The following is a 112974-nucleotide window of genomic DNA, read 5'->3' as shown; positions in this document are numbered from 1 at the left end:
TGCTAAGATATACTTGCCATGACCTCTTAACTAGATTTTAGTGGGAAAAAATATAAACAATGAAAAGAAAAATAGAAAAAGTCGCAGAATGTTGTGGCTCTCATACCAAAAATATAACACCTACCCTTTAAGCTGCTCAAAACACCATATAAAACTAGTTTGATTTTAGGGTCTCATAATAATGAAGATAATACTTAAGAACTCAACCTTTTAGCCACAATATCAAATAAACATGAGCAATCAAACCCATAATATAATTCAAGCATAAAAATCCAAGTCAGCAATCTCAAAGTCTAACTTAACATAAATAAAAGAAAACCTGAAATAAAATGCTAAAATCCATCAATTCAAGGAATTAACAAAATAATGATTTAGTGTCCTAGGGTCATAGCAAATAGTAAATAATCAAATTAATTTAGCATGTACTTGAGAAGTATAAGGGCAACTAGCTTACTCCTCTGGTACCTTCCCTTGCCTCCCCATGAGACTTGTCACCTGGAAAAATGTTAAATAATTAGGGTGAGCACTAACATCTCGCTAACTCAGAGTTCAATCACACAGATACAACCATCACACAAACATTTTCATATTAGCTATGTAAACAAGTATTACAACAGCTTAAATGATTATTAGCAAAAGATATAGCTAATTTAATAACATACCAAGTTCATATGTAATAAATGCTTCCTCTTTTATTACTCCATCCAACCTTATTTTGCTGACAGGAACCATAGACTTATACACGGTTTAGCCTACATACTAGACTAACCAAAGTTACTCCAGTACTTAGGATGTATCTGGCTAAAGATATAGAGCTAAAGCCTAGACTATAGCTTCCCTCCTTAAAGAACAAAAAAACCAGGAGGTGTCACTGTCCCACGTTCCACTCCACAAATCTAGCCAGGTAAGTATTAAGGAACAGGGCCCTAAAAAGGCCAACCACTTTGAGCTAAGTGGAGGCAAACCACGTGATCACAGTTTATCACATATATCAATATCATAAACTCCCAAGTCCAACCGCCTATGCATATCATGAATATGTAACAAATCTAGCATATGCAAGCATGCTTGAAAAAAAAAACAAATTACCTTAAATTTTCACAAAACAACCAAAACACATTCATGCTTGCAAGAGAATTCAAATAACATAGAAGATAATGCTATCATATCCGTTCACCTTTTCAGTCTTATTTATTTGTACCAATTAAGCCGATAGAGTCAATACAAATTTAATCATGATAGAAAAAGATTGCACGCACATAAAAAAACCCCAAGTTACCTAACTCTTTTTGCTCTTCAGTAGTGAAATGAAAATTCCAAGCAATAAGACTCTTAGTGAGAGTCTACAATAATTACACAAATACCAAGTCAAATTATAATTTAAGCTATTAAAGTTTATCTTAAAGCTACTCTAAGATTTTTCCTCAAAGTTGTCTAAGTTTTAAATCTACTCCCCCTACCCATAATTAAGACTTCTTAAATTTTCAAGATCACAAATCACATGCATATTATTAAATTCAAATATTACTCTAAAGCTATCAAGAGGCCTTTTAAATTCATACCTATTTATAACTTAACTAGTTCATTCTACCCATAAATTACATACAAATATTTGGTTTACACATTTTCCTATTATTTATTTATTTTAACTTATAATGAGAATATATATATAAAATTTAAGGAAAAACTCAACTAAAAAATGAAGGAGTTCACTTATTCCTAACACTTATGTGTCCTCAATTTTTTTTTTTCAAAAGCATCTCCTATTGCTATTAGTAGGTTATTTTATTTGTTCATGTTTGGACATATACATTGGTAACATATTATAATTGTATGCCTAGCCTTTTGACCAAACCAAACAATAAAGTGTATAATTGTATGATAAGATGTGTACTGTAGGTGTTGCCAAATATCTCTACTCATGAAAAAAAAAACTTTTATAGAACAAAAGAGTAGCTAAAGGGATGTATATGCATGGAAGAGAGAGAACTCATATCTAAATATATAGATATGATATGTACCTGGAGGACACCGGTGATTGTCGATTGAAGAAAAGGACAAAGAAAGACAAGGCTATAGTGAACAAATAAGGGAAAGTAGGAATGATGCTAATAGCCTAACACAAGGTGGGAAAAAGACAAAGAATGAGGGGAGGAATATAAAGGGAAAAAAAGAGGAAAGAAAAGGGAAAGTACCTTATCAGGAGTTGGCTTTGTGTTGCGGCAAAGTAAATGAGGTGTAAAAGAGATGAGGGTATGTAAAAAAGACTGACGTATGGTTTCTCTCTCTCTGTTCTCTTTTTTTATATTTTTATTATTTCCTTTTCTTTTGGGATATATATATTATTTCATTTTCATTATTATTATTATCATCATTATTATTTCTCTATTATTTCTACTTCCATTATTACTACTATTTATATAAATATATATTTTTTAAACCTCCATGCATCTATTTTATGAGGGGGCATATATAATTTTTTTATATTTTATCCTTCCCCTGCAAATTTTTTTTATATACACATATAAAATGACTATTCATAGTTACTTTCTTAATTTGATTCAAATCTTTAAATCAACCTTTTTCTTAATGATAATTTTGAAATAATCAATAATTAATTCTCCTTTTTTTATCACTGAGAAAAAAAATAACTAAATTTGGGATCTTACGGGGTCAGCCCTTTTAATCCTGTTTTCCATTTGAAGGGAAAAGTTTCAAATCTAGCCCTCACAATTATTGGGCCTAAACGGGTGACGTATCCCTATTTTATTAATTTAAGGGTTAATTGCAATAGTTGTCAATAATTTGAGCTAACAAGGAATTATATAAATAAATACCAAAATGGGTCTAATTGTTATGTTTTCTTAGTTAAAATAATCTACACAAAGGTATTTCTACTTTTTTATGTGTTTTAGAATAATTAGGAACTTTTAATCTAAATAAACTCAAGACACCATTGCAAGACGATAATGGATCAAGGAAGGTGGGCTTTAGAGCCCAAACAGATTGGAAAAAAACATAAGTGTTGAAGAGCCAATGGATTTTAGGACCTTAAGAATGCATTTGAGACAGTTTACAATATAGTTAGGCCCATACATATTAACTTACCACTTATACCTTTCAAATGGGCCCTAACACCTCCACTTAAGCCAAAATAGCATCTCTTTCATGGTTTTATTGTTCAAAAACATGGCTCACCATTAATGAAGGGTAGGAAGGTGATTTCACAATATTTTCTTTCTTATCAAGTCAAAGAAAGTGTCACCTCATTAATGAAGGGTAATTTTAGAATTGTAAAATTAATTAAAGGAGGAATTGTTAATATCTAATTAGAGATATCTAGTTAGAGAATATCCTAAAATATTTTCTTTAAATTAGTTTTCATCCCAAATCTATATTTGAATAAGTCAAAACTCCTATTAAATCCCCTTACTTTCTCTGCAAGTCTTCCTTTTTAATTATTTGAATTATCCTAAATCCTTCTTACTTCCACTCACATTATGCCAACTAAGCTTCTCATTATCCTAAACTTTAATTCAAGTCAACTTAAGTCATCTTTTATCTTAATTCAAATATTAATTTGATGGCTTATTTTCCAAACCAAGTCAAGAGATAAAAAATCATCTTCCACCTAATACTTTTGACATTCTTCAATTACTATCATTACTATTATATCTTATCCTATCATCCCTATTGAGCACGCCATTCTCTCCATTTTTTTCTCCATCCATATTTTATATATGACTCCATTTAATAATAATTTCCTAGGTGGTTATCTTTGATTATTTGTATAGGATAATTTATTCAAAATATATAATATTTAAATAGATTATCCTAGGGTTTATTTGAATTGTATAAAGACAATTATAGGGAAATCAAGGAAGGTATGAGGAGGCTAAATCATTCAAAGATCAAGACTATAAGATAAAGTAAAGATCATAAGGATATATTGAATCTTTATCCCATAAGGAGGCATGGATAGGGTCAGCCAAGGCTATAAAAGGAGGTCCAAGGGCAAGGAGCAAGACACGTCCTCTTTACTCACTCTCTATACTTCCACAAGCATCCACCAAGGTGTCAAATGCTTTCTATTTTCATCTTTATATTCTTGTTTTCTTTCTTTATCAATATGATGTGTTCTAGCCACATGAGTGGCTAATCTCTTTGTTTGTGAGGAGAAATGTTGTCACGTGGCTAGGAGTCCCATGCTTTAACCTTAATTAGTTGTAATTAGAATTTTTAATCTTTCATATGGAAGTTTTTTGATTTCCTAGTTTTAGGTTTTGAAACTCTTTTATATGTTTTTTTTATTATTAATGTGGATTTTTTTCAGTTATAATTTGTGAGCTTATTTATAAATCTTTTTTCCTCTCTTAATTACTTCATGTTACTTTAATATGTTATTTTTAGGTTGCATGAGTAATTATAAATTAAGTTTAGTGTTAGCTTACTTTTGAAGAATATATCATTTGAATGTTCTCATTTTGAGGAACAAATGATAATCAAATTGAATTTCACATGCTAAGTGGTTTTGAAAATAATTATTTAGTTAATATTTATATACTAATTCTAGGAATAGACATTAATTAAATAGTTATGACCTACGTGTTCACCTAAGGTTTGTGTTGCAACTTAGTACTATTTTCTTTATCAACTCTTATTAACTTTTGGATCAGGATAGCCACACATCAATCTTGGGGAAACTCATCTTATCAATAAAGGATTTCTTATTCATTATCTTTTATTTTTGTGTTCTTTTTACTTTCTTGTTAACCTTAACTGAAAATCAATATTCTCTTCTATTCTTATCCTCTTTAATCACGTAACTCAACTTAAAAGTTGTTTTAAAGCCAAGCTTTGACTCCATAAGAGACCAACCTAGGGTTAGCTCCTATACCACATAAGGTTAATACTAGTAACTTATTTGAAGCGCTAGCGACAAGTGCAATCAATGGGCTGGCCTGACGAGCTCAGCCTATTTTCCTGACTCTACCAATGATGGCTATTGGGTAAGTTGCCTAATTAAAGAGATTGATGGGAAACAACATTATCATGGCCATGTTAGTAGACAGTTCAAGGACTTTGAAAAGTATTATCATATCACCTGTAAGGAGATTCTTGCTGTCAAAAAAATGTATTGAACAGTTTAGTTTTTACCTCAGTCCTTATCATTTTATAGTAAAAATGGACAATACATTTTTCCCTGAAGATGTTAACAAGAAGAAAACTCTTCTTGATAGCTAGTTGGTTCTAGTCACATTCTGCCAAATTTGACTCTAAGAATTTGAATAATAAATTAAATAGAAGGTGAAATAGTAAAGTAGACTCAAAGGTGAAACAACTTTTGAGTTGAGATTTGACTATCATCTGGATTAATATTTTTGAAATTATCGGTCCAAAAAAAGAAAAATAGAAAAAATTCTAGAAAAATAATTAAAAAAGGTAAATTAGAGGTTTTAGAAACCTATTTAAGGCCCTAAAGGTAGAAATAGTATAAAAATAAATTATTACAAAATTTTCTGTAAATAAAGGTTTTCAAGAAAAACAGTGAAAAATTAGCTCAAAATAATTATTTTAAATATGTAGAGGTCTTAATAATTTCAGAAAAATATGAAAAAACTATTTAACAATTTAATTGAGTTTATAAAATTATTTTTAGGCCCTGTAAGTGAAAGGATTGATTTTAGAATATTTATTACTGAAATCTTATCAGTGTAACACCCAATTTTCTAAGCTACTTAAAACACCATGCAAAAACTAGTTTGATCTTAAGGTCAATAATAAAGTTTACACTGAAAGACTCAGCCTGTTAACCACTATAAATAAACATGAGTAATTAAACCCATAATATAATTCGAGCATAAATATCCAAGCTTGCAGTCTCAAGGTCTAACATAACATAAACTGTGGATAAAACTTGAAATAAAGCGCTAAAATCTATCCATTCAAAGAATTAACAAAATAATGATTTGATGTTCTAAGGTCATGGCAAATAGTAAAGAATCAAATTAATTCAGCATGTACTTGAGAAGTGTAAGAGCTACTCGCTCACTCCTCTGGTACCTTCCCTTGCTCCCTATAAGGATTGTCACTTGAAAAATGTTAAATAATTGGGGTGAGCACAAACGTCTCAGTAACCCAGAGTTCAACTACGTAGATACAACCATTACCCAAACATTTTCATATTATAGGCAAACAGATATTGCAACAGCTTAAATAATCATTAGCAAAATATGTAACTAATTTAATAATGTACCATGTTCATATGCAATGGATGCTTCCTCCTTTATTGCTCCATCCAACCTTATTCCGCTGACTGGAACCATAGGCTTATACACAGTCTGTCCCACACACTGGACTGACCAAAGCTACTCCAGTACTTAGGATGTATCTAGCCAAAGATACAGAGCCCAAGCCTAGACTATGGCTCCCCTCCTTAAAATAACCAGGAGGTGTCACTGTCCCATGTTCCCTCTCTACAAACCTGGCCAGGTAAGTATTAAGGAACGGGGCCCTAAAAAGGCCAACCACTTTGCGCTAAGTAGAGGTAAACCACGTGGTCACAATTTGTCACATATATCAATATCACAAGCTCCCAAGTCCAACTGCCTATGCATGTCATGAATATATAACAAAACCAGTATATGCAAGTATGCTTGAAAGAAAACGAATTACCATAAATTTTCACAAAAATAACCAAGACACATTCATGCTTAAAGGGGAATTCAAATAACATAGAAGATAATACAATTTTATTCTTTCACCTTTTTAGTCTTATCTATTTATTTGTACCAATTAAGTCAATAGAGTCAATACAAATTTAATCATAATGGATAAAGATTGCATACATATAGAAAAACCCCAAGTTACCTGACTCCTTTTGCTCGTCAATAGTGAAACAAAATTCCAAGCAATAAGGCTCTCAGTGAGAGTCTACAACATTACACAAATACCAAGTCAAATTATAATTTGAGCTATTCAAGTTTATCTTAATAAAACTATATGATTTTTTTTTCCTTTTCTAAAAGCTGTTTACGCCACAGGCCCATAACTAAGTCTTTTAAATTTTTCTGATTCCAAATCGCTTACATATTATTGATTTCAATTATTATTTTAAAGCTATCAAGAGACCTTTTAAATTCATAGTTATCCATAACTACCCATCGATTTCATGCATATATTTGGTTTACACAATTTCCCATTATATATTTATTTTAACCTATTATGCGAATATATATAATTCTATATATAAATGATTTAAGGAAACACTCAACTAAGAATTGAAAAACTCCATCGATTCCTACCACTTATGTGTCCTTAATATATATATTCCTTTATTTATCCCCTCTTTTAACGCTAATAGCGGTACATTTTGTTTTATCTATGTTGCTGAAAGTCTTGTGTACACACACACGAGTATACACACCTATGACTAAAGGGGAGGAACACCGAAAACGGAGTGAAGGATGATAATATATATATATATATATATACAGAGGCACATATATTTATTCATATTTCTATCAGGCATATATATGTATATCGTCTTACGAAGAGGCAGAATCTGAAACAAAAACACATGATACAAGAAAGAGAGCAAGGGAAAAAGGCGGCTAAATGAAGGAAAACATTAAGTCTTAACACAATAGTCAATGGTGTCAAATCATTCTCATCCCTTTTCCTATTAATGTATATGTGTGTATTTATGAATAGTAGTGGTCAAATGTGAGAAAGGAGAGATAGACTAAAAAGGAAAAGAAAAGTAGGTACACACCTTAACAAATATATTTATGTCTTGGAGATGATAGTGACAAGAAGGCCTACGGTGGACTAAAGAGAAAGGACAAAAAGAATGAGGTAAAGAAAAATTATGAAAAAGGTAATCTAAAAATTGAAGAGAAACAAGAATGGAAAAGTCTACCTTGAATCTATTTTGATTTATGGAGATGGAATGTTTAGAGTAGAAGAAGGAGTAACGCTTTCTGAAAACCACAAGTCTACGGTAGTGGAAAAGCTAAAGAAGAAACTGAGTGGCGGCTAAGAAATAAAGAATGAGTAGGTAGGAAGTAGGGTTATGTTATTATATTTTTAAAATTAATAAATCTTCATTTAATTAATTAATTAATTGTTTTACCTTATTGATATTATTATTGAAATCTCATTAAACTTAAGCAGATAACTGACTTATATGAAATCTGCCAGAATCAATCAAAAGTTTTTTTAAAATATATATAATTATAAATATATATTTTATTAAAATTCATATAACAGATTCAAATTTGAATTTCAATCTATTTCATATTATTATTATTATTATTATTATTATTATTATTTATTTTTCCTATTTAAATTGCTTTTCAAACTAACATCAAAGATATCAAGATGATTTATATATATTTGTGTGTGTGCGCATGTAAAAACCGTTTATATATGTGTGTGTGTGTAAAACCGTTTTAACTTTTTTTTTATATAATTGTTATGATTATATGTATTTTACCATAACTACATGTAACAACTTATCTTTTCCAATTTAATTCTTCTTCTTCTTCCTTTTTTTTTTTTTGAGATACCTTTTAAATAATAAAAGAAAATCTACACTTTCTAATTATTATACGTATATATGTAATTCATATATATATATATATATATATATATTAGCTAACTAACTCTAAGACCTAAATAATTTCGGGATGTTACAATCGGCAAAACCTAATTTCAAAGAAAATTCAAAGTAAATAGTTAGAGGTTGAGATAAATTCTAAAATTTTTCAAAAGACCTTCCTACATTAAAATATGATTTTTGATGGATAGAAATAAATTTTTGAGATCCAGAAATATTTTTGAAAATTAGGAAGAAATTTTAGACGATATTGTGAAATCAGGTGAAAAAATGTTTGGAAATTAATGATCATACTTTCTCTAGCCCATTGGACTTGATTTTAGGCCAAGAATAAATAATAATTTCATGGGCCAAGTGATGTATATGGTTATGGAATAAAATAATACAAAATATCAAATGATTTTATCATAAACATTATTACACTTGAGACACTTGTACACCTTCAAATTTCTGCAGTATTTTAAGGTGTCCACATGTCCCAAAGCCTCCAGATTTTTAAGGGACACTTGAAAGGAAGAGGAGGCCACTTTGAAGTCTATAAATACCCCCTCACAAGCCCTCTAATTTCGGTTATTTTGACATTTTAAAAGGGGAGATTTTGCTGCAGAAAAACTGATCTTCTAAGCCAAGAAAACATAGAAAATTATCAAGAAATTATCAAGCAAGAATCAAGGATTAATCAAGGTATGTTCAAGCTTTAATTTGACTATGATTCTAGCTTGTTTCAACTAGAGTTTGGTGGAAAAATTTCAATGATATCTTGTTGTCTAGATTTTTGAAATAATAAGAATGGATTAGGAAAGGATAGAAACCATGAATATGAGCTTGGAATAGCATATTTGATTGATGTTTGAATTGATTTTTTGGAAGACATTTCAAGTTCCCTAGCTATTACATGATTCAGCCACTTCAAGTTCATGGGGTTAGAGATTGTTTCATTTTAATTTGATGATTCCAATAAGTTTAAGATATGCTTTTGTGTGGGAATATGTTAAGAAAAAGTGTTTGAAAGCATTGGAATAAAAAATGAAAATTCTAACCCTAAAACACATATAATTCGGACAAGCTGATATGGATAGGAAAAGTTTGATTTTGATAAAACCAAGTTGATATTTGGATTCTACATGAAAAATTATGCATGAATAGCCCAAGAGATTGATTGAAACAAAGATGAAAATTAAACTCAGAAAGTCAAAGAAAATTTTGTGTTATGGTTGATAATTTGGCATGTGTTTGTGCATGAATTGACAGGTATTGTGTAAGAGAACAAGGAGGAACCCAAAGGAATCAAAGAGGTCAAAAATTTTAGATTAAAAGAGGTAGCATGGAACTTACAATTTTTAATATTGACTTACTTGATTATTACATGACATTATCCTTTGAATATATACCACATGGTATTTGAAATTATTTGATAATAATGTGGTTGATTTGTTTGTATGGTATGCCTTGGCATAATGCACTATGATATTGATTTGGGATGATTTGACATGTTTTTATATGGCAAAGAGGTATAGAAATGTTTTATGGAATTGATTATAATATATCTTGCATGTTTGATATTATTATTGTAATTTTTTTACTACTAAGATTTCTATGAAATCTTATTCCTCTCTATGTATAAACAATGAATAGAACTCTCAAGTGGTGTCACCAAAAGAAAGGAGATGATATTTCCATGAAGAAAATATGTTATGGAATTATAGTGAATTTATATTAAACATTATGTACAGGCTTTGTAATATTTATGACTATGTGTTGGATGACTTTCAAGGGTTTGAAAATTATGAAGAATGACTTGTTATATGCTGTATTATGTGACTAGATTATGTTGGAATGGTCATGGCTTTATTTGGTAAAGTTTTGACATGAGAAGGATAAAAGTTGACTTTTTAAGGGTAAAGTTTAGCCATATGAACTTTTGAGCCAGTGATGGAGTTTGGACCTGAAACTTAACAGTCTAATAGATCATATTGTTAGCTTTAAAATGAGTAGTATTTCATAAAATTTAGAGTTTTGTACAAAGAGTTATGCTCTTCTAAAATTGGGCATGAAGTTTGGGATTAATTAGCGAGTTCTGGATATTAATGAGTATTTTTATCTAAAGATCATATTAAGAGTTTTCAGTAGAGAACTTGGAACCACCTCATTTTGATTTTTCTAGAATTACTTATGAATTTTCAAAGTTTGGCCTTTGTAAGGATTACAATGAATAGTAACTTGAATTTAAAAAATTTTAAGGTTCAAATTTTTTCAACTTAAGGTCATAAGGAATGATCCTAAGTAGTTCCAAATGAGGCAAAATGAGGTCTAAAAGTAAGGTGTGATAGTTCTCAAGGTATAAATTCACAGTTAAGCATGTTAAGGGTCATTACAACACCTTAGCAGATTTTCTTTCTAGGTCTCATAAAGGTCCACCTTCTTAAACCTTAATCTCATCTAAACCATCTTCAACATCATACCTCTAGAAATAAAGGATTTCCACTTGGTTTTTGCCCTCAAATAGCCTCTAATGTTGATCACTATGCAAAAAGATACTTGTTCTATTAGCTTCATCTTCTTCTTGTCAAAACCCAAATTACTTCTTGATCAGAGTACTTTGACTGTCGTATCCCATATAGTGTTATGTCTCTCTTTTGTGGCACTATCCTTGAAGAAATGATGTGGTTCTTATGGTCTTTGATTTCCTTCTATGCATGTACTATAGCCATACCACCTCTTCCTATTTATCACTATTTGTGTGATGCCTGCAATGAAGGATCCCTTGAATGGTTTTCATTTTTTTTCAGATGGCATGGACAATTGTACTACATCATAGTGTGACATTGGTAGCCCAATGGTCATATTATATTTTGGCCCAGACCACCAAGAGGCGGTAGGATCAAATCCCACCCCACCATATCTCACAAAAAAAGTCTCATTGAGCAACCACCTTATCAGTGCTTTAACAATTAGCGATTCCCTAATAAGGAGAGGGTTTTTTTTAAAATAAAAGGTGTTTTTTTAATTTCAAACACATTTTCAAAATGATAATTTAGGCTTTTCCTCCTCTTCTGTCAATTTGAAGTGTTAGCTTCTCAAATTGGGATTTTATATATTCAAGGTTCTTTATATGTCATTTTCCTTGGAATCATAATGAGAGGAGCCTTAGAAGCACTTCGCCATGTGGAGAAGGTCGTGACTGAGGTAGATAATGAGTATCTGCTAAGAAGAGTCACAGTAGAAGAGGTAAAAAGTGATTGTTTTCAAATGGGAGGGCTAAAAGCACTTGGACCATATGGTTTCATTGGTTTCTTCTACCAATTCTCTGGGGAAGTAGGACAAAGAATCATCTTTGATATAGTAAGAAGCTATCTAGATGATGGAATTATGCTAGAGTCTTTGAATTGTGCTGGTATGGTTATGATACCAAAGCTAGATAAACCTAAATTGGTCACTCAATACAGACCAATTAGTCTTTGTAATTTTTGTTATAAAATAATTGCAAAAGTTATACCAAATAGAATGAAGGGTCTTATGTAGAGAATAATTGCTAAAAACTAGTATACTTTTGTTAAAGGTCGTATGATTCATGATAATATTTTGCTAGCTTATGAGGGATTCTATTGTTTGAAGAGAAGCAAGGATATTAGAAAGGAAGAATTTGCTCTAAAAATGGACATGAGCAAGGCATATGATAGAGTGGAATGGGACTTATTAGAGGGAAGTATTGAAGAATAGGGGTTTTGATTTGAGATGGGTAGAAAGAAGTATGGGGTGTGTCATGTCACATCTGACCTTTAGACCATATTTTACCTCAATTGAAACCATTTGGAATCATTTCTTAAGGCCTTAATTTAGGAAAATTCAAACTTAATATTTCACTTAATAAGGTTAAATTTTGAAAAATCATAACTAATTCTAAAAAAATTGAAATGAAGTAGTTCTAAGTTCTACTTAAAGATCTTAATGTAATCTTTAAGGAAAAAAAACTCATTGGTATCTAGAATTCACCAGTCAGTCCCAAATTTAACGTAAAGTGGTACTGTTTATATGGTCATTTTTTTTAATGTTTCAAAAGTTATGCCTAAATTTGGAAGGGCATAACTTTGTGTACAAAACTCCAAATTTAATAAAATACCACTTGTTTTAAAACTAAAAATATATCTATAAGCCTGCCAAATTTTAGCCAAATTCTCAATCAATTGCACAGAATTTCGTTAGTCAAACTTTACCCCTGAAAAGTCAACTTTTATTCATTTTTTATTACCATTTTGGTTGTTTTTCTCTTTTCATTCCATATGACCATTCCAATCATATAACTCATGCCAAGACATAATTTCTTGGTCAAATATTAACATACATACCACTCTTTGATCATTAATACAAGTTTTCAACATAATTCACAATTATCCATAATAATTCATAATATTTACATACATTGTTCCAATAGACATAATAGTTAATAATGTCCCAAAATGATCTCCTTTTCTTTGTCCTTACTTGGTCCAACCTCTAGTTGGTGAATATTTAAACATAAAGGAATGAAATTTCATAGAAATCTCAGTAGTAATGCATTATAATTGTCATGTAATTCATACTATGTAAAAATGTGGCATGTGATCATGAAATTAACATCATTATGCAACATTTTGTATGCATATCATTTGCCACAGAAAGAGAGTAATCAATCAAGCTATTACCTCGTAATATATTGCCAAGGCACATTCAACATAGAATTCCATACATAATCATATAACTTGCTTAATCACATCATGGTAATATAAATTAAATAACACAAATACATTTAGACAAGCAAGAAAGCATTCAAATTATGAGTTCAATAATACCTCTTGACTAACTATTCAATTCGGTGTCTCTAGAAAGTTTGTGCTCCTCTTTGATTTCTTACAAAATGCCTATCAATATGAACATAGACACATTCCAAATTACCAATAATCCAAACATAGATACTAATACTCAACATTAAATTCAATTAAACTCCTTTTCCTTTGATTTTGGACATAATTATTTCCTCTTTATTTCAATCAATCTCTTGAGCTATTTCTACACAATTTTTTATGTAGAATCCAAATATCAAATCAGATTTAACAAAATCACACTCCTTCCCCTTCAAACTAATTTGGCCAAATAAGTAGGTTAGGGTTTTGCTAAAAAAAAAAAAGTAGGTTAGGATTTCAAAATTTTTATTTTTGATTCCAATGATTTTAAACAATTTTCCTTAGTGTTTCCCTACACAAAAACACCTTTTAAACTCATTGGAGTCATCAAATCACATTGAAACAATCTCTAATATTAAAATTGCGTAGTGGCCAAGTAGGGTATATATAACCCTAACTTTAGTTTTTTTCCAAAATTCAATCCAAACATTAATCAAACATGCAGTTCCAAGCTCATATTCATGGTTTCTATCCTTCTTTAAACCATTCTTGAACTAACCAAAATTTCACAACATGTGGCCTTAGGTTTTGTCATGAAATCTTAATCAAAACAACCTTTAAATCTAACCAAAATCAAACTTAGACATCCCTTAATGGATTCTTACTTGAAGCTTGATAATTTTTTCCTTGATTTGGAAAGTTTTAAGTGCTATTTGAGGTTGAGTTTTCACTTAGATAGAATTTTGTCTAATTTTCCCAATTTTGGCTGAATTATATGTCTTTTAGGGGGTTATTTATAAAACTCAAAATCTGAGCTTCTCCCCTCCAAGATCGCACCATTTTCTGCCACCTAAGGGGCCATGTGTCCCTCATCATATGCCTTAATTTTTAGATCAAGCCAAGTGTCCCTTCTTTTTGATTTTTTTTTTTGGGATTTTAGGCTTGAATTGGGCTTAAACTCTCTTTAATTATTGGGCTATGGCTGTACAAAATTTTTGGGCTTTATTGGCCCAATATGATTCCATTAAATAGGGTTATTTTTCACTTCCAGAGCCTTAAATAGGGTTCTAAAACCTCTAATTTACCAAATTTCTATTTTTTGGAAATTTTCTAAAAATTTTCTCAAATTTTCCCATTTTGCCCTCTTTAAGCCAATAATTTCAAAAATATCAGTCTGAACCCTATTTGGATTTTATGTCATGCCTGGCTTTGCTAGTAGTCTATTAGGGGTTAAATTTTTGCGGTATGTGACATGTAAAGTCTGTGAAATACTCCATAATGCTATATGAAAGAGAGATAGCACAAATATGTTCAGGGAGAGGGGTGAGACAAGGTGATCCTCTCTCTCCTTACTATTGATTCCCTAAATCTTATAGATTTAAAGTATATTTTGAATATATTTAAGGAGTCATAAAAGCAAAAGTGAGAATATTTTTATGAATTGGCTAAAGAAATTAATCAATGACATCATATGAGTATAAGGATAACAAATGCTTATTTTTGCTAGGTACACATGAACATTATAAGCAAGCAAGAAAGGAGTTGATGAGCAAGGAAGTCAAGTTGAGAAGATTTATTGATGCCAAGGCATATGCCCGAGGTATTATGACATTTTGTTCTAAGAAAAGAAAGTGAAGCCTTTGGTGCAATAGCACCAAAGTAAAGTGCCAAGGCACCTAATGCAAAGAAAGAAACTAGGCTCTCGTGCCACGACATTGCAATAGGAGTGCCATGGCACCCTGACGGAACTCGAAATATAGGGTTTTGTTTTTTCAGATATAAAATGACCTGGAGGACCCAATTTTAAGTATTTTTTATGCCGTTTTCAACTCAGGAAATAGAGACAACAATAAGGAAGATGTTTAAGGAGAAAAAAGAGCTAGGGTTTGCTGTTTTATCTTGGGACTCCAAGCAATGGTTTTCTTTCTTTCTCCTTTCTCTTTTCATTTGTAATATGACATGGACCAAAGTACTTACTATATTTCTAGTTTCTTTAGGATTATGAGCAGCTAAACTCTTTTCTCTAGGGTTATTTAAAACTTTATATGGATTGAGACTAGATCATTCGTCTCTTTTAGCATTTATTAAACTTATGTGTTGAATTTATCTTGGGCTTAATGCTTATTAGTGCTTGGCCATCACTCTGAATGTTTTGCTTATCTTAATTTGACTTGAAAAAGCTAATTGGAATACAGAACTTAGATAAATTTGTACTTGGCTTGAAATTTACTAACATAGAGATATACTTACTAACATAGTATTGTCAAATTAAGGTTGGTACTTCAAATGATCTTTATTAAATGTTACAAGAGCTTGAGCATTTTATGGACAATTAAAATTTTGTTTTGACTTGCAAGAGCTTAATCAAATAATTTAGAAAAGTAGTCATCCTTATCTCCAATAAGTCCCCTCTTTTGAAACATCCTTCCTTTAACCCTCAGAGTACACGTTTGGAAGCGTTACGGTTCAAGCGCTTCACAAACCAAACCCATAGATTGAAGATTTGCAATTGGTTCTTAGGTTACTGTTCACTGGTTAAATTCCAAATTTTTGGTCTAACTTTGAAAATCATAACTAATTCTATAAAAATTATATTGAGGTACTCCAAAATTCTAGTCAAATTTTCTTTCAATTCTCTACAGGAGAAAAATATCAAACTAGACTTATCTCAAGCCAATTCGTGCAGCTTAATCCATGAAAATCATTGTTCATTTGGTAAATTGTGGAACTTTCAGTTTTCTTGGCTCAACTTTGGAAATTCATATCTCCTTGTGTACACATCCAATTGAGGTGTTCTATCTCTCAATGTAAAGCTTGGGATGTGTGCAACATGTCAGCCAAATTTCATGGCTTAACTCATTCATTTGATAGGTCAAACTGGATCTAGAAGTTGATTGCTTTAGGACCTACGTTTTATTCATTGGACAATTCTTGCTTGAATTCTTTTCTTTGTTTTGGCATGCATAACTTGGCTTTATCCTTTCCTATTCATTCTCACACATTTTTATTCATTCCATAAACATTCTAAAGAAATATATGGCATTATTGGCATTCATATATGTAATTTACATAATAGGAGAATTATACATAAATCCTTAACTAATCATTAATATCAATAAGTCTCCGCTTTCTTCTCCTTCCTTTTTATGCTCTCCTTCATGAAATCATTGTGCATCATTGATTGGCCTAAATGGTTGGTTAGGGAGGGGTGAGATTCAAGAGAATCTTAGTAGCAAACAATAACCACCCAAGCATACATGGCAAGCTTGGCATTTACAACATGCTTGCAACTTAACATTTCTATAACATAGTGACACGTTTGGCAATCATCATGCATTAGCCATAAAACACATAGGCTTGTGACACATTTCAAACATATTCACAATCACAAAGCATGAGGTCATAAAACCACATAAACACATAATATGTCATACATGCAAATAAATACCAAGCACATAAGAGTAGGGTAAAGTTTACTTCCTCTTGCTCCTTTTGCTACCAACCATTAAGGTTGCTTGCTTAACCTTTGCCATTCATCTTCCTCAATGTCTCATGACCCTAAATGCATGAACATATCATTTCTATTCATTCATTAGAGCCATGGTAATCAACAACATCAACACTTTGTTTTCTTTGAGCTATATTGACTTCTAACTTTTGAGCTTGATTTCCAATCTTTCTAAAATTAATTCCACATGCTATTCCAACACAATTTTGCATTTAGAATCCATCCAAGCTCAAAATAATCAAAATCAAACTCCTTCCCCATGAACTAGCCTTGATCGAAACATAACTCAAGTTACATAGTCATGAAATTCAACCAATTTTGACATAAAGCCACTTGATTCTTGTTCCTTTTAAGACTTTAAACATTATTCTAACATCAATTTCATCTCCCACTATTTTCAAGAATTTCGTGCAGCATACCCCCCAGAGTTTCAAGCTCCCAAAAATATTAAAATCCATAACCAAGCTCAACAACAACAAGGGTTGTGAAAACTACATCAAAAACCATGAACATATCTTGTTTCAAAGCTTGGTCTTGCATGGGGTCACTTGGCCTTTCTCCCTCCTTCTTCTTTCTCTCTCTAGAATCCATTTTGCAAGAGTTTCCCCATGGTTCTATGAGCTTACACAAGAATGAGGGGTGGGGAGGGGGTATTTATAGAAAATAAAATTGAATCTGGGCCGTTGATCTTAAAAATATGTGGCTTGATCTAGACCGTCTATTTCCTCTTTTTATCTTGTGATGACATGTGTCATATGATATCATGCTTACATCACCTTGATGACATCATGCTTGCATCATCAAGCCATATGCTTTTAATCCAACCGTACACGTATCTTGCATTCGACCATACACATAATACCTTCTTTTCCCATCTAACCATACACTTGTCTCTTCTATATTCCTTCATTATTTTGGCATTAAAATAGGGAGGAAATTAATATAAAATTCATGCAAAATACAACCCTTAGGTATTTTTTTTTTTAGATATTTGGGAAAATGAAAAATACGAATAACAAGAGAAAAGTAAAAACCAACTATCCTATTCCCTCATAAGAGAGCAAGGTGAGCACAGAGTCAGGTCCCAAAACTTGGAAACCTGGTCCGTCATTGAGGGCTCTCTTGGCAAGAGAATCTGCAAAGACATTGTCTTCTCTATCGATGGAGCAGCATAGAACCTTCCAGTTCCTTTCAAGCATCGACTTGATCTCCATAACGATGTTCCATTCTTCGTGCATATCAGAAACATGCCCCAGGATTAACTCTAGCGCTTCTTGCGAGTCTGATCTAAGGATAACATTCCGGTGACCTCCATCCCAAGCTCTTCTTAACCCAAGCAGGCAACCCCAAAGTTCTGCTGACAGAGAGTCACCCTCTTGGAGTCTCGAAGTGAAACCTTCTACAATCCGTCGCGTTCCATCCATCAGGATACCTCCACACGCAGCTTTATGAGATGTGTATGAATAAGCTCCATCCACTTCGATGATGAGGCTTGAAGGTGAGGCTTCTGTCACAGGAGCAAGTCTCATTCTTTGGTGGGTGTTTACACTAGTGGACTGCAACTTGTTAGCTGCATGGTTCATGCTACTAAGGATAGCCGAAGCATGCTCATAGATTCTGTCAGTCTTCGCTGCATTATCGCCGTGAATTGCTTCGTTTCTGTTCCTCCATAAGAGCCAGCACATAATCAAAAACAATCCTTTCCAGTAACAATCCTCTCTCTTAAGGTTTTTTGTTATGTTCAGGCGAATCCAGCTTTGAAGGGAACAGGAGAAAAAACAGTCTTGATAGGTGGGGCAGATAATCGAAGACCACAAATTTTTGACATGCTTGCAGTCTCGAAGGGCATGAAGAATATCCTCGGTGCCTTCATTGCATCTATCACAGGTACCATTAGCATGAAGATGGCGCTTGAGCTTATGTTCGTTTGTTATGAGCCATTCATGTGACATGAGCCAAGCAAAAGTTTTGCATCTTTGAGGAATTTTGAGCTTCCAAATGGTTGCCCAGTCCCCTAATCTGTTATTTTGTACAGGCGATAAGCTCTCATAGGCTGAGCGAACAGTGAAGGAACCACTTTTGTTCCATCTCCAGCGGGCACAATCAGTACCGAATCTGTTCTTAGTGATTTGAATTCCTTCCTTTACCTTCTTCCAGCTCTGTTTTATGCCACTCCAAGTATTAGACCCTATCTTCTTGAAGTTAATATTTGGAAGAAGATCATTGCCGCATCCATATTTGGCTCTAATCACCTTTGCCCATAGAGAATCACGGTCGTTGACTAGACCCCAGCCTAGTTTCATCATAAAAGCCCGATTCTGCTGTTTAATATGCTTCATTCCAAGCCCTCCAAGAGGCTTTTTATTGCACACCGTTTCCCAAGAAATATTGTGCATTTTCTTCTTCTCTTCCGAGGAGCCCCATAGGAACTCACGAGCTTTCTTCTCAATATTATCACAAATGGGGACCGACAAGTTAACGGTTTGCATCGTGTACGACGGCAAAGCTGTAATAACAGACTTAATCAAAGTATCCCGTCCTGCAAAAGAAATACGTGAAGAGAGCCAACTGCTAAGTCTACCGCGAACTTTATCAAGAAGAAACTGGTATTTCTCATTAGTAACACGTTCATGATGCAGCGGAACGCCAAGATACTTCCCAAGGTTATCAGTCTTTGCGAAACCCAAAGCTTCACTCATTTGGCTAGATCTGTTATGATTGATGTTCCTTGAAAAGAAAACTTTTGTTTTCTCTGCATTGACCTTCTGTCCTGAGGTGGCACAAAACGCGTCAAGACAACCTTGAATAACCTCCACCTGCTCCATACTTGCTTCTGCAAAAAGCATTAGATCATCAGCAAAAAATAAGTGAGAAATAGGTGGACCATTCTTACCTAGCTTTATGGGTTTCCAAGCCTTTAAGTGAACTTCTTTTTGTATAAGGTGGGCTAGCTTCTCCATAGCAATCACGAAGAGATAAGGAGACACCGGGTCACCTTGACGAATACCCCTAGAAGGAAGAAAAGTATCAGCTTTGCTCCCTTCCCATAGGATCTGCATTGAAGAGGTAGAAATGCAATGCCAAATCACTTCTCTAAGGTTAGGCAGGATGTTTAACTCCTGTAAACAACTAGAGATGAAATCCCAGCGAAGACGGTCGTAAGCTTTTTCTAAATCAATTTTGATTGCCATGAATCCTTTTTTCCCTTTCATGTTCCTCATCGAATGTATAACTTCTTGAGCTACGATAATGTTATCTGAGCTATTCCGCCCTGGAACAAAGCTACTTTGATTTGGCGCAATCACCTGAGTCAAACAAGGTTTCAGTCTGTTAGTTATAGTTTTTGTAATTATTTTATAAATGACATTGCAAAGGCTAATAGGATGAAAATCCCAAATAGATTCCGGGTACTCCCTTTTAGGAATAAGCACAATAAAGGTATGTTTTAGGCCTCGTATGCGTGAAGGGTTTGCGAAACACTGCTTCACTTCTTTTATAATGGAGGCACCTATCGTATCCCATTGATTCTGAAAGAAGAGTGCATTTAAACCATCAGGACCCAGGGACTTAAGTGCTCCCATAGCAAAAAGTGCAGATCTGATCTCATCATCTTCTACATCTTTTTGTAGAGATCTCAGTAAGTGTAGGTCAAGCTCCGGGGAAGAGAAACCATTGGGATCTAACTTGTTTCCTTGGCCTTCCTCTCTAAAAAGATTGACAAAAAACTCAGTAGCCAAATTTTTTATAGTCTGGGGGTCATCAATCCACTCGCCCGCATTGTTCTGGATGGCCTCGATTCTGTTCCTCTTTCTTCTACCATTTGCTCTCGCGTGGAAGTATTTGGTATTTTTATCTCCTAGCGAATACCAAGTGCTTTTAGCTTTTTGAGCCCATAAAATTTCCTCTTGAATAAGAACCTCCTCTAGCTCTAACCAAAGTTGGCGTTGAAGAGTTTCAAGAGAAGAAGAAGGACTAGAAAATTTCTGACACTTAGAAATACCATCAAGTCGAGCCATAATACGATTCTTTTTCCTACCCAAGTGCCCATAAACCTCATAACTCCATGTGGTAACATCCGCAACAAGCCTATTAACATTTTCCTCCCAACCTTTAGTCTTATCCCATGCTTTATTTACCATTCGATGGAAGTCTTCATGCAGAACCCAGGAGGCTACAAATCTAAACGGCCTCTCCCTCTGACGGTGTGGCCTCATTTCATCATGAGTGAGCAGGAGAGGTCGATGATCAGAATTAAACCAAGGTAGGTGTTTTACAGAAGTATTAATAAACAGTTCCAAGAACCGATTATTAGCTATGATACGATCGATCCGACTCTCACACCCTTCTCGTTTCCAAGTATAAAAGGGTCCATTACAGCCCATGTCATTAAGATTCATATTCTCGAACCACGTAAGGAAGTCTTTGTCCACCGAGGTTGTGTGTTGCGCATTAGAACGTCTCTCATGATGGAAGAGCGTAGCATTGAAATCACCTCCAATGATCCAAGGCCATGCATCGTCAGGTCGAATTTCTTCAAGAGAAGTCCAAAGTTGTCTACGCAACATTTTGCTTGGACTAGCATACACGGCAGTGATGAAGAGTTTCTCACTTCCTTTCTCTATTATAGCGTGGATAAATTGATCAGATTTTTTCAAGATAGTAGTACTTGTGTCAGTGTCATTCCAAGCGACCCACAGACCACCTCTCATTCCATTAGCATCCACTACGTCAAAATTTCTAAAACCCAGCTTCATGCAGCGTTTCTTGGCTTGTTCCCCGCCTGACTTGGTCTCCAGTAATGCAATAAAGTTAACTGAGTATCGTTTGCAGATTTCACATATAAGACCAGGCAAGGCACGTGCTCCTGTGCCCCTATAATTCCAAAAAAGGCAGTTCATTGGCCACCGTTTAAGGGGGTATCTTTGCTTATAGGCCCCTGAATTTCGTTAGCAGAAGCATGAAGTTGTGACTTAAAGACATTATTTTCTGAAGGATAATAAGTATCCAGTTTCTGAACAACAGTTTCGGTGTTTGTACTTTCTGAGTTGATTTCAGTGTTTGAAGGAGCGACGACTTCAACAGCTTTGTTAGATTGCATGTCTGTTGAAAATTCAGGTCTATCCTCCTCCTCCATCGGTTCCTCGACTTCCGTATTAGAGTGTGCCTGAAACGGATTAATGGATTGGAGAAAGTGCCTTGAATTAGAATTATTTTGGGTTGAAGAAGAGCTGGCCCAATAGTTATCTCGAACAGATCCCACTTCCTTCTCTAAGCTCCTGAAATTTTTTCCAGCTTGTCTGTCCTGACTTACAGGGACCCACTTGCGGACAATTCTCGTATTCTGTGCCAGATTCTTAGTATCTTCTGATTCTGTTATCGTGTCTTTCATGTTTCTAGGCATAGAATTAGCCGTTTTCAGTGGGGTCGCAAGAGAATCTCGATCTGATTTGGGCGCTTTAATAGATCGCGATAAACTCTCCTTTCCTTGCGTATCGCTGCCTGATCTTACGGAGTTTCCACTTCTGGGTTTTCGCCGTTGAACCAAGTTCCAGGAACCAAAACCTTCTGCGGCAGCCGGCAAAACTACACCGGTGGTTGTATTACTTTCCGTTAGGCCTCTGTCCCGCTTTTGATTGTTGACCGCAGGTGCTTCATCCTTGTTCATCTCCTTCCCTGTTTCATCAGTTGTTTTTTCGGTGTTTAAACTCTGTGAAGGGTCCTCGCTGGGCACTCTTTGCACTGGTGCAACTTGAGTATTTTCTTCTGCATTTGCTTGACCGACAGGAACCTCAGGGCATACATCCTTGTGGTGACCATATTTCTCGCAACAGAAGCAGACCAAATGCAAGCCTTCGTACTCAACGCACCTTCTTTTCCCAAAAATAGTGATGCCAGACTTCAGCCGCTTCTCAAGATCGATCTCAGTACAGATACGGGCGTAGCGACCTCTCTCACTAGTATATGTGACACGATCAACCTTTAGTGTCTTACCTACTAGCGATCCAATTCTTTTGAGAGCAGCAAGGTTAAAGAACTCAAGAGGGAGCAATGGGATCCTGATCCAGGCAGCGATCTTCCTTTGCGATTCAGCATTCCAAGGATCGAAATTTGGACGCCAACGTTGTACCACGATGTACCTGTGATGCAGATTTTAATTTAACTAATTAATTATTTTTATTATTGTTTATTTTAGATCGTGGGTAGTTACTCCATTCACCCCACTTCCCCACTCCCCTCATTTTATTTCTTTTATTTATTTTATTTCTTTCTTTTATTTATAGTTTAGGGTTTCAGTTTGTGATCAGACTTGGCATTCAGAATTTATCGATCAGTTTTTCTTCCGTTCTCCCTGCTTCTATGTTTCTCCTCTCTTCTTCTTCCTCTTCTCTAACTTTTCATCCCTTCCAATCCTTTCTTGTTTTACATCAATTTTGGCATCAGAGCCAGGTTGTGTTTTCCTGTGTTTAATTTCTATCAATCCAAACCATCCAAACACACCCTTAAGTTCAAAAGCTCCATCAGTGCCGTCACTCTCTAGGTTTTGCCGCACAATCGCCTCTATCCATTCACTCCCAGGCCTCCTATCACCGTGCCACCACTGTTATCATCCTCTTCGGCCAATAACCGTCCAGATCACTCAGTTTCACGGTGAGTTACTGCCTGAAGAAGTCCATTGCGCAAGATCACCGTCACCGTCACTTTTGAAGGCTCATAACTCTCTTGTCTGACCTCCGATTGCCGCGAAACCACCGCCGTTCGAACCGTAGGGAGGAACACGGTCACACACCGGAGTTTCACGGCCAAAGAACTATCAACGCGCCTCCACGCGCCGGAAGAAGTATCTGCATGTGAGATCCACGCGCCTCCACGCGCTGGAAGAAGTATCTGCGTGTGAGATCCACGCGCCTCCGTGCTTCTGCAGTTCCAGATTCAGTTTTAGCAAAAATTACACATTTGGACCCGAATTTTCCAGAAAATTTCGCCTTCGCCCTAGATTTTGAAATTTTGCCGTCTGAGCCAATTCGTTCGAGGAAATTACACTTCTAGACCCGGATTTTGTCAAAATTTTCACTTCGGCCACAGAATCATTTAGACACTTTGGGGTAATTTTTTTGGTCTCTTTAAGTGCGTTGGTAAGGCGCAATTGACCCTCTCTTTAACTTATGTGACTAGTTGACATACTGGAGGTTACTAGTTTGCTTTTGCCATTTTATTGATTATTGTCTACCGTAGATATTGTATTTTATTAGCATTTTCATTTGTTTAAAAAAAAAAAGAAAAAAAAAAGCAAAAAAAAAAAAAGAAAAAAAAGGAGGAAGAATTTATTTTCATTTTATTAGTAGCTCTTTACTTGCTTCATTATTTGTTGTTAGCTTTCGTCTACCTACTGCATGACTATTCGTGATATTGAAAATAGACAAGACACCTTAGACCAAGCACTTCAATCTTTAGAACCTCGTGTTAGCTCCCTTCAATCCCAAATGGACCAGAGACTTCAGACCTTTGAACTAAAACTGAATGAACTTACCAAATGCCTTAAGGAATCTTTGGCCGAGATTAAGCAAGAATATAACTCCCAGTGTCAGGAGCTTAGAGCCACTACTCAGGAGCTTAAGGTATCTAATCAAGAGCTTAGGACCTCCCAGCAAGAAATTAGAGATTCTCTCCTAAGAATTGATAGGCATGTCTTTAGTAAAGGTGCAGAAGGGATTCTTGGAAATGTACCTGAGACCAATCAAGCGCACCTTAAGTTCGACACCATTGGACCATCTCACACTAGAGGCTCCCAACTGTCTATAGGGCTACGTAACCCGCAGGCTAAACCGCTACACGTTGAGACCCTTCCCCCACAGTTCGAGGAAGAGGACAACCCATGGGATGAGCAAGGGACAGAGGCTCGCTACGAATCCCATGTTGTGAACCGACGAGCCTATGGAGGATACGCCGCGCGCCCTAGGTATGGACGAGAACCGTCGCCGCCCAGACGATACCGAGACACCCCTCGGCAAGACTACAATGATGATGCGACGAAGAGGGTTAAAGTTGAGGCACCTGACTTTGATGGTCGTTTAGATGCGAATGCCTTCCTCGATTGGTTAGCCACCATGGACGACTACTTCGAGTGGTACAATATGAGTGACATACAACGCGTTCGTTTTACCAAGATGAAGCTCGTAGGATCTGCAAGGAAGTATTGGCAGTTCGTCCAAACGAACCTTGAACGCCTAGGGCAACCTCCTGTCACTACTTGGGAGGAGATGAAGTTGAAGCTTAAGGAAAAGTACGTGCCGGTCAGTCACTTAAGCATGCTTTTCAACCAATTGAACAACCTCAAGCAGGGAACCTCATCGGCAGCCGACTACGTCTCTCGATACGATGACCTTCTGATCCGCAATGACTTAAATGAGCCGAGTTTTGTGGTTATTGAGAGGTTCATCAGCGGCCTTAGGGATGACATACAGAGGGAGCTCAGAGTAAACCGTCCTTACACTTTAGAGGAAGCATATCATAAGGCTATCGACATTGACTCCCTGCCTAAGTATCCCTCTTTCAGGCGTCCCAGCTTCTCTGGATTAGAGTCTCGTCCAACACGCAGCTCCACTGTTTCGGGCAATCAGCGGATAAGTCAACAACTTTCAGGACCAAGCGCTCTAGGCCAAGAGAGTCATTAGCCTCGAACGCTCGCACAGGTAGCTCATCGATAGAGTGTTTCAAGTGTCACTCTAAGGGACACATCGCTTCAAAGTGCCCGCAACGTGCATTGCTTATCGAATCTCAAGACGATGCACTACTCGAGAGCGATCCAGATGTCGTCATCGACCCTGTCGATATTCCTTCTGATGTGGACGAAGAAATTAATTAGGTCATCTTGGAGTGATGCGATGCCTCTTGACTGTCCCAACGCCAGATGACTCATGGAAACGGAACAGCATCTTCCACACCTTCGTGAAGTGCGGTGATAAGTCATGCAAACTGGTTATTGATAGTGGAAGTGAAAGGAATGTGATCTCTAGTCGAGGTGTTGCTCGTCTTGGACTTAAGACAGAGCAAATTGCTAAGCCTTTCCGAGTTGCGTGGATTGACAACACTTCAATGCTTATCACTCAGCAGTGTCGAGTCCCACTCCAGTTGGGTGACTACAAGGAGGATGTTTTATGTGTTGTGATTCCTATGGATGTGTCTCATATTCTTTTAGGACGCCCGTGGCTATATGACCATGATGTCACTATCCAAGGCCGAGCGAACAACCACATCTTCAAGCATGAGGGCAAGACCATCTTACTCCGTCCTGCAAAGCCTGAGCCTAAAGCAAAAGGTCTAATCCCCACGAAAGGATCCACTTCTAAACCTATCAACCTTCACCTCCTCACGGAAAAGCAATTCATCGAAGAAAGTAGAGAGGGTGATGTCATCCTTGCTGTTGTTTCTAAAGTCATTTCTCCTCCTGCACCAATACCTGACAACTTCCCAAAAGAAGTGACCCAACTCTTGGACGAGTTTAAAGATGTTGCACCTGAGGAGTTACCTCCTGACTTGCCACCCATGAGGAACATCCAGCATGCAATCGATTTGGTTCCAGGATCACAGCTCCCCAACCTTCCACACTACAGGATGAACCCTAAAGATCGGGAAGAGCTCAATCGTCAGGTTAACAGCTTGCTTGAGAAGGGCTATATCCAGCATAGCCTCAGTCCTTGTGCTGTCCCTGCCCTTCTGACTCCGAAGAAAGACGGCTCGTGGAGAATGTGTGTTGATAGTCGAGCCATAAACAAGATAACTGTCAAGTACAGGTTCCCGATCCCTAGGTTAGAGGACATGCTTGATTTCGTGTCTGGGTCTAAGTGGTTCTCCAAGCTTGATCTTCGTAGTGGTTACCATCAGATTCGAATCAGACCAGGAGATGAGTGGAAGACCGCATTCAAGACACAAGATGGACTGTACGAGTGGCTCGTTATGCCATTTGGCTTAACAAACGCCCGAGCACATTTATGCGAGTGATGACGCATATGCTGCAGCCCTATCTGGGAAAGTTCGTGGTTGTCTATTTTGATGACATCCTGGTTTTTAGTAAGTCCAGAGATGACCACTTGCACCACCTTAGACAGGTGCTTCTGACCCTGCGGAAGGAGAAATTTTATCTCAACCTACCAAAGTGCTCCTTCCTACAGAGCCAAGTTATGTTTCTCGGATTCATCGTCTCGGAACAAGGCTTATCTGCCGACCCTGCGAAAGTCCGAGCTATTCAAGATTGGCCAGAACCGCAGACACTGCATGAAGCACGTAGCTTCCATGGGCTTGCATCTTTCTATCGGCGTTTCATCAGAGACTTCAGCACACTTATGTCTCCAATTACTGACTGCCTGAAGAAGGATAAGTTCAACTGGACTCCCATGGCCTCCACAGCTTTCAGCACTATTAAGAAGAAACTCTCGAGTGCTCCCGTCCTGGCTTTACCTGATTTCAACAAGTGCTTTGAAGTTGCGTGCGATGCATCCGGGGTTGGGATTGGAGGCGTTCTCAGCCAAGAAGGCCACCCTGTCGCCTACTTCAGTGAGAAGCTCAATGAGGCCAAGCAAAAGTACTCCACGTATGACAAAGAGTTCTACGCCATTGTTCGCTCTTTGGAGCATTGGAAGTACTACCTCCTTCCCCAACAGTTTGTCATATACTCAGACCACCAGTCTCTCAAGTTCCTTAGCTCCCAACGGCATTTGAATGCCAAACATGCCAAGTGGAGCGAATTCATTCAGGAGTTTACCTTCGTGGTCAAGCACCGCCCAGGGGTAGAGAACAAAGTAGCTGACGCTCTTAGTCGAAGAATCCACGTTCTCAACACTCTAACGGTTAGTGTCATGGGCTTTGACCGGCTCAGGGATGAGTACACCTCGTGTCCTGACTTTGGCATCATTTATAACGAGGTTAAAGATGGCAACCGCCACGATCATGTGGATTTCCTTATCAATGATGGCTACCTGTTCCGTGGGACAAGATTGTGCATTCCCCGCACGTCAGTACGCGATTTTCTTGTTTGGGAATTGCATGCTGGAGGGCTAGCCGGACACTTCGGCGTTCAGAAGACTACGGTCCTAGTTGAAGATAGGTTCTACTGGCCTTCCCTTAAGCGTGATGTTGCTCGAATCCTTTCCCAGTGTCGTACATGCCATACGGCCAAAGCAAAGAAGAGGAATACTGGATTGTACACGCCTCTTCCTGTTCCTGAGGCACCTTGGAAGGACATTAGCATGGATTTCATGCTTGGATTGCCTAAGACAGTGAGAGGGCACGACTCTGTCTTGGTTGTGGTTGATAGATTCTCAAAGATGGCACATTTTATTCCGTGCAGTAGGACTACCGATGCCTCACATCTGGCAAAGCTTTTCTTTCGAGAGGTTGTGCGTCTTCACGGTTTGCCTACCACTATCGTCTCTGATAGGGATGTCAAGTTTGTCAGCTATTTCTGGAAGACCCTTTGGAAGCTATTCGGTATACAACTGAAGTTCTCGTCTGCTTTCCACCCTTAGACTGACAGACAGACTGAAGTGACTAACCGTAGCTTAGGTGACCTGCTCTGTAGTTTAGTTGGCGATAAGCCTGGTAACTGGGATTTAGTCTTGCCTATAGCTGAATTTGCTTACAATAACTCGGTCAATAAATCCACTGGCAAAAGCCCATTCCAAATTGTTCAGGGTTACAACCCAAAACAGCCTGTTGACCTTGTTCCCCTTCCCCTGTCTGCTCGCCCTTCTGAGTCCGCCGAGACCTTTGCACACCGCCTTCACGATATTCATGCTGAGGTTAGGCGTAAGTTAACTTTAAATAATGACAGGTATAAGGTAGCTGCTAATGTCCATCGACGTCACTAGGAGTTCGATGTTGGCGATCTTGTCATGGCTCGTATACGGCCTGAGCGTTTTCCAAAGAGGCCTTACAAGAAGCTGCATGCTCGTGCCTCTGGCCCATTTTGCATTTCCAAGAAGTTAGGGCCCAATGCATACTTATTAGAGTTACCTCCAGATATGGCTATCAGTCCAGTATTTAATATTGAGGATCTTGTTCCTTACCGGGGCACTTTCGAGCCGCCCCCTTTGTGTTCTGATGATTTTGCAGGTACCTCGACCTACCAAGTCCCAACTCCACCGTTGCCCAAGGTTGCGCTGCCTGCCCCAGCCATTGATGCCGTGATGGATGAGCAGACGATATCCACTCCAGCAGGTCCTATTAGTCGTTACCTCGTTCGTTGGAAAGGCTGCACTGATGCAGATGCCACATGGATTACTGAGGACGAATTTCGTCATACGGACCCCGCCTTCCTTGATGATTTCCAGCTGTCCAACTCTCCAGTGGCGAGTTCTTCCAAGCCGGGGAGAAATGATGCAGATTTTAATTTAACTAATTAATTATTTTTATTATTGTTTATTTTAGATCGTGGGTAGTTACTCCATTCACCCCACTTCCCCACTCCCCTCATTTTATTTCTTTTATTTATTTTATTTCTTTCTTTTATTTATAGTTTAGGGTTTCAGTTTGTGATCAGACTTGGCATTCAGAATTTATCAATCAGTTTTTCTTCCGTTCTCCCTGCTTCTCTGTTTCTCCTCTCTTCTTCTTCCTCTTCTCTAACTTTTCATCCCTTCCAATCCTTTCTTGTTTTACATCAACCTGTCTGCCATCATCCATGGTCCTTCCTGATGTATATGATTCATATCCGCTTCATCCTCAAAGGTCACCACAAAATAGCCATTATCTATATCCCGGACCGTGAATGGTTTGGATGTCTTCCACAGTCTCTCCAAAGTAGATCGCATTATCCAGAAGGGCACAGTCTTACCGAGAAGGTGCACTATTAGCGAATTTCTCCAAGGTGCACACCACAACTCGTATTCTTCCTTTGTTACGTGTAGTGTTGGGCAGTCCTCATCATCCGACAACTCAGAACTTGGAGCATTTGTGTGACTCGGTCGAGATGAGGCATCAGTGAAGAAGCCTTACAGACTGGCCATATATTCTGCCCAAGCATCCTCAAAGACTCCACAGCCCCTGCCGTCTTTCGCGACACCACCAGTTGCCGTCCCCGCAAGCTTTTCCTTGAAGGATGTCCCACTCATCGAGTTTGAGTTCAGCTTCTGGTCTGCCAGAACTGAAGCTTTTACATGTCGCCCCTTCTTTCTCGTTCTCTTCCTGATCTCACCATCCTCGGAGCCAACTCCTCCGCCGTCAGCCTCCGCTTGGGTCTCTGTATTCTCAGATCGGGATTCAGAGCGTTTATCCATACCACCAGCTGCTAACCAACCCTTAGGTATTCCTCCACTTATCTTGTAATTCTGCCCCGTATAAGGTACTTTTTGGGATCCTGACTTTCTCAAAACTACTGAGATATGTTATGGCACTATTTTCTCGCCTCAAATAAATCCACGTGGCATTATATAACATGCCCAAAGAGAGAGCGATGCTCTTCCCTTGTTCTTCTATTAAAATAATTAAAATAATTAATAATATTTATTTCGGAGTAATTTTTACTGAATTCTTTTTACCAATCCACAACTCCGAGAATCTATCTCCGGGTACCAATACTATTTATTCATCACGGGAAATTCCTCTAATTTTTCTTAAGGCAAAAGTCAATCTCTAAACATTTGACTTTGACTTTGACTTTTCCCGGATAGTATGTAAATAGGCTTTAAATTCTATTAAAGCCAACCTTTTTGCTTTCTGGGGACGGAATTATTTTTAAAACATGTGATAATTCCTCAAGTATTTTTCCTATTTTCTTCCAATTATCTGAGGCCTTCCTATATTTTAAATAATTCATTTTTGAAAAGATTCCAAATCAGTCAAAACTCTGGGAATTCCACAATTTCCTTTTAGGGGCATTTTTGTCATTTTAGCCTTATACAGCCCTTTGAACCTTATTTCCATTTTTCTAGAATTTTTCTAATGTGTTCAGGCCTTAACCTACCACTTCCCATTTTCAGGGATTTTTTCTGGAATTTTTGGGCATAATTTCCATATTTACACTTACCAGCCTGAAACTTTACAAAATTATAATTTTGCCCCTAGTTTGGCTTAACCTCAAAATTCATCTCATTGAGGCCTCCAACATAACCTTTGGCCTACATTTATCTCTATTTCTCATTTCTGGGCCCCGAGACTTCTTCTGAGTCTCTAACTTCCTCTTTTCTCAGTCCCAAAAAACTTTCCCTTTGTGATTTAGTCCCTGGAAATCCTGCTGTCCTTCCAGGGAATCTTTGAAACCTCTACCAAAAAGAATCTGATAGCCTACCCATTTCAGACTAATTTTGATACTTCTAGGTCCAAAATTCAGGATGTGACATCTCTCCTCTTGCTTCTATAACATACTAGATAGCATATTAATAGTGATAATGAACAAGTGTTTGCCATCAAGCGTAAACTACATGGGTCGTAAGTAGTATTAAAATATCATTCCTATGAGAACTAAGGCAAAAATCAGTTAATTATAACACTTGTGTTCATATTTATGTTGAGTGAAATTGTTTAAAAGATTGTAATTTAAAATTCAGTTGTTTCAAAATGATAAAATAACTAAAATTATAAATTTAATTTCAAGACAACTGAAGCCTAGGACTATTTTTCCCTTTTGTATGTCCAACCCAACTAAATCCCTCTCAGCTAGCACATAAATGAAACCATGTATTTCTCTAAGAAAATGTCCAATATTGATCATTGTTTGTTTGTAGATGATGCTTTATTTTTTTCATGAAAGCATCAAAAGTCAGTTGCTTGAAACTAAAGAAGATCATTGATATTTATGGAAAGGCTTCGGGTCAAATGGCAAATTTGGAGAAATATGGAATTTTCTTTTTGGCTAATATGTTAGAAGAACAGAGAAGAGAAGTTTGTCAATGACTTCAAGTCAGAGAGACTAGAGAACCAGGTAAATATCTTGGTTTACCTATCTTATAGTGAAGGGCAAAGTCAGAGGCTCTAGCTTTTATTAGAAAAAAATGGCAATGAAGATTCAGGGATGGAAATAACGTTTCTTGACTCAAGCAGGGAAAGAAATCTCAATAAAGGCTATTGCAAATGTTGTGCCTGTTTATCCTATGGCTTATTTTAAATTTCCAAAGAAGACTTATATTGAGTTTGACAAACTAATATCAAAATTCCGGCGAGGAAAAAATGATGAAGGTGATGGGATCCATTGGAAGGCTTGGAGAAATCTTACAAAGTTGAAGTCTGAAAGGGTATGGGTTTTAGGGACTTTGAATATTTTAACATCGCTCTTCTTGCAAAAAATACTTGGAGTGTTCTACAAAATCCTAATGCAATATGGGTCAAGACCTTGAAAGGACTATACTTCCCTCATGATGACTTTATGCACGCTAGAAAGGGCAGTAGGGCATCATGGGCATGGTCTAGTATTTTGGATGGCAGAAATTTCGTCAAACAGAATTTGATGTGGAAAATTGGAGATGGAAAGCAAGCTAGAATTTGGTTGGTGGAGTTAATACGAGTGGCATTGCAGAAGAATTGGGAATGGATAGTGATGAGACTGTATCCAAGCTCACAAGAGATGTTAAATGGGATTTATAAAAGCTTGATGGGTTAATTAATGAAGAGGTAAAGCTGAAAATTTTGCAAATTCCTCTTTCTGATTGTGATAGGGAGGATTGGGTTTTTTGGGGATGGTTGTTGGAATGGTAGATATGAAGTTAAGAGGGGATATGCTGTGCTCAAAGGGATGAATAAGAACATAGCCATAACGAGGCCTGGAACTTGTTATAGAATGCTTGGTGATTTGCGAAAGATGGGGTGGGGTCTGAAGGTGGTTTTGAAGGCAAGGCACTTTATGTGGATGGCAATTTTTGGTAGCTTGGTTACAAAAGAAGCTCTATGTGAGGAAACGTGGTGAAGATCTTACCTGTTCTTTTTGTGGCAAAAATCAGGAAGCAATTTAGCATTGTCTCCTTTTATGTGATTGGGATTGGAGGGTCTGGCTTGGGTCACCTCTTAATATTCATATTGAGGAGAAGGAGATCACAACGTTTGACTATTGGTTTTGAAGATGTGTGGAGGCAATTGTAGAGTAGATGATTATCAAATGGTAGTTCTGGCATCTGTCTGTTAGCATGTGCGGAAGGTAGATGTAATGCCATTTTTCAGGATACGGAGTTGAACTCACTAAGAACTCTGCAAAATACAATGTGCCTTGTGAATGAATATTAGGAGGTGAATGGTTTAGGGGTGAAGAGAGGAGTTGAGAAGAAGTTGAAGGTCAAAGGTAGATGGTACAAGCTTGACATGAATGCCTTGAAGACTAATGTGGATGGTCTTAAAAGTATTTTTACGGTATACAAAATAAATATGTGAAAGAATTTGTCTCGATTTGCGAGAAAGTGCTTCTAAGAAGTATTTTAGAGTTACCCAAACACCCTCTTCATATTAGTAAGGCTGGAATAGCTGTTGTGGTCAAAGATCATAATGGAATTGTCATTAATGGTTTTGCTGCCAAGGTCAATTCCACTTTTACTTTTATGTCAGAAGCTCTCGCCTTAAGACGAGCATTCAGAATGGTTGAGCAATACATTGATAAAACTTGCTTTATTGAATTAGATTGTGAAAGTACTAGTAAAATGGATAATAAAATCAAAAAAGCCTTCAATTAAAAATGAGGTAAAATTATAGAGACTTGCATATTAATTTTTCCATTCTGAAATAATACCATAATATTATGTATACATTTGCCTAAAACATGTCATCACAAATTGAAATCTCCACGCATGCACATGCATTTTCTGCATTTTCTTCTTTTTCTATTTTCTTAAGGAACCACTCATGCATTAATTGTGGGTTGGATTGAAGTGTATATCTTTTGTACAACCTAAAAATGGTTTCTTCAATTAATACGCATGACTCTATCATTCCTAACTCTCATGCATTCACCAGATTGCTGATTTGGTCGGCTTGTCACCTTCTGGACCACGCTCGCAAATGTATACATTATGTGTGTTTTCTTAATGCGTTTTTCTTCTTCTTTTCTATCCGGCTTTCCTGAGAAAAAGACAGAAAAACAGAAGGAAAAAGGATGGACGTGGGTTTGAAGTTTGGCAACGCAACACAACACTAGATAGCAAGTTGGGTACGTTAGCTTCTCCTTCCAAGCGATGACTTCACATTCAAATTCATCACAAATATCTTCAATAATTGAAGTAATCCAATCCAATTTTTTTTTGATTCAGTATTATTTTATATATATATATATATTAAATAGAGACAACTATATTCGTCACTGAATATTTGATAAACTGATCAATCAATATGTTGGGAAAAGAATAAAAACATTGATCAATCAATAAATATTAAAAAAATTATATATAATAATGAGATATTTCTTTTTTTCCCGATATTATCAAACATTTTTCAGTTACGGTAATGTTTCCATTATTATAATGTCCTTTTTTTTTTTTTGAAAACAATGTTGATGCCTTTCTATTTTTAAGGGAGTAGAATGAAGGAAACTAATGTTTAATGACTAATATAAAAGAAAAGAAATTAGAAATAGAAACCGTTTCAGTTAAAGTTGAATAATCTAAGTTTTATATCAAAGATGAACACAATATATTCACTTTTAAAAAAAAAATTAGTACAGATTTTGGATTGCAGGGAAGCTTAATCTTCTAATTTTGACCTTCAAATGCATTGCACAACTCGATTTTTTAATAAGGAAAGCTATAACCTTATGATAATGACATTAGATGTTCATGCATCTACATAATATAAGCTCTTTTGATATTAATTAATAATAATGTAGCTAGTACGTAGTATCCACAAGCATCAGAAATATCTAAGTTGGCACACTATATTACCCTGAAAGATATAGCTTTTCTAATTGACACCTAATGCCAATTTCATCACTAGTTAGGTTTTAAACTTGTTATAATTTATATGCTTATCCATTTACAAATACGTAACATATACGTAGCATAATATCTTTTGGTTCATTAATTCAGAGAGACCAAAACAAAAACCCATAGTTAATATATTCACGAACACATGAACAAATTAAGAAAAAGTATTAAATATTGGTCAAATGATGATGACAATAATTAATGGTGGGTCTCTTGAGCTATATCCATGCATTTTGAGGTTTGGAAGCTACATATATATATATATATATATATATAGACACACACAGAGAGAGAGAGAGAGGGGTAACGCCTGTGTATGCAAACAATAGGACAATAACAATCAATTTCTTTGTGAGGTTTATTAGCCAGCAAAGCTGTTTTGTTCGAGGATTTTGATTTTCAAATTTGAAGCAGTTTTGTCCTGAGCTGGAGATGGGCCATGCAATAATTATCAAGAGGTAAAAACCCTAGTTTTATTATTTTTGTAGAATCGTGTGATATTTAGTATTATTCGATCGAGTCTAAGTATTCTTAGATCTAATTGGAGATAGCCCTCTTAACATTAATTTTTCCATTTATAAAGTTCAAATCTAGACCATATCTAAGAGGAATTGAGTTCTTTACATTAATATTACGCTTAATCACCATTGGTTTTGTGTGCTTCTTCTTTATTTGATACCGGGTTTGGATTGAATTTACATTCTCTTGGAAGTTTGAGTATCAATTTGTTAAGTTTGTAAGTTTCGTTATATGTAAATTACTACTATTTGTTTTACACCGAAATTATACAATTATGTTGTAAAAGTTATTTTCGCTATCAATGCAGTTCATTCAACATATATGGAACTAATTACCATAATGTCAATATTCCTTTAATTACATGGCATGTTTCTGTTTTTAATGTTTAATGGGGCTTTTCAACTCTTCAAATGCCAATCGAGATATACCATTGGTAGTCTCATCTTATTTATTAGGGAGTTAGATGGCGAATAATATTTCTATTATAAAAAATAAATTATTTTTTATTTTTATCTATAAGTCAAACTTCAATATCAAACTTCAGCATTTACAAGTGTTTAGGATTTATGGGTAATTAATTTTCTTATTCAGGACCTGCATGTAATTCTCGCTTTTTATTTGCTATATTTGTAAATTCAAATAACAATAAAAAAGCATACATAGAAATTCACAACATGAAAAAAAATTCTCATGTTTAGAAAGTTATGTTGGCCAATATTATGTGCAAAGTAAAGAATTTACTTATCATTCTAACCTGAAATTTGCTTCTTTTAACAAACAATAAAATCTTTGATATACTAAATTTATGCGCTTGAACACTAACATTCTGTTTGGCATGAGGGAAACAGAGGGGATGAGAGGAAAGAAAAATTTTAACGAGTTTGATTTAAAAATATGAAGAAGTGAGGTTAAAAGCTTTTAATACATTTTTCTTATTCTTTCATCTTGCATATTCTTTTTATTAAAATTTTATAAACCTATTTTTTTAATTCTTTAAATTGAACTTATTATTAAAATTTTTCCTTCCCTTCCCTCCGTTTTCCTCATACCAGACATAGTGTAAAACATTATCATAGTTACATTAAAATTGTCTCTCTAATTGTATAATCATGTGAATTTACATTTCTAGGTTAACAATTTTTGCACTCTCACACACGGACATATGGAACTCAATCAAACTTTGTCAAATGTAAATATTAATTTAATCATGTCAGAAGGCTATATATATATATATATATATCCTTATTAATGGCAATGAAATTAGCACAAAAAAATTTTATGTTGTACTTTAGAAGGAACAGAATTTGTGTTAAGTTTGCAGGATCATATAACTTAAAAAGGGACAAATGTTATGAGAGAAAACGAGCCAAAAAGGCCATAAAGTCCCGAAGAAGGAAAAGGGATAGGATAGAGCTGTATATGCATATCAATAATTTCAGCCTGAAAGCCTGCAAATAACTTGGGAAAAAGTAATTATTTTGTGTATAGTATTCTCCTTCCATGAGAGATTAATTAGCAGCAGAAAACACATGATAATGAAAACTTGAGAGTGAATCCTTCTAACGACCCTGCTGCTGTGAGAGACTTTATAAGCAAACAGAAGGCATCTTCTTCTTCCACTCCTAACTGATCACTGATCAAAACCAGGTTTGTAGGATAAGATCATCAGAAACAAAAGATGTTAGCAAAATTAAGAGCTGAGAAGGGCATCAACGAAGGTACTATTCAACTTCTCCCCCCCCCCCATTTAGCGGATAGATATTTTGTTTTGTTATGAATGCTTTGGAGAATTATGAGCCTATGATTGTCCTCTGATTTGTTAGTTAATTTATCATGCAATGATTTGATTATTCTATCGATTCTTTTGTTGATTTGAATCTATTCCCTCTGAACAAGTTTCTTTGCAAAACTTGAATGGGATGATGGTACCGAAAGGAAAGAAAAAGTCTACAAGTTTGCTTTTGGTTTGAATAGGAAGTAGATTAGAATAATCAATTTTTTTTCCCTTTGCATTGACCTTCTGAAGTTATCAAAACAGTTTTAGGATTTTGGAAAGGTTTCATCCTAATTGAGCTAATCAAATTCTGAGCTCCTCTTATATAATACTTCTCTAGTCCTTAATATAAGACCTAATTATTGAGTTGATTTTGATCCTAAATATAGGATCTATTTTTCATATTTATTAATTTTTTCTAAATTGCCCTTATAAATACTCCCTCAACCATAATCAAGAAAAAGAGGGATGGAGAATATCAAGAAAGATGATTATAATGTTTTAGGAAAAACATGTCATATTTTTTATAATTAACTTATTTACCTAACTTTCTTAATCTAATCAAATTAGTTAAATATGTCTTATATTAATGACCGGAGTATATATATGTATATATTATATTCCTTGGATTCTTTGTCTTCTTTCTCTGGAAGTTAATTTTCGTAATTAAATATGGATGCCTTTTTCCAAATAAATGATATCTAGATATACCTCTTTTGGTCAACCATGTGTGACCAAGTATATTAAACAGCTGCTCAATTGAAAGTTCAAATGGGAATGCGCTGGAAAGTTTTCTGACGCGCTGATAAGTTACTATTCATTCCATTTAAATATAGGAGTTAAAAACTAACTTAATTTAAAATGAGTGTTGGCTTTGTTAAAGTACTGTCCCTTTTAATTATTTATATTGGATACAAACTCCTTGATTGAAAAAAAAAAAACCCTCTTAATATGTTAATAAATGAGAATAGTTTAGGAAAAAAATTATAAATTTAAAAGACAAAGTAGATTGATATTTTATATTGAAGATAAAAATAAGTCTATCTAACTCTTACATTTAGGAATAAGGGTATTACTTATTTTCTTCAAAAGACTTATTAATGGATTGGATGCCATGTTTTTATCTTCTTCTTTTTTTCTGGTGACAATTATTACCATCTATTAGTGTAAATTTTGTTTGTCAAACTTCGAGGGAATTTCTTTCTGTCTACGACTTGTCATCCTCACAGTTTAGGATCTAATTCTTTCATATATTTGTGTTTTATATCTAGCTATTAGTTCATTGGAAAGTCTGAAACGTGTTTGTGGATGTTGGGCTAAGTTTCTCAAGCTATATTTTGCAAACATAAATAGCATCTAGAAAGCAATCACGTTAAGGTGAACGCAAGATGCAAGCAATCTAACTACACCAACATGATACACAAAATAGCAATCTAACAACGTTTTCATGCATATATCTACGCTTCATAGATTTGCATTAATTATTATTTAGTTATTTGGTACGATCCTTCACATACTTATAACTCCAATTTCATGCTGATTATATTTGACAATGACGGTGTGTGTGTGTGCGCGCATATGTATGTTCAGTTGTTTACTGTGTTTTCAGATGAGAATAATGTGGAAGAAATCATCAACGTGCATGAGGAATACCACATGGCTCTAAGGACAAAATCGTATGCTGAGTTCTTCGCTAAAGCTCAGAACTTACTCACCAACACGCCTTCATTTTATGACAACCACATCAAATTCTCCGAAATCCTCCTCGAACCAGCACAAGAAACCATACCTTCGATCCTTAATGATTCATCAATCTTTTCAAGAAAGCCAGAACTCAAACACCTCATGCTCTCTTACTTCGACATTACTGCTTCCGCTTCACACTTTTGCACCCGTCTCCTCAAAAGCATCAACCAAATCCACTCTAATCATGGCTTCATCCGAAGGGCATTAGACATCACAGACCAATACGAGCACCATGAGCAGGAAGAAGAAGAAGAACAACAACAAGAATCTTCAAGCAACTTCGAACTCGTAGCATTCGAGCTCCTCCAATCATTTATGCTTTCCAAAAACCCTTTTTTGTACCCTGAAAACTTCGACTTCAAAACCGTCAACGACAACAACTCAGCAGTGCTTCAAAATCTAATGGCAATGAGGAAAAAAGTGATGAGGAAGATCAAGTACATAAAATACACAAAGAAAGCAAGTATGGTTTCTGCAACATTAGCTTGTGGTGTTCTAGCAACTTCTGCTGCAATTTTAGCGACACACAATTTCGCAACAATCATTATGGGACCAGCAATATTGTGCTTTCCTTTTAAAACTTTTAAGGGGAAGCTGAGTCGAAGGATTAAGGTTTTGAGAAGTGGGTTTCTTGGTAAGGTTTGTAATCAACTTGATGTGGCGGCCAAGGGAACATATATATTGAGTAGAGACTTTGATACGACGAGTCGTTTAGTGGCCCGGCTTCACAATGAGATTGAGAGAAACAGAGAGATGATTAGGTTTTGGATGGAAAGGAAAGAGGAGAAAAAGTTGGGTTTAGAGATTGTGAAGGAGCTGAAGAAGAGTGAGGTTGGGTTTAGGAAGCAAGTTGAAGAACTTGAAGAACACGTGTACTTGTGTCTTGTTACTATCAATCGTGCGAGAGCTTTGGTTGCTAAGGAAATGGTGAGTGGCTAAGTGTAATCCAGAGGGAACAGCACTCTCCATGTATAGCACCATGTGTTTTATTTGAATGGTCTAATTGTATAGTGTAATGAAGTTAATTTGCTTTATTCCTCTGTAAATACAATTGTATCTTTATTTTTGAGAAGAGGTTGCGTATTTATATAGATGTAAGGATATAATTGAGTAAAAATGTGTGCCTATATAAGTCCCGTTTGGTACGAAATATTGAAAATAAGATATAAGGATTGAGATTACAATTAAAAAAAATCATTAAAATAATATTTAGTATGAGTAATGGCTTGTTACATGAGATTAGACAAATCCATAGGGCTAGGATTGGGTAATACCACTTCTTCCCATGGTATTCTCTAGTTCTACATATATGGGTTTGACTAATCCCATATAACAAGCAGTATCTTATACTAAATATTCTTTTAATAAATTTTCTTAATCCCAATTTCAATCTCTACTTCTAATTTTTAATACTTCCTACCGAACAAGACCCTAGAGTGTAAACTATGATCAAAATAAACAAGTTGATCGATAGATGTGATTTTTGCAACACCTATAACAATTATACCATAAAGGTTAACTAATTAGCCATTGAATCATTAAGCCAGGTTTGATCCTAGGAGAAAAGAACATTTTTATTAAACTTTTTATTAAAACTTCTTCCAAACACAAGGGTTGATCCTATATTAGTGATGAGATGTCATTTTCCCTTAATGATACCCATTTTTTCTTTCTCTTTCTCTTTCTCTTTCTATATGTATATATTGTAAAATGCCCTTGGTAAAGTTAGGGGAATAAGTACTCAATCAGGGAAATTTTAGATATCTACGGAGGTCTCGTGAAGATAGAGAAGAAACAAGCTCCAGGACTTCACCGAACCACACTATTACTATTAATAAAAATAGGTCGGCCCGGGGGAGTCGTAAGCGAAGATAGGTGTTTTTGGTGTTGGGCCTTAATAAAGTTAAAGCATCCAGCACAAGGGAAATGTGAGAATGTGTAAAGTTGCTTCCATTTTCCTCTTTTGTTGCCCTAGCCCCTAGGAACATGTTTTTGTTTTCGTTTTGGCCCTTAATAGTATGATAATTCTTTTTCCGAAACAAATGGTATGATAAATTAAAACAAGTGACCCCAGATTGCTTGTTTTTTCATTATGATATATATATTTTTACAAGTTGTCAAATGAATATATCTTTTATAATTTTTATCCGAAAATATATCTTTTATGATGTAATTTTTATTCATCCGAAATTAAAAAAGGGCCATAATCTTTTGGATTTGAAGCATTGATGGGATGTGACCATTATTTTAAAAGTTGGATCAGAAATGCTAGAAATTCACTGTTCTCTTCATTCAAGTGGTTAATCTAGTGTGGGATTGGTGATATAATAATTAAATTAAATTTTGATAACAAATAATTATATCGATATAATGTGTGTGTATATCAAAGAAATAAGTTTATACATAAAATAAGACTAATTGTCAACATAATAAAACCATAATATGTGAAATTTTCAATAAAATAACACCACACGATTGCAAATAATTGAGAATATATTTATCTTTTTGAGAATCAATTTCTTTTAAAAAGAATTTTACATGTATTTTACTTTTTTATAGTATTTTTCTATCATGCTCAAAAACTGTTTGGATTAGTTTTTTCATAAGAGACTTTTATAATATACGAAATCAGTATATGAAAGAAATTTTGTCTTGACTTATATGAAAGTATTTTTTTTTAAAATGCTTTTGAAGAACGCCAAACTCCCCCCTAAAAAGTCTGTCCAGTTTCTAATCAAATTCTAAGTCATGACTTAATGGCAACTCAATTCCAATCTTGTTCATGATGGTTTCTTTTTGAAAGAATTTGGCCAGACTTCTTCCTTATGATTACGCCAAGCATATCTTCAGAATGGCACATGAATCTGCAGAAATAGCACGGCCTTAAAATATGCTTTCTGCATCCTTGAATATTCGGGGTCCCATCATCAACTTGTTACTTCTTTAGTAGTAAAACTAATAATTATTAACTAACCTAATTAATTATTAATTCATTCTTAATATAGATTCCACTTTCACATTTAACTGATAAAGTCTGAAGAAAGCCATAAAAAGAAATCCTATTTTTGACTGCCTTTTGAAATTGACGATCAGACTTTAGCCAGCCAACATGTCGCTGTTCCTTTACCCTCGCTCACATGCGGAACGCGAGGACCATGCCCCGTGCTCATTAATATTCCTTTTTTCTTTTTCTTTTTCTTTTTTTTAACTAAGGGCCCATTTATTTCATATTCTTTACTAATTTGTTTTAGAAAACTAATCAATTAACATTTTAAAAGAAATAAGATTTCTAATTATTTTGAGAGGTTGCTCTGAATTACTTTTTAAAAAAGGGAACAATACTTTTACTAAAAACATTTGTTTAAGAAAAACACTTTTGAGATGTTTGTTTAATATTTAAAAAGTAATTAACAAGAATTTTAAAAGAAGATTTCTCTATTTTTTTTAATTAGTGAACTAGTTTTAATTTTAAATGTAAGACTTTAATTTCCTTTTATCTTTTATATTTATTATTTTCTTCAAACTAATTTATTTAATTTATAAACCGTGTGTTCTAATGTTAGATATGGATATTTTAGGAAAAATCACGCTATATTTGTTAGAATTAAATAATTTTTTTAATTTTTTAATCTTTTTAATTATTTAAATAGTTTTTATATTAAAGATCAGAGTAGTGATAAATAAGAAAAATATTCTTTTTCTTCCAATAATAAGAAGAATATTCTTAAAACATAAAAATGGACAGATATTATAAAATTTAAAGGTAACTAAATACTATCAGTTCTAAATATAGTTTGCAGTGTAAATTATACTAAATATGAGTATCTCTTTCAATACAATTCAGACGTTGATTCACTATGTTATGACTTGTGAAGAATTAGTTTCTTCTGTTTTGAATAAGATACTATGCTTTTCATAATAGAGGTCACTTTCTTTTTTGAAAGATACGGGCCCTAACACTTAAGTGGGCCTTTGAAATTAATGGCTCTCAAAAGAATTGATGATTGCTTCTTCTTGTGTTTTTTTTTTTTCTTTTTCAATTGGCAAAAGTATAGTTTATCTTTTAACTTCACATTAGATTACATTTTATTTGTTTCGGTCCTTTACTTTCATAAGATATTTCTTCAATTTTCTAATTCTAATATCCTTTATCATTAATGAAAAATTATTAACATTAATCAATAGGGATTAAGTATAGCAAAAAATGATAACTTTCATAACATGACAAAACAAGATTTAATTCCTTGTCAAAAAATATACTTATATTTAGTACCTAACTGTGTTTTAAACTCATCTAAAAACAATAACATTATTTATAAATTATACAGTATAATATTTTTAATTTTAATAACCCTCATGATTATAGTCTTAAAATTTTCGAGTTATCGCTGGCACAACTCATAATCTCACGCTCCTTTTTCACAGCTGCTATCTATCCATCCTTCCTATTTGGCTATTTATAAGAGTCAGACTAGTTGCAAGATATCTCAAATTTTTTTATTAGTTTCTTTTTTTTTTCTTGTTAATTACTTACTTTAATACTCACCATATTTGTTATATCATTTTTCAAAATGTTATTATCTTTATTTTAGTAATTTTTTAATTCTCTCTCTTATACTTTTTTCTTATAAACATGGATATTTGAAAAAAATAATTTTTATATATTTATTATTTTTAACCAATTTTAATTAACTTTTTTATCAACTTTAATATGTTTTGATAAATCTGTACTCATAAATAACAACCTATTTTTGTAAACAAAATTTATTTGGGAGTTAGTAATTTTAAACTTATAATATCCACTTAAAATTTATAATTTTCAATTTTAGTTTTAAATTCGTCTTGCACGTTGCAGGACTTCATTGGGCTCTAGGCGAACATGGTGGTCCTTGTTTGTTAAGCATCTGCCTGGAGGGACTAGCTTCCTTGCCCAAACCAACTACCATCTCCAGTTCTGATTTTCCCAACCAAAAAGATTCTCAGTTTATTTATTATTTTTTTTCCAGTTAATCTGTTCTTTTTTTTCCTTCTTTGATTTTCCATAGAAGTGAAAGCACAAGCACCAGCAGAAGCACAATCAGTATGAACAGTGATTAGGAGAGTTCTCGAAATTGGTATTTCCTTCACAGAATTTCCGCATCATAATTCGTCCCTCAGTTTCGGAGCTTCATTCCAGACTCTGCTTGCACATGCCTATGCTGGTTCCTCGCGCAGCTTCTTCTATTTTAGTGTTTTATCTGCTTTTGCTTCAACTGGTTTAGGCTTACCAAACGTTCTTCGTGCTTGAATGGCAGTTGGATTTGCATGCTTGGTTGATTACGTTCATTACTCCAGCTTTCAAGGGAACTTCGAGTGTTCGGGTACTCAGAAATTGTTGCTTCTGAGCTCGTGAGTGGAGAGATTATTGGCTGCTTATTCGGGTTTTTATCCTCTTCATCCTCAGCTATATGGTGATTTTGAAGTCCGTTCACAGAGTATTATGGTTTTGGTCCTGTGTGTTTGGTAGAATTTACAAGTTTTGCCGACTTAAAAGTATAAGTGTTGAGAATTGATATTGGGGCTTCTGGAAAAGAGAGTAATGAGTTCAAATTTTTCCCGAAGAATTAGCTGAAGAAGGGCGCTGACAGTCAATAAAAGAAAGATTTCAGGAAATGGGCGATGCTGATTCGGTTACAGTGCAAAACAAGTCCCTAGATAATTACGTACATTCGTCATCTTGTGAGGAGCCACAGATGTGCCCCGTGACAGAGAACTCTAAATCAAAAGAACCAGAAGCTAGTTCTTCGCCGGGGGGAGGTTAGTGCTCACTGGCTTTGAGTCCCTAGTTTATTGTCACTCCATCAGATATTTGATCACTGTATTGGCATTGTCATCGTATTTATCGTGGCTGTGTATGGTGTTTTCAGTCCCAAGGAGCCCTCTCATATTGATTTGAGGCAATCTTTTTCCTCCTTGTGCGGCTGAAATACTCTATGCTGACACAGCCGAAACAAGAGTTTGTTAGCTTAATTTTTTATGTTGGGGGCAGAGGCGGACTTTGGGAGACTAGGTTAGATTATAAATAAAGAATTCAGTGTGGTATCAATGGTCTTGTCGGTTTGTGAGTTGGATAAATTCATGATTACAGATCTGCGGCTAATACCGATTGTGGGATTACGTGAAGCATAGAAGCAGTGTTTCATGGCTTGGAACGAGGCCCCTTTGTTGTGAACTTAACTTTGTACTTTTTGTCCTTACTATGAAAGAAGTGATTGAACCACCAAAACTTGAATGTACACTATGCATAGTCAATTCCCACTGCGTTGGTCTGCTTCATAGCTTAAATTACTTTCTCAGACTTAATTCTAATGAAGTTCTTGCTCCTATGCATCTAGTTCATGTAGTATAAGCCTGGGAAGAGAGGAATACAAGAACCTGGTGCCAATTAAAAAAAGGAAAGACTTTCATTTCCCATATAGGGGATTGCTTAGATTGTCTAAAACTTCTTGTATGAGTTGTGTTAGCTTGCTAGCAAGATGGTATTAAGACGATTCATCTACCCTTTTTCCCCCACCCCGCCCAAAAAAAAAAAAAAACACCAAAAACCAGAGAAAAATAAGACCCAGTTAAAGGCTTTATGCATTTTATTTCATTGGGCCCAGGCAAACCTGCTTTGATGTCATAAATCTTATCCAATTTGGCACTTCTTATACCTATTGTGATCATTCTCTTTTGTGTTTCACAAAGTTGAATTTACAAAATTGGAAGTATTTTCATATCCTTCTTTTAGAACTTAATGGCATGATCTCATTTTGATTTAGAGAGTGCACACAACGCCTACCTTTTACCTTGGGAAAATGCAATTAATTGTCTCTTATTCTCAATCTTGCTACCGTTGCACAGTCAATTTTGATTAACTTCTTTCATGAAGTTTGTTTTTATGTATCATAATATTGAATATTTTTCTTGCAGGGTTGAACCATAGCATAACTGCACCTGTTGGAACTGAGAGGTACCAGCTTATTGATTATAACGAGGTTATGTTTTCTAGATCCTTAACAGAGAAGACATCATCTCCAAGGCATAGCTTGTTATTGGACAGACTTTTAGAGCGAGAAAAGGTAGGCACAAGCGTCATCACATGTACATGAGGTTAATATGTATAATTGTGCTTGTGCAATTTTATTCTGTTGAAATAAATTATACTTGTCTATGCTTTGGCCGTTGATTATACTGCTGGAACAAAATTCATCCTCATATGCTTTGAAGGTTACTTATGTCTTCAACCTATCCAATTGTTTTGGGTTATTTGGAAAATGTTTGCATGTTGTCATATTTTTTTCCTCTTGATCTTAAAGTCTGTATTTGCTCTTTATGCTTTAGAGTTACGAACTTCTTCTGTTGGTCATTACCCCTTATTGTGCTTCCCAGAAAAAATTGATTGGGAACCTTGTGAAGATACAAAATGACGGGACTGTCAAAGTGTATTTGGAAAAGAGTGAGCCTGTTGCATCAGAATTGTTAGAGCTCCAATCATTTGAAGACTTGGCAGTGAGGGACATTTTCGTTTCTGAATGCAAAAAACCAATTCCAAGGTTGCAAATTGCTATACTTGTTGTTGGAACCAGAGGGGATGTACAGCCTTTTCTGGCCATTGCAAAGAGACTACAGGCATGTCTGAATGTTTCCATTTAATTAACCTTGGTGCTTAAAAGAATTGCATTGTCAAATCATGTTATTGTTATCATTGTTACTGCCATTGTTGTTATCGCTGTTATTTGTTGTTTCTTGCCTGTGAAGTGGAACTGACGAAAATCATGTGTTTATATTAGAGGATTGGATTGAACTTTCTCTAAATAATCAAATCTGCTCTATGCATGTGTTTTTAAGCCATGGTTTCTCTGAAATCCATTAGTGACATCTGTATGCTCTAGGTTTGTTTCTTTCACCTTGGTCTAAGTCACTTTCACAATTGATGACAGCTACAAGATATCAAAGGTATAAGCTGGTTATGGTCATTGGCTGTAACATGTACCTTCTTATTCTAGGATTTCTTTTACTATCTCAGGTCCTTAATATAAGAGCTAGATAACTAATTTGGGGAGATCAAGGGAATTAGTTAAGTTGATTAATTGTAACAAATATATGTTGACTTTTCTAAATTACCCCATTTAATCATGTGTATTGGAACTATTTTTGGTGGGAACCCCTTACAATCAATAGGGATATTTTAGAAAAGCATTATAAATTTAAGAGACAAATTGGATTGAGGTCTTATATTTAGGACCAAATCTAATCTCCAACTAGCTCTTATATTAAGGAACAGAGGAAGTATTTCCTATTTGAACGTAGGGCTTGCTTCGGGTTTTCCATTTACTTCAATAGTCAAAGTTGAAGTCCCAAGCTTAATTCATGCTGATGTCCACGATCTTGCAGTTTGATGGGGAATTTCAAGCAGGTTTCAGGGTCCATTTTAGGGGGCCTGATTTTAACCATGCCAGGTCCGGGGTTGGTTAAAGCCCTGACTTTGTTTGCTGTCTGTGTTAGTATCATTTGAAGCATTTCCCTGACTTCTGCCCTTTGAGAAGTGCATGAATAGCAAGTTTTTGCTCAGATGATGCAGTCTATTAAATAGTGATTAAATGTCATCTTGTTACTGATTTGGTGCCTGTACTTGTATAATTGGCTTGCCCTGTGACCTGGAAATCATTCATACTTTAAATAATGTTAGTATTCCAAATATTTCTGTCGCAAAAGCTATGTGGTGTTCAAATATTTTATGGAGTTATATTCATTTGCATGTTGTTGATTTCAACCTGTACATATTGATTGTTGTCGTGAGGATTCTGCTATTGACTTATTCATAGGATGCCAAATCTTGACCTTCCAGCTAATATATTCTGCCTGTCAACTGTTATGTTTGTTGAATGTCACTTTCTTTAGTTGTTTGATTTATTACAAGTGATAATTTGATGTTTGCATGCAGGAATATGGTCATCATGTTAGGTTAGCAACTCATGCTAATTTTAACACATTTATAAAGTCAGCTGGTGTGGATTTCTATCCCTTGGGTGGTGATCCTCGAGCTTTGGCAGGATGTAAGAGGTCCCCAAGTCTAATTGATATTTGTTTTCATGTCTAATAATTCTTATTGTAGTGTTTGCGTCTGATATTAACTTGAATATGTAGAAATCTCTACAAAGTTACTTTCGTTTGACTCACCTATTGGGTTTTGCCTCCAAAAACATTCCAGAACGCATTTTTATCCTCTTGGTGAATGGACTATTTAAATTTTTTTTTATTTTTTTTTTAAGAGACTCATTTTTGCAAGGTCATCTTCAAAGGTTTCTCTGAAAACTTTGTCCAGTGTGGAAACATGAGATCTTGCTCTTATAACACACCTCTTACTGTTAGATGTCAATAGGTTTAAGAATAAGGAACAATGATGAATGTTTGGTATGATATATACTTACCATTTCCCAGCTTGCTGGCATAGAGCTGCAGAAGACATTAAACATCTGAAATGAAAATATATTTCCTTGTATAATTGACAGGACAAGGATACTAGTTCTAGGACCATGAAATTCAAGGTCAAGGATGCTTTTCATAGCATCTTTGACAACCAAATTTGAAGGTAAAATGGAGAAATTTTGATAGTAAGGAGAGGGCACCTGAAGGATCAATATATGTTGAACCTCTGCAAAACAGATAAATGTTACCTTAGGGCTAACACCAAATAGATCTAATTCTGTCAGCGTAAGAAACATACTTTGGTCTTAGTGATCATAATTCAAATGAAAATTTCTGCTTGCCAAAACATACGATTACTGGAGCTGTGCATATCGAAATAGAAGCAACTAATTCTTGTGGTCATATTTCATCTATAATGCTGGTTTCTAAAATTTAGAATTATGTCAAGATAATTCTCATTGCATTCTCCTCGTTACTATACTAATGCTGAAGCCTACAAAACCTGCCCAAATTTTTATCAAGCTAATGTACTCAATGACTGATATATAAGACTTCCAAAATTGCTACTTTTCTGTTACTCATGACTCTGTAATTTTCATATGAAGAATATTGAGCATGATTAATTGTATAACTCTACTTTAATCTCAATTCACTTTAAACTTATATTAAATGAATTATTTTATTTTACAGATATGGTCAGAAATAAAGGACTGATCCCATCAGGACCATCAGAAATATCCTCGCAAAGAAAGCAGCTGAAGGCCATTATTGAATCTCTTCTCCCAGCATGCACCGCACCTGATTTAGAAACTGGTGTTCCTTTCAGAGCTCAGGCTATTATTGCCAATCCTCCAGCATATGGTGATGGTTACAAGCTTATTAAGTTTTGTGTTTCTTAATTTAAGCATACAAATGTAATAATCTGACCTGATTATGTTCTCTGCAAGTATGATGTTTGATGGTTCTATTTTTGTATTTTGAATTGTCCTGTGTTTGATATGTTTAACCATAGAACTCAGTTCAGCTAAGATCTGTGTGTGTGTGTGTGTGTGTGTGTGTACTAAAAAAGGGTCTCATTAAATTTTTTTTACTTTTATCAAACCAGTTTAAAATGATTCATTCTAGATAGATAAATCAGCTTTTGTTACATGACATGCATGTACCAAATTGCACTGACATTTTTCACATGTATGCATGTGAAATTTTAAATGGTTATGTCACTAATTTGTTTCTGCTATAAATGCTTATGCTTGCACTTTGGAATTGGAGATAATTTTTTTCTTGAAAGGGACAAACTGAAAACAAAGGAAAAATAATGAAAATGGGAAGCTGTGCAGCTTAATATGAAGATGGAAAGAGAGGATTAGAAACACCAAGATGGAGCTGAAAAAGAAAAAGAATTGAGGGATGTCCCATTGAATAATTACATGGCAATTTTAAATGGAGTCAGGTATTTAGAGGTGCTGCTTGGGGATTTTGAAATGAATGAAAAATATCTGGGGAATTTTGAAGGATTTTGGGATGGTCAAGAATTTGAGTGGTGGTAGTGCTTAGTTGGGAGGAAAGTGGCTAGAAATTGTGAGAAATTTGAAGAAATTGATTATTTGGTTATGACTCCATTGCATGACACGGGGTTTGAGTTTTAAATTCGAAGTTTGGGATCATAATGCGGGGTTCATGGAAACTGTGGGCTCTCCAGCTTCAAGAAGTAGCTTTGTCGATAAGGCTCTTCCAAAGTTTCATATCAATAGCATTGAAACCTTCCACTGCTGCTCATCCTTTTTCTCTCTTCCTTTCCTGTATTTTATGGGATGCATGGGCTGGTAGCATGGCAAAGTATTATGATGTAGTTACAAGTTGCGTAACCTGAGCCCCACCTTAGTAGTGTAGGCTGTTGATATGTCTTATATTCTTTGGCTTCCAATGTGAATAATGGTAAAAAAGTGTTGAACATGTAATAGGGAAAAACATGGGAGATTAGGGCCACATTAATAAGTGTTGACCAATTATGAAATTGATGCCTATAACATTTGATGTTTGAACAATGCACCTTTTTCGCTGAATTTTCCTCAGTCCCTGAGAATGTGACTTAATTTCACTTACTTTGTGAAGAATATTGATAGAAATATATCTTCTTGTTATTTTGCAGGACATGCACATGTCGCTGAAGCCCTTGGGGTGCCTCTTCACATCTTCTTCACAATGCCTTGGACGTGAGTAAATATTATCATATTACTTGACTGGAAATTGTAAGATACCTCTTAGCTGAAAGATGTGATGTTACCGACAAATAAACAACTAGCTATTGGCTTGAAATATTCATGCTGTACAGATAACTTGCAGAGGAATAACTGCAGCTTTGAATATTCTGATAAATACCTTGTTTTTCTAGCAAATTGTTACTCATTATTCAATTGTAATTTTGTGCAATGTACCAATTTTCGATCCCAAGCATGTCCTGGAAATTTTAATATTGTGTTTCTCCTTGTGTACTTATTCATGTGTATATAGCAAGATTTACGTGATATCCATGCCATATGCTTCTCGTTGTAAATAATCAAATATTTTCCTTCTTGTTGGGATTAATATTTTTTTCTTTTTAATATAAGATTAAAATCAACTTAGAAGCTGATTTGGAGGCCTAGTTTAGGGATCATTACCTCTATGTAATCTTGTATCTTGTGCTTGTGTATATCACTGTTAACTGTACAGACTTTGATGATGAATGAAATTGGTGCAATAAACAACACAGTTGCTACTCCATTTTTCTTGTTGCTCAATCCAATACCTTTTGGTGTCATCTCTCACATATTTTCTTTTCAATAGGCAGGCCAACATATGAGTTCCCTCACCCTTTGGCACGTGTTCCTCAAAGTGCTGGTTATTGGGTATGTCCTTTGTTGAAAATTTTTGTTAATTTGAATTTATATGAAAGAGCTGGAGAATTACATTTACCATTAAATCTGTTTATATTTTCTTCTGCATCCAGCTGTCCTACATTGTTGTAGAACTAATGATGTGGTGGGGGATGAGAGGAATTATCAATGACTTTAGGAAACGGACATTGAAGCTTGCTCCTATCGCATACTTCAGTATGTATCGTGGATCAATATCTCATTTACCAACTGGCTATATGTGGAGTTCTCATGTTGTTCCAAAGCCAAGTGGTATGGTCAACGATGCAATTAATCATTTACTATAATAGTTGGTGATGCCCCTTTGATATCTGTTTATAATAATCATTTTTAGATTAAGTCCTTAAAAGGGGTTGATAAGCATATTATTTGGTCATTTTCATTTTGTTTGAGCTTATTTTAAGTGATTTTGCATTGTAAGAGATAAATGTGTCAGAGGAGTTTTGTCTTGTAAAACACAAAAGTGATTTTTTGGGATGTTACCAAACACCCCCAAAGTAGCTCATACATGGCTCATTTACATTTTTATTATACAATGTTCCTTTACTTTGGATGAAATTCTCGAGTAATGCAGAATTTTTTTACCCCCTAGGGGAAAGCAGTGCCTCTGCTCTAGTTCAAATTAGATCCTACCCAATTCTAAGCTGTCTAAGCTTAGCAAGAGATGTGAAAAATAGCTGTCTTGAAATGTTTAATAGACATGTTTTGTTTAATCTTTCTCAATGCTAGGAATAACCACGTTTAACATATTTGCAGACTGGGGCCCTTTAGTTGACGTTATTGGTTATTGTTTCATAAACCTTGGATCAGAGTACCAACCACGGGAAGATTTTGGGCAGTGGATTGAAAATGGACCAAAACCCATATATTTTGGGTTTGGGAGCATGGTATGGCAAATTCATATAGCGTGTTTTTTTTTTTTTTTTGGGCCCCCTTCCAACAAGCAAATTCATATAGGTAAATCAGTTTCTGATGAACTTATATCTAGTTTTGTTTTTTGGTGGTAATTATTCTTGTTATATCGTTTAAGCATATGATAGCTTTTGGCTTTTGATTTTTGTTATTCAATACTTGTAATATCAAACCCTCATCTCCTGCATACGGAGCATAGATGATACTTTGCTTTCTGTTATAAACAACAATATTTATAAATGACGCTTAATATCCTCAGCCCACCTGATGCTTAATGGGCAGATTGTGTGAACATTGTCATTGGTCGGTTCTGTGACTCTTTCTATACCCGTGCTCTCTTCAATACCTTCTTGTTTCATGCAAACATCCAAGATTCCATCGCAAACCTGCTTGAGGATTGAAAAGCTTATATGTGACTTTGTCTGGAATTCTTGTCCAAAAGTAGGGAAAACTAGGTTGGAGAAAGGGGAGCGGACTTGCCAACCATATAGAAATGAAGGATGCAATGATAAGTACCGTTTGTGCAAGAATCAGGCTTTTTTTTGATAAAATTCCGTTTTAACGTAATTGCCCAACCCTATAAACCTTAGGCTAAGGTGATGAGGCAAATATGGGCGGACTGACGGGCTGAACATGCCTTTTAAAAGGGGAATGGGTTGACATTTGTGGCGCATCCTCATAAGTGTGTGGGATGAGCTTTGAATCAAGATTAAGAGGGGGGGTGGGTGATGGCAAGAATGTAAGATTTTGGGTTGGGGACTTTATACTTCAAATTTTCTTGCAGTGAGGGATATGCGAAAATCTTTCAAAACTATGCGATTATGTATCGAAAGAGTGGTATGAGAAAATGGGTATTTCCGATTTTATCTGATCTATCAGGAGCCTATTTCAGCGTCACAAACTGTAAATATTGAATAACTTGACGAACCTATCATTGCTTTCAATGATGAGCAAGGGTAGTGGATTTGGGAATCCTTTGAGGGCACTTCCTGTATCAATTATCCTCCAAATTAAACCTCCATGTAGTGAAGATGGATCCCCAGTGTGCTATGGGAACTGGTTGAGTAGTGGTGATTTTGTTAGCATAAGAGTTTTCCCTTGTTCGGCTACACAGCACAAATCGCCAGCCAATTAAGAGAGGTGTGAAGGGAAGATGAGGATTGTGGGGCCAGGATGTTAAGGACGCTAGTCATTCATTAAGGGACCCCTTATTTTCTAAAAGAATGCATTAAGGGACTGCAAACTTGCTAAAAGAATTTGGTGATGGGTTGTGTCTACAAATTGTTGGGGAAAATTTTTAGCTCCCAACACCAGGAGTAGCTTGTGCAGAACCTTGAAGGATGAAGAAAGGATTGAATGAATGATCTCAACTAGGTCATCACCTTCAGTATTGCTTGCTGGACAATATGTAGTAGGAATAAATACTTGCTTATCAGAGGATAACTTCAGTGTGGATGAGGTGGTTCAACTCATTCTAAGTATGCTGAAAAGTCTAGAAATGTTTTGTTCTCATTACCTACATCATATTTAGAAGCTCTCCTGTGAAGGCTCTTGATAACAATGTTTGTCTATTATGGTTCAGGCAACTGAATTTTCTAGACCTTTCAAAACACAGTTCTCTGTTTAGGCTACTAATTTCTTCCCCATTTTTGTCCTATTTTTTCTGACAACCTAATTCAAACAGGGTATGAGTAGCTTTGCCATGCATGCAGAGAATTCCATCTAATTTGCTACGGTTTTAAACTGTGGGCTGTATCACCCTGTCATCTGACATGGCCCCAATATTGCAGTCGCAGTGAGCTCTGCGGCTGTGTCAGCTAAAGTGCAGTCTGCAATGGATCAATGGCCACTTTTCTGTTGTGTTTCCTACAGTAATTCTAATCACAAGAGAATTGCAATCATAATTTAATTAAACTTACTTTATATTACAAAGGAATAAATTTTAAAATAAAATGCTCGGAGCATTTTTATGATTAATGCGCTATGTGCATGCATGTCCTCTTGATCTGTTGATAAAATTTGAATTCATACGGTATCACTTTACTCTGATGGCTTACTTGTCATAAGTAAAACTTGATTTTGGAGGTATGCTTAATGCCTGTGAACTTTGCATTCTATGCTTTGACACTGGTTGACGTTTTGTAGGCAGTTTTGGAAATATTCTTAATGAGAATTTTGTGGTTTATTTTATTAGCCGCTTGAAGATTCCAAGAAAACTACCGATGTTATATTGGAGGCACTAAAGGATACAGGACAACGGGGTATTATTGATCGTGGTTGGGGAAATCTAGGGAATTGTAAGTGTTTATCTTCATCTTTTACCTGCCTCCTCAATTCTAAAATCCAGATGCTTATTCATGTTGGAGATCATATAGTTATTTCAAATTCTTGTTTCATCTTAAGTCATTTATTTGTATAAAGTTAAATAATGTTCAGTGTACATAATGAGTGTTACTGGGAGTTAATATAATGATTTTGAAATTTAGGTTTTATCTTCTGTGCTATGTCAATATTTCTAATTCCTGCCATACATTATGAAAGTTACTAGAGTTTCCGCTTCTTCATCTTTTGTAGTATTTACAAGTGTTTTATGGATTCCATATCTAAATGTTATGAATATCATAGAATTTTTCATTTGACACTTTTTTGTCACTTTTACATAACTTTAGATGCCCTTTTTCTTTGTTGAAGGATAACTGTTTTGTGATGCTCCTTTATTCTTTGGAGTTTGAATCTGGAATCTCCAGGGATAGCGTTTGAAACAACATGGATTGATTGTGAACTTGTATATTTAGGATGTAATGAGTTCATAATCATTTGACTGAATGATGAGATCCTTTAACCTTCAAGAAGCATATCTTGGACAAATTGCAAGAGTGATTCTTTGCATTGGAATGAGGAGTATTCTTTTATTAAATATGTTATAAAAGCATAGCAATACTCTGAAAAAGTAGTCTTGTTTGTGCTGGCATAAATTTTCTCCCACAGTCTAATCACGCCTCCTGGCTTTGTAGAAAGCTACAGAAATGATTGCATATGCATACACATCTCTTGCTTTGCTTCTTTTTCCTGTTTATTTCTAATGAAAAATTTAACTCATTTTTATTGTCAAAGACGAAATAAAATTTTCACTTTTTGGTGTTCTAAAGTTGAGGAGTTGTAAAAGTTTTTCCTTGAGAAAAATCCAAGAAAAACAGAAGGCGTACATTCCAGAATAACAAATTTAAGAGTATTTAGTAAGGAAGAGCTTTTCAGGATTTTCAGCGCATGTCCTGGTCAGTGTATTTCTTGCCAGGTGTCACATATTTATGTTTTTCCTTTAAAAGGAATTGAAGTATTATGAACTGTGCTTATCAAAGTACAAGGAAGGGCAAAGTTAACACCTAAGGAATACAACAAATAAGAAATAACCTACTGACTGAATATTTGAGCTTTATATGGACATATATTTATATCTTGTGTCAGCTTTTACATTCAAGACTGCCTTTGACTAAAATTTTCCTTTTAGCACTGTCTAATGACATGCCTTGATCTTTTGCCACTAATAAATTGAAGTAATGATAACCATGCATTGAATTTCATTAGTTCTGTTGATAACCACCTTAAGAATTAAATGATTTGTCTATAATACGTTGTATGTGCAATACAATAAAAACATGTATTTTGTTGCATGTGTTTAAGAACATCATCATCGTTTCACTTGCATTACGATGTCCTTATGCAGTGGAAGAAGTTCCGGAGTATGTTTTCCTTCTGGAGGAATGTCCGCATGATTGGTTGTTTCCTCAATGTTCTGCTGTGGTAAGTTTCTGTTTGTTTTCTTTCGAAGATGAAAGAAATTCATTCTCTAGTATGTGGCAGAGTTTGCGCTCCCAACAAAATCTAGAGGAGCCAGGGGGTGAATAAACAAACTAACGAAGGAAACTAACTGGAAGATATGTTGGTGCAAAATTGCAGGTGCATCATGGCGGTGCTGGAACCACAGCTACAGGATTAAAAGCTGGGGTAATGTCTTCATAAATATCTTCTTTTTATTTGATTCTTCATAATCCAAAAATCTGTTTGAATGCCTTGAATTGTCCAAGACACTATTAAATAGTAAAATATGAAATTTAATGCATAGTTGACTCTGCCAGCATTCAAGAGGCTAAGTCTATCTAATAATAATATCACTCTCTGGTGGCCTGATACTTATTGGTCCAAAATTCGCCAAAGTTGAGTTTTTTCTTTTTCGTCTATTTTGGTGATAGGCCAAGTTGGTTCTTGACGACTGTTTCTAAAGTCATGATAAAGTTCTCATTAAAATAAATTGGTATTGAATATGTTTTGATGTAATATCATGACAGTGCCCCACTACCATAGTTCCATTCTTCGGAGATCAGTTTTTCTGGGGAGACCGCATATATGAGAAAGGATTTGGACCGGCCCCAATTCCAATCTCTGAGCTCACTTGCGAGAACTTATCAAATGCCATAAAGTTCATGCTCCAGCAAGAGGTAATTCTAATTTTGTGCGTACAACATTTTGAATTTCTTCCTACTATGCCCTACTGGACATCTTGAGAATAATATGATTTATTTAGAGGGCTACGGTCATATTTATTTATGATTTGTATGAAATTTAGGCGAAGTTATGATTGGAGTAATCTCCAACAGTTATGATGCATGGCTTTCTATCGCAAAATGAATGTCTACACCTCAAGTGATATTATTGAATCATAAATTTAAAGGTGACAAAAATAAATGTATTCCTTCTTGTCGCCCCTAATATTTACTTTTGACATTTGGACTTTCTGACGAGACTGCAAATTTGAATGTTTATCAAGTGTATTGATGCTGACATCTTGCCAAACTCTTTTGAATATGCTGCTCATAATTGTAGAGAATCTTGACATCATTGCTAAGAATCCTAGTCTTGAAAGTATGTCCCAACAACCAGCCTACCCCATGAACGCCTCATCTCGGATCATAATGAACTTTAAATCTTCAGGTGAAATCTCGAGCAGTGGAAATAGCCAAGTTGATTGAGAATGAGGATGGTGTTGGTGCTGCAGTGGATGCATTTCACCGCCATCTGCCTCCTGATTTACCCCTCCCAAGTCCATCCCCGCCGGTCGAGAAGGACCAACCTTTTCCTTTGCAGTGGCTTTTTCTTCAGGTCGCAAACTTGTGTTCTGTACCTTGTGGTGGTGTGTAGGCTTTTCAAACGTAACTTCAGTCTTTTCTTTTTCATTTTCAATATATATATATATATATATATATATTAATTAACATGATTGCAGGTAGAATAGTGGTTCCTTTATTATTATTATTTTTTCCTTCCAGAATTTTACAACATAGTGATTTGCTATGTGGTATTCCATTCATTTTAGTCAAGCATCAAACTCTCTACGTTGGGGGTTTGATTAATAATTCATATTGCAGATGTACATTAGACTTGTTTTTCTACCTTTAGTATATATAAGAGGTTTTGCTATTTGGAATATGGTATTCATACATTATAACTTTTGGTTATGTAATTGATGTTTGATTATTAAATTAAGAGCTCTTTGAATTTCACTGAAAAGATTAGAGCTTCTTTTTTTTTTTTTTTCTCCCAAGTTTGAAGATACACTTTATTTAATATTAGTATTATAAAATCCGATGGAATCCAAATGAGCGGCGATCTCTTTTAATTAATTGTCAAAAGAAGTCTCTTTGATTTTACGGAAAACTTCACTTTGCTCATAGGGCACGGCCAATGTTTTAATGTCGAATTGTCCATTAATTCCAGATTAAGAATTGTTTACAATTTTAATGATCTGACACCTCAATTGGATGGGGATCATTTGATATTCTAATTTTATATAAAGTTGTAATTTAATTTTTTGACTTTAAGAAAAATACACTTTTAGCCATTTAATCCTAAAATTAGTAGTTTTAAATAATAATTTCTTTTTATGAGTATAATTGTTTTGAAAAATAAATTTAATATGTCACTATTTGAGAATGTTTAATTTTAAAATTATTTTTTTATTTTAAAGTTAAAGAAATAAAAATATATTAAACTGTCATAATCTTTGGCAAATTTGACCCTTTTCCTCCTGATCTTATTTTTTGCTTGCACCAAACGCCATTTTTCATTTACATATTTATTCTTTTTTAATTTAAAAGTAAAATCGTTGATTCTGATTACCATTTTGTCCTCATCTATCACATTCTCCCATGCTATATATATTCCACACACTCCACAGCCTGCGACTTGCCGGAGATCCCCCCCCCCCCGGGCGGCCCTTCCCTTCCATGCTTTGTCAAATCCACTCTTCAGTTAAAGTTTTCTTTTTTCTTCACCCGTGCCTGCAAGCAAGCGTCAATTTCCCAATTCACTCTTCAATTTTCCTGGTCATCATAATAATTTGCAGTTCAACCCGTGAAGGTACAGTATCTATTGAGTTATAATAAAGTGTGCTGCATTTAGCATTCTTCTTCACTTTTCTTGCTTTCCTTCTTCAGCTTTTTCCTCATGTTTCAAAGTTTCTCCCTTCCTCTTCGGCTGGAGTTGGTGGTCTGTGCTTCATTTGTGCGTTTTCTTTTTAACTTAAAGCTTGATTTGTCATCTAATCACGGTACATTCTCTTAATTAATTTTTTTTTTTGGGAAATTTGATTAAAAGTTCATGTTTCCAAACTTAATTGGCTAAAAAGACTTAAATTTAAGTAAGTGTAACTATAATTTGTATGTATAATTTTTCTTTCATTGTGTGCAATATATCATCAATTATATAGAACAATCACCAATACAAAAGTTATTTGTACACGATAGAAAAGAAGTTACATTTATAAATCATAGTTGCATTTACTTAAATTTAGGTCTTTTTAACCAATTAAAATTTTAAAAAGAATTTTTTTAATCTAATTTTCCTTTGTTTTTCAGTTTTTATATCAATATTTCTTTTCTTAAATGATAATGGATAAGAGTTTTATATTTAGCCATCAAATTTTTCACATGTTGAATTTCTTTTAATTAAAAACGTAGACATGTAATTAATCTTCTTGTAGAATAAATTGTAGTTAAATCTTTTTTAGACGAAACAAATCAAACACATACACAAAAAAGTTATTACTTTTACATGTAGGCTGGCTTATAATTTTATTATTTAATTTATTGATTTATTGGCAAGAAATGAAGTTAGAGCATACTTAGAAAAAATAGATTTTATAAATACGTCATAGTACACACATTATATGCATATCTATGGTAGAATATTTAGAATATAGGTATAGATATAGAATATAGGTATAGATAAAGATTTTATAATATATATATTAGAATTTTTAGAGTATAAAATGTAGTGCTGGTCAAAAAAAAATATGTGTAGGGAAAACATAGATTTTAATAACTATATATATTTTTATGGAAAAAATGATTATATATTTGTAGGTATAAATTATTTTTTTGGTGCTATTGTCGGTATAAATTATTGATAAAATACTTATACGTTTTATAAATTACATGATATAAAAATTAGATATGCCATATTATTTGAATCCTTATTATGTTAAAATTATTTGGTACAACAGATAAAGCATTGTTCTTGTTTATTCAAATAAATGAATTCAAAAATTTGTAAACGAAATAAATTATTGAATTTAATTATGAACTATTCTTTTGTTATGCTGGTGAATCTATTTTTTATATTTTTATGATAAAATCTATTTTTTAAAAAAATAATGGTATTATAGAGTAATTTATTTTTTAAAATATAATTTTGTTTGATTAATAATTATAATGCAACATTTATGGAGTATGATGGACCAAAGAGAGGAGTTCATATATATATATATATATATATATATATATTTGCATATTTTTAATGGTTTAGCCGGTATAACATTTGAGTTTAATAGAGTGAAATTATGAAAATTGATCCAAATGTTACATTGTGTAGGCTTAAGCAAGTTATTATACACTAGCTATAACTTTCTCCTGGTGAAATTAGAACAAACTTAGTATACAAATATTCTACACCCCTTAATCTACTATAATACCAAACGTGTAATTTGGAAAATTATTCAAATGTAAAACAAATGTTGCAAGTGAGCTATTGATTTTCAACTCAATTAACATATATAAAGTTGCACAAGCTAACAATTAATTCTCATTCAACATGTTCTAAGCACATTGATTATCAAGAAAGAGTTGCCTAAAACCAACACATTTGCTTATAATGAGATAATGACAATTTAACAATAACCCCTCAACTTGCTCTATTAACAATTGAGTTGCTCTATTTACAAATTTCTCAAGATAGACTAAGCAAGTGACATGATAGTTACTTGTCACACTAGATATTGAGCTGAAAAAATAAATAGGTCATGACAAAAATGGCCAAATCAGTCAAATTGGTGGTCGAGTCGATAGCTTAATAATTGAATGAAAAACTTATATATATAATATAAATATAACAAATGTACGAAAAAGAATGAGAATAAATCATTAAAAGATGCAATATAATTATGATAGATGTGTGCATAAACCCCAGTATTATTATTAAAAAATCATACTCAACTACTTTTAACATTTTTTATTAATATACTTTATCTGATAAAACAAAATCTCTTTCAACTCCTAATCACCATATACCATTAAACTAATATTTATTTGAAAGTAAAATTTGAATATTTAATTTAAGAGAGAACTAATTTCTAGGTCCTGATAGTTCTATCTAGTTTTGAATCAGGTGGGAATACTTTTTCTTCCCTTTTTTATTGGGTCTCTTAAATTTCTGCCATTAATTTTATTAGTCCCTCATCTTTAAAACCGTTAAATAAAGACTAATAGTGTTAGAAATTCCGTTAGAAAGGGCCAGTGTAGCAAATAATTGGAATTATTTTGACGGTTAAAGTTTGACCAAGCATTTGTGTGAAAATAAAAACTAAGAAAAAACCAATTTGTTTGAGGAACAGAGGCCGCAGAACATATTAGCACGGTTTTCAAATTCATCAAATGGAATCTAGAATGTAGAAGTTGAAGTGCATAAGGCAAACCATAAAGCAAAGGAGGTGACAGGGAAAAGAGAAACTAAGCAGAGGAAGAGCGGAAGGCAGTGATAGAACCTCCTGATTGGTTCATCAGTGGAGAGGAAGCATGCGCAGGAGACAGAAAAGGAGATGAGAGGGAAATGAGCACTGAAACTGGTTCTCTATATATATTGAACAGAATAAAGATGCTTCCTTTTTTTTTTTGTGGAAATAAGTTTCATGTTTGCATATGAGCCTCTCAATGAACGCACATAACCTTTGCAATCTATGGCTTCACTTGTAGTGCACAACCTCATAACCGTCATTACCTGCTTTGCTTTTCTCGTTTTCAGATCTACCTCCGCCGAGAGAACCGCTACCAATATGAGACTACAGGTATGTTCGGCCTCCTCTTCGATCAAACAAATTGATAAAGAAGACTGATGTAACAAATAATTGACAACTAATCTAATCAACATTAAATTCCTCTCACACTACTTCAATTCATACCCTCGCCCAACTTTTTTGCTTCTCACTCTTCCTTTGTCATCAACCTCCTCATCTTCATCTTCTTTACTTCTCACTTTCCTATTGTTGTTAGGCTCCTCATCCTTGTATTTAATTCAACTTGGACTTTTAAACAAAGGAACACACATTTTTATTTCTAGTTTTTCTACACCCATTTCTCTGTACAAGTTTAGCCATCCGATTCTCATAGATCTGTTCTGTTTCCAGCTCAAAAGTGGATTTCGGTTGGAAAATGGTTTTTCTCCTATCCAAAACGACCTATATCAAAAATAGCCCTTACCAGAAAACAAGCAGTCGTCGAGTTCGCCTAATAATCCAGTCTAACACGGCTTTCTAAATATTTGCATACATCCACACAAATACCTGTATTCTAAATACTCTAATATATATATTCTCTAATGTTAATATATACCTATATTCTATGTATTATACTATATATATAGTACATATATTATTATACATCAACAAAATCTATCGTTTTCTAAATATGTTCTAACTTTATTTCTTAACAATAAATTAAATAAAAAAAATTATAAGCTACTTACATGTAATATATAACTTGTGTGTGTCTCTATATATTTAATGCTAGTTGCTGGAAATCTTCTCCTTGGATGGAAGGTAGGTAGCCAATGCTTGACGATCAGAGTAGTCTGTCATCTAAGATTGTCACAGGTATGAGCTGTGAAGGAACATGTTCTTTCATACTCAAATATGACAAGCTTGCAAACATCTTCACAATAATTATTTCCAAAATATAGTCACCAAAGTTTTATTCTTATCATAGACAGATATATTAAGTATTGCAATGAAACACTACCAGTTATATTATCATATCATACTGTTTTATTTGATAGCCTTATACTTAGCCTAACAATGAAAAGCATGAATTGTATTTTTATCCTGCAAGGTATAGACTTCTATCGAAATACCTTTAAATCATTACTTGAAGATGAAAACACTTCTTCCCATGATATGATTTCCCAGAATCATTGCACACAAACATAGGCTTCAGTAGTGGCAACTCTTGACAATGAGAAATTTTTTGTAAACCAACCAAGAAAATCATGTGCTTTGAAGGATATCATAAATGTGTAATCCAACCTGCATAATAAATGTAGTAGTACACCAATCCCACATTAGTAACTGCACTTGTCTATGGATAATATTATATGCACATTATGCTGCTTTTCATATCCAATGGCAGGTGACATATTATTAAGGTTTATATCATAGCATATAATAAATAGTTAAAATTAAGAGAGATATCATTGTTTAATTTGAAGCTTGCAAATTAATGTACTGAAAAGCATTTTTCTTCTTAGCAGCAATAAAAGGACCAATTTTTGTCTGTGTTTAACTATTAGTAGGAGTCAATAAAGCAAATCATTCTTGTAACATCTAATTTTATATCTCTAGTATTTAAACAAATTTTTATAAAATAGTTAGAGGTTAAATATATATATGCAATTAAAATAATTCTGATTTTTATGCATATGTGTGTATGAGAAAATGAGTAAAATAGCAATATTAAGAAGTCTCACATTGACAAAATGATAGGAAGATGGATAAAATAGCAATGGTATAGAAGTTCTACATCGACTAGTCACTAGAGTGAAGGAGCTTGAGGAGCCTATATAAAAGAGGTAGTAGGTGAAGTTTGGAGTAAGTAAATAATTTTGCACATATCTAAGGTAGTTTCAGAAAAGTGCTAGTTTTAAGTTCATTAACCATTGGATTGGATTAATATTTGGTCAGCCTATTTGAGACATCCAAATCGTCAATTTGAATGGTTGGATCGTCATTTTGATCTCCAAGTTACAAATTATTAGGTACGTTTTCAACTTTTTTTTAGATTTAGCAGATAAAGTCTGAATAGTAAATTATATTTTTATGTTTGTGCAGCGTTAGATTGAGTCATAATTTGAAGATAGTATTATGATAGATAGGAAATTAAATTCAACATTAATTAAGGAGTTTAACTTTTGTAGTGAGAATAACCTAACTTATATTAAATCGATTTATCTAAGTCCTTCGAAGATAAAACATAAGTTATAAATTTGGGTTTTTCTATTTACGTTATGAATTTGATAATTCTAATAATATAATCTAATAATCAATTGATATATTAAGCAAGAAAAATTTAGGAATTGAGTCTAAATCATATATATATATGTTTTCATTCCAAACCTTAAAAAAAGGTCTTTTAGGCTAGAATTCTGAGTAAAAAATTAACGCTTTTAGAGGAAGGGTTAGAAATTAGGATTTTGTGAGTAGTCTACTTTAATACTATAGAAATAACATTTTAATCTTGTTTATAGATATAAACCCTATTGTGATATTTTCAAGGTTAAACTTTGGTTGTATTTGACTGTTAGCTAGGAGACCAGGTAACTAAATTTCTATCTGTTACATGCATTGGTATGAGGTTGGTGAGTGATTTTATAACCAATTTTCACATATATATTATGTTTTGTATGAACTGTCTTGTGAGATACTATTTTGAAAAGGGTTGAAATCGTTTGTGTTGATAGAAATTAATGATTATGACTATGAGGTGTTATTCTAGAATTCGATTGATTATGCATATAAATGTGTTATTTTGAATACTATGCATCTAGTTTGGGTGGGGGAAAGAGATGATTGGAGTTATTGAAATTTATATACTTACCACGTGGTATCGACCTCCATACGGAGCTCTATGGTTGGCCACTATTATTGTCCCACTAGTTCTTGGAGGGACTATGACACCCTACTAGTTCTTCGAGGGGGACTCATGGTCTACTGAGTGCTCTATAGTCTTTGGCTGATCCATCTCACTCGTGTGATGAGCTTGTCAAAGTAGCCAATCAAATAAAAAGAACTTAGCCTGTGGGTCCAGTCAGTGGAAATAAGGAGGATATAAGGATGGATTTGGGATTCATGGACTGCATATAATATGGAATCTTCATTGATATTTATATCTTTTGAATAAATGAAAAGTATGTTATCTCTTTTAAAATTATCAGTTACATGAGATTGGCAGATATATTTGACCTATATGGTTATTGTGAGTTTAACTATTAGATAAGTGTCTATTAACTATTATTAACTTTGTGTATTCCACCTGACATCTCGCTAGCCCATGCTAGTTACTGAGATGTTGTCTCATCCCTATTGTTTAACATTTTTCAAGTGAAAGCTTTAGAGGAGGGACGTCAGGGAAGGCTCAAGAGGAGTAAAGCTACATTAGTGACTTGTAGCGTCTCCTCGATTTATGAGCTATATTATATCCTATATATTGTCACCTTAGGATAAATTGTTTTTAATTGATTCGTGCATTATTATGTCTTATATCCTTTGAATGTACTATTGTGGTTTGGTTATAAAAAGTTATTTCTTAAAGTTACTATAAAAAAATTAAGTTTATCCATTTATTTATGAAGATTGTTTCAATTCTCCTACTAAATGTTCAATTCAAGGGATAGAGTCACCAAGAAATCATGTTTTCAAGAGGAGAAGTATAAGGTTTAGAGCTTTCACATTAGTTAACTACAATTAATTTGATTATGATAATGTCAATGGATTTCAAAATGTTTGAGATTAATTTACAATTGATCATTTTTTTAGGACGTCATAAGACACATGTTAGACGAATTTCAAATATAGGCGATGCTACGAACACAGTCCGTCATAAATTTTAAATATGTGCAAAGATGTCTAGTCACATGCCTTAGTAAGATCTAGAAAGAATATTTCAAGGCCTGAACCCGAAGAAAGCTAGAAATCAACCCATTCAGGGAGGGAAAAGCCTACTTGTAAGCTAGTCATTGGAATTAATATTATATTCATCTTCATTTACATGTCCCCAAATTTCATACCATTCTATTACACATCTAAATCAATATCATATAATTCAAAACTCATTTCATTTTTTTTCCCAAATAAGGCAGTGGACTATAACAATATTAATTTCTCCTTCCATTCTGATAGAGTGAATCAACTAGAAGTAATGATTATGAAGAATTTAAATGTAGTAGTGAGGACTATTTAGTATAAGTTTACATGCAAACCATCAATTAAATGTGATTAAGTTTACTTTTTTGTAGATGAAATAAGAACTACAAACACAGCAATTGAAAGCAATGAGGCCACCAACATCAACGGAGTAAATGTTGATTTGCTAAACCCTGAAGGTCAACTCACATATATTTGATGCTTTTCATTCTGTTTGTAAAATTCTTGTGTTAAAAATAGATTTTATATACAGATAACTAATCCAATCATTCATGTTTATATGGCTTTTTGATATCTTTTAGTGTTGCCTAACAACCACCATGGTTCTATAATTCTAATAAATGGCTATATGGCAGATTATGTAGATAAAGATGACCCTATTTACAAATGCTAACACTATAAAGACATGCTATGGTATAATGAAAGAACAAAGAAAGACAAAAAAAAAGAAAGGCTAACACTCTCTCAATATGTTGCCTTAAAGGGAAGGTGCAGTTACCACCTATGAGAACACCACCTCCCATATTATAAAAATGGTTCTTTAATAAAAATTTGCTATAGTCAAAAAGCTTTCATGCAAATATCAGACAATACAATAATATATTTTCTTTCACATCATTAGGTAGCAAAATTGATCACTCTAAGAATATGGTCATGCTCTATATTCTTTGGTCATGCATGGAGTGAATTGCTATTCCATCAGTAGTTTGTTACTACCTGAAGGTGCAAGACCAGTTTATTGACAACTGTATATACATTTGATACAGAGTATGAAATATCTAATCAATGTTCTATTGTTAGGTATGTATTGGTTAGTAAGTTATGCATTCATTGCATATTAATTAGATTAAATTATTAATTATTTTGATTTATGTTTGCAGCAAATATCAAGGCCAGTCAACCATTGACCCTCAAATTGTTCAAAAATTTAAGGAGGTGCTTGATAATGTCAACCATTTGTGCAACAATATTGATTTGCATCATCATTGATTATGAGTAGTGAATGAAGTGAGGTCAAGTTATGCTTGATTAGTAGTAGGGAACATAATAGCTGTACCTTTAATATTCCATCAGCATCTCAAGTTGCATCACTAATTGTAGGTGATATTGACATGAATAATGTCTGAGATTTTATTATGGCACAGTTATCTGGGTCAATCCAACAATTAAGTGAATTACATTTTGTATATTTACCACTTCAATATCTAGTCTTATTTTCTTATGGAGAAGATGGATACAGACATGATGTTAAGCATACAGAAGAAACTCTAAGTGCCACTAAGAAAAGGAAAAGTCTTAGCATGAGAGAGTACTTCACATACAGATTGATGGTAAGTGAAAATGAATCATTTGTATTACTACATGCACAAAGGTTGTTGCAATAGTTTGTGGTTGATGGTTACACAATGATTGAGTCTCAAAGATTGCTTTAGGTGAAGACTCATAAAAAAAAAATTAAGAGTTGATTTATACCAAGGATTGTCAAATGCTTTAATAATTGGGAAAAGAGACACTTCATCAACTAAAAGGCACATAATACTACCTTTTACATTCACTAAAGGAGCACATTACATGATCCAAAATTACTAAGATGCAATGGGCTCATATAGATGGGCTGGATATCCAGATATCTTTATAACTTTCACTTGCAATTCTACCTAGTCAGAAATTACTAGAGTTTACCAAAAACATGCATTGCACCCCTATGATAAACCAAATATTTTATGTAGAGTTTTCAAAATGAAGTTGCAATCTTTATTAAGAATCATCAAAGAGAAGATATTTGAAAAAATTCATATAGGTATATTAGTTCTTAGATTATTGAAGTTAATGTGGTTAATTATGTTAAATAATATAAGCTTATGGATATAAATTACATTTTTGTTTTCTTTCAAAGTTATACATAGTTGAGTTTCAGAATAAAGGATTGTCATGCCCATATATATATTGTTATTCCTTGATCGAAGAGACGAGCTATAGGATCCTATAGATGTTGACAAAATTAAATTTGCATAAATTCCTAACAAGCAATCTTCCTTTTTGTTACATGAGTTGGTGAAAAATTTCCCAATCTATAGACTATGTGGTACAAGTAACCCTAAGTCACCATGTATGAAAGATAACAAATGCAATAAGTACTTTTTCAAAAAGTTTAATGAGCACACGACAATTGATGAGGATGGTTATCGTACTTATAGACGTAAAAATGATAGTAGAATAATAGAGATCAAGTCCACTCCTTTAGATAACCAGTATGTTGTGTCTTATAATCTTTCATTGTTACGTAAATTTCAAGCTCATATCAATGTGGAGAAATGTAATCAATCAATTACAATTAAGTAGTTGTTCAAGCATATAAATAAAAGAAATGATAGAGTTGTTACTAGGATATTTGATGACAATGGGGTAATAGTATTTGATGAGATACGACAATACTATAATTTTGTGTGTGTGTGTGTGTATGAAGCTTCATGGAGAGTATTTGGATTTGAAATACGTCACTGCTATCTATATATTGAAAGGTTAAGCTTTCATCTCCTTAATCAATAAAGTGTTATCTTCTGTAATTATGATTATGTTGCTAAATTGCTAAAAAAACTAAGAGTTTGTCAATCACAATTTCTCGCATTGATTAAAACGAATTCAAAGGATGACTTTGCTAGGACTCTTACTTATACAGAGTTATCTAATCATTTTGTTTATCAAAGGGATAAAAGATAATAGAAAATAAGAGAAAGAAGATTCTCAATAAGAAGGATTACATATGCTTCACCAACCTTGAGAGAGTTATATTACTTGCGGATACTCTTAATAAAAGTGAGAGGCTCTATGTCATTTAATGAGATTAAAACAGTAGGTGTTATCCATCCAATTTTTTTTTTATAAGGTTACCCACCCAACTTTTAGGCATGCATGTTTTGCACTTGGATTATTGGGTGATGACAAGGAATACATAAGTGCAATAAGAGAGGCATCATCATGGGCTTCTGGACCTTTATTAAGAAGAATGTTTGTAAGTATGCTACTTTGTTATTGCCTCAACTTTTTGCACAATGTTTGGAAGGAGACTTCATCATTGTTGTCTAAAAATTTATTATACATTCCTCCAAATGATTCAAAATTTTCAAGTAAGTGAATTTTCTTATGTGTTAATTATTATATATAAGTATTTATGCCAATTACACATAATTGATTCATGCATCAAATTCATATAGGGCATTATGCTTCTATGAATGATAAGGAACAAACTACCTTATTAGAAATTCATCATTTGCTAAAAGAAAATAGCAACAAAACTTCTCCTGACTTCCCTTCAATGCCGCTTCCAAAAAATTTTGAGCCTCTAGATATGTCAAATCATCTTATTTTAAAAGAATTGAATTACGATCGTGATGCACTTCAAGTAAAGTCCTAGAAGCTAATCCATGCACTAAATAAAGAGCAAAGCATCATTTTTAAGACAATTATATCTAGGATAGAACATCATAGCAATGGTTTCTTCTTTATTTATGGGTATGATGGCACTAGAAAAACATTCCTCTAGAATGCTTTGACATTGACATTGCGTGCTGTTGGTGATAGTCTTGACTATTGCATCAAGTGGTATTGTAACAACTTAATTACCCTCTAATAGAATAGTTCATTCTAGGTTCACTATTCCTATCCAAGTTAAGGAGTTCTCCGTTTGCTCTATAAAGCAAAATTTTCCACTGTTAAAACTAATTAAGAGGAAAAAGCTAGTTATTTGGGATGAAGCTCTAATGATTCCATGATATTACATGGAAGTTTTTGATCGGACATTTAATGACATCATGTATTGTCCTAAACCCTTTAGTGGGAAACGCATTGTTATGGGTGGTAATTTTCATCAGATGTTACCTATTATCCCAGAGGTACTCGAGTGAATATTGTGAACGCATATATTAGCTCTTCACACTTTTGGGATTATTGCACGGTATTTTAATTGACAAGGAACATGCATTTGAATTCTAATTCTTCATCGGACGGCACCCTAAAATTATAAAAGTTTTCAAAATGGTTGTTAGATGTTGGTGATGGTTGACTTGGAGAAAAAAAAAAATGAAATTTCAGGGATTCAAATACCACCTGAATTGTTAAGCACAAGATACTCAAATCCAGTGAAGGCAGTTGTTTGTTCAACTTATCCTAATCTATCGGAAAATATCTCTAGTAATGAATACTTCAATGATAGAGTTGCACTGGCCCTAACTCTGGAGCATGTAAATCAAATTAATGAGCACATGTGCTCTTTATTACCAGATGATGCATATGAGTTTATCAATTGCGACATGATATATATCTTTGGAAGATAGCAACAATTTTGACAACCTGTATACAACTGAATTCTTGAATACAATTCACCACTTAGGTTTACCATTGCATAAGCTGATATTGAAAGTAGGAGCACCTATTATGTTGTTAAGGAACATTGATCAAGCTTCAAGCCTTTGTAATGGAACATGATTACACATATCACAATTGGGGAGAAATGTTATTGAAGCAATTACTTCGAATGGATCTAAACCTAATCAAAAGGTTTTGCTACATAGGATGGACATAAACCTATCTATGAGTAGATGACCCTTCCACATGAAGAGAAGGCAATTCCTAGTTACACTATCTTTTACCATGACAATCAACAAAACTCAATACCAATCACTAAGAAATGTTGGATTACTTTTGACAAAGCCCGTACTTGCTTTTGCTCAATTATATGTTGTCTTGTCCAGAGTTAGGTCTATGGAAGGTTTGAAGATCACATTAGATGATAATGGTAGTAATAACAAAAACACAACAACAAATGTTTTGTATAAGGAGATTTTTGGAAATTTGGGGTGATTTATAATTCAATGTATTTGTATGTCAACGACTTTCAATGTTAGCGATATTGCAATTTAAAGAAGTTCAAGTGCTATTTATGCATTGGTTGTTTATAATTATGTTCATGAAATTAGACAGCTTGACCAGGAGAAGCACATGCTAGTTTTTTCTAATAAAAAATTAATTATATGCATACATCTTTAATTAAAACAAAATTAGTATGTAAAAGAATTGATCATTAGATATAAAATTCTTACTCGTTATTTAACTAAAGAAATACTAACTTTGATATAGAAATTTAAAAAGAAATCAATGAAGAAAATGTACTTTAATCAAATGACAAATCATGCTTCAATTAAAAAAAAAATGCAGACTAATATTATGTAGCACAAATATGTTAACACTAAACTCAACTTTAAGACTTCATCTAAATATAGGAGGTGGCATTATCATTAGAGCAACTAATCATGGATAAGTTAATAACTCTTGTTATGTGTCCTAACTATCATTTTTTCAATCCCAATAGCTTGTGTCATCCTTTGAGCTTATAAAATAAATCAAACTTCTATTTATTCTGAGTTTATTTATTTTAGCTATTTTATATTCCTTTTATTCTTATATATAAAAACAATTAGTCAAAATTAAGTGAAAATAATAAATATATAAAAATATATTTTATTTTTTAAAAATATTTTTATTTATGTAGAGAGTATAGGTGAGGAAATAAGTAGGAAAAAATGTGTAATCTGATGTGTAATTAATAAAAATAAAGAGAGAAAAAAGTAACTTTTTTTAAGAGAATCCTAATCAAATCCAGTTGAAATACTAAAATTCAAAATCAGGTTTTTACTTTCTACAAATTAATTTATAAATATTGTTAAAAGTTCAAAATGCCTATAATTAAAATGAGTTGTTACTTCTATACTTTTCTCCCCCACAAATTCTTTTCCTACAATATGAAAATAATAAATCCATAGTAGATGACATGAAATTACAACACTATCCTCAATCCATAATAAATCCATAATAAATTCTTTTCCTACAATATGAAAATAATTATTTCAGCACCCTAATCAATTTGTAAAAAGTTCTAGTCCGAATAAGGGGTCAAATGGTCCATTTTTTTTCTTTGATCTTTAATGTAATGGCTTTTCAAATATTTTTCTATTTCTTTATGACCAGCACATACCTTTTTCTTTGATTATTTCAAAACAAAATGATTATACACTATGATCCTCCACCGCTGCGAGTTCACTAGTTTTTCAAGTGTACATGTTTGTGCATATTATTATGTATATGGAGGATGGATCAACATTAAATTGGGTAGAATTTTAACCAATCAAAAATTAAAATCTAACAGTGGCATACACTGTTTGATTGATTAGATTATTGGAGTAATTATTAATATGGATTAATAATTGTCTTGTAATTTTCTGTCACTTAGTAAAAATTTAGTATTTTTATATTTTAGGAAAAGAATTTGTCATGCAGAAAAAAAAATTTATAGGAGAAAAATATAAATGTAACAAAAAAAAAGTCCTTAAAAAAAGTAAAGGTAACAACTAGTATTTTAATTGTAATGTGGCATTCTAGACTTTTAATAAGGCTTTTGATCCCGATTAGGAATTTGTTCAAAATATAAACCTAATTTTAAATTTTGATATTTTAACTGAATTTATTGGGGATTTTTTTCCCCCTCCCGACAAACTGCAAATTTTCAAACCGAGACGCCAACGATGCCTTTTTCCAGTTCCAGTGGGTCATCTTCGGCACTCCCTGTTCACAAAGACGCACTTGACATTCGACAGTCCACTGAGTATCTTTGTTTCATCTAAACCATGCGATGGCCGGCGGCCAGATCTGGTGGCTTGGGCATCGCCGCTATGTCCTACATCGCCATCGATTACCTCCGTCATATATCGCCGACCTGGCACTCGCGGCTGCAACCGGCTCTGTGGTTCCTCCTTGCTTTGATTGCCATATCTCGCATCCCCTTCTACAAGCACTGGTCCGCTGAATTTCGTGCGGCGATTCCGTTCGTCGCTTCCATGGTCTTCATGCTTTCAGCTTTCCTTGTGGAAGTTATCTCCGTTCGCTCTGTCACTGCCGTGCTCGGCCTCGATTGGCACCGGTAAAGGTGTCTTTCTCTTTCTGGTATCTGTTATGGTCATTGCTTCGTTAATGGGATTAAATTAACTTCATTTTCAGTTATCGTAGTACGAAATGTATGATATGCGTATCAATTTGGTTTCATTTTCGCTTTATAGAGTGCAGTTCGGTCCTCGTCTTGTGGTGCGTTTCCTTGAGCCTCAGTGCAATACGTAATCTTGGCTACCTCTTACCTCTGACTGAATATGTAGACTAATGCGATTTTCTGATCAACTTGCCACTCGTATTGTATCTGACAAAACACTTCAAATTGCGTGTAAATACGATGCATTTTGAAGCGTCGATATGTTCTCTTCTTTCCCCCCTTTTTTAAGGCTGATGTATCTCATTTAGGATAAATTATCGGCGATTCTTAAATCTGGTTAGAAATATGGTTCTAAGACCAATCTTGGATGAGGAGCTTAACTAGTTTCTTTCGTTTCAGTTGTAGTCAATAACTAAAAGCAGCTCTGACCTATTGTATTAGTGACCACAATATGACAGTCTAACCATGATAGTGAGTTTAGTATGTATTTACGTTTCTAGCATGGGCTTGTCTCATTTAGTTAATTAGTTTCCAGAGTCTGTGCTTTGATCTTCAAGAATGCTCTCATTTTAAATTTGATGGTTTCAATATAAACTTTATGAAGTTTTAGGTCTCTGTCCATAGATTTGATTTTAACTCTTAGCCACTAATCTCCGTTGCCTTGAGGTGAAATTGATTTGATGATGAGATCTTATTTTTCAAGTGGTCTGATAAAGTTACATCTGAGAGGACCCAGGCTTATTTGGGACTATCATTGGCAGTGATAAAATCAGTGAGTTTTTTGTTTACTTTGTATCTTTTTGCAGCATACTCTTAATATTTCAGTATACTAAATCAAAGCAAAATAAAGTTTCCTCCAAATGATTAAACATTATCATGGTCAGTTCTAGTTCAACGTGGAAGTTGCAACTTTAGAGCGTCTATCATATGTGAGAGATTGATGTAGGACAAGGTAGAAATGGGGAAGGCTAAGAAGGAGGAAGAGATAGAAAGAAATGAGGGAGAATTAGAGAGAGATAGGGAGAGAATGAAAGCAAATTCTCAATTATATTCAATAGGTGAAAAGCTCTACATCAAACTAAACCTAAGGCCTATTTTATGGAGCCCAGAGCGTTGAAACCAAGATAAAATGGTGTAATCCAAAATAAGATAGAGTAACAATATTAAGCTTACAAGTCTTAATGCGGCTAAATTCATTTAAAAGCTCATCTAAATATCCTAATTAAAATGACTATTTAAAATCCAGGTCAGACTAGCATGAATAGTAGGGGCACTTGTCCCTTAAACAAGTGGTTAGAGTTTCAATTCCTAGGCTTAGTGTACGGAGCAAACCAAATTAGGAGAGGCTTACCTTTTGCTCTTTATATTCCGAGGAAGATTAGTCTTTGCTGCTGTCGGAGAATACTCCTAATCTCACAATAAAATAAAGATAAAATAACCCTATTGCTGGTTCTCATCAGGGGCCGAGACTGCTTTCATTATTTTAAAGAAGTTATGAGTAATTGGCAAGCTTTCTGCAGTAGGAGCTTCAACTAGGTTCCAATGCGCAGTATAATTTTTTTTTAGAGTGTAGCCACCTTCAATGTTTAGGCCTGCAATAGTTCCTTATTGAACCACCTAGCAAAATTGTTAAGCTGTTTATTGTGATTTTCAAATGAAAATGGTCTGTGCTACTCGTACTGGGTTCAAGATCTTCTTCAACAATAGAACTTTTGAGATAACCAACTTATTCGTAATTACTGCTTACTTATACCTGTTTCTTTTCTTAAGCGATATGATATGTTCAGCCTATTTCACATAGGCAATGCTTAAACTCCTTCAGTGTTTCCATATAAAAGATTGATACTGATTTTCTTCTTTCACTTCTGACAGTAATACACCACCACTGCCCGACACTGGCCAGTGGTTGCTCCTGGCATTAAATGAGAAGCTTCCTCAATTAATTGTTGACATATTAAGAGCACGTATTGTTGGACTACACCATTACCTGATGTTGTTTATGATGCTGGCATTCTCTGTTTTGTTTGACTCTGTAAAAGCTCCAGGCTTTGGACTAGGTGCAAGATATATGTTTACAATGGCGATTGGTCGCCTTCTTCGTGTTATAACTTTTACGTCTACAATTGTGCCATCAGCGAGGCCTTGGTGTGCCACTATGAAGTACAGAATTCCAGCTTATCCTCATCTTTGGGCTCAGAAATATTATGTTCCTTATTCTTCGGACCATCATGCTATCAGCCAGTTGATTAAGCAAGATTTAGCTTATGGTATGCAGTGCATTAGTCCATTTGATTTTAGTAATTTCTCCTAAAATTGATGTTTATGAAACTTTAAGCTGATTTACGCTTGGGGTGTTAATTCAGTGCTGCCTTCAATGTATCAATACCCTACCTACTTGCGACTGATAATTTTTTTTTTTTTTAAATTGGATGTGGATTTTCAGCTTTACCCGATAGTTGATAGTAGTGCCTATTAGGCACGGTTCCAGTACTCCCTGGACTGTTTTTTTCCCTCGGGGATGAATTTGTGCATGCGGATATGATTATCTGTATGTGCTTGCCTGTATTTGTGCTTGTCCTGTTATCTTGGTGGATGTATGAACTATAGAAGAAGAATACCGTCTATAAAGCCTTTTCAAAATTCCTCCTCATTCTTTTCTGATATTTTGCTGTAAGAAAAATATGATCCAATGGTTTACATGATGTAGTTATTTAAAATTCTGATCATGAGATTCTTATTAGTTATATAATTTTAGATTGTATTCCAGTTTTTCTTAAACCTGAAATTGTTAAGTTTCAATCATTTTAACTCTAATGATGGATAACTGGGTAAATAATCTATCATCAATTTCTTGTTTTGCATCTCTAGGAGTCTGTCCACTTTTATAGGTATTTTCTTTCTACTGAAAATCCTGCAAATAATCAACGTGTTGTTCTTTCACAGTTGACATTGGAAAACCTACTGTTGATTACCAGCCCGATTGGGGTAAGATGAACTTCTTAATTGATTTTCTCCGACCTACAGCCTTAGAAGGATCAAAATGGTACCATCTCTTGAAAAAAGCTGAAGGTGGGTGCAATGACCTCATATATAGTGGCCACATGCTTGTTGCTGTACTTACAGCTATGGCTTGGACGGTATGATATGTAGCCTTACTGCAAGACTTTGTTATTTAGAGCTTGTTTGGCATTGCGTTTTGGTCATGAAAACTGAACTTTTGAATCAAACCAAAACTGACTTTTTGAATCAAAAAGCTAACTGACACGGGAAGATAATGTTTGACATTATGTTTTAAACAACTACTACCTTCGGTCTTTAATATAAGAGATAGCTTGACATTCAATTTGATTCTAAATATAAAACTATAATCTACTTTGTCTGTCTTTTTTTCCAAATAGTTTTTGTAATAGTTGCGCATGTTGTAGGTTTCATCGACTGGTAGTTCTAGTTAATACATATGATTATCAAACGCATTTTAAGAAAGACAATACTTATTTATTATAAATAACTAACTTAACTAATTTTTTTAATTTATTTAAATCAGTTAACTAGCTTTTATATTTAAGATCGGAGGGAGTAGCTTTTTTGCCTAAAGCATTGAAGCAACTTTTTATAGTTTTTGGCTTTTTGGTTTTTGACCTTTTTTCACATTTGAACCTTCTAAAATTGACTTTGTAATGTACATCTAAATAATTTTATGTCAAACTGACTTTCATATAAAATTATATCCAAACATAAATCATATTAAATTAACTAATTTTTTATTTCAACTTCAGTTTACAAAAGTTGGTTTGAAGACATTAATCCAAACAAGTCCTTAATCTCTTTGTGGCTTCAAGAGACATTTTCTTCTCTATATTTTAAAATTCTAAAACTTCTTGCAGGAAGCTTATGGAGGTTTTAGTTCAGCATTCATATGGCTTCTTTTACTACACAGTGCTCAAAGAGAAGTAAGAGAACGCCATCACTACTCTGTAGACTGCATCGTAGCCATCTATGTGGGGATTCTCTTGTGGAAGGTGACAGGTTTCATCTGGTCAAAACAAGCTGATGCGAAGCTGAGTAAGCTCAAGAAAATTCAACGTAAACTAATCCAAGCCGCGAAGGATTCAGACATGGATGAAGTGAGAGACCTTCTGAAAGACATTGGGTTATCTGGTGAAGAGAACAAGAATCTGAGTTCCAAGGAACAATATCCATGGTTGTTTACTTTAGCGACAATGTTCTTCGCACTTGCCATAGTTGTTCTAGCTTTCATACTCACAAGTGATGGATAATCTTCTCAGGACAGGAATCTGTTTTCCCACCAGCACACATGGTTCGTGGCGTTTGGCATTGAATTGTCTAAGCATTTTTCACCTTTTTATTCTATTAGAATCGTGGATAGTTTGAAGGGAAATGATTAGGTGAATGCGATCAAAAAGGAGAGTTTTATCTAAATTGCGTTTGATAGGATCGAAAGTCCCTTCTAAGTTTTCATTCTGAAATGCTTGTAAAGGTAGGTATTGTGCTCCTCAAAATGCATGTATGGAGCTGGTCACACTTTGATGAGCATGCTTCTATTGATCTAAGATGGTAATTTTTGTCAATAAAATATGGTAAATTAACGGTAATGGATCGATGATAAAAATGTGAAAGATTGAGGGGCTTAAATTTAAATTTTCAAATGTTAATGAATTGAAATATCCTATCTAAATATAAGAATTATTAGAGATTTAGTTTAATACATGTTAAAGAGTTACTATTTTAATGCATACAATTGCGAAAGGGTATTTTAAAAAAGATAATATTCATTTATTATAAATAACTAATTTAATAAAAAAATTTAATATTTAAAAATTAATTATTGAATTTTTATATTAAAAACTACATGCAGTATTTAAAAAGGATAAAAATTTATCTTTGCATCTCAAACTTGTACAAAATTTTAGTTTAATTTGATTGCTTATTTTGAAAAGAATTTTTTGAATCCTCCAATCTTAATCCTCTCAGTTTCAAATGATTTACTATACCAATTATTATTATTATTTTTAAAAAATTTAAAACTAATATATAAGTATTTGAGAATGTTTTGTTGATATTTAAAATTTTAATATTACTATCTTTTTCTCAATAGCACTAGAGCTAGACAATTAAAAGGATACATTATAAAATTAAAAAATAAAATAGAACCTTACATAGTGTTAAAAATTATAAAAAGGTTTTTTTGTAAAAAAAAAATTAGTGAGAATTACTATTACGTCTCAAAAAATGTAAATAACTACCAAAAAGTTTGAATAATGAGCGAGAAGATTTGTTACTCTTAAACTTGTCATTACAAGCTAATATTCTCTGTTGCCATTGAGATTTTAATAATTATAGTTCTTATTTAGAATTTTATAAAGCAATTCTTTCAAAAGAAAAACCATTTTTTTAAAAAAAATTATATTCCTCAGCTTGGAATCGCGCGGAATCTGTCATTCTTCCGACTCTTCAACGCAATGGGCCAGAAGCCCAAACCATGCGCGTTCCCATCAGACCCCACTGGCGAGTCAAACTAACTTTGACTACTAACAAAAGGTTTAAAATTACCGTGAGTTTGAATCCCTCTTCTTTTTTGGGCCTGAATGAATCCCTCTTCATCTTGGTTTTAAAAAACAGAATTATACTACTCTAGTACTTACTTAAAGTTGAACTTAATTAAAACGTTGATATTAGTATTATATATAAGATTTATTTTATATATTTATTAATTTTTTTAGAAATAATCCTATTAATATTCTTTTAAAAATAATCAAACAGAAGAGGAGGAAGGAATTAAAAAAGATATTTAAAATGTTTTAGAAAAAAATATCATATTCACTAATTTAACTAATATTTTTAATCTATTTAAATTAATTAATTAAGTTTTATATTAAGGATTGGAGGAATAATTTTTTTTCAAATTTGCCTTGGGCTTAAATGATATAGGTAGAGGAACTTCAGTAAATCTTTTTAACATTAAATCTCAATTAATAAGCTATAACCGTCTTAAATTTAAAAAGGAAAAACCATATTGAAGGTATCTATACTTTCTCTTCATTTTTAATTTGGTACCTATGTGTTTTTTTCCCTTTAATTAAACATTTAATTTTATCTTTTTAACAACATTAGCTCTTATAACTTTGTTCTATTGATTTTTAGTCTCTACATAAGGATTAATGATGTTAATAGAGGAAAAATAAATATTTAGTTAAGAACAAAAAACACATAGGTACCAAATTGAAAATTAAAAAAAAGTATAGCTACCTCCAATATGGTTTTCTCATTTAAAAACTAATTTATATTGATGAAATTAGTTAATAATTAATAACTTATATTTAAATAAATTATTTCTAAAAAAGGCCCCGTGTAATCAGGACAGGAGGAGTCTTCACTTCACAGCCGATAAATGCACTTTGTGCACCTTGTATCGTGACGCCTCCTCGCGACAAGTATTGTACCATTTCCTTCCTCCCCTGTGGAAAATATTTTCGATTATTTATTTAATTATTTAATAATAATTTAATAATAAGGCGACGACCAGAAAGCGGGAGATCCCGAGTCCGGACGAGAAAACTCTTCTGGCTCCTTTCTTCGCTCTCATTTTCGGATTTTAGAGATATTCTTTCATTTCGTAACAGATATTTTCTCTTTCTGATTATCCAAACACGATACGTTGAGCTGATTTCCGCTTTCCAGTTCTAGATTATCTCTTCCTTAGCTGAGGTTCTATGGCAGTCTCCGTTTCTGCTTCCAAGATTCTCTGCTTGAAGTCGGACCGTTCCACACGGTTCGGTGTCGCTTCTGCAGCAGTTTCTTCTTCGTCTTCTTCTCCGACAAAACTATCATTTCTCTCGTCCCTACAATTTCCTGTACGAACTCGTCTTCTTCGAAATGGAAGCATCGGGGTTGTCGCTTCCCGGCGGCCTCGAATTCTTCCTCTGGTAATAAGTCCTTCCTTCATTGTTTGTAATTCCATTATTGTTGAGTAGAACTCCAATGGGAGAGCTTTGTACTTGCTTCTTACATATTGTCTGATTGAACTTCGTCCGGCGATTTTCGTGGTTTTTTTTTTTTTGTTATTTATAATTATTCGTCTCATGTTCAGTACATCATCTTCGTCTATGGGTTACTTACTTTCTTTTTCTATTGTGTTATTTTCTAATCTTTTGTGATTTATCTGTGTGGGTTTTGGGGGAAGGTTTTCTTGCTTTTTTGGGTGTATGGTTTACGCTTGATCAAAAAACAGGTTTTCTTGGTTTTTTGGGTGTATGGTTCACACTTGATCACAGAAAAGCAAGTGTTAGTCGTTCGGCAAAGTAGACTTAATGTGGGGATTAAAAAAAAAAGGTAATGGAAAGAATTGAATTTACAATGAATAAATAGCTGTTTCAGAATCATATTAGTAAAACATGCTTAGATAATTTGACACTTAAAATTTTCTTATGAAGGTTTTGAAAATAGAAAGTGAATGTGGGTTCAAAAGGATTATGATACTTGTACGGATAATTATTCTTTGTCAGATTATTAAAACTTGACCCTTCATAACTCAATTCATTGATACTAAGAAATGGGAGCATATTGGTTTTTCATCTATAACTTTCAGCGGGATTCAATCTATTGTTCACCTCTTTCTAATGCTTATAATTCCTTCTATTCTGGCTCATATCTGGTATGTACATGGTACATCAACCGTGAACTAATTCAGATTGATGCTTTCTATTTGATGTAATATACAATTGATTTGGGATGTGTGGAAGTGTTAAATGTTTGGTTTTGAGGTTGATTGTGTCATGCCATGAATCTGTGTTTATGCTGATAGCTGTTCTGATTTTCTTTGTGTTTTCATGCATCTGCAGTGGCTGGCTTAATCTCAGCTTTTATTGTCAATGAAGAGCTGACAAGCAATTTTGAAAAACTTTTGTTGCAGGTGGAGGCAAAGAAGCAAACTTTTTCCTCATTTGATGACATGCTTGCTAATTCTGAAAAACCTGTATTGGTTGACTTTTATGCAACCTGGTAAATTATTCTCTTGTTGTCTCTCTTGTGGTAAAGCGGATGTTAACTTATATTATTCGTTGGTGCAAATCATAACTTTCTATATCTCAAAATTTAATTCAAAAGTGTTTAAATAACGGCATTGTTTCCAGGTGTGGTCCTTGTCAATTCATGGCACCCGTACTTAGCGAAGTAAGCACTCGGCTTAGAGATGTTATACTTGTAGCAAAGGTTGACACTGAAAAGTATCCTAGCATTGCTGACAAATACAGAATTGAGGCATTGCCTACTTTCATAGTCTTTAAGGACGGAAAACCCCTTGATCGCTTTGTAAGTTGGATTCTATCTGTTTCATCTGAATTCCTCTCTCCCCAGGCGCCCCTTTGTGGTTAACTGTCTCTTCAGCATTTTAAAGTGTGTGGAAGCCTCATCTGAAGCTTTTGCCCTAGACTCCTGGCATTTTCTTACGTGTAGTTTCGAACTTCAAATTAGAGCTTCACATGCATCATGAAGTATATATCTGTATGAATTTTTCTGCGGTATCCTATGCTTAGGACCTCTCTAATTTTACTGGAAAGTTCAAGTTGCATTTATAAAGTGTCCTTTTAAATTTAAATTTATTGGTGGCATAAAAGATGATTTTTATTTTGAATGATTATTTAACTGTAAATGATCGATGCCTTTATGATTGCTAAAAGACTAACAACAATGAAGGAGAGCTTCAACTTGATTTACCCTCCTATCAGAGAATCTAAAATATTCAAATATCACATATGTTCAGATTCCCTATTCCTTTTGAGAATTATATTTCACTGATGAAATTTGTGACACCAACTTGCTCTACAAATGGCTGGCAGTGATATTCAAATATAACAAATGGCTGGCAGTGATTTATGTGAGTAGGGAGATAAGGTGGGTTAGATAAAGAATTTGTTTCTTATTTTGTTTCAATTTGTAGGTGTAAACTGAAAATAGGATAAACACTTCCTGGCAGTTTTGGAAGTGCACCAACTTGCTCTACATGGGACAACATTAATACATACGGCAAAAACGTATGATCTCTAAGTGTTGATTAAAACGGGATATGGGCCACTTGAATTGAAGTTTAATACCCTCCAACAGTGCTCCTTTATATCACTAGGATTATCAGACTTTCTGACCAAATTAATTTAAATTGCCCGTCAAAATTTATCGACTGTCAAATTAGTTCCTGTTTTCTTGTGTTTCCTCTGTTATTTACATAGAAAGTGCCTCTTGTGATGCTGCATCATGTGCCTTGTTTAGTGGCTACGCGATATTGTTGTGAAGTAAAATCAAAGAAGCATCTAAGCTCTTTTAACTCAATCTGCCCTCCAGCAGACTGGCAAACTTCAAATTGAGTTGAACAATGAGAATCAGAGAATGTATAACCAGAGTTTGATGATTTTCAGGAGGGAGCATTGACTGCAGATCAGCTGATTGAACGGATAGAATCCAGTCTCAAGGTTAAGCAATAATGATACTTAGCCTCTATTGTTTTTCTGTAGCTTAGCATGACTGTAATAAAGATACTTGCTTAAGGGCATCTGTAAGCGAGTAGATGTACATTGTCCCCCACACTAGCTCCAGAAATCCCTTATTATTGGTATTTTTTATGAGGAAGCTGTCTTCAACTGTTATGAAGCCCCTAGACAAAAATGGATATTGCCTAATGTAATACTGGATCTTATAGACGGCGTTAGCTTGGAAAATGACAATTCCTGTTTTAGCATTGTTATTATTATTCTTTTTTTCAATTGTAGTATAGTAATTACCCTGTCTTTAACATTCTGCACTTTCTGATCTTGCCAATTGCACCTAGATTGTATTGTCCTTCCTTTATACTGTGAACAAGTAATAGATTTAATCACCCAGAAAAAGGAAGGGAAATACTTACTCATTCAGTATCTGCTTAGAAGGTAAGCAGGTGGCATTCGCCCATGATTTAGCTAAGTGATTTCTTATGAATTTACTTCTCAAACTAAAGATTGGATTCTTGTGTGGAATTGAAAGTGTGGAGGGACGGAATGGTAACAGTTGTTCACGCTGACGCACAACTCTTCATCAGTACGCCTTCTTGTGTATGTATGATGACGTCATCTCATTACCTTCTCTCTCTTCTTTATTGTGTGTTGTTTATCCTCCTTTGTATGCTAATATGTTGAATGCCCGTTCTATGTTTATAATGAAAACGGTTCTTATATTTAAAAGAAAATAAAGGGGGACACGCAACAGCAATAGGGTAAATCAATAATCTCCTTGGAATGGTCTTACATGAACTTGACACTAAACTGTATCAACAAATGAAATATTGCATTGCACTTTGTATCACAGGAAGCAAAGCATTGCGTTTTGTGAAGCTCTAACAAGTTCCTGAATTTTTCTTTACTACGCATATGTATTTTTTTATTAGAGACAATCTTATTTAAAGTAGCTAAACGTGAGCATCTCTCCTAAAGAGGATTTACAAAACGCGCGAGTTTAGCTTATTGGAAAAAGTACATTTTGACCCCATCGTTTGTTAAGGGCCTGTTTGGATGTATCTTCAAACCATAGTTTGGAGAAAATACCATCCAAACAGCAGCAGAAAATATAAAACCATGGTTTCACCAAAAGCAGCTAGGAGTTGCTTCTGACTTAAATTATTGGAACGTTTGGTGTGGGTCCCATGGTAGATGACAGAACAACCCCCAATAATTGATGCCTTCAGCCCTTCATTCCTCGGTCCTTCGCTCTTCACTCTTCAAAATGCCTTCCTACTGTGCTCTTTCTTCCATCACAAGGATAATTTAATATTATGTTTTATAAATATATATATACACATATTAATTAATTATTAATTATATTATCTTATATATTATTAATTATGTTAGTAAAAATTATTTTATTAACAATTTTATTTCTTCAAATCAAAATATATTATAAAATCTATTCCTTATATAATTATCATATTAATTTATGTCCTTTTTCGTAATTTGCATATATAAAAAGTGTTTCTAGTAACAACTATCTAAACACTTTCACTTCTCAGAATTACTTTTTCACAGAATCTATTCTTCACAAAATCTATTCTTCCCAGAATCTATTTTCCAGAAGCTATTCTCCAAACTATGGTTTGGTTTCATCCAAACACCCCCTAAGTGTTTTTCTCTTGAGAAATTCTCACAGGTAAAGACATGTAACTTGCCAGCAAGGTGTGGACATTAGATTGATCTCAGTAGCAGAGTAGCTTAGATCATTTCCTTCATTTTTTATGCTTGGATAAAAGTTTGGGTAGTTTTCATTGAATGCTTATTTAATTGCTTTTGTTAAATTCAGTTTTGTTCCTCAAACCTTTATCTCTCTAATAGTTTGGGTAGTTTTTTATAAACAACAAGGTGTGTTTGGATGAAACCAAACCACGGTTTGGAGAATAGCTTTTGGAGAATAGATTCTGGAAAGAATAGATTTTGTAAAAAAGTGATACTGAGAAGTGAGAGTGTTTGGATAGTTGTTATCAGAAGTACTTTTTATATATACAAATTACTAAAAAAAACATAAGTTAATATGATAATTATATATATGATATATTTTATGATATATTTTAATTTGAAATAATAAAATTGTTAATAACATATTTTTTACCAACATAATTAATAATACATAAGATAATGTAATTAATAAATAATTAATATGTGTATATACGTTTATAAGATATAATGTTAAATATGTTTATAAAAAATAATTGAGAAATGTTAAAGTCATATTATTGTTGAGATCTACTCTGACAGGCACAATCATCTCTCCAATTTGAGCCAAAAGCAGAATGAATTCACTTCTCCTAAAACCATGGTTTTGGATTCCAAAACAATGGTTTCGGCCCAAACCATGGTTTCAGATTATTGGCCCAAAATTGATGCTGTTTGAGTGACATCTCACCAAAACCATGGTTTTGCCGCCCAAACCATGGTCTTGAGGGTCACCCAAACAGGCCCTAAAGCAAGTAAAAAGGATGCCTTTGCAAAAGCTAATGCCATTTTCTCTGAAACTAACACTTTAAAATATTTTGTTAATAACATTTAACATAGTAAACTAAATTTTGTGCATTCAATACCAGTATTTTTTCAGTATTTAGTATCTTAAATTAATTTTTAATACTATTTTTCCCTTAAAATGTTTTTTTCAATAATAATGAGCATTTTAAACTAATGATACTAAGTGCCAGAGTAAAAATATTTTAAATGTTAAATACACCAAAAAATTGTTTTATATCTATTAAAAAACACTTCACGTGCAGATGCAGTTAATTTAAGCTTAAGGAATACTCAATATTATTCTAAACTCTCTTTTGAAGAGTCTTTAACACCTTAAAGTATTAAATGGTGTAATTTTGTCTCTTAACTAATAAAACAGGAGGGCGTAGCAAATCCATTTTTTTTTATTAATTTAGGGGCAAAATTACATGGGAAATGACAAATAAAGACCCCCGAATTATCAAAATTACACAGAGGTCACCTGAATAAACAAAATTACCATGACGGACTCAATCCCATATTGCAAATATGAAATCTTGACAAAATGTCTGAAATGCCCCTCAACCAAGTTGTGATTTGGTCTAGTAAAATTGTCATTCGTTAAAGTAAACTTGTTATTTCTCATAATCAACTTGTCATTTAATCATACCTTCAACCAAGTTGTGATTTGATTGACTAAAGTTGTTATTCGCTAAAGTGAACTTATCATTTCTTATAGTCAACTTGTCATTTGGTTGAGGGGCATTTCAGACATTTTTCCAAGATTTCATATTTACAATATGAGACTGGGTCCCTCATGGTAATTTTGCTTATTCAGGTAACTTCTGCGTAATTTTGATAATTCAGGAGTCTTTATTTGTGATTTTCTCAAATTACATCACTTAGTAGTTAAGGGCTTGTTTGGTTTCTTGTTTTGAAAACAATTTCTTATTTTTAAAAGCAAAAAAAAAAACTTGTTTAGCAATTTGTTTTTAGTTGATAGTTTTAAAAAAGCAAAAATATGTTTTTAAAAACTGAAAAACCAAAACAACCTTTACATGTTTTCTTGTTTTTGTTTCTGTTTCTTTTTTAAAAAAAATTAAAGAAATCTTCTTCTCTTCTCCTCTATTACCTATTACTTATCACTACCAGTGATAGTTACCACTTGTCAAAATGTGATTTTTTAAAAATTATTTTCCAAATAAATATTTTTGTTTTTTGTTTCCAAAACTTGTTCTTTAAAAAAATTTATAAAATTATTTTGAGAATAAAAAAACAAAAAACAAAAACAAACGGGCTCTAATACTTTTTAAATGCTGAAGACTTCTTTTAGAAAATAATAATAATAATAAGGTTTCCTAGTAATGTGACCTTTCTCTTTTCTGTGGAACGGCCAAGCATGGGCTCACTCCTCACTAAAGCCGAAAACAAGCTTGGCAGTTGGCAGCTTGAAAGAAGAATGTTTACAAAGGCACCTACGAATTATCCCATCTATGCGATAATCACACCAGCACAGAGATATTTGTGCCTCGCTGACCTAAAATCCTAAAACCCTAACTCCATAAAGCTCGTCGTTCGACTTCGACAGCTCTACCTCTGTCGCATCTCTGATTCGTGACTCCTCAACTCCGCCTCCTCTGGCTTCGTCTCCGTCACCACGCCATCAGGTCGCCGGAGAAATGCTGCTGAGCAGATTTTGCAAGACTTGCAAAATAATGCCGGCACTTGGCTTCAAGTCATGCATATTTTACAAAACGCTCAAAATCTGAATACTAGAAGTTCTTTGCCTTGTAGGTTCTCGAAGGTGTGATTAAATACCGATGGAATGCTCTCCCTGTTCATTCAGCGAGATTGAATGAATAATTTTATTTCTGATATTATTTTAAAGGTTTTTGAATGTGACAAAAATAAATTAAGAAAGGCATAATCAATATGCAATGCCTCTGGATGGTCGGTTAGTGTGATTACCTGGAGTTACCCTGGAATCGATTCCAACTTCTAAGTGAACCAATCTCAACCTCACGGATGTTGCTGAGGTCTCTCTCATTTGCATCGCTATCCAGGTACTACCTTTGTGTCTCAATTGCTCGCTTTTGCTCCGCGAACCGCAATTTGCACCATGATGTTGAATCAGTATTCCGTATTATCACTTCCTCTTCATCTCCTGAAGACCTCAAGCAATCTTTGAAATCAAGTGGAGTTTTCCTCTCCAATGATTTAGTCGATGCAGTTTTGAAAAGGGTCAGATTTAGTCATTCCAACCCCTTGCAAGCTTTGGAATTTTTCTGGTATACCGGCAATAGACGAGGGTTTTTTCACTCTGCTTTTTCCCTCGATACTATGCTTTATATTTTAGGACGAAGCCGTATGTTTGGCCACATTTGGGACTTATTGCGTGAAGTGCGACGGAAAGATCAATCCATAATAACCCCTCGCACCCTTATGGTTGTCTTAGCTAGAATAGCTAAGGTGTGCTCAGTGAGGGAGACCGTGGAATCATTTAGGAGGTTTAGAAAGTTTGTTCCTGAATTCGATACGACCTGTTTCAATTCTTTGTTGAGAACCTTGTGCCAAGAGAAGAGTATGAAGGATGCCAGAAATGTTTATCATGGTTTAAAGTATGATTTCCGGCCAAACTTGCAAAGCTTTAATATACTTTTGTCAGGGTGGAAATCCACAGAGGAAGCTGAGGGATTCTTTAAGGAAATGAGAGCAATGGGGGTAGAACCTGATATTGTATCATATAATTGTTTGGTTGATGTCTACTGTAAAGGGAAGGAAATGGAGAAGGCCTATAAGATGGTTGATGAAATGCGAGATAAGGATATACTACCTGATGTAATCACATATACTTCTATCATCGGGGGATTGGGCTTGATAGCTCAGCCAGATAAAGCTAGAGATGTTTTAAAAGAGATGAAGGAGTATGGGTGTTATCCTGATGTTGCGGCATATAATGCAGCCATAAGGAATTTTTGCATTGCAAAGAGGCTTCGTGATGCTCACAGCTTGATGGATGACATGGTGAAAGAAGGTCTAAGTCCAAATGCAACTACTTACAATTTATTCTTTAGGGTTTATTACTGGTCAAATGATTTGCAGAGTTCCTGGAATCTGTACGGAACGATGATCGGAACTGGATGCTTGCCAAACACACAATCTTGCATGTTCTTGATAAGGTTGTTTAGGAAGCAGGAAAAGGTTGAGATGGCACTGCACCTATGGAGCGACATGATGGAAAGGGGTTTCGGGTCCTATACTTTGGTTTCTGATGTACTATTTGACTTGCTCTGTGACATGGGCAAGTTAATGGAAGCGGAGAAATGTTTCTTGGAGATGATTGAGAAAGGTCAGAAGCCAAGCAACGTTTCTTTCAAGAGAATCAAGGTTTTAATGGAGCTAGCAAATAAGCATGAGGCTATTCTGAACTTGTCACGGAAAATGGCCATGTTTGCACGTCCAATCCAAGTTCAATGAAGTATATAGAGCGACTTGAGACATCAAAATTAGAACATGGTTGTCAAAGGGATGCTTCTCGGGGTTGTTTCTCTGACAACGTAATTGGTACCATTATAACATAGTACCAACATGCTATCATCGTATTTCGGACTTGTGGTTGCAGAAGGAAAGATGTCAAGACCTGAGACCTCTAGGTGCCCAAGTGGCTGGAAACATAAAGAAGGTGAAATTTATTCAAGCCAAATGGGAAATGCACATCAAGCAGGCTAAAGCCGGAGCAGAATCAGAAAATAAATTAGGACACAAGACCACTAGGACAGGAAACATATACTTCTGAGATATGAAATATGCCTTTTGCAATATGCTCTCGAACTATAAGATTCAAGAAATATCTCTTCGATTATTCTAAAGTTGTTCGGTGTGTGGTAGGTCAGTTTCGGGAGCAGGACAACGGCTTCCTAAATTGAAGAAATATGTTCGTTTCAAGTTGAGCCAGAGTATCAGGATCTTGTGTTGTAGGCAATGGTGCTTTGCTAAAGCTTCCATTTCTATTTGCTTGTACGTTCTTCAGAACGCATGAAGTTTGGATACCCAAACTTCTGCAGAGATCTGTGATACGTATGTGGAAACCCTGGATTGACTGACATGATTGTAGTTCTTCAACGTTAATTCAAATTCTTGTCTATCCAATGCAGAAAGATCAAGTTATGCAATTACCAGAATTTATCAAATATTTAATAAACCATCTAATGTGTAGTGTTCTTCAATCGCGGGCACATAAATTTGTGATTTTTTATGAACATTGGTTGGAGAAGCTCTAAAAGAATATCATAGGATGATGAGAGGAATTACAATTCCCAACGTTATTTGATGTAGTTAGAAATAGAAAATTTGTTTTAAAAAAAAAATCTATCGATTCCATGTCCCCTTGATTTTAAGAGAAATAGACCTCTATATGTAATGGATAATACTACCTCCGATCCTAATTATAAGAGTCAATTGACTAATTTGAAGAAATTAAAGAAGTAAGTTAAGTTAGTTATTTATCTTAAATAGGTGTTATCTTCTTTAAAATATCCTTACTAATCAAGTGTATTGACTAGAACTATTATTGTTAGAAGGGTTACTTTGGGAAAAAATGTATAAATATAAGAGATAAAGTGGATTAGGTCTTATATTTAAGACCAAAATAAAAGTAAAAAAGGTCTTATATTAAGGACCAGAGGTAGTATTAAGATTAAAAAAATAAATTATGCCTCTCACATGTGTTTTAGAGATGATTCTTCAAAAAGAAGTTTGAAATTACTAAATATCAACCACAAATATATTGTTATTTGTAAATTCAATACTGTGACAACCTATTAAAATATTGTTACTAAATCTGATTTGAGATTTAGTATGCTCAACCTTCTTTTTGTGTAATTCTCCCTAATAACGTCTAATTTTTTGTGATTCTTTTGTTGAGTTTAGGGCAATTTATAAATTATTTCTAAACACTACTTATCCATAAATTTTGCGTACTTAAAACTAGTTTCGTCCTTAACAACTACTTTCGTCCTCAACGGTTTGATTTATGATTACGACATAAAAATTTAGTAAAGTGACTACTGAAGAAAAAGAAAATCAAAATTTCGATTCAAACCTCCACTTATTGGCAATATATCAGTCGATTATTACTTCACAATTTCCATTCACCGCAAAAAGGCATGATCTTGATTTTACTGAATGAATCACTTATCGTCGCCTGAACCACTTCAAACAATGCAGATCCATTCAATTCTAATCATCAGTTGGGAGAAAAGCAATCAGCCCTAGGATGCATTCATATGATACATGCTACAAATTAATAAAGGATTAAGGTTACAAATTTACCTCAAAATTTTTTCACCTAAAAATATTTTTGGGTACAATTTTAGCCCCAAATATTTAAAATTACAACAACATCATCCTCTTCAGTTAAAAACTAACGTTGACCATTGCCAAATAGGAAGAATTTGTGCGAGATAAATTTGTATCTTAACCCAATCAACAAAATGTTTTGTGACGTTAATAAGATGTAAATAGCATGCAAATGTCATAATTACATAAAAAAATTTAACCCCAACAACCAAATGCTCCGTCTAAACACTGTTAATGACTCTGACATGAAGTTCCACTCTAATTTGTAAAGAACATCAATAGCTTAAGCACAAGCAATTGGCGGGTATAGATTTCCTGTCGCCTATAATGGGTCTTATCTAATTATGGCGCCTTTTTATCGTGTTTTTGTACGCATTTCTACTACTTCCATAATGTGGGAATATAGATTTTAAAAAAATAAATTATATTATTATAACATAAGTGATCTACTCATCCTAACATAATTCTATATCAGCTAACAAACTAAATGAATTGGCTTGAAGAAAAATAATAAACACGAGACAAAAATGAATTAGGATTTAGGACGAAGGCGCATATCAATTATTTAACAAATTCAAGGTCATCAAGAAAATAGTATTACCTGCAATTCTTAAATATAAAAGTTAATAGCTTTGAAGATGGACCACCGTAGAAATGGCTGTTTAGACACCAAATTGTATTCCAAGCACAACCAAAAGCTTCATAAGGATCATATCAAATGGCTAGTAGTAACAAAGTTCAAACATAAACAAAATTCAACTGCATTTCCAAAACAAAAATTACTTGATTATCCGACCACATATCTAATTCTTTAAAATAAAGTAAATCACTAAAGCAAGAGCTCAACGCTTCTTAGAGACACCAACAGTCTTGCCCCTACGTCCAGTAGTCTTGGTGTGCTGACCACGAACTCTAAGACCCCAGTAGTGCCTCAAACCACGGTGGTTCCTGCATTTTACAAGGTTTCAAATGTTAGATTTCATCCGTACGTTTCACTAGCCATAATATAGTTAACACCCAGTACAAAATCAAGGATCAATAGATAGTTCTTCTGGCCAAGGAAATTGAAAGAACGTTTCAAGAGGGTTATGGGCGGAAATAAAGAAATCAAACTCAAAATGGTACATATAGCTTCAGGTCTTCGCATAAAACAGAAATGGTAAAGAGTTTGAATAGAGTGAAACAATACAAAGTCGATCTCTTCTTCGATATACACAATGCTCCCACCAAAACAAAAAAGTCGGATAGGAGTCACTATGAAAATCTATTTTCATTTTTACTTTAGATAAGGACAATGATAAAAATAAAACGCAGATAAGGGGACAATATTTTCCTATATATTTAGCATTCAGTAGTTTATTGTGTCTTGAGCCTATTCAACAGATTTGAACTTTAGAGATTGGAAGAATGAGAATCGATCACTCAAACAAGATGCTTACAAACACTGCGCATGTCAACTCCTATTTGGAGCTAAATTTCGGTAAGAATATGCAGATGACATGATTAAGAGCATTAAGATAGAAATAACACATGCTCAGAGGACACAGATTTAACAGAAAAAGTTGAATATCAGTTGAACCATGGATGAAAAACGCTACAATCCAAGTGTTATTCACCTGATTTTCTTCAGCCTTTCCAAGTCATCTCTCAACTTCATATCCAAAGCATTTGATACAACCTGAGAATACTTGCCATCCTTGTAGTCCTTCTTCCTGTTCAAAAACCAGTCTGGAATCTTGAACTGCCTAGGGTTCGCAACCACGGTCATAAGATTATCTAACTCGGCAGCACTCAACTCTCCAGCCCTGATAGTAAAATAACCAAACTTTCTAGCCTTAATTTCCTTTCAATAAAGCATAAAAAATCAAAACATCAAAAAGCAGAAGAAACAGACCCTAAGTCAGTCACCCGTAGCACTGTCATCAAACTATCTGATAGAATCTAAACACAAATCAGAGATGTGATAGTCAACGCAAACAAACCTCTTGTTCATGTCAATATCAGCCTTCTTGCAGCAAATGTTGGCGAATCGCCTGCCAATACCTTTGATAGAGGTCAGAGCGAACATAATCCTCTGCTTCCCATCGACGTTAGTGTTCAGAACACGAAGAATGTGCTGGAAATCCTCGTTCGCCACCAGAGACTACCGAAAAAAAAAAGAGAATACAGACTAGATTTTGAGACAAAATCAAAGTAAAATCAAAGAAGGAGAAGATTCGAAGTCTAAAAGTTCATTAAGAGCAGCCAAAACCATCAATAAAAACCAATAGATTTCAGCTCATCGAACAAAACTGGGAATTTGAAGATACAAACATTTAGAGAACACACAAAGGGAAATGGGCGAAGACAGGAAGAGGATAACACGATAAAGAACGCACCATCTTGGAAGCTGAGATTCAAGGGACAGATGCGGCTGCTCCTGGCTCAGAGAAGTAACAGGCAAATCGCCACAACTCCTTCAATCTAAAACCCTAAAAATCAGAATTAGGTTTTCTTTATAGGGGGCACTTTACTCATAAACTGGGCCTGGGCCTGGGCCTGGTCCATCAGAATAAGTTTTGGGTTTAGGACATAACATTTGTTTTGATCTGGTTCAACCAAAAACATAAAAAAACAGGAAGATTTGATCTCGTTATTTATTTCTTTGTCTATTTTCGTCCACTGGTCAACGATGGTGTTTTTGTTCTTGGCCCAAAAACTTGGTGAACGTTTTGAGGCCTTGGCCCTCTTTTATAATTAGCCTGTTCAAAAGCTCTGTTCAGGATTAGATCTAACAGAAATGACTAGTCTCTTATAACATAACGAATCAAAGTTCAAATCCTCACTAGAAGAGATCCCCATACTTAGTACTCGACAGTACTTCGAATAAGATTATCTTCAATAAGAATACCTATGCTTTAGTTAAAAAAAAAAAAAACTTTGTTCATACAAGTTCAAAACGGGCCTCTTTTTAGTAGCAGAAAAAAGGGCTTGATGCTCTCGATAAATACTACTCTATGCCCCGTTTGGTAGCAAGGAACTGGAAGGAGAGAAGTGGAAGTGGAAGTGGAATCAATCTTTTTGTTTGTTTGGTGCACTGGAACTCAATTCTCTGGGAAGTCACTTCCACCAAAAATGGTGGAACTGACTTCCACCCTATGACCCATGGAACCAGATCAGTTCCATGGAAGTGAATTTTTTCAGACCATTGTATCCTCAATTTTATAACTTATTGACAAGTTTGCCCTTAACATTATAACCCTCCTTTCTTCCTAAGCCATTTGACAACCTCCCCCTTCAGCAACCTCCGGCGATGGCAAGCCTCCATGAGAAGCATTGATAATGGCGAAGAAGCACTGGTGAAGACACCTTCGACTTCAGATCTAAAGGCAACGACGGCTTCATCTGAGATTAGGAGGCAGCAGATTCATCATATAGTAGGAGGCGACAACTTCATATCTATGAAGTATTGGAGCCGTAATCATTTTCTGCTATCGTCCTTGTCTCCCACCGTTTCCCTTACGGCGACGATGTCGGCTTCAGATTTCTCAGATTCGAAGCCATGAGGGAGACTCGTGCAACCATCTTTTGCTGTGGTCCTCATGAGGGAGAGGTTGCGCAGATTCGCGATGATGAAGCCATGAGGAAGAGATTGCGATTTATCCGAAACTCTTCGTCCTCATCGTCTTCCTTTTCTCCTCTTATTTGATGAGGATACCTCTGCTTCTTAATCTTTTTTTTTTGTTTGAATTCCTATTGATTATTGATGGCTGATAGTTGTTAAAAATGGAGGACAATGGTTGTGTTTGTGGTGGCCGGTGGCTGTGGTAGATTGCTGTGACGGCTAGTGGTTGACAGCGCGACTTAGAAATTGGACTGTGGGGAGGTTTTTTTTTTTTCAAGTCAAGGGCATATAGGTCTTTTCACATTATAAGTGGACATTTTTATCAAAAATTATATCTCACTTCCATTGGCATACCAAACATACTTTAGAATTCACTTCCACTTCTATTTCCACCTCCACTTCCACTTCTATTTCCACTTCCACTTCCATCAAAAACTCTTCCATCATACCAAACGAGGCACTAATGTTCAATATAAGTCACTTGTAACACCTATCAAGAAATGCATTAAATTGACATAATTTTTTAGTTTTATCCTTATTAAAGTTCTCTCTCTCTCTCTTTCTACATTTATAAATTAATCGCATATCTCTCCATTCTTTCTCTCTTTTCAATAAGAATTACATAAGAATAAAATTAGAAAACAAGCACTAAATATATTATAAAAAACTTACATTTACATTTAGGGCCAACATATCTCCCTATAAATGACTTACATTTAGGACTAAAGTGGTAATTATAAGAACTTTTATGTAAACCAAGACAAAACCCACCTTATATACTTACTTCGTATTCCGTACGTTATGTGAAAAGTTATTTTTGAATGCTCTAATTGTGATTCCAAACAAGCCCTAACTTTGCTTCATAGAAATGAAATATGGGGTCCTGTTGGGCCGTCATCAATAGGTTGGGCCCTTAGGATTTGGGCTGTGTTTGACTAGAGGAATGAGAAATAATATAAAACAAAGCTAGAAAGACGGAAAAAAAAATAGCTTGAAATCTGCAAATTCCAATCAAGACCATAGAATGACTTAATCACCATGAATCGTTAGTGACTATATGGAATTAAATTTTGTAGTGAAATTACCCAACTCTCAATTTGAAATCGGAAAAATTAAAAAATGAAATTGAAACAGTAATTTAACTACTAACAATTTTAATTTATCAAGTAATAACAATCAAGACCGTGACAACTAATTTCAAAGAAAATTCTTACTAAATATCTATAACAACAACATTTTAACAAGCAACAACGTTAACTTTTCAAATGGCATCAACTAAAACAGCGACAACTAATTTCACTGAGGGCAATAAACTCATTCCTCCCAAAAAAAAAAATTAATTTCATAATAGTGATGTATGAATGAAGTTATTTTAAGAAACCATTTAGGGATTTCCATATTTTGCTAGTTCTTATATGTCTTTCTCCCTAAAACAAATTCTTGAAAAAAAAACAAAGAGGATAAATAACTTGTATAATTTTCTTATAGTAATTGTATAATATTTATCATTATTTAATGTGTAATTGTTGGAAACTTAGGTGGACTCATTAGTATTAAGTTTTGAAGGTTAAGGGAGATTTGCATAATGTTCAAAAAAATTAGCGGATTTGTGTAATTTAGCCAAAACAAAAGAAACTTGATACTGTGAATATTTTGGATACATGAAATAAGATAAGATGTGATAAGATAAAATGATAATGAATCTCTCATATCATTTGTCTCAATCTTATAAATGCGATCCTATAAATAAAAAAGATTTTGCATGTTAAATTCTTCAAAGAAATGAAACTTGACAATCAAAAAGAAGTTACATCAATGTACATATACAAACTCTTCCAACAAGCCATTCTCAAAATGGCTCAGCATTGGCTCCACACCTGAATCACTATTCACAAGCCATCATAAACAATAGATTGCTTGCAAATAGGATTCTTGGGCTTCGTGTATTATGGCTCAACTAAGTGGCTACGTGCAACATTGTTTTGATAGGCTTTGAAATAAAATCAAACAAAAGCCATTGAAAATATTTCTCTTTCTTGCTTTTTTTGAAATATATAAAAAATGTAAAACTAGAAAAAAATTTTTTAAGGATGTTGAAGATTATTTTTTAAATTATAGATAATTTTCTTTTAAAAAAAATCTTAATACTATCTATCTTTTATTATTAATATAATTTTATAAAATCTTATTTTGGTTGATAACAAGATATTTTCCCTTTCTTGTCTTCTTTAAATATTTAAAAGATGAAAATAGGAAAAATACTTTTTAAGGTGGTTGTTGAAGATTATTTTAAAATTATTCCATATCCCTAGAAACATTATTTTTTATGAATCATTGAAGATTATTTTTACAAATATTCATGCTGTTAAAAATTTTTTTTTTACAATTATTCACTATTCTTATAAGTATCATTTAAAAATAAAATCCTATAAAAAATTTTATTATTTGTTATAATCTTATAAAATTTTAATTTTTAAAATTTATTTTTAAATCCGTGACAAGAATTATTATCGAATATATAACTTTTTATAATCCAACCAAACACAGCTCAAACTATTCAACACGGCTCAAACGTTTTATACAAGTTGCTGCCGATAGATGCATTTTGTCATGTAAATATGCATCCATTTGAATAAGAAATACTACGAACAAACTATACAGGTGCAACAAATGTAGGGAAAAAAATCAGCAGTTCTGACTTCTTGATGCTAATACTGCAAGCCAACATGAAAATCTTCTTCAGGTGAGCATCAATAAACTCTATTTGCAGCCGAGTTTTCTAGTTGTCTAGTAGGGGAATACTGCACAAAGCAATTAATAGAATAAATCATTATATGAAAATGATCCTTTGTAAAAGTAAGTGGAACAACATTAAAGAAACCACCAAGGTTAAATGCAATGATGGGAAAAACAAAGGCACCACCTGCATGATTCCAAAAAGGCTACTAAGGATGTCTCTGATGAGATTACCACAAAACAAAACATGCATACCAGAAATATACTATTAAACATTAAACAGTGCAACTGATAGCAAGCGCCCATACCTATCAACAATAACAAAGTACCTAGGGACAAATTTTCTGCAAACTATTTCACATCGCCCCGAGGAAAAAGTTTTGACTTTGAACTTTCTCACCCAACACGCCATCACCTGGCAAAAGTATATGGGAATGCATAATATTGTTAAGTTTTGCCTTATGAAAGTGAAGTTTCAACTCATATAAAATGTCAATAGACAAAAAAATAAAATAGATATTAAATAAGTTGCATAAAGCAGGCAAATTAGGACCATTTGATGGAGATAAACACTTTCTACTTCGCTTTGTCATCCTAAAGAGACGTCCCTTTGCAGTATACCCATTGAAATGCAGACTCTGCTGCATGTTTTGACAATTGAAAATTTTTTACCATATTTTTAAGGTCAATGACTCCATCACCTAAACTGTTATTTTTCATGAAATTAATAAGACCAAGACTAATTAGATATGTTCATCGTTAGTTTTTTAATTTCTTTCTTGTGCTACTTGTGATGAGACCTAATACTCGTGGTCTTTCTATGTAAGATCTTTATCGTTGCCATTGACGTCAAGGGGTTTTCATCATCGACCACATGATGCATTCCCTCAGCTTAGGTGACTCGTTCCTTAGTTCTTAAAGCTTCTCTCTAAGCCGTAATGTTGCTGTGTGTGTGTTTCTTGCTGACCTTTTCTAATTAATATAATGTTATCTTGCTTTAAGTGGTTAGAAGCATGGTTTTCTAAATTGGAAATAGCTTTTAGTTTAACTAGATTTGTTGTTTATTGTTGGCATCTTCTTTCTATGTTCATTACTATTGGTTGTTCACTGATTTAGTATTCTAAAATACTAGTTGGTTGTTAATTTGCATTAGTGATAAATTTTATTTTTTTAAATATTTTATCCAACATCAACCTTGAATTTAAACGATATCTTGAGCTCAAATAGATATTTTATGCATTATTAGATTAATTGATTGATTTTGGAAATTTTCATAAAAATTGGGATTTTTGGGTAAAAATACAGATATTTTGTAGTTTCTAATTTTTGGTTTGGAACTAATATTTCCTATTTCTTCAAAATCAAATATCATATTTTTGGAAAGTAGATCTTTGAAAAGTTTTGCAATTTTTTATCTTATTTTTTGTGCGTATCTAATATTTAATTTTGATATGGATTATATTATATTTGAATATAATATAAACTAATTGATGCATTTTAATTATTATAGGTTAAGAATGAGTAAAATAGGAAATTCAATGGTGTAGGATAATTTCTTAAGGCTTGAGGACATTCAAATTGCTAAGTTCAAATAATGAGCTTAAATCTTATACTTCAAGATTCTCTTTTGCTCCTATAAAAAGATGCTCCCTTAATATTATGGGGCGACCATTCACCAACCGCAGCCGCATATTCACCACCTTCGTCCCTTTCTCCCTTCAATAATCACGTGCCCACTCCCACCATATTCCACCACCATCCATTCAATTAATTTCCATTTTCACCAAATTCTCTTATAGCCGTGGCATTAGAGGACCTTTGAGCTAGAAGAATTTCCATGGGGGCTTGGGTTTGCCTAGGAAACAATTTGGGAGAAGTATAGAGGAAGCTAGAGCCTTGGATTATCATAAGAGAATGATTCCATCTATCTTTTTAATTCAAGAGGTTGAAATTATTTAGTTTTAGATAATTTTGAGTTATATTTCTTTGAAATAATTTAGTTCTTGATTGTCAATATTTTTATTCTTGAATTGGATTGATATTTGGACTTATTTTGTGCTTGGCACTTGCTACATTTTAGTTGTTAATTAAATTTATAATTGAGTTCTCATTGTTGATTTAATTGTCAATGTGGTTTAAATTACAAATTTGGGTTTCTTTTCCTCTTGATTGTTCAACTAAGTTGGTGAATTGTCTTATTGTTTAATTAGATAATTCTAAACATAATTTTCATAATTAATTTGACCAAATTGTTATTAGCTTTAATGGGTTTAATTAATTGGCCTTATACCTAATGGTCTAAATGCTATTGAATTTGAATGTTTTTCATGTTCAAGTAAGTAATTAAACTTGTTGATTCCAATCTCTCATCACTTCTCTTTGGTCTAATTAACTGATTTAGACTAGAAAAGCTAACTCCATGAGAATCCTGAATTGTCCCTTTTATCATATTTGAAAAGAATCTCTCATTTTTGTTTTATTGATTTTTTTGCTATTTATTTCATTTTCTTTGTTGAACATTTTAATTTTCCTTCTAACCCTCCACCAAAATAGCATTTTCATTCATTCAGTTTAGTTTCATTTTTCAAATATATTTTAGGCATTTAGATCTTTCTGGAATTAAATTGGAACATTTAGATGTTGCTAACATATTGGTTGGAGCAGCAAAGAGGAAGACTTGTTTAAAGAAATCAATTTCCTAATGGACTTAATTTTTGAATTTGCAATAACCTATATACTGTACGGTTGATTATGACTGAGTAGGGTGGGTTTTGATTGTAAAAGAAACCAAGACCTTTAGTTTGGTTTCTTGGCAACCAAAACTTGCTCCACTCACTACCAGAAAAAAGGCTTTTAACGGCGGTTAAAAGTGGCTTTTAACGGCGGTTTTGAAGGCGTAGTTGTTAAAGGCGACGTTGAAAGGCAAGGAAAACACGGCGGTTTTTAACCGCCGTGGAAAGTTGACTTTCCACGGCGGTTAACTATAGAACCGCCGTGGAAAAGGGTTTTAACGGCGGTTATATGTATAACCGCCGTTAAAATTTTTTTTTTTTTTAAATTCTGCGAAATTTTCGTGTTTACCACCCTGCAGTTTACAGCTCCAAACAAATGTAGGCAGTGCAGATCACGCAGAACAAGATCAATTAGCTAGTTAATATACAGCAATGAAATTTTTTTTACACAATTCGAAAATAGGGAAACCGGCCAATATAATAGAACTAAGTGGTTACCAAGGAACACGTATTGGCTAGGTCCAACAATTCTGAAATAGAAGTAACTACTTCTTTGTACAATGGAAATCATGAACAATATAAGAGGGAACCGAGAGAAAGCATCTAACAATGAATTTTTTGAGAAATAACCTATCTATTTGAAAGCTAAATTTCAATTTTTTCTACCAATGTTGTTGACAAAGTGTCCCTCATCAAGTTGATGTCATCCATGAGATATGGCGCAGTATTTTGAAATATCTGTTAATCAAAAATAACATAGTAAACTTAGTCAAAAATGTGAAATAAATTGAAGAACGTCATGCAACGTAACTCATCTTTACCTCGTCTAATTTCTCAGTCGTTCCTGTCTCAATTATGTCATTCATGTAGCGGATGACATAATATCCACACTCAACATGTCCTTGTTGACAACGGTACTAAAAAATAAGATATAAAATTGAATATTAGACATTATTGATTATAAACATTAACTTTAATTCATCAAAAAATGTTTAAAAGTTAGTTCAAAACAACATATACCTGTGGAAGAATCCATGTTGGTGCTTGTCTATTTTGTTTAATCGCCACGACATTAAAACTATGAAAAGCCCTATCAACATTATAAGAGAAAATGATATTAGAGCATGCTTGTATAAACTTCACAAGTAATAAATATATAAATAAAAACTAACGTGTTGATGACATCTTTGGTTTCTTCGGATGGACTTCCACAGAGTGAATCGAACCAGTAAACTTTGTTGTCAAAAGGGGCACAAACAATTAGAGTTCAATGATAACTGCAAAAGGCAAACCATGTTAATTATAACCCGACACATACAACTTGTATATCTCAAATACAATAATACACTTACCCTTCCACGTAAGGTGCAAAATATATTAGCTTTTTGGTCTGACTCATTGCGGTCATAATGTAGATTGACCTTGCTTCCACAGTATTAAATTCTTTCTGCACCCTTTGAGGACACATAAAGCCATATGTTCTTTCAAGTCCTCCGTTTCGACAGATTTGATTAAAATGCCTGTTGTTCAAGTAAAAAACATTAGGACATGCATGAAGTATAATATGTAATAAGAAAATGATATTGTAACTTACAAAATAGCAAGCTGCATGAAGGCTATATCAAGCTCCTCAAAGTTGAGGAACTGAACGAGGTCCCTCTTGTCAATGGTGAAGTCGTATGTTATATCTGAACCCACAACCCCCAACGGCATCTTGAAAGTCACAGGCTTATCCATGTTTGGCACCATGGAATGAAGAACCTCCAAACTGGAATACATAAGCGCAACATCACTAGGAAGAGGCAAGAGTACAGGATCAGATGATGCGCTCGTTGTGGCCTTCTTTGCTGCCGCCTTCTTCACTATTGGCTTTGTAATAAGTCTCTTTGGCCACAAAATGAAATGTCCTTTAGCTTGGGCCAAGAGTCGAACCTCATCAGTAGGATTAGGCACTGGTGTACCCCCTGACCACGAACAATCCTCTCCACTGTCACCCTTGCTTGATTGCTCGGAATTTTGTTGCCGTGAATCGTTGTGCCCATGAATGCTCGACCACTAGCAACATGAACAGGTGAATTTTCATAATCCACATAGAGAGAACACGGCATCCCATTGTCTTCGACAGGGTCAGGGCTAGGGTCAGGGTCAGACACTGTCAGTGGCTGTGTCTGATTATTACTGCCCTTTCCGCTTTTTATCACAGGTGAACCCTGAAACATAATATGAAATTAGTTAAGAAACATTAAATAAGTTTAAATGGATCAAATGAATCTTTAGAAGATTTAAAAAGATGTGTGATTATTACCTGGGAAGGTTCAGATACTCGGGGCATCTGGAATCCGCTCGTACCCATCATCATCAAAGTCTGTTGAAACTTGGCATCGAATTCATCACGTATCTTTTGCATCTCTGCCATGTGTTGTTGACTTAGTTCAGCTCGAACTCTCTCTGTTTCTTCTTGTAGTCGTTGGTCGAGCTCCTCTTTAGATACCATGTTAGCGGAGGATGATCTGGTGCTTCTTCGTGAAGCAGAGCCAAAAAATTCTTTAATACCAATCCCTTTAGGGGCCCCTCGGACTCTTCCGGGATGGTCAGCCTTTCCAATAGCAGTGGCCAAGATATCCATCCGTCCTTGAGGGATGAATGTACCTTGAGATAATTGCTCCTCAAGTGTATCCTATATCATTAAAACAACAAATTCAATTTAAGATAATTGAAAAAAACAATTAATGAAGCATAATTCTTAAATATTACTTACAATCCTCTCAGCAACAGCAGCAGACTGTGGAGTAATGTATTGACCCTTTTTAATCCTCGCCGCCTTCCATTTTTCTTGGCGAGAAGGACGCTCAATGGATGGCATGTAGCCAGTAGGATCTGAAGCAGCAGCCATCTGTGCATTCTTCAGTCGTTCCTCCATCATACTTCTTTCCAACCCACCATACCCTGCACGAGACATGGTATGTGGGTATACATTCTGCTCAGATATTTGTTTGTTCTTCTGACTCAATGCCTATGACAATGAAACCAAATCGACAAAATTAGTTTAGTTAAATAAAATATGACCTGATTAAAAATTAAGTTTGAAGAAACCAAACCTGAAATGCAGGGTCTTCACGTTGCTTCACAAAATTCTCCCATGCCTCATCACTAATAAACTGGTATCGTTCCTTAGGATGCTCACCCTTTCTTTTTCCATTAATATAATGTGTTGTAAGCATGGACTTAAAATCCCTCCACCGTTCAGCAATTTGCTTCAACAGACGGTCTCTCATTTGTTTAGTGGCAGGAATATCAAATGTCAGCTGCATGCAATACAATAATAGCATAGAGTTATAAAGTAAATAAACAACTATAATTGAAACAAGTAGAGAAAACAATGCACAATATACCAATATATCCTCCCAAAGGTTTTTCTTCAAATCTTTGTCCACCTTCTTCCAGTTAGGAATGTCAATGCTAATTTTACTGCGTGCGAGATAACCCACATAACTAGTAAATTGAGCCCCATCCTTTCCTATAGGCTTCAGATCATCATCAAACTCCACTGTAATCCTCATAGGCTGTGTGCTCTCATCACATAAAGCTAAATGCCTCATATGGGTTGGCCCTCTACCCTTTCTCCGGCTAGTAAAAGAGTTGTCATCACCAGAACCCTGTTGACCGGATCCGTCCATTTCCTGTTTAAAGAACAAGGAATTAATAAATGTAAGAATAAAAAATATCAAGTTAATATAAAACACTATATTATTAAGTATATTTAGCAAAAAAAAATATCAAAAAATTCATTTGAGGCTTACAACGATTATCCTCCCAAATTCCTTCACAATGATCATCTCTAACAGCATAGTCATCATCTACCAAATCTAATTCAACTGCTTTAGGTCGAGTAGCTGTGAAAGGCGGGGTTTCATCAAGATTAAGCTCTAAGTCACCATCATCTCCACCAACTCCTTGCCTTTTACCTTGAAGCACGATAGACAATTTCTTTTTTGCTAGATCGGGAACGAAGAACACTTGTTTTGCTTGACTTGCCAAAATAAATGGCTCGTCTCCGTATCCAAACCTCTCAAGATCGACCGAAACAAATCCAAATTCTTCATCCACTTGCACAGCATTACTATTAACCCACTTACATTTGAAGACGGGAACTTTAAACTTGGTATAACTAACCTCCCATATCTCTTCTATTATTCCATAATAGGACATTGCCGCCAACATTGGGTTTCTGTCTTTAGAACTAGCAAAATGCATGGCTTCCGCTACTACCATCACCCCACTATTCTGCATAGTACTCTTATCGTCTTGGGTTTTTGTGTAAAAAGAATAACCATTTATATCATATCCACCCCAACACAAAACCTCAAAAGAAGGCCCTGCAGCTAGCCTCTGTATTGTCTCAGAAGGATTGCCATCTTTTAACACTTCTCGCTTGAACCACTCTGCAAATGACTTATTATGTTCATTAGCTAGTTGCATATCACTCTTTCTTGGATTCAAGTTCCTCAGCATATTCTTGTGAGCATTTAAGTAAGGCAAAACTTCATCCGTGTTGTTTAAAATGTATAGATGTGCCTGCATTACAACTTCTCTTGACATAGACCTCACTATGACACCCCGTGTTCCCTTGCTTCTTCTCCCTTGATCATGTCGAGATTGAGGAAGACCAACTGCCTTTACCCTATCAAGATATGCGTTACAAAACTCAACTGCCTCCTCAGCTACATATCTCTCAACAATTGATGCCTCAGGCCGATAAGGATTCTTAGAGTACCCTTTTAGGATTTTCATGTATCTCTCAAAAGGGTACATCCATCTTAAACACACAGGGCCACAAAGTCTTATCTCTCGCACAAGATGAGCTATCAAGTGGACCATAATATCAAAAAATGATGGAGGAAAATGCATTTCCAATTGAGAGAGGATCACATAACCTTCATTTTCTAATTCATCCAACTCAGCAGGATCAATGACTTTGCTGCAAATGGCACTAAAAAACATACAAAGTCTTGTAATAGTATTTCTCACATCGGTTTTCATAATGCCTCGAATAGCAAGTGGAAGTAATTGTTGCATCAACACATGACAATCATGAGACTTCATTCCCGTTATCTTCAAATCTTGCATTGAAACAAGTTTGCTTAAATTAGAAGAATAACCTTGTGGCACCTTAATAGTATTGACAAAACCACAGAAACTTCTTTTCTCTTCTTTTGATAATGTGTGCGCAGCTGGATGTAAATAAGCCCTCTTACCATCTCTTTCTTGTGGGTGAAGGACATTTCTTATTCCAATTTCGACTAAGTCTCGTCTTGTATTGATTCCATCTTTAGTCTTTCCACTTATATGCAAAAGTGTACCAACAAGACTCTCACATACATTCTTCTCCACATGCATCACATCTAGACTATGCCTCACATCAAGACTTTGCCAATATGGAAGATCAAAAAAGACAGATCTTTTTTTCCATATATTTCTCTCACTGGCAGTCTTCTTCTTCTTCTTCTTACCGAAGACCACATTAATTCCCTCCACCCGCTGATAAACTTCTTCTCCAGTTAATGGTCTTGGAGCCATTTCATATTCTTGTGAGCCATTAAATGCCTTTTTCAATCTACGGTAAGGGTGATACCGACTAAGAAACCTTCTGTGACCAAGGTATACTGTCTTCCTGCCATGTTTAAGTTGCATATAGTGGGTGCCTTCTTCACATATCGGGCATGCTTTATGCCCCTTAACACTGTATCCAGACAAATTTCCATATGCTGGAAAGTCATTTATCGTGGTGAAGATCATGGCACGTAAATTGAAGGTCTCTTGTTTATATGCATCAAACACATCAACACCTTCCTCCCATAATTTCTTCAGATCCTCAATCAAAGGTGCCAAATACACATCAATATCGTTTCCCGGTTGTTTTGGCCCCGAGATCATCAAAGATAGCATGATATACTTTCTTTTCATACATAACCAAGGAGGCAAGTTGTAAATTACGAGGAGCACTGGCCAAGCACTGTGTGTGCTACTAAGATTACCATATGGGTTAATTCCATCCGTACAAAGCCCTAGCCGAAGGTTTCTTGGCTCGCCACCAAATTGAGGAAATTTTTGATCTATTGTTTTCCATTGAGGAGAATCTGCTGGGTGACGAAGCTTTCCATCACATATTTTCTCATCAAAATGCCATCTCAAGTTCTTTGCATCTGTGGCATTAGCAAATAGACGCTTAAATCGTGGTATTATTGGAAGATACCACAGAACCTTTAAAGGAGAACCTTTGGTCATCTCATTATAATCACCATCATCTTTCTTCATTTTGTATCTTGAAGTCCCACATTTAGGGCACTTATTCAACTCTTCATAATCATTTCTGAATAATATGCAGTCATTAGGACACGCATGTATCTTCTCATATTCCAAACCCATCGGACACAAAATCTTTTTTGCCTCATACATTCGTTTCGGAAGTGAATTCCCTTTGGGAAGAATATCACTCAGCAATTCAAGCAATTCCGTAAAACTAGCATCGGTCCAACCATTTCTTGCCTTCAAATTCATCAGTTTCAATACGGTTGTCAATCTTGTGTAATCATCTTTGCACCCCGGGTATAAAGGTGTCTCTGCATCACTACACAAAGTTTCAAAGGTGGAAGAAAACTGTGTAGAGGATTCAGACCTTATATCACGAAACATATCCGAAATTCTATCACCAAAGTCTTCATTCACAACCTTCTCATTTGCAGACAGTGTAGTCTTTCTAATTTCTCCATGCCATATCCAATTTGTATACCTCAAATTTATCCCATCACAGATAAGATGCTCTTTTATCTCAGAAATACTCCGTCGACTATTGTTTAAACATTTGACACAAGGACAATAGTACAATCCATCTCCTTTACTAGGGGCATTTCTCTGAGCAAACTCAAGAAATTTTTCAACCCCATCCTCATATTCCTTGCTAATTCTCTAGCTTTCATCCAACTACGATCCATTGTTCTACAGATTATTTAAACAATACTTTACTATCAATCAAAATTCATAACGAAGGAAAAAAACACAAAATAACTAACAGATTATTTATCACTAAATTCTTATATTTATTACAAAAAATTATCAAAAATTCGAAATAAATATCAAAAAATTATAAAAAAATTTAAAAACTTCACAACTAATCAACTCCAAACATTTAAACATATTTCTAATACAGTATGTAAAAAGGAATTAAGGTTTTCTCACATCTAATGCCTACCAATTAACACCAATCAACGGTTCAACCACATAAAAATGCAAAATGAACAATGCTAACCACAATGTAAAACTAACAACCACAATGTAAAACTAACAACCCATTTCATATAACAGATTTTCATGGCTAAAACATTCAACAAACCAAGAAAAATTGAAAAGAATGAAAGAAGAGGATACTCACAGAGCAGAGAAGCTTCAAACGCGAAGTGAGGCGGCGGCGGACGGCGGCAACGGACGGTCTTCGGTTAGATAGTGGAGGGTAGGACCGGTTTTCAGTGGACGGCGGCGGACGGAAATGGGAGGCGCGGTCGACCACGGCGGAGTGCGGCGCACGGCGGCAAGGCTCCAAGGGCTCAATGGAGGAGTTTAAACGGTGGGCTAGAGGCGGGAATGGCCGGTAATGGCAGTTTCACGGTGGTGGGGCAGAGGGGGACCACGGCGCACTGAAGAAATGAGAAAGAAAGTGGAGGAGTCGAGCGTAAGAAGAACACACTTTCCACGGCGGTTTTCAATAAAACCGCCGTGGAAAGTTTTTTTAACGGCGGTTCTTTAAAGAACCGCCGTTAAAAATATTTTCCACGGCGGTTCTTTAAAGAACCGCCGTGGAAAGTAATAAACCTTTCAACTTATTTACAAAAATGCCACCGCGTTTTTTTCCACTTCGTTTTTCTGCTGAACCGCCGTTAGTTTGCGACGTTAAAGGTCTTTTTTCTAGTAGTGACTCAGTCATAATCAATCATACGAAATGTTGTTTGCCAATTCAAAATTAAGTTTGTTTTGTAATTATTTCATTAAAGAAGAGTTTTTCCTTTTGCGAGTTTGAACGATAGCTTGTACTCATTTTGTATGTTCCAGTTTAACACTAATGATCAAAATGCCTATTTATTATTGAGCAATAGCGCCGAACCCAAGAGCTGCGAGATTCGACTTCGCTCATTTTTACAAAATGAGCAAGCGTTAGGTTAAATTACATCGATTCGGAGGTGTTTGGCAATCTTCAAAAGTCCTTATCAGAAGCACTTTTTTACAAAACGAGACAAACTCCTCTACATATTTATTTCGTAAATCGTAAAAACACTTCTGAAACCATAATTTGGTTTCCATCCAAACACCCCATAAATCCAACACTAGAAAATCAATTAACATATTTGGAAGTGGCGAAATAAAACAATCAAATAAAAGAAATAAACTTTAAAAAAGCAAATGCCATTAAAATAACTAGCTAATATAAAAAAATAATTAATTTTAAAAAGGTCTATTTCCTAGACCTGCTATAACAAATATAGCTTATCTAAGAAGTAGACCATTTGTTTTAATAAATTTTCCAACACTTACATCAATTGGAAGAACAATCAGTTTTAAAAAAGTAACATCTTTATACTGGTGTCGCAATCAGTGTAAATAGAAGGGACTTTTAACATCGGCCGTTCCTACATATCAAGTTCCTGTTTTAAGCGTCCGAAGCGAACTTTTTTTCTAGTTGTTGTGGGGCTTCTTTCTGACAAAATGAGTGCTTGTTTTTTTTTTTTGTTCCAATGGAGCATGAACATGAAGCCTTGGAAAATAATGATTTAAATAAATTATTATAAACGTAATTATGAAATTAATTTTAAAAAATTAAACGGGATAATTAATATCTGGGTCCTTATGATTTCATCTGATTTTTAATCAGGTCCCTATAAAATTTTTCTTTTTTATTAGATCTTTTTACTTCACGTGTTTTTAATTAGGCCTCTTTATTTTTTTTCTTTTTATTAGGTCCTTACAGTTTCACTTATTTTTTAATTAGGTTCTTTGTAGTTTTAAAAAAATTTATTTATTAACTTTATTCTGTAAAATTAATTTCATTTTTAAATTAACAATTATATAATTGGACAAAATAATTAATATAATCATTAAGTAATTAATAATTAATTAGAATGATCAATTATACTTAACTATAAATTATTTATAATTATATTCTAATTAATTCAAATTATAAACATTAGAATTGAAAATTAAATAATATATATGTTTAACTAAAAATTTAAAAGAATATTAACATGATATTTTTATAATAATTTGTCATTTATAGAATATTATTATTTATAGAATAAAGAATAAAAACTTTAAAGACCTAATTAAAAATGAGATAAAACAATAAGGACTTGATAAAAAGAAAAAAAGTTATAAGGACCTCATTAAAAACATATGAAATTATAAGGACCTAATAAAAATAAAAAAATTATGAGGACCTGATTAAAAACCGGTTGAAACTATGAGGACTTTATATTAATTATCCCAAATTAAATTAAAATTAATTACAAAAATTGGTGTTAATTCAATTTTTTAATAAATTAATCAATCAATTTAATTTGTAAGAAAATTTTTATCTTAGTTTTTAAAAATTAATATTTTTATTTAATTTCAAGACAAGCATCCTCAATCAGAATTATCTCTAAAATTCTACCAAAGAAATTACCTCCAAAAAAATCATAATTATTTAAATAATAATTGAATAAATTTCATTGGTAAATTACCGTAACTAGAAAATGAGAACACTAAAATATTACTAGAAAATATTGTCACCATCATTTCAAACTTAACAATTAATTTTGAAAGGTGAGATAATGAGAACACTAAAATATTACTATATCTGGTTTTAAATATAGGAATTAGATGAATTTACTTTGATCTGAAATATAAAACTTTAATATATATTTTATTTCCCAAATTTATAATTTTTCTTTCTAAATTCTTCCTATTTATTACAGACGTTAAGAGGTTTTTAATTTATCAAAAGAGTAGTTTTCAATGTAATTTTTTAAAAAAAGTGAGAAACCAGTGCACATTTTTTTAACAAATAATTAATTTAAATATTTTTTAATATTTGCATATCAGTTATTTAGTTCTTGTATTATTTAGGACTTCACGAAGTAACATACTAACATACTTTTCAGGTAATAAGAGTTAATATAATTTTTGGTTCTTCAAGTTTGCCCTCATTTTGGTTTTGGTCCCTCAAATTTCAAATCATAGGTTTTTGTCCCTCAATTTTCTTTTCATTTAAAACATTAATTCTTATAATCCAATAAAAACTTGTTCTTTAAGTTTCTTTTCATTTAAAACATTAGTTCCTATAACCCAATAAGAACTTGAACCATTTTGCTCCTAGAGAGACAAAAACCTATGGTTTAAAATTTGAGGGACTAAAACCAAATTAAAAACAAACTTGAAGGACCAAAATTTATATTAACCTAGGTAATAAAAATGGCTGAGTATGCTTTGTTTCAACTATGAGAAGCGCATCATGGTCCCCAAAAAAAGGCGCATAAGACGCGTATGATGTTTAATTTGTTGCTTGAAGAATAATACTACTATGAAATAAATAATCCAAGAAATGAGGATCGGCCAGAAGAGTGCGAAATAAAGTAAACAAATAAACGCATGATCACACAAAGTCATGGATAGAATTGAATACAACAATAGACCATACCAAGTCACATGGAAGATGGGATGATAGTGATATGAACGAAACATGAAGAAATCAGTCGGATTCAGTTGGATGTTTACGGGTGAGAGGTCAAAATTGGAGAACGTGGCGGCACGACCAGGCATTTGCTTAACCTACACTCCTCTTATCTCTCACTTTTCTTCCTTCCCTTCTTAATCACACCACCACATAATGTCTCCCTACTTGCCCCCTACCTCATGCTCATATTTCCCCACATCTTTACTCTCTTGTTTGAGATTAAAATGGTTTTCTTCCGATCTTAAATATAAAAAACTGTTAGACAGTTGATTTTAGTACTAAATATAATATTTTTATTTATTTTATCTTTTATATTCATCATATTTTTTAAATTAATTTATCTAACTTATAACTCGATATATTCCCCTGTTTCTAATTATAAAATCCAAATAACAAAATTATGTGGTTTAAGAAAACTGTTAAAATTAGTTAAAAGTAATGAATATGCAAGAAATGTATTTCTTTTTGTCTCCAAAATATGCCCTTATTATAAGAGGAAAATGATGAAATATGTATGGAAAAAGTTAATCAGAAGTAAAGTTGGTAAAAATGTATTTCATGTTTAGACAACTTCAAAGTGGATAGGGATTCAAAATTTTGGATCTCATAGAAAAGAGACTTATGGAGTTTGCTATAATGTTACATAGGGGTATTATTTTAGAAATACCATGTCACATTGTTAGAATTAAATAATTTATTTAGCTTTATGAATTTATACAAATTAGTTATGTAGCTCTTAAATTAAAGATCAGAAGAATATTAAAATCCAAAAACAAGGATAGCCCTGATTTTATCTAAATAGTGTCGCACTATGAAAAATTCCAAGCCTCCAACTACATAATGTCTACTCTTTTAAAGCTTTAAAAGTCATATACAGAAGGTTTCCTATCATTATCACTCAATATTTTATATTGTAAAAGAGAATAGAGATTTAATCACGTCATATTAGTATGATATTTTAGAAACAAACTGCATTTCAAGTCTATCACATGAACATGGATTTGGGGATTTGGCATTCTTTTGATTGTTTAATTTATTAATGCAATGAGCATCATGCACCTAGCTAGTTTTTTATCCTGTATGAATTGTATCCACAGCATTTGTATTAGGAAAAAAAGTATTTCTACCTCCAACTATTAATATAAAATCTAGTTTCTAAATCTTATATGTGAATTTTTAGCATTGTCAGATCTAATTGGAAATAATTTGTTCATCAAATTTGGATGGAAAAGGAAAAAGATTCTAATTCAGTATATTTGTTTTCTTGCAAATGCACTAATTTCAAATCTTCTTAAATTAAAATACCATAATTTCTTGGGCAAATGGTAAGTGAATAGAGCATGTAGCTTCCAGATTTATACGGAGCTGAAGATCCTATTGCCATAATAAATGCTTCATTTCAGGAGGATTTGGATTCCCTCAACTGAGGGGTATAAATCATCAATCATGATCTAGTTTATTTTTCTATACTATAAAAAAAATTCTATTTTCTTGTAGAAAATTATTAGATCAGCTCATCAACATTGGTGATTAATACTACATCCGGTCTTTAATATAAAAACTAGATAATCAATTTGAAGAGATTAAGAAAATTAGCTAAGTTAGTTATTTGTAACAAATACATATTGATATTCTTAAATTACCCTTATTCAATCATTTACATTGAACCTACACTTAGGTGGAAATACCTTACAATTAATAGGAATATTTTTTAGAACACATTATAAATTTGAGAGACAAAATAAATTAGAATCTTATATTTGAGACCGCCAATTAGCTCGTATTACCTCTAATCCTAATTATAAGACTCTATTTATAGTCTATAAATGAGATCTTATAATTAATACCAAAGGTAATATATTAAACACGAGAGGTAGTATCATTTAATTGAGTCTCAATTGAGGAAACCTTAGGTAAGGGGCACAATGAATTTGATCTGATTTAAAGGGGAAGCAAATAATGAAATAGATATTTGTAGCAAAGTTAGCCATCATGATTGAACAAGTTTGAAACTTTGATCATGCCTAATTCAATAAACCAAATTATAAAGATTCTTCTTTTGGATGACTAGCTAGAAGAAACATTTCTATACCATAAATTAAATGATTTTAATATCAACCCTTCAATGAAAGAGTCCTGATTGTTTTCTTTCTTCCTTTCTTTTGGCTTTGATACTTTTTCTTAAAGATTTAGAGGACCTTATTTACAAGGTTTGCAACAACAACAAAAATATATTTATGGGATATTATTTCCCCCTGTTCTATGTATAAGATATGATTTTTATTAAGGGAGAATGATAGAAAAATATCTCTTAAATTTTAACATGACAAATAAGTAATTTTGATAGATTTTAACTTATTAAAATTATTATAAAAATAGTTAAAATTCTTACAACAGTAGTAAGTTTGGCTCTTTTTTTTTAAATTTAACAAGTAAGTTTCCGTCATTTTTCCTTTTATTAATTCTGTCTTAAAATTTAAAACTTTTCAACTTTATCTTATCTAATATATATTATATTTATCATATGAGAACAAAGTCGGATAAATTTTATATTTATATTAAAATTTAATGATACAATTTTATAAGCAGGACAGAAGAATCTCTTTTTTCTTTCTTATAAATAATATCATAGAAACATATCTGGTAAAAGTCAAATGAAAAGTGCACACGAGTTTGATCCTTTAGCCTCACCTTTCAAGGAGTGAATGCCACTAGAGCCAAGGATCTTTGGCTATATCCCTGTATTAACCAACTCTTTGATTTCCTACTCATTTAATTTCTTTCCCTTTTCCACCCACTCTCCATATTTTTAGAAAAATATCTCTTAAATTTTTATATTTAGGCCTGCACTTTTAGCAAATCCTAATCAGGCCATGAGACCTAATTAGGGATTTCTAAATGTTGTTAAATAACCATAATGTCCTTCTTCAATTAAAAAGAAAATTTGATTAAATACCTCTCCAAATAATTCCTCATCTCTTATGATTTTTTTTAGACCAAAAAACATATA

At 34.0% G+C, this 112974-nt stretch overlaps 6 protein-coding genes across 6 annotated transcripts; 5 read left to right on the top strand and 1 right to left on the bottom strand.

Annotated features, from left to right (window-relative positions):
- The first annotated feature begins 28896 nt into the window (after nt 1-28896).
- On the top strand, nt 28897-29406 carry LOC114716415 (uncharacterized). Its single transcript, XM_028901422.1, has one exon. It carries the CDS (start codon nt 28897-28899, stop codon nt 29404-29406), a length of 510 nt encoding a protein of 169 aa, XP_028757255.1.
- Nucleotides 29407-44229: 14823 nt separating this feature from the next.
- LOC114716435 (sterol 3-beta-glucosyltransferase UGT80B1) lies at nt 44230-57770 on the top strand. Its single transcript, XM_028901442.1, has 14 exons — nt 44230-44731; nt 45887-46035; nt 46346-46585; nt 47901-48012; nt 49076-49246; nt 50535-50598; nt 51216-51273; nt 51375-51552; nt 52057-52187; nt 54407-54509; nt 55937-56013; nt 56170-56217; nt 56559-56708; nt 57202-57770. The coding sequence occupies exons 1-14, from the start codon at nt 44587-44589 to the stop codon at nt 57406-57408; spliced, it is 1833 nt and encodes a 610-aa protein (XP_028757275.1). The 5' UTR covers nt 44230-44586; the 3' UTR covers nt 57409-57770.
- Nucleotides 57771-72332: 14562 nt separating this feature from the next.
- Nucleotides 72333-77380, top strand: LOC114716425 (uncharacterized). The gene is made up of 4 exons (XM_028901430.1): nt 72333-72704; nt 74640-75034; nt 75711-75904; nt 76652-77380. Exons 1-4 carry the CDS (start codon nt 72412-72414, stop codon nt 77042-77044), a joined length of 1275 nt encoding a protein of 424 aa, XP_028757263.1. The 5' UTR covers nt 72333-72411; the 3' UTR covers nt 77045-77380.
- A 1969-nt stretch (nt 77381-79349) lies between these two features.
- Nucleotides 79350-82540, top strand: LOC114716429 (thioredoxin-like protein slr0233). The gene is made up of 4 exons (XM_028901434.1): nt 79350-79711; nt 80698-80786; nt 80918-81095; nt 82196-82540. The coding sequence occupies exons 1-4, from the start codon at nt 79499-79501 to the stop codon at nt 82259-82261; spliced, it is 546 nt and encodes a 181-aa protein (XP_028757267.1). The 5' UTR covers nt 79350-79498; the 3' UTR covers nt 82262-82540.
- Nucleotides 82541-86292: 3752 nt separating this feature from the next.
- LOC114716430 (putative pentatricopeptide repeat-containing protein At1g02420) lies at nt 86293-88965 on the top strand. Its single transcript, XM_028901435.1, has one exon. The coding sequence runs from the start codon at nt 86801-86803 to the stop codon at nt 88250-88252; it is 1452 nt and encodes a 483-aa protein (XP_028757268.1). The 5' UTR covers nt 86293-86800; the 3' UTR covers nt 88253-88965.
- Nucleotides 88966-90782: 1817 nt separating this feature from the next.
- Nucleotides 90783-92594, bottom strand: LOC114716423 (40S ribosomal protein S18). Its single transcript, XM_028901429.1, has 4 exons — nt 92512-92594; nt 92116-92276; nt 91750-91938; nt 90783-91081 (listed from the first exon to the last, which is right to left on the bottom strand). Exons 1-4 carry the CDS (start codon nt 92512-92514, stop codon nt 90976-90978), a joined length of 459 nt encoding a protein of 152 aa, XP_028757262.1. The 5' UTR covers nt 92515-92594; the 3' UTR covers nt 90783-90975.
- Between the last annotated feature and the right edge of the window lie 20380 nt (nt 92595-112974).

This window comes from Neltuma alba, unplaced genomic scaffold, assembly GCF_004799145.2.
Source record: "Neltuma alba isolate B1F8T4 unplaced genomic scaffold, ASM479914v2 tig00011656_pilon, whole genome shotgun sequence".
In the NCBI taxonomy this organism is placed as follows: domain Eukaryota; kingdom Viridiplantae; phylum Streptophyta; class Magnoliopsida; order Fabales; family Fabaceae; genus Neltuma; species Neltuma alba.
The sequence above is the reverse complement of the archived record's forward strand: the minus strand, read 5'-3'. Positions and strand labels throughout refer to the sequence as shown.

Bases quoted from the DNA above. Each gene is read 5' to 3' on its own strand.
- LOC114716415 (XM_028901422.1), top strand. From the start codon at position 28,897: ATGGCTCGTATACGGCCTGAGCGTTTTCCAAAGAGGCCTTACAAGAAG.
- LOC114716435 (XM_028901442.1), top strand. From the start codon at position 44,587: ATGGGCGATGCTGATTCGGTTACAGTGCAAAACAAGTCCCTAGATAAT. The intron at 44,732-45,886 runs GTTAGTGCTCAC...TTTTTCTTGCAG, and splicing joins TAGTTCTTCGCCGGGGGGAG to GGTTGAACCATAGCATAACT. The intron at 56,709-57,201 runs GTAATTCTAATT...TTAAATCTTCAG, and splicing joins AGTTCATGCTCCAGCAAGAG to GTGAAATCTCGAGCAGTGGA.
- LOC114716425 (XM_028901430.1), top strand. From the start codon at position 72,412: ATGCGATGGCCGGCGGCCAGATCTGGTGGCTTGGGCATCGCCGCTATG. The intron at 75,035-75,710 runs GTATGCAGTGCA...GTTCTTTCACAG, and splicing joins TAAGCAAGATTTAGCTTATG to TTGACATTGGAAAACCTACT. The intron at 75,905-76,651 runs GTATGATATGTA...AACTTCTTGCAG, and splicing joins TTACAGCTATGGCTTGGACG to GAAGCTTATGGAGGTTTTAG.
- LOC114716429 (XM_028901434.1), top strand. From the start codon at position 79,499: ATGGCAGTCTCCGTTTCTGCTTCCAAGATTCTCTGCTTGAAGTCGGAC. The intron at 79,712-80,697 runs GTAATAAGTCCT...CTTTTGTTGCAG, and splicing joins GGCCTCGAATTCTTCCTCTG to GTGGAGGCAAAGAAGCAAAC. The intron at 80,787-80,917 runs GTAAATTATTCT...CATTGTTTCCAG, and splicing joins GTTGACTTTTATGCAACCTG to GTGTGGTCCTTGTCAATTCA.
- LOC114716430 (XM_028901435.1), top strand. From the start codon at position 86,801: ATGTTGCTGAGGTCTCTCTCATTTGCATCGCTATCCAGGTACTACCTT.
- LOC114716423 (XM_028901429.1), bottom strand. The intron at 91,939-92,115 runs GTTTGTTTGCGT...TTTTACTATCAG, and splicing joins GATATTGACATGAACAAGAG to GGCTGGAGAGTTGAGTGCTG. The intron at 91,082-91,749 runs GTGAATAACACT...TGTAAAATGCAG, and splicing joins GAAAGGCTGAAGAAAATCAG to GAACCACCGTGGTTTGAGGC.